General features: G+C 44.8%; 2 protein-coding genes and 1 long non-coding RNA gene across 4 annotated transcripts; 2 read left to right on the top strand and 1 right to left on the bottom strand.

The window, feature by feature from the left end:
- Positions 1 to 28,168: 28,168 nt before the first annotated feature.
- On the bottom strand, positions 28,169 to 142,593 carry LOC135973175 (uncharacterized). 2 transcript variants are annotated; one of them, XR_010589879.1, is made up of 4 exons: positions 142,112 to 142,593; positions 123,464 to 123,581; positions 108,366 to 108,452; positions 28,169 to 30,334 (listed from the first exon to the last, which is right to left on the bottom strand). It is a non-coding gene; the product is annotated as an uncharacterized LOC135973175 (long non-coding RNA). The 2 variants fall into 2 exon arrangements; XR_010589880.1 differs by lacking the exons at positions 28,169 to 30,334; positions 108,366 to 108,452 and adding an exon at positions 121,424 to 122,379.
- LOC135973174 (uncharacterized) lies at positions 67,959 to 70,606 on the top strand. Its single transcript, XM_065554948.1, has 2 exons — positions 67,959 to 68,689; positions 69,684 to 70,606. Exons 1-2 carry the CDS (start codon positions 68,113 to 68,115, stop codon positions 70,157 to 70,159), a joined length of 1,053 nt encoding a protein of 350 aa, XP_065411020.1. The 5' UTR covers positions 67,959 to 68,112; the 3' UTR covers positions 70,160 to 70,606.
- LOC135973172 (myb/SANT-like DNA-binding domain-containing protein 2) lies at positions 87,508 to 89,305 on the top strand. Its single transcript, XM_065554946.1, has 2 exons — positions 87,508 to 88,454; positions 88,836 to 89,305. Exons 1-2 carry the CDS (start codon positions 87,914 to 87,916, stop codon positions 89,303 to 89,305), a joined length of 1,011 nt encoding a protein of 336 aa, XP_065411018.1. The 5' UTR covers positions 87,508 to 87,913.
- Positions 142,594 to 144,179: the final 1,586 nt, after the last annotated feature.

Genomic DNA, 144,179 nt, shown 5'->3' with positions numbered 1-144,179 from the left:
CTGGTCCAGTTGGACACCTTAGAAAGCCCCATTCACCAGTGGTGGTGATGATACTTATATCCTTTGTGTAGGGCTTGGAGAGCCATGGATGAAAAGTGCTCTATAGGTTCAAGGTATTTTGCTAGCCACAGAACTTCTACTAGCAACAAATAGGAGAAGTTGTGTAAGGTGAACAGCAAAGAGAATTAAAACTGAGAAGTTCTGACTGCTGTTACAATGGTCCTGCTAACCAGTCTGTGCATAAAGCAGTTTGGACTGATGTTTTTTAAAATTCATCCTCACCTTCATAAAACCCTTTTGGTACTTTGATTCACTCATGCTATCCCAGGAGGAGCTATAACAAATAGGCATCCTATTGCAACCCATAGTATCTGGGATACCTGCAGTGAGCCAAGAGGTACCAAGAGGATTTAGTAGAGGGAGAAAAACCTTAGAAATAAGCCCAGAACAAGTCCCCGGATTGGAACACCCCCCTGCACTTGATAGCTGGTTCCAGCTAGGCTCTATATGGGCCAAACCAAAACCTTGGGCCAAACAAGTTTTGACAAAATTCAGATGTGGATCCTGATCTAAACATTGCAGCTTGGGCCCATTTCCAGTTAAAACATATTTCTGTGCTGAATGCCCACTGTTGCCTGATTTGTAAGGACATTCAGCATGGAAATTTGGGCCTAACTCACCTTTCAATTTTGCTTTGCAGCTCACCTTTAAAAAAGATTTTCACTGTCTTGAGTAAACAATAAGAAACAGGAAAACGGTCCCTGCTGGTGGGAAGAAAAATGGTGAGCAACTGATGAGACCACTAAGGTCGTCGACACCCTGGGTGTTCCAACAGCACAGCTACAGTGCTGCAGTTATGTTGCTGTAGCACCGTAGTGTCGAGGCTTCCTGAGGTGATGGAAAGGGTTTTTTTTTCCATTGCTGCAGTTAATCCTCCTCTCTGAGTGGTGGTAGCTAGTTTGATGGAAGAATTATTCCGTTGACCTAGCTGCATCTACCCTGGGCATTAGATTGACTTGACTACGGTGCTCAGGGGTGTGATTCCCCCCCCCCCCCCCCCGAGTGACGTAGCTAAGTCGATCTAATTTTTAAGTGTAGACCATGCTGAAGGGTATATTTACACTGGAGTTGGAGGGCACAATGTCCAGCTCGAGCAGGCGTACCCACAACACTAGCTCTGACTGAACTAGGAAACTAAAAGGAGAAGCATAGTCATGGTGGCGCATGCAGCGGGATGGACTAGCCAGCCTGAATACAATCCTGTCCAAGACCCTAGGTATGTACTTGGGCAGCCAGCCTCTCACGTGGCTGCAGCGGCTCTGCTACCGTTGTTAGTATGCTAGCTCGCTCAGAGGTAGTGCAGATATGTCTACTCGGGCTGGTAATTACATCTTCCAGCTCTAGAGTAGCCCTACTCTAAGTTACAGGAGCATGCCTTTCTTTGTAGCTAATCCTGCAAAGCTAAAGGCTGAATTCTCTCAGAGCCACACAGCACATCCCTATTCCAGTATCCCGTTCTTCTTCCATATGTCTCACTTGGGAATCCCACAAATGCAGGGACAAGAGTATGAGAATTAGAATTGCCGTTTGGGTCTGAGGTGAGGCTAAGGAGAACTTGGTTCTACTGTATTATTAGCGCTGGCCAAACTTTTTATGAGACCTTGACCAGGTTACTTCACTGCTCTGTGTCTGTTTGCCATTTGTAAAATGGGGTAAATAATACCAATGTACCTGCCAGGGGTACTGGGACACTTAATGCATTAGTATTTGAAGCACCTTGGCATCCTCTGAAGGAAGATGTTATAGAAATATGTACAGTACTATGCCACACATACTGGTGTGTATATACCTTTGCTAATAACCATTGGTGGGGCCCAGTATATCATTAAATAGTTCTGGACCTAGCAGATTTAAAGGCTTAGTCCTTTTGGCTGTCCCAAGCCCTGTGCAATCATCTTTAAATGTACATGTTCCTGTAAACTGGGTTGGCAGCTTCAATTACAATGCAATTCAGTGCCAGTTTATGGCTCCAGAATGAGAAGCAGATAATAAAATTGAACAATGAAACCCAGTTATACAACCCTGATAAAGGAATAAACTTGTCAAAAGATTGTATTACTGTGCACCAGTCTCAACAGGCTTTGCATTTATCAGCCCCAGCCAAACAAAGTATCAGGTGTTGCCTGAAACCCTAACCACTGGCTCTCTGTTAAAGGAATTACCACACGTCCCTCATGAATAAAGTGCAGAAAGCAAAAGATGCCCCAGTCTAGAGGGGTCATTGATGAGCTCTGAAAAGAGTCCTATCCAGCTCCCTTCAGCCAAAGGAAGGTCAGTGGGTTGCATGGGGGGAAGGGAGGTGTTAACAGGACCACAACAGTGACAAATAAAAATGAGAGCAGGTGCTGGCATGCTCAGCTGCAACGTTGGCTCAGCTGCTATGCCCTGCAGTGTAATGGGTCATATTGAGCATGGGTGGGTCACGCTGTGGTCACCACTTAGCCAGGAGCATCAGAGTGATAGCAAGTGGGTTACATTAATTAACTTTCTCCAGCTGACTCTCCTGGCAAGAGTAGACTTGAGAAATTATTAATCTGGATGCCAAGCGTTTGAGCCACATTTTTGTGGCTTTCCTGCTGAGCTGGGCATCCAGAAGTTGGAAGTTTTATAATCCACACATCTTTGAGTCCCAGGGTTACAATAAATTCCACCATTCTGGGCTCAGGCTAATCCAGAATTCCATTGCTTTCTTTCCCCCTGCGGCATTGCTCTATTGCCTGATGTACATGCACTGCTCAAAGCCATTTCACAGAAGTTGAATTCAGACACTCTTTTCCATCAGCAGGAGTCAAGTGCAAGCAGCTTTTCCTGGGTTAACCAAAATAAACTTCAAAATCTTATTTCTTACAAGGAGAAATAAAGCAATGCAAAGAAAGGAACACAAGCTTTAAAGAAAATGGAAATTAACAGAAAGAAAAGATTTAAGCAGAGGATCAAATCAGACCAGTTCTGCAGTCATGGAATTTGAAAAAGGGCCTTCTAGCGTCATGACAGGAGCTCCCTTTTTTTACCCCCTACACACATCTCAGCTCAACTGTGCCCTGCAGCATTAGAGAAGCTCCCTTGCTTTCCCATCTGCTCCAATCTCCAGGCCTGCACTGCCGTCTTACAACAGTTCTATTTTCTTACCTTCTCCTGCACTCCGCCTTTCAGCTCCAATCTCTGTAGAAACATTTACAGGAACTTTAGTCTATTTATTCCATCCTGCTTTCAGCACAGCATGCACAGGGCATAGTATTGGACACACAAAGCAGTGTAACTTGGAACATACTGAATTTCTTATTGGTTGCATACGGATATTTAATTCTAGGTAACACTTGACAGGCAGGATTGCCAGGTTATGAGTTAGAGTATTAATGGTGTATTTATAATACATACTAGCAGTAACACCTGACTAGAGCTATGAGCATTTAATAAATGTTTTCAAACGTTTTTGCAACTTATGTGAATGTTACAAGAATGGCTATAGATGCTACCTACAATATTCATAATGCATCATGCTTATTGTTCTACAACATTCACTCAAGGATCCATGAATAATGGAGTGAATGGAGGTGGTTCCATGAACTAGCATCACGACCCATTCTTTACAAGAGCTGTCTTCCCTTCAAATAAAGTTAATGCACCTGAAGTGGCTGTCATCATGTTATAACTATCAAATAAACAGTTCCTTAGTCACTTCATGCAGACACAGATCTTTTACCACTATAAACTATTTTTTTAAATGTGCTTATGCATCTAAAATGATACATTTAATAAAAAAAATCAAGTTAGAACTAAATCCTTAAACTGAATCTGTTGGGCATCAGCTGTCTCCTTCCTGCTGGGGAGGTTAGAAAGCTCCTGACACATCTGAAAACCAAAACAGTTGATTTGCAGGCCTTGCCCAGATATTGTCCTCAGTGCAGCTGTAAAGAGGATAAAAATACAGGTGTGAATGTGGTATCTGGTTGCTCAGTGTAAGATAGTAAGGAGCAGATGTTAACCTGTGTGACAAATGTGTATCTTCTCAAAGTAACCTTTTCCACAGCACAATAACTCCAGTTTTAAAAAACATAATACAAGGAGGAGAAAGAAGAGGCAGCTCATTCCAGAGGATAGTAAAGCACGGTGGATAGCTGTCAGCATTTACCTGGTTCCCCTCTGCTCCAGTGACTAAGACAATAAGGTCCATCAGAAGAGCCAACAAGATAATGCTGAACCATTCACCAGCTGAACCCACAGGATCCACTGATGGAGAAGGGATCCATGGATAACTGCCAGCAATACAATGAGATCAATCAATCAGACCTACAAATAAATCCAATAAGATAAAGATCTGTTTTCCTATTTCCTAATTCAGGATGCTGAACATCAGACCAAAACCCTTTATTATTAGGGAATTCCACCAAATGTGCCCGAACTGAGGTCTCCTCATCTCCCCACTATTTCCCCAGTGTAGCTTAAAGAGACTCATATCTGTTCTAAGCAATCTTCTGGAGATTAAAAATTGTCTCCAGAGGAACCTGCACTGGATTGTGTTATTGTTGGGTTGGATTGATGTTGGGAGGATTGATGGTTACTGGTGGAAATATACCAGAATATTTCCAGACACTGAAGCATTTACATTTGTAGGTGGCAATTCCAGTCCATAATAACTATTATTTTGTGCAATGCTTTGAGAACTTTCAGGGTGAAAGGCATTATACAAAAATGAAACATTATTGGGACATGAGCACCCTTTCAAAGGAAGCATATGCGTCTGTTCCCTCAGTTGTAAAAGTGCATTTCATATCATTTGCTAATTTCAGGTGGGTGGATTAAATCCCACCCCTAGATGCATGGAAGCAGCTCCCCCCTGTGCTGAGTCACAAGTGAAGCCAGAGACAGATTTTGGCCTCTTGCATTTAAACAGAATCTTCCTTCTATCCCAACCGCTCCCACTCTGAGACATTTCAGTGAAGTTGTCAAGCTGAAGTTGTGATAATAAATTCCTCTTTATAAGTGAAATTCACCATTGTGCAGTGGGCCAGAAAAATGTCCATGCACCACTTAAATCCCAAGTAAACTCTCAAATTAGGGCTTAAGTAGAAGTTACATGATATATAGATCTTGCACCGGCCCGCTTCACACAGGTTAATTCCACCCAATGGCAACAGACTAATGTCACAAATATCATCACCTTCCCCAAGTGGGACCCTGCTGAAGGAGAAGCTGGGCAGCTGTCACCCAAACAGAAACAATCCTGGAGTCTTCAAATGTAGCCAGTCAGAGCTGTGCTACCCTGTAAGCTCCATTCTATTGAACAACCATGAGTTTCTGTAAAAGGAAACCTTCCTGCATAACAGGGAATTTTAAAGCTCCAGGATGTGCTGGGAATGGGTCCAAGCCGCAAAACCCCCGTCTGGATTTAACTCGGCCAGCACTAGGGGATATTTGAGTCGTTCTGGTTCAGGTCCATGTCATCAGTAGTAGGAAGATGAAGAGCCAAGATCACATAGAGAAACACATTCTCTTTGGCACCTCGTATGAAAGTTTCTTTTTATAAGAACATTTTTTTTCTTCCATCCAGTTGAGCAATGTGGATGCAGGAAAAGGGAGGGGCACTGTTCTGAAACAGGAAGGAAAATGCCCTAATCCTAGCAATTGCCATTTCATTTGCTATTTGCCAGGCTTTCCTGACAGCCAAGTGCAAAGTTAATTAGTTGATATTTGTACTGCACTTTGAAGATGGAAAGCCCTATATAAGTGCCAAGTATTATTAAAGGCTTAATAATGACACAGCACCTATGAAGGCTTTTCATTTTCAGAATGGTCTGCAAATATTAACTGAGTGATCCCCTAATGCCCCTCTGAGGTAGGAAATTCAGTGCTTTCATTCCCCTCTTTACAGTTAGGGGAAACTGTCAGAGAGGTTAAATAACTTGCCCACAGAAGGAGTATAGAAGTCAGGATTGGATATCAGGCACTCCTGGGTCCCAGTTGTGCTCATACTACAAGTGTGTTCAGTAGAAATGCCATCACATTTTCTCTCTAGCTGAAGGACCAAGGAGTAGCTGCTTATAAAATGCAAAATGTATTTAATAACGACTGCAGTCATTCTTTATCCAGTATTTTGTCCAATCCCTCAGAAAGTGTCCTGCAAAGTAACGCTTCACCAGCAGTTTCCACTGCCCCATTCAGACATTTTCCCAGAGGTTTTTTTCCTGTCAGCACCAGATACCATGTTAGGTGGGTGGAGAGATGAAGAGGGCTGGATGGGAATATAAGGAGGACATTCTACATTTAATTCCATGGGGAGAATTCCCAATAGCAAGGAAGGAAACCTCCAAAAGATCTTAGCCTGGGTGACCTAAAGGGCTCAGTTCAGGGTTTAGCAAGGCAAAAAAACCCAGAGTATCTCTAGAAAGTATTGTAAATAGAAGGATGGATGGTCTAGTGGTCATGGCAGGAAACAGGTCATGTGTGACCTGCAAGGTACTTAATCTCTGTGTGTCTTGATTACCCAGTCTATAAAATAACCTCCTGATGAGTTGCAGGGATGTTTATAAAGCATCACTGGATAGGACCTTGCCTGTTTTTATTATAGTGTATTACTATCATTATTGTATTGATTACTTTGGTCCCATGCATCTTTTCTCTTCCTATTCCCTCCTGAAACCAAGAATTTGGCCCCTGTTCACAAATCTGGCTTTTACTTATGGCAGCCTAGGAAAGTGGTCAGGCTACCAGCTGGTAATTTGCTAATGTCTGAGCAGTTGCTTTTCAGGGGCTGGAGGGAAATGGCATTTCAATGAATGCAGAGCTGTCTCAGACTTGAGGAATGTGAGGCAGCTCATATATTCAGACATGGGGGGAGGGGACATTCTTTGGGACATTCATCCCGTTCACCTGGCTCCCTTAGCTCACAGTGGTTTGAAATGTACCATTTCCTTTGCATTCTCCAAGTAACACTTTCTGGTGAAAGGGGCAGGATTGAATTACTGGTAATCAAAGTTCAGTTTGTCCCTGGAACATAGGCAACACCAGCACAATTCTTCTCCACACACCTCCCCCTCAGTCGGCCTCAATCCTTATGCAAAGGCGTTCACAGCCCTTGGCAGCTCCACGGAGAGAGCCAACGGAGAGTGTGTGGCTGATTTGGGGGATGCTGAGACTTGTCGACAGGCAGCTTATCTGAGACCATTATTTCACATTGTCCACCAAACAGCCATCAGATGGTATCAACTTTTACTCTCTACCTTGCTGGATTGGAACCACTTGGACCATTAATTTAGGCCTCATCTACACAAAAATGTTACACTGGTTTAAACTTAAATCAGTTAAATCAAGCCCCTGTATAGCCAATCTTAGGGTATGTTTACACTATGGGATTACTCCGAATTTACAGAATTCGATTTTTGGCAACTGATTGTATAAAGTCGAGTGCATGCGGCCACATTAAGCACATTAATTCGGCGGTGTGCGTCCATGTACCGAGGCTAGCGTCGACTTCCGGAGCGTTGCACTGTGGGTAGCTATCCCATAGCTATCCCATAGTTCCCACAGTCTCCCCCGCCCCTTGGAATTCTGGGTTGAGATCCCAATGCCTGATGGGGCAAAAAACATTGTCGCTGGTGGTTCTGGGTACAGCCTCACCCCTCCCTCCGTGAAACAACGGCAGACAACCGTTTCGTGCCTTTTTTCCTGGGTGAACTGTGCAGACACCATACCACGGCAAGCATGGAGCCCGCTCAGCTCAACGCAGCATTCATGGACATTGTAAACACCTCGCGCATTATCATGCAGTTTATGCTGAACCAGAACCTGAAAAACCAGGCGAGGAGGAGGCTGCGACGGCCGCGCGGCGATGAGAGTGATGAGGACATGGACACAGTATTCTCTCAAACTGCGGGACCCGGCACTTTGGAGATCATGCTGTTAATGGGGCAGGTTCTAGCCGTGAAATGCCGATTCTGGGCCCGGGAAACAAGCACAGACTGGTTGGACCGTATAGCATTGCAGGTGTGGGACGATTCCCAGTGGCTGCAAAACTTTCGCATGCGTAAGGGCACTTTCATGGACCTTTGTGACATGCCTTCCCTTGCCCTGAAGCGCAAAGATACCAAGATGAGAGCAGCCCTCACAGTTGAGAAGCGAGTAGCAATAGCCCTGTGGAAGCTTGCAACGCCAGACAGCTACCAGTCAGTCAGGAATCAATTTGGAGTGGGAAAATCTACTGTGGAGGCTGCTGTGATGCAAGTAGCCAAAGCAATCACTGAGCTGCTACCAAAGGTAGTGACTCTGGGAAAAGTGCAGGTCATAGTGGATGGCTTTGCTGCAATGGGATTCCCTAACTGTGGTGGGGCGATAGATGGAACCCATATCCCTATCTTGGCACCGGAGCACCAGGGCAGCCAGAACATAAACCGCAAGGGGTACTTTTCAATGGTGCTGCAAGCACTGGTGGATCACAAGGGACATTTCACCAACATCAACGTGGGATGGCCGGGAAGGGTTCATGACGCTCGCATTTTCAGGAACACTAATCTGTTTAAACGGCTGCAGCAAGGGATTTACTTCCCAGACCAGAAAATAACCGTTGGGGATGTTAAAATGCCTATAGTTATCCTTGGGGACCCAGCCTACCCCTTAATGCCATGGCTCATGAAGCCATACACAGGCAGCCTGGACAGTAGTCAGAAGCTGTTCAACTACAGGCTAAGCAAGTGCAAAATGGTGGTAGAATGTGCATTTGGACGTTTAAAGGGTCGCTGGTGCACTTTACCAACTCGTTCAGACCTCAGCCAACCAATATTCCCATTGTTATTGCTGCTTGCTGTGTGCTCCACAATCTCTGTGAGAGTAAGGGGGAGACCTTCATGTCGGGGTGGGAGGCTGAGGCAAATCGCCTGGCTGCTGATTACGTGCAGCCAGACACCAGGGCGATTAGAAGAGCACACCAGGAAGCGCGGCGCATCAGAGAAGCTTTGAAAACCAGTTTCATGACTGGCCAGGCTACGGTGTGAAAGTTCTGTTTGTTTCTCCTTGATGAAAACCCGCCCCCTTGACTGACTCATTCCCTGTAAGCAACCCAGCAGCAGAAACCAAACAAACCCCCCCCACCATCCAATTCTCTGGGATGATCACTTTACCCCTCCCCCCACTGAGTGACTGGTATCAGGGAAGATCCCTGCTAGCCAAACGCGAACAGCTCAGCGCCAATCCCCCTCCCACCGCTTGGCTAACTGCAGGGAAGGATTTATTTTCAGCCACAGGCAAACAGCCCAGTAGGAACGGCCACCTCTGTCCCCTTAATTAAATTCCCGTATTTCAACCAGGTTACCATGAACGATATCACTCTCCTGAGGATAACACTGAGATAAAGAACGGATGTTGCTTGAATGCCAGCAAATACCGGGACCATACGCTGCCAGGCTTTGTCATGCAATGATACCAGATTACTTGGTACTAGCATGGCGTGGTCAAATGTCAGACCATGGAGGATGGAATAAGGCTGCACTGCCCAGAAACCTTCTGCAAAGGCTTTTGGAGTATCTCCAGGAGAGTTTCATGAAGATGTCCCTGGAGGATTTCCGCTCCATCCACAGACACGTTAACAGACTTTTCCAGTAGCTGTACTGGCCGCGAATGCATCCCAAGTCCTCAGGGCAATTAATCATTAAAAAACACTTGCTTTTAAACCATGTTTTATATTTACAAAGGTACACTCACCAGAGGTCCCTTCCATGGCCTCATTGTCTGGGATACTGCCTTGGGAGGGTTTGGAGGGTACTTCAGTCAGGCTGAGAAAAAGATCCTGGCTGTTGGGGAGAATGGAGTGCTGTGTGCTCTCCGCAAGCTCGTCCTCGTCCTCCTCATCTTCCCCGTCCGCAGAATCCTCAGGCATGGCTGAGAGTATCCTCTCCTCGGAATCCACAGTTACTGGTGGCGGCCCCCCCTAGAATTGCATGCAGCTCAGCGTAGAAGCGGCATGTCTGCGGCTCTGACCCGGAGCGACTGTTTGCCTCCTTTGTTTTCTGATAGGCTTGTCTGAGCTCCTTGACTTTCACGCGGCACTGATATGAGTCCCTATTGTGGCCTCTTCTCCATCATGCCCTTGGAGATTTTTTCAAATGTTTTGGCATTTCGTCTTTTGGAAAGTAGTTCTGCTAGCACGGAATCCTCTCCCCATATAGCGATCAGATCCAGTACCTCCCGTACAGTCCATGCTGGTGCTCTTTTTCGATTCTTGTGCTGATGAGCTCTGTGCGGTCGCCTGTGCTCTCCACGCTGGGCAAACAGAAAATGAAATTCAAAAGTTCGCGGGGCTTTTCCTGTCTACCTGGCCAGTGCATCCGAGTTCAGATTGCTGTCCAGAGCGGTCACAATGGTGCACGGTGGGATAGCTCCCGGAGGCCAATACCGTTGAATTGCTGCCACACTAACCCTAATTTGAAATGGCAATGTCGATTTTGGCGCTACTCCCCTCATCGGGGAGGAGTACAGAAATCGATGTTAAGAGCCCTGTATGTCGAAGTAAATGGCTTCGTTGTGTGGACGGGTACAGGGTTAATTCGATTTAAGGCTGCTAAATTCAACCTAAACTCATAATGTAGACCAGGCCTTACTCAAGAGTAGCTTATTCCCATTTAAACAGATTACTAATTGATTTAACCCAAACCAGGCTTATTTTGATTCAAACCAAAGTCAAAGAGCCTACATAGCATTTTGCTTTAGTTTAGCTAAATAGATTTAAAAATCACATTTTAAGTTAAAGTGATGCAACTTTCTTGTGTAGACAAGCTCTGAGATGCGACAGCTCTTGGGTCAAGTTCACTGAAATGCTCCTATTGTGACTCTGGCCCAAATTTGGGGTTTGTAACAAAATCCAGCCCGATTTGGGGGTTTGGAATGAACATTTGGGACAGCACTACACTGCATTTCCAGGCCTTTTGGTAAAGCACGAAGTGGAAGAGGAGATGGTCAGGATTGTTTACAAATGAGTCCAAACCACATTTCCTGATCTTTGGCATGAAACCCAAATTGTTTCCATCTTTTATAATTATACTGGACCAAACAAAAAAGTGGACCAACTACCCCACACTTTGGGGTGCTTGACATCCAGATATGGATTGGACTTTGGGGGCTCGAACCCAATGGTACTATTTTCAGATTCCCTTTCTCTCTCTCGCTTCTGCTCCCTCCTTTAGGATCTGGAAGATGAACACAACTGGCCTTATATAAAGCGAAGCTAGAGTGCCAGGAAGGGAGATTCCACAGCGCACTGTTTTGATCCCAGCAGGAGAAAGACACCCTCTACCCAGCAAGAACTTTTGGGTTAGTTCAACACGAAGACAACAGAAAACGTAGATGCAGCTGTTAATGGGCACAGCCATTTCGCTTCCTTTTCAGCATCCCACGCAAGGAGTAGGGAGGCAGCATGTCAGAATGGTGCACATTTGCCATCTGCTTCTAGCATGCCACTAAATCACTCTGCTGCTCTGAGTCACGCCATGACACCCTGTGCTCTATTGAGACACATTTCTCTTCAGCAAGTGGTGGATTCAGCCATGATCAATCAGATCTGTCCATTTGGGACCCATAAGCCCCTCAGATATTTTGTCAGGTCCCCACCCTTTGGAGATCTTTATTTTCTCTATGAACAGTGTGGGTGCCCTACATGTGTTGTCAGCTATGCTGCCAAGTATCGGGGGTAGCCATGTTAGTCTGTATCCACAAAAACAACAAGGAGTCTGATGGCACCTTAAAGACTAACAGATTTATTTGGGCATAAGCTTTTGTGGGTAAAAACCTCACTTCTTCAGATGCATAGCTGCAAAAACAACTCCTTGTTGTTTTTGCAGCTATGCTGTGTGGCTGGCTTTCAATCCCTCCCCGTGAGAGACCGGAGCAGCTTACCACTGTCACACACAAAGGGAACCCACAATTCAGCCCAAACCATTGCTACTACAGTCATTTTACTGCCTAAAATGGGCAGGCAATTGTTGCACAGAGACAGCAGCCACCTTCTGTACAAAGGCAGCACACGGTGGTCCAGTCTCTCACGGTACTGCCTACTCTGTGAGTTCAAAAAACTGTAAGATTTGGAAATAAGGTATAGCTTGCCTCTTTTGTTTTTTTGTATGCAGTGTAGTTGCAGATGTGTCAGTCCCAGGATATTTGAGAGACAAGGTGGGTGAGGTAATATCTTTTATTGGACCAATTTTTGTTGGTGAGAGAGAAAGCTTGTCTCTCTCTCTCACCAATGGAAGTTGGTCCAATAAAATATATTACCTCACCCACCTTGTCTCCCTTCTTTTTTTGATCTGCCTTCAGGTTTCTGATCTCTGAGAAGAAGGTGCCCACTCCCCACTGGATAGGTGTGAATTAATTTCAGATTGGGAATGCAATCGTAAGTCTACAGTAAAGGCATTCAAATGGGAGGGACTCCCTCCCCTTCCTCCTGACTGATGGGGAAAGTGTCTCTCAGCCCAGCACCCTCTTCTGCCAATCTCCCTGGCACCACTTAGACACTCCCTCCACCACACCTTCCCCTCTCATCCTGCCCTCTAATGATCACTATTCCCTGTGCCTCCTGGGCATTATCCATTTTCCACCTCATCTGACACATCCTGTTTTCTGCTCCCTTGTCCCCCTTCACCAAACTCTGCCCCTCAGATTCTGCTCCCCTGCCAGTAGCAAGTAGCTGGGTCTGGCAGGGAGACACTTCCCTGCAGACGGTGGGGCCTCCTTCCCTTCCACCTCAGCCCCCTGGTGGTTGTTCATTTACTGTGTTTACTCACTCAGTGCAGCACTAAAAGGGGTAGGGGTTGGAGCTGTTGCTGCCACCCCTACCCTGGAGCACCTCCACTCTGCAGAGAGGAGGCTCTTCAGAGGGAAGGAGCCTGGGAATGGCAGCCTCTCGTAGTGGCAGGGGAGAACTGCGCCCCACTGCCACCCGCTCAGGGTGCCAACAGCAGCCTCCAGAACTGCAGCCTCACGAGCAGCTCAGATGAGATGCCTGAGCTGGCAGGTCATGAGCAGCCGCTACAAAGGATGGGAAATCCTTAAGAGCTGGGGAAATATCTTGATAGTTGGTAACCCTGCTGCTGTCACCAGCAGAACAGAGAAAAGGCCATCAGAGGTGATGGTCTGAATACAGGCCAAGAAGCCAGGAACCCCTAAATTCTAACCCCATCTTTGAGACCAAATTATTTCATGATATTAGACAGCTCACTTAGCCTCCCTGTTTCTCAGTTTTCCCATCTCTACACTGGGGGAAATACTGACCTTTTTACCTCACCAGGATTCAGTCAGTGAAGAGCTCTGAAGCCGAAAAGTTTTCCTTATTTTTCTTAGTAACATTTGGGAGTGATTTGTTGTGGTCACTCATTCCGCCCGCCCAACCCAACCCCACCTTATTTCAGTAACTAAGCATCAATTAACATCCAGCAATTTGTGGAGCCTGGAGAATAGCTTTAGTAGAGAGCAGTCATACTAGCTCCAGCCATAAGAGGGAGATATGCTACTGCGTGATTTTTCAGCTCTGATGTTACCTGCCTTCTGGAGCCTTTTGAAAGATAGTCAGACGCCTGTGCATTTTCCCTGGGTGAATCTGCTCTGGGAGGCAGGAGTAAGCTCTCGGGAGGAATTTGTTTAAATCCTGATGGTGTATAGGGCTCAAGTTTAAAAAAAAAAAGGAGCAATTTGTTTCTCAACAGATCTGATCACGGGAAATAAAGGCAAGTGATACGTTAATGCTGGGTGGATGGGAAATGAACAGCCCAGGGGATCAGGGATGGGAAAACTAGACAGATTTTCTCCTTTACATTGCTGGATTTAAACTATCCTGATCTGTTTGGTCTGGCAAAGCAGATTAAGGCAAAGACTATAGGTCATTTCTAGGGCTCCAGATCCTGGAGTCACGTGATCATATTGGCATCTGAGCTTTAATTTTATTTAAACATTTATTTCTAGCCTTAAAAATGTGATCTGAGTATAACCAATGCAGTGACAATTACCTGAATCTGCAGACAGCCTGAAACCATAGCTCAGAGAGGTGAGCTGCCCCAAGCATCTCAATGGGAAGTAGTTCCAAGACCCACTGCTCTTGAGGGCCACGGTCCCCCACAAGAGGACTCCGAGTAGCAGGAGAAGAGAGCAGCAGTTCCAGCTCACCCACCCAAGAAGATACACCACAGCTGGTGTAAGTATTGGGATCCCAATGCTATGACATCTGCCTCTTTGCATGAAAGCTGGGACCCTTTCTGCTCCCTCGTGCAATAGAGGCCCAACTACCATTCCTCAGAGTACAACGAGCCCCTATACCACTGTCCTACCCTCTCTGGAAGAGGAGAGGGGCCCCTGCCACCAACATACAAAATAGATGGTGGGATCAGAGTGCAGGGTCAGGGTTACAGGGGTGGAGCCATGAGTACCCCATGAAGTGGTGAGCCTCGTCGGGTGGCTGTTTAATGGCCTGCCAAATCTACCTATGCATTTTTAGAGAACCCATTATTGCAATGTGGGGAGGCCTATGTGGTCTCAGTTCCTTTCCTCCTGGTCAAAATATCCATGACTCACATAAATGGTCACAGTATTGTTCCAAAGCACTGCAGGGCAATACCAAAAATGAAGAGACATTTCAAGGGCACTAAATGGCTTTCTTAGCAGAAAGACCAAAGACTATGAGTCATGGAGACTGATATTCTCTCACCCATAGATCAAACAGAGGACATGTTGGAGAGCAGTAAAGGGGAAACTCTCACTACTACTGGTCTGTGTGGTTTACAGGAATGTCAGTCCAGCATCTTTCACCAGCACAGCATTCACCCCAATATTGTTACTGTGCAATGTTAGGCACATTTTGTTTTTACTCTCTTTGATTTCTGTTAAGCAGGAAGGTACGCCAGTGCAAGTCACTGATAAGCTGAACAGAGATCAGAGGGGCTCACACAGACCTGGCCTTTGGGGTCCCTAAAAGAGAATCTTTGCTTTCATTTTATCCCTATTCCTTACAAAGGTAGGTTTTAAAACAATCACCTGATGTAAACCAGTATCACACCAGCTGGAGGGGAAGCATGAAGATTCCACATACGGGGAAAGAGATGCATCCCAAACAAGCATCTTGTTGACCTTTTCCCAAACCAATGCATCCTATTTGTGTCTGTGTTTTTTGTGATGGAGACACTTGTCCACCGGGAACTGCCCAAGAGCAACAAACTCAAGCCCCGCATCCATTAAGTATCCATGAGGATGCAGAGGTCTGCCCAAGCAACTTTCTTTGCAGGATTGGAGCCACACTTTGTAGTGTCTACCAAACTGCCATCAAAGAGTAACCAATTTTCAGGCTGCAGGAAAGATTTTCAATGAAACTAGAAAACCATAAAACCAGAATTTCACGTTTCATTGCAATTTTGCAAAAAAAAATAAAAAATAAAAAATCTGATTTCACATTTTCACATATTTCTATGAAAACAAAAATCATCCCTCTTTCACTAAAAAAATACTGAGGGGAAACAAAACAAAAAGTTACTTTTGAGCAAAAAAAATCAATATTTCTGAAGTTTTACACGTCGAAATTACTGAAATTCAGACAAAAAGATTGATTTTCATCACATGAAACCCTGAATGCCCAAATTTTGATGCATAAGCCGCCTTTGCGTGCCATTACATGGAAAAGCAGAATTTGGAGCGTGCTGAAAAGGAATTGGGCAAATTTTCATACACGGTAATTGACAGTTCCCTAGTCATTACCAACTTCAGCTGGGTTCACACTGTACCAGCAATCTAGAGGTGGCAAGCTCTAGAGTCCATTTACAGTCTCCCGACCTCTTCTAAAGGACATTTTAGAATAGCATGCAATTTAGAATGCAGTGGCAAGCACGGGGGTCCAGATTCTGATCCCAGTGACACTGGTGTAAATCTGGAGTAATTCACTTGGGCCACATTCTGTACTCCATTATACCAGTGTAAATCTGGAATGACTCCAATGGATTTACTGTAGTGTAACTGAAAGCTGTCTCTAACCCAAGCTTCCCAATCTTTGTGCAGCGTCTGCCGGCACCACCACACACTTGGTCACACCTCCTCTGGTTCAGGGGGGCAACCACTTTGAATCAGTGGCCTTTCATAAAAAGCAAGCAAGTATGGCACAGTGTCGTAGTTGCCTGTCATTTCCCCCAGACAAACTTGGGAGTGCCTCCTGAAGAGAGACTGTCTGAGAGAGATTCCAACATCCAGGGGCTGGGACACTCAGACACTAGCTCTCCTTGAGCAGCAGTGACCTGGGAGGTGGGTTGCTCTGGCAACAGCATGCATTATGTAACCCCCCGCCACCACCTCCTGCTGCCTCTCCCACCTCCTGTGACTGCAGACGTGCGTGAGTTGAGGTAGAACTTTTTATTAGGGTTTCTCATAAGCTGGATTTATGGGAAGTCCCCAACTGCCTGCCCCTGACAGCTGCTCACAAATGAGCTATTTTGGAAAGTAGGGCTCCGGGGCATAAAATACCATCATCTTTCTTATGACCTCCGTACCACATAGATTCCTCCAGCAAAGAGAGGGAAAATAAGGTGAAAAACACTTTATAGGAAAGACACAACTAAGGCCATTCTTCATAATCTTAGACTGTTTTTCTAAATTCATTTATATTAATTCCTCCGGAGACTAAAATCAAAATCTTCCCCCAAACATTTGTTTTCCTGTTGGTATGCACGTTCTCTGTTTTGTTACTGTAGGGGTTGCTCATATGCACTGGGACTGCACACAAAAGGTTTGCTGAAGTAGGGTTGCTCATGAATTCTGGGGCTGATTACCTGGGCTAGTTTCTGCTGAGCTGCAGCATGCTGGAGAGCTAGAGTCGATTTTGCTTTGTAAAGCACAGAAGTTGCTTTGAGTTTCAAAGAATCTCAGACCAATTTTGTTCACTTGCAAGGTAAAACAGCGTCCTTTCCCCAGTCAGTCCATCTGTTTTTTTATGGCTTGTGCATTGTCAGCAGTAATAAAGATTCTGCAACTGGTACTTAAATAACAGTGCTACTGGAAATGCACAAGATGGAACAGACTCAAAGCTGAACTGGGCTACAGGAATAAAAAATAGTGAAAAATTGTTTGAGAAGAGTAAGCAACTATGATTGTGAATCTACACAGGGAGCAGCAGATCTGCTGAGCAAGGAAAAGCCATTTTTACACCATAGCTACACCCTAAAGGAAGTTTGAATGTACATCACAAAATATACATCATATTTAAAGCCAGATAAAATTAGCCTGTTTTCTTGCTGTTGACAATATTTGGTACAATACAGAACATTGCTTTGTGAAACTGCTGTTCATGAACGGAGAGACTGATAGCACTCGCCTGAGACAGGTACATACAGGTGCTGTGACAGCTTAACAGACACATGCACAGAGTTCTGCCAACGGACCTGTAGCACCATCTGCTATTCCAGTCCTGAATCCCACACAGTTCTATGAATATACCCCAATCCTGTCCAGCATCACCTCCTGCTAGCACAGTCCTGGGTCCCCACATCTCAGTCCTGTCCTGCAGCATCCCCTGCTATTCCAGTTTCAGGTGCTTCTTAACGTTCTTATTGGAAATAAGAATTCCCCAAAATATCACAAAAAGAACCTGTTCTCATGAGATTTCCTGGTCAATTCTGCAAACACAAGAGGTTCAGGGAAGCATCCAAAGCTTTGAGTAGAAAAGAACCTTCAAACCTTTTGAGGGTCATCCGTCATTAGTGGCAATCCATTTTAGAATACTGCTTGACAACCAAAACTCAGGGACTTGTGATGATTCCCTGAGCAGGATGATCACTATAAGTCTGACTTCTGCTTCACTGAATCAGAAAAGATCCAGTCACCTGAGCCTTAGGAGTACCTAGGAGATGATTGGTCCCTTTGGATCAGTCATCTTGCTGCCTCAAGAACAGACAGCAAATAAACTAATGATGCTCAGGTGCAGCATCTCCATCATCCAGACCAATCTCAGTTTTAGTCTGGAGACTGGGCTCAGGATTCACAACCAACATGATTTGGAAGGCAGGATAGCTCTGGGGATTAGTAGCAAAAAGGGCTACAGAACTTTTCCCTTCTGGTCACTGCTTTGAATCTAGCTGTGGAGAATGAGGTGTGTGTGTGTGTGTGTGTGTGTGTGTGTGTGTGTGTGTGTGTGTGTGTGTGTGTATATATCTATATCTATATAAACACACACACACACGTATATATATATATATATATATATATATATATATATATATATATATATATATGCACCTCAGTGTACCTGCTTGACTGCGTAGAGTTAAATCAAAAGTGTGGCTAGAGAAACCAACAAGAAACAAAACCATGGCAAAGATAAGATACCATCCCAGAGAACACCTGGGGTCCTTCAGGAAACAATGGCAGGGCTATTAATTGGGGAATGTACTCAGATGGGCTCCAACCGGACCAGCAAGGTTTACTTTTCAAGGACTAAATCCAGGCTCAGAGAGAATGTTAAAACCATAAAGATGCTCAGCTAGGCAGAAAAGGAATAGAAAGGGCTGTCATCAGACTGAGGCTAACCCTAAGGGTATGTCTACACTAGAGCTGGAAGGTATAATTTCCAGCTTATGTACATATAGCCATGGTAGCTCTGCTCAACCTAGCGCACCAAACACAGAAGCGTAGCCATGGTGGCATGACAAGCTAGCCCCGCAAGTACGTACCTAGGGTTTTAGATGGTATTGTACTCAGAGTGGCTAGTCTGTCCTGCCACCACGGCTCCGCTTCTATTTTTAGCACTCTAGCTCGACCAGAGACAGTGTGGGTATGTCTATCTGAGCTGGAAATTACACCTTCCAGCTGTAGTGTAGACATACCCATAGGCAGAGAGAGACAGAGACAATGCTGTGAACAGGACAGTCTGCTTCTCTCAGCTACAGATGTGAATAAACTAGACCTACTTGAGCTAGGGATAGAGAGATTAATCTTGGATAAGAAAATATGAGCATGGGACTCATTGTTTTAACCCATTAACAATGCTGTGTCCCTTTTGGCAAATAAATACTTTGTTTTGAAGATGCTATTTCTGTGCCACTGCAAACTCATTTTGTCACAGGCTTCTAGAGGAAAATCCAGAGCAGAGCCAAACCCAAATGTGGACCATCAGGGTAACATGGGTGGTAACCAGGGGGTTGTGACCCAAAGACCCAGTCAAAGAGTGGTTGGATCATGGGGTCCCAACCAAGGGAAGGCAAGGGCCTATCGCTTGAAAGGAATGCACGGGGGGAATTGGAAAAGGGGCTCAAAAGGCACAGCCTATCTAGGGACTGTGACATGAGGCAGGGTGATGGTGATTAAAAGTCATCTTCAGCAGGGGGCTCTTTAGTAAAGTGTGTTAGCTGATTTGTTGATCTCAGTTCATTTTCTAATGGACAAGCCACAAAAAAACACAATCACAACTGCCATTAATGGCCACCCTTGTCTGCAGTCTCAGCAGAGAGATCAAGGTTTCAATGAGCTTCAGATACTTACCCCTAAACCTGCCCCTTCTGGTCAAGTATGATACACACTAGCAGGGAATGAATGGGGAATTCTCACACTGCCTGTGCTGTTGCAGAAACTATTTTCTGATTAAGTAGAGCACATCAGTCTTCACTGCAATCAGTCCAGCATCAAGCACCCTTCATCAGCACTAGATTCATTTGGCAAAAAAACAAGTATTATTAACAAAGCTAGCATTTACCATATCATCATCAATCATCATCATCATCATCAAGATTGGAATTATATCACATTATTCATACTAAAATAAAGAGGCCATAAAGTTTCACAAGGCCTTAGAAGTTCTAGGAATTCTAAACATTTTATTAGGTGAAATAGCAATACTGTAGTAAAAATAGCATTGGGTTTCACTGTTAAATCTCATTTTTCCACATTACTTTGAGCTTTCAAGATGTTAAAGAATTCAGGCTGCAATGTGCTTCTCATCGGGAAGTGGAGAATATGTTTGTAAAGTTTTAAGTGCCACTTCCACAGAACAGAAGAGTCTCCCAACCAGCCAAGTCATCTCATTTTGAGCAGATGAAGATATTAAGCACAATGGGAGAACGAAGTCCAGCTAATGGGATTTCAAAACAATCAGGAGGCAAATTATGATGGTTTGGTACTTGGCAACACTTTCACCTTTCACGGACGTCAGAGGATAAGCTATTTTTATTGAAAAATGATGGAATATGGGCTTAGTTGGGTCTCCGCAGCAGAAAGCAATTTAAACTATTTCAGCTTTGAAAATGGAACTTGGGATAGGAGGTGACTGGGTGGGAGGCTTTTTTTCTGGAAGAAGGGACAGACCATTTCACATTCTTGGTGCAGGATCAGTCCTCTTGACTGGGATTTTTGTCAGTTGCTTTTAAATATATGCATATTTACTCTTTTCACTATCCCAACTTAGCCATTTAATAAGTTTTAATTTCAGACTCTGGCACTGGTCAAGATGAAAGTGCCACAACTGCATTTTCTCATCTTGGACACATCAGGCCAAGCATTTTTTAAAGCTATTTGCTCAGCTCTGTGTGAGCTAATCCTCAGAATGCACAGGAACACCAGCTATTTTCCTAAAATAAAAAATTCCTTTCCCTATCCTCCCTCCTCTTGGAAGAAATCTAGCTGTCCCCAGCTCTGTATTCCCCTTCCCTCTCCCACTTCCCCATCATGGCCCTTTAGCTTGCAATCAGTGGTTAATGGTAAATTTCTAAGTGTAGCCAAGATTTATTGACCAGCCTCCTCTATCACCACTGTCTGGGTCTTGTGGAATAGTCATGGTTAAAAGCTCAGCTCTCCCAACAATCTGCTGAGCGTACCAAGCCTGTCAGTGCAGGACCATGTTAGCTGCATGTGGCAGGGAGCACTTGATCCATCATAATATTGAGTTTCATCACGAGGACCTCAGCTATGTGACCCAGAATATTTGACCTGTTGTCAGGAGGGGTCTGAGCCTATTGAGATATTTCACCAGGACACCCTGGCCTCCCTCCTTCGGTGGAATCTGATCCAGCAACAGGAAAGTGTGAGAATTTTCAGCTGTCCCCATCCCATGTGAAACGATCAGGGTAGCTCTGGCTCTTTAGTAAAGAGGACACCTTCAGACCAATTTGCCTTCTCTTCTTTTTCTTCACATACAGTAGGGCCTTAGTGGATTTCCACTAATGGCTAGGAGAGCCATTATGATAAACTGCATTTTTGCAAACAGACAAACTGTATCTAATAATATTTTACTTTTCACACAGTGCCATCCATGCCAAAGATCCCCAGACATTGCAGGGTGCCAAGCGGCACCTGAATCATGCTGATGTCCCTCATTTTCAATGAGGTCAATGGGAGTCTAGGACCTTCAGCATCTTGCAGAATCAGACCCTATAATTGCAGATTATACTTCAGCCACCACTCAAATGCAACCGCCTTTGGAGTCAGTCACGGCAGTTGTTTAACAGCAACAATACACAATGCGTTAGGCCAGCAAGTGAAAAAGAACAGCGTATCTAATGAAAATGTCAGAGGAAAATTTAGAGAAGCAGAATGGAATTGCCCCATTTGGAATTTGGCCAGGACAGAGGCTAAATAACAAATGCAAAATGTGCTGTGGGATTTTTAATCATCATTACTCAGTACCCCAGATGTACCTCTCATCAGCAAGGCAGGTCTTCCAGCAGCATGCTGTCCCCCAACACTGTGCTGGGGCAGTGGTCCAGATGAGACTCACAGGCAGAACTGACTGGCTCTACGAACTTTGTTGGCCTCTGCAAACTGGAAATTATTCACTTCTCATAAGCCACACGCAAAGTCATTCACCATTGTAAAAAGGGAAGAGCACCACCTACTGAGTTACTAACATCACTTCTTTCAGCACCATGAGTTTTCCTTGGAGGTCTCTTGGTTGAGTTCCAGCCAAGCCTGTCCCAGTTTAATTTGCAGTCTGGTGGGACTGCAAAGATTTAAGTGTGAAATAATGAGATTATTCCTGATGCCAGACACCACAAAAGGTGAGAGCCTCCCGGTTCCATGTGAGTTTTCAGTTTTCCAACTCAGTTGCCTGTACATTTTAAAATCCAGAGTCTGACTGACTTTATGAGATGCTGCCAAACCTTCCTCTTTGAAAAAACCTTTCCACAGAGGACACTCAAAACCCTGTCATCCCATCTTTCCCAAATACCCTCCAAACATTTTTTGCAAAATAAAAATAAAATAAAATCCTGAAACAAATCAACACAAACAAACAAAAATACTCCAAGGCGAGTGTCATAGTCACAGGGTGAGCTGCAGTTTGGACCCCTCTGCATCCCTCTCAATTGCCCCCCTCTGGGGCAGGTTTCACTGCCTTCCCCCTTCTCTAGTCCTCTCTTAGATTGGGCTGCAGCACCCCACTCCACCCCTAGCCCAGCTCCCCCATGTATACCAGCTGTGGTAACATGACAGGCCCAACTGTGTTGGTATTTCTAAGCCCTTTTCCTCAGGAGTCCTGTGACCAGCTGCTGATTACAGTGACTCAAAACCAGCTTTTTCAAAATAAAGCATAATTTATTCACCCAACGGTGCATAGCACACAGAGCAAAGGGATAAAATAACAGAAGGCCATACATCTGGTTCTTACCTAAACTTTATTCTTTCCTTGCAAGTGCCAGGTAAATGTCACTCAGCCCAAGCTCCCTTCTCCTAGGCTGGGAGAGTCAGCCACTGCAGCATTCTCTCAGTGACTCCTTCTCAAAGGGTTATCTCCAGACACTGTTCTCATCCACCGATCCATCCATCCATCCACCCACCCACCATGTCTAGGCCAGGGTTCTTAACTGTTTATGGTCCTTTTTAATCTCTAGGATCTGGCCTTTGCAAGACACCTGTATAATGTTGCTGATGCCCAGAAAATGGCATCTTTCCAATTAATGGCCTAGTCAGGGTTATCTTAATTCCCTTGACATTATTAGCCCCAGGTGCATTATCTCTACCATTGTTTTCTTTCCTGTGTAATATTCCTAACAGCCTCTTGATTTACCCCAGGCAGGATAATATTAAGCAGGTAAACTGAGGTGCATATGCTATTCATAAAACCCATGTACAAAAATCTCTCATTCTCCACAAAGTTTTTACTCCCATAAAGGAGGCAAGCCAGAGATTCCATGAAGTCTGCAAGGATCTTCACAAGTGCTAAAGATTTTACAAGTAAGGCACTCAGATGCTACTTTGATGGACAACAGCATAAAATCCTAAAATAGACAGATTCAATCATTTAAATATTTGGATCAGAACTGAGGTGCCTCAGCAGAGCTGTGCAAGGGTACTGGAGCAGCAGGGGATTCTGCAGGGCAGCATTGAGGGGCACCAGCAGAGCTGTGTAGAAGCCCAAGAATGGAGAATCAGGGCATGTTGTAGGTCACTTGCTGAGCTCCATCAATGAGACATTTTGTGTGACTTTTTGCTTTGTTTAAATGCCTGAAGATCAAGGTGGAGGTGCTCTGTCAGCAGTTAATTTAAGACTCTATTGGGGCTCTGTTAGCAATCACCATGATGTGGTGGAGGTGAGAGGTTATCTGCCCTAGCAGAAGTGGCAAACAGCATGCTGCCTCCAGAGGCACGGGGACATGTGCCAAAAGGGTCACTGCTATAGAGAGCCAAACACAATGAATCCCATAGAGTCTAAGCCCTTTAGGACTGGAACAGCATCGCCTACATTCTGCCCAGCACTGAGACAAACAACAACAGCAATTAAAAGATTTAATGTCTGGCCTCTCCAAAGGGCCCAAGCCTTGAACAATCAAAACTCCCAAGCCCAAAATGTTTCATTTTTCTATAAGGCCTGATCCAAGCCTACTAAAGTAAATGGAAGGACTCACATTGACTTCAGTGGGCATTGGATGTGTTGCAAATGCTGTAAAAGTGACAGCATATCAAGCAATAATAATACTAAGAGGCTGTAGATCAGACCAACTATTGTGACAAAGGAAGTCACTCCCAAAAGGAGAGAGCAGCAAATATGTTCTTCGCTTGTTTACAGGCTTTGTTTTGGGGCGAACTCCAGATCAAAAGAAGACAACTAACTTCTCTGATAGGTTTCTTCCCTGTGCCATACAATACCGTTTAAAAGAATTCAGCTGTGCCCTGACATGTCACCGGACTAAAGCTGTCTTTAAAGGAACAAGTTTCCTAATAGTTCTGAAGAAACATTTTGAAAGTTCCTGAAATTAATTATTCATTTAGATTCTGACGCACAAGTGTCAATACTTGCAGTGTTTTTGGTGCAGATGTGTACTTCTGGGGATGTAATGGAGTTGCTATGTTTTGAAGAACGCATTCATGCATTTCTTTGTGCATTAATAAGTAGCCAAGTCAGTGACGCTGTGGATGCCTGTGACAGATGAAATAGTAGCAGTACCTAGATTTTTCTATAAATGAATTGAAGTGGTGTGAAAATATTCCACCTACAGCACAGTAAAGCCCCAGGTCTGCATTTTTAGGGCATTCTCGGCGGAGAATCCCTGGTATGGAAATCACTCTCTCGGAAGCCTACCTGATCACAAGTTTATTAGCTTCGGAGCAGGGTGCAAAGCTTGTCTTCTCAGCCAGCACTCTGCCCAATTCCAGGCAGTTTCTTTTCAATCCTTTTCTTACTTTCACCGTCTGTTATCATTCATGTTTTTCATATGTGCTACACCCAGATGCCACAGCAATGGATATGCTATAGGTCCAAACCAAAGCCCATTAAATGGAAACTCCTATCAACTTCATATTTATATAAATAATTTAAAATATCTACATAAATAAAGCCCCTTGTGAGTCTGTGGTGAGAGGCCCACAAGGACACTGAAATCTGATTCCCATGTGAATTCCAACCCTGCAGTTGCAATCGGAGACAATTCTAGGATCCACATGCCTTATCTCATAACCTCCATGAAGAGAGCATTTCAGAGGAAGGTAGCAGTAGATTCTCTCCAAGCCAAGTAAACATCACCATAGCTGTGGTTATAGCTGGGTTCTTGTGTCACCTTTGTTGTATTTCCCATTCTTAGCCCGGGATCCTTCCAGAGGTAAAGCTGAGTGATGCCAAGAGCCAAATTCCACCCGCCAACTTTCCAGGTACTGATATGGACTGAGCGAGAGGGTGGATGGAACTGCTTGATATTATCTCATTATGAGACAGTAGGTAATCAATGGAGAAGGTTCATTTGAGATCAATGGGACACTCACTGAATCCTGAACCACCTTAGTTAACATAAGTAACTAATTGACTGGCTGGCTCCTGATGAACATTCCAGGTATACTAATGTGGAATGCATCTACTATGCCACTAAATGCACCAGACATGTCTAAATATTCAGAAAATATTTATAAACACACCATTTTATGTAGTTTATGTACCTATCTAAATAGATAATTATATATACAGCATATAGTACAACTATGCTCACATATGCCATATCTCTCTGGGATACAAATATGACAAATTGTTGTATGATGCATTGCATTTTCCATGCATCTTTGACCACATCACCTGTTCACTGATTGATCTTCCTCTTAACATTCCACCCATTTCAGCATCTTCAAACAGCCATCTTTCTTTTATCTTTTATCGTTCCCTTCTGTCCTGTACAAAACTGCATTGACCTGAGGTTCATAATGGGTAATATTCAGCCTTGGACCAGTGACCAATTTAAAGCCAAACATCTCATGACCTGTCAGAGCAGGAAAAAGGAATTTTATACCATTGAAAAGGGATCAGTGGGATAAATGGTCATTACTTCTGGCCCTGGAACATCCCTAACATATCAGATCTTTAGTATCAGGACTTAGAGCTGGTTTAAAAAAAAGCAGTAAAAATTTTATGAACATGATTCAAAAAATTTTTAACTTGTTTTCTGGAATTTCAGGAACATTTTTTGAAAGATTAAAATATCATCCAACCAAAAACTGAAAAAAAAATTCAACAAGATTTGTGGTCATTTTTTCAATCACAAGTTCAATTTTTGACAAAAAAAAATTGAAAAACTTTTAGTTCTAATTATAATGTTACTATGTAGAGAAAAGAAACCATTTTAGAACTTTTATAAGGTTTTCTAAAATGTCTTAGGGTAGGTCTATACTTACCTCCGGGTCCGGCGGTAAGCAATCGATCTTCTGGGATCGATCCCGGAAGTGCTCGCCGTCGACACCGGTACTCCTGCTCCGCGAGAGGAGTACGCGGAGTCGACAGGGGAGCCTGCCTGCCGCGTCTGGACCCACGGTAAGTTCGAACTAAGATACTTCAACTTCAGGCCTTAGTTATAATGTCTAAGTCTGGCACAGTATTATTTTTATTATTATTATTATAACAATATACCTATAAACCCCAGCCAGGGCCTCGTTGTGCCAGGCCGTGTACAGACACGTAATAGAAGACAGTTCCTGCCCCACAGAGCTTACAAGGTTAATGTAAAACAAGATGGAATGGATGGCTGAAATTAAGGGAAATGAAGGACTGTCAGGTTGAAAATAATGAGGCAGATATTAAGTCTGTTTTGTGCCACTCCGATAGTGCAAAGCAGCCCTGAACTCTGCTTAACCACATTCCCGCTGTATAAGAGAGTTCCTGAGCGGCGTAGCACTGCCAGTGAGGCTCTTACTGCACCCTCCTCGCAGCCATTGGTGCAGAGGGTATGGCTAGGAAAAAGAGAATGTGGCCAGTTGTACCTGCACCCCAGCAATTCTCCACGGCCGAAACACTCCCTGAGGCTACTGGCAATGGGAGTAATTTACAGCAGTCCTCTGGCTGTTATAGTTTATGCCAGGAGTTGGACCAGCTCCAGAACAGCCCCAAGATCAGAGGATCACAACAATGCCTTAAAGCCTCCTTTCCAATCCCCTCCTGAGCTATGGCAAGTGAAGCTCAAACTTCTTCTGTGTTACCTTGTCTTTCTATACTGTCTCTTATTAAAATCTATGTTTTTACAAGTTCTTTGGGGCAAGGACCACGCCTTCCTAAAATCTGTAAACAGAAGGGGGCCCCCTAATCTGATTGGGGCCAGGGCTGGCTCCAGCTTTTTTGCCGCCCCAAGCGGCGAAGGGAGAAAAAAAAAAAAAAGAGATAAAGCCGCTTCATTCTTCGGTGGCAATTCAGCGGCCAGTCCTTCCCTCCAAGAGGGACTGAGGGACCCGCCGCCGAATTGCCGCAGAAGACCCGGACGTGCCACCCCTTTCCATTGGCTGCCCCAAGCACCTGCTTCCTGCGCTGGTGCCTGGAGCTGGCCCTGATTGGGGCCTTTGGGAACTACAGCAACACAGATCATTGATAATAACGCACTGTGTTTAGACAATTAAATAGACTAGTCACTTACATTTTCAGTTCTCATGCTATAGCAGAACACTGTAATGTCTCACCTGCAATTTTTGCAGCCCAATGTTTAAATCCAAACACAAAAGACACACCCCGAAAAAATTAGGGCCAGATTCTATATGGTACGATTCAGCACAGCACCACTGAAGTCAGTGGAGCTACATCCATTTCCACCAGGAAAGAATCTGGTCGCAATGTCTTCAATGGATTTTTGTTTCTCTTTTTTTCTCAAGTCCTTAACTTTCGTCCTTAACTGACCCTTTAAAGATATTTTTAGTCCAGTCATGATCTTATACAAAGTTTACAGATGTGAAATACCTGGCATTTGCCTAGTCTAAAATACCAAGAAAAAGAGTATCAGCCATCCCCAGAAATTAGATCTGCTAGGTAGGAAATCCATCTAGCAGAATATTCAATTCACTCTTTGATCATAGAGGAGGATTTTTTTAATGTGTTGGAGGAAAGACAATATATTTTCAAGACATTGTTACATTCCACCTATTTCCTGAAATCTAGGCCCTAGAAATAAATATGTCTAATTAATGATTCTTGCAGGTGTTCAGGGTTTGAGGTGTTTAATAATTTATTCCAATATTTTTGGATGTTTACAGATAACCTTAATTGTGGTAATTTAAGTTATAACTTTAACGGGTGGCTTTCTATCTGTAACTGGCTTCTGTTGGCCACTAGAGGGCACCCACATCTACCACTACTGCAGAGAGGCTGGCTATTGAGGAAGTTGCTCCCATGCGCAATTGCCAACGTCTTTTTGCAAATAATTCAGGCGCTTCCCAGGCTGAATAGGTCTTTCCAGTTTATTGTTGGGCTTCTGAGAAGGGGAAAAGCTTCAAAACAATGGCCTGGAGTACAATAAGAGCTAGACAGAGCAATAGATTATCATATGTAAACAACAGAAACACTTATTGCCAGATTTATGGTGCCTGAAAATGGATACACCAGCCCAGAATGTCACAGAATGAGAAGTCTTTGGCCCTCTAACTTCTACAGCTCAATTAGTTTCCCTAGCCTATGCCCCAGCCAGTGCAGGATTGTTCCCTACAGCAAGTTACCCAGTGTTTTGTCCAGGCTAGTTCTAGTGTCCCAAGCAGTGGAGTTTCCACCATTTTCCTTGAACGCAATTCCACATTTACTAGAGCTCACTACTAGGAAACGTTTCCTGATATTCAGCCTGTGTTTCCCTTTGCTGAGTTCCATGCCATTTCATTTCATTATACCACCTTCATGCAACCTTAACAAATTCCTCTCCCTCCTTGATTTTTGGTTCTACCCTTTAAGTACTTATAGATGTTTATCCTGTATAGTTAGCAGAGAAAGAAGAGTCCAGATACCCTGGAGATGTGTGCGTTTGAGTTCAGATAGAGAAAATAGGTTTTGTTCTTTTGAGCTTTCCCTCTAAAGCAATTTCCTCAATCTTAATTTTAGTTGTTCTCCTTTGAATTCCGTCCAGTTTGCCAAGGTCTTTGTCCTACCAAGATGTCGAGCTTAGTGCAATATTCTCCTGCAGGTTTGCTCTAGAGCTTTATAGAAAGGGGGTCAGCTCTTCAGTTGGTGTTAACGGGCACAGATCCACTGCAGAGCTAAGCTGATTTATACCACCTGAGGATCTGGCCCAAAGCCCATTACCTCCTCATCCATGACTTGGTCTTTATGTATTCAGCCAAAATCAGGGTCTGTTTTTCCCTCCCAAGTATTGAACGACAAGTACTGATCTGTCTGATATCGCCCTAAGACTCCTTCATCTTTACTGCTTTCTAAATTAGTCCCTCCCACTGAAGACCTGAGTTTTGAAGTTTAGATGATGAAGGGCTAACAGAGGGTAAAGCAAGGGGAGAGTTTGGCTCAGGCACTGCACATGTAATGGCTCCTAAGTCTTCAGCCAGCTTCTAAATCAAATTTTATTTGTCTGCGCCATTGTCACACAGCGCACAGAACTGGTGTAAGTGCGTGACTATGAATCTTCGCTAGAACCATATCTCAAGGTCCTGTTACTCCCCATAGCATAGTGTCTAGGTTGCAGGCAAACCAGAAAAACAGCCACCCCTACCCGCACATAGTCATCTATACAAAAAAAGTCTGAATATTTTGCCAATCCTCTTGCTCAATACTTAACTACCCTAGGTAACCGCCTGCACCGCAGAGCTGGCTCTGCCCCTTTCCTTCCATCACTGCAGCTCTGCAGTGCTCAGGAAATCCAGCACAAGGGGCTTATCTTACAGTAGGTGAAAAATTGGGACCAAGTTCTCCTTGAAGCCCATGGGAGTTTAGCTCGATTAAGGAGTGTAGAACCAGATCCAATGAAAACGAGGCAGCCCCAAATCCCTGGAGCTCTGTAGACTATTTAACTTGAAATACATACTGTAAAAGGGAAAAAAGAGTTAAGTCCTGATTATATGATGATGATGAAAAACGCTTGGAAAAGTCCCTTAGAAGGAGTTTTTGAGTTTGAGCTGAGGAAACCCAGCTTTGCCCTGTTTTGCAAATGCAGGAACAGTTCAAGCAACCTGTGTAATAAGGTGCTGTGCAATGGAGCTCAATGTTTTTGTATCATTGGCAAATTTTACATGGGGAGCAGCTGCTAATAAATTAGCATGGATGTTTTACAGCTTGTTGACACCACCAAATTTTGCAGATATTATTGTGCATACTCAATGGCACGTCTGGAGTATTCCTTTAAAAACAAAGCAAAAAACAAGCATTCACCACCATGCAGGATAAAGAATGCAGGAGAACTCCATACATTTACCCAATAGACCACTGACTGTTCAGCCTGTTCCATAGTTGATCTGATCATAACTCCTAGGCTGGAATCAGCCAAACAGCCATTAGTTGCATGGTGGAAGTGCCGGCTTTTTTCTCACCATGTTTCAAAGCAGGGGAAGGATCATAATCTTTACTTCCCTGGGGTGATGAGAGGCTTCACCGATTGTTGGTTAATCACGTTGAGACCTTTAGATGGAAGGGGTGAAATAAGAGTAAACAGTATCAATTCTTATAGCCTGTAGTAGGTTGGTTTGAAGACAGTGAAGTACACAATAAATTATGCCCGTTATTCAATAAATGATTCCAGTGAGCCTGGGAATTTGTCTCTCAGTATCCACTGTCAGAGAGGGGATGTTCCATACTTCTGTATCATTCCATTTGCTTGACTCTGGCAACACATATTGGATTCGAAATTCTTTCTCCATCCCATTCAGGGTTCATGCCTGACTAATATGTTTAGTGATCATCCACATGGCTGTTTACAAGCTCTTACCTATACTTTACCAGCACAGATTTCCTTTGCTACCCCTCATCTTACTTATAGTGGGCAGCTGTCTTCTTAGGACTGTCCTTTTAACCAGGAATAGAATAAAATTTTGCAAGGCTGAGCTAATAAAGATAGGAGAACCTAAATCCTACAGTTTAAAACTCACTGGTACTTCACTGGCTCTAGAAGCCTTCAAGGTTTTAAAAGGAAGATATATTTTCTTTTGTGGAAAAAACATTGTGGATGTAAGTTTTAGAATACTTTTGAAGCCAGAGAACTTCTAGAGGAATAACAACCACCTGAACTTCACTGGAGCCCTATTAATCACCCAGGGCCAAATTCTCTGTCTCACACCTCTCCTTATGACCGCTGATACTGAACTTTCAAAGAGTATATCCTGTATAAAACGCTGTATAATGCTGCTGGACTTGAGATTTTGTCTTACTGTCTGAAATATGCTGTCCCTTACCTGGGAAAGAAGAAAGGGGTTATATGTCTCATGCAATTTAGAACATGATGCAAGATGCAGTTTTTGCATAGATTTTCCTCCAGTAAATAAGGCTACAAAATAATTGGCAAACCTTTTCCTTCCCTCCAATATTTTCCTCCAAAAATGCGCCAAAATAGAGCTGGCCAAAAAATTTTCAACGAAATGCTGATTCGTCAAAACCAAAACTTCTTGCAGAAAAATATGTTTTGACAAAACTTTAGTCCGGAAGGTTATTCTGGTTAAAGATGGAATTTCTGGTCAAAACCAGAGAAAGTCTGTGTCCTGTGAATCAGGCAGAGCAGGGTCTTCAACCTAGTGCTGCACATTCCACGTGAGTAACCTAACCTCTGGGCTATTGGCTATTTTGGAGTGAGTGAATCTCTCTCTCCCTCCACTCTACTCCACTCCACGCTCCCTTCCACCCCCATTTTGGAAAAAAAAGTCTGTTTTGAAGAACATATGTACATTTAGAAACTTTGAAATGTTTACATCAAATGGAATGTTTGTTCTCCAACCAGTCCTACTCCAAAGAACCCCAACCTAACCAGAGAGGAACAGAAAAGATGGCGCATATCTGGGCAAGAGTGATTATTGTATGGATGCCTAGATATTACAGTGCTGAGCATATGAGAAGGTAGATTGATTAGTTAAGTGTTTCGGAGATCGAATCTAAATGCATCCTCTGTCATTAACATCCCGTGGCTGGATAGATAGATGGCATATTTATTGGCCTAAACTGTTCTGTGCCTGGAAACACCTTCTCAATACTGCACGCTGTTACATAGGAACGTAGGTAGAGACTCATAGGGTCTTCAAACCCCTGTATAACAGAGCTCCTATAAAAGACAATGAGATTCAGCCTGCAGGACAAAAATCCCTAAGAGGGCATGTAGAATTTTAAGGCTTCAGGGGCCCCGTTGCTTCCACTCATCCCACAGAATATGAGCTACTCCCACTGAAGTGAATGTGTGTAGCTTGTACCATCTGTGGGGGGGGGGGGGGGGAGAGGATCAGGCTCCAGGATGGTATGCAGTTGTACTCAGACTAACAAGAAAGATGCCAAAGAGCTTGTAAATTACTGAGCCAGGGAGCAGAGAACAGGAGGGAGATGGGGAAATGAGCACAAAGGCTCTCAGAGTAGCACCCATTAATTAACTGTCCCCCTTCCTGCTTTCTCCCCCTTTTCCCTTCCTCCCTCTGCCTCCTCCCCGTCCCTCTAACAATCTTTGTGCCATTTTGTCCCTATTCAACTGAAAGTGTACGGATATTTTTAATTGCAGAGAAGTTGCTGATGTTCAGTTCCTGCTGGGTAAAAATTATTCAAGATCAATCCCTCTGGGCCCCTTTAAACTCCTGTGAACCCTTGTAAAACTCTGTGAACTTGGTCCTCTTGCTGACTGAGTACTGGATATACTGTACGGTAGCTATCCTCAGGGTGTTCTATGTGTGCTGGAGTTCAAGGCACAGTCGTTGTGTCTTTTTCCAGTCCTAAAACCCAAAATATAATCCTTAAATCTCCTTAGTGTGATAGCCACGTCTCATTGTACCAGGTACTGGGTGAGAGAGGGATGGGAACTGGAATGGGGGTAAAATCAGCAATGTTATCTTATGATTTTATGAGCTCTCTCCCCAAGAATTCTGTCCAGTATCTCCACCAACGGGAGAGCAAGCGAGCCCTGAAGAGTTGTGGCAGGCGAACGTTTAGATGCTGCTCTGCGGTTCTTATCTTAGCTCAGAAAGCTATGTGCAAATAGGCAGCACTGCAGAGTGGAATAAGATCAAGCTTCCCATCAGTTTAATATCATATGAGCCCTCCAGAGAGAGAATTAAATCCTGCCCTTGCAGACAGACAGACCCAACAACCTAAGAAGTCTTTTCAGCCTCTAACAACTGTGGTCCTGGGCTGCTGTTCTGGGGTGTTGGAATTCCTGATGGAGGTTGATCTGGGACAGTTGAGAACCTGGGCCAGCAGAAATCAGTAACACAATCCCCCAGCAAAGTCAGTGATGTTTTCTCTGTAACAAGATCCCCTGGCTCTACAACAAGGGGTCTCTGTTGGCAGTAACCAAACTCCCTCTTAGCCCCTTCAGTTACAAGGAGTCCCTTTCCTTAGACAAATGACCCCAACACCCTCATTCATTAAGGTGCTCTGCTCTCCAATATATGGCCTTCCAGCTCTGTAGCAAGTGCTCAAAGGAGAGCAAACATTTGAAAAGGGGAGGACCTCAGGGCTCAGTTTTCAAAGTGGTTTCATTTGCCTGTGGACCTATCAGGAAAGGAGAGGAGGCCAATTTAAAGAAATGCAGCCCATCTCTGGGTATTTCAGATATTTCCTTTCTCACGCTCAATTCCCATTACAGTGTTTTATATTTCAGTTGGTAAATGAAGATGCCAAGAAACGGCTTTGATCTAAACCCATAAAGCCCCCAGTGTGGCACTGAAATGCCCCTTCCGCACTCTCTGGCAGAGACAGCACCAGATCCTCGGGTGTAAAGCCATGGCTTTTGGCTTGGCTCGCAGCAGTCAGGTCTGTCATAGAAAGGAAAGTCCTCAGGAGGGAGGGCAGTGACAACAGAGGTGGATGCCATCATTTTTCTGGGCCAGCAGAGGTTGGATGTATCAGACTGTCAGAGAGCTCAGTTATCAGGTTAAAGGAAATGCAGTAGATCTAATCTATCTGGGCTTCCCTAAAGCATTTGACTTGGTACCACAGCGGAAATGTAATCATTAAGCTGGAGAAGGAGGGGCTTAATACAGGAATTGTTAAGTGGGTAAGGAACTGGCTAGAGGGGAGATGCTATCAGATTGTACTGAAAGGAGAGCTATCAGACTGGAGGGAGGTCACTAGTGGAGAACTTATCAAAGTAGGCATGCGCTAATGAAATTTGCTGATGACACAAACTTGGGAAGCATTGTCAATACAGAGGCGTATTGCAATATTATACAGGAAGAACAGGATGACCTTGAGGACTGGAGTAATAGAAATGGGATGAAATTTAATAGCATAAAGTGCAAGATCATGCACTTAGGGACAAATAACAAGAATTTCTGCTCTAAGTTGGGCGCTTCTCACTTGGAAATGGTAGAAGAGGAGAAAGACCTTGGTGTATTAGTTGATCACAGGATAACTTTGAGCCAGTGAAACTTTGCAGCAGTGAAAAAGGTAAATGTGATCCTAGGATGCATCATGTGGACCAGGGAAGTATTAATGCCAAGGCACTGGTAAGACTTCAGTTAGAATACTGTGTACAATTCTGGTCACCCATGTTCAAAAGAGATGAATTCAAACTGGAACAGGTACAGAGAAGGGCTGCTAGTGTGGTCAGAGGAATGGGGAGCCTATCTTAACAGAGAAGACTAAAAAAGTGTGGCTTGATTAGCCTATCAAAATGAAGGCTCAGAAGAGATCAGACTGCTTTCTATAAATCCCCGGGGGTGGGTGGTAAACAGCAAAGAGAGGGAAGAGCTATTTAAGCTAAAGGAAAATGTTGGATCAAGAACAAATGGGTAGAAACTGTCCACGAATAAATTTAGTCTAGAAATTACAAGACGGTTTCTAAACATCAGAAGTGTGAGGGTCTGAAACAGCCTCCCAGTTGGAGTTGTGGGGGGGAACCACCAAACTAGTTTTAAGATGCAACGTGATAAGTTTGTGAACAAGATTATATGACAGGGTTGCCTATGATGGTATCAGACTGGATTCTGTGACCCAGGAAGTCCTTTCCAATCCTATGGTTCTGTCTCTCCAAAAAAGGGAACAAGGGGAAGCAGAGCTGATTGTAATATTCTGGAGATCCCCTATGCTAGTGGCCATGGCGTGATTCAATGAAGAGGCCAGTCATCTTCCTACCCACCCATGTATGGATCAGAACTGAAGGTAGTGGGAAAATACAAGTCCAAGGTAAAGAGCACAGTGCAAATCTCACATCCGCACTCAGATGAATCTAGTGTGCAAAATCTGTCACACAAGAACCTGGAAACCTCCTGGGTTACATCCCTACATCTGGAGTCATGTCGCAGTGGGTGAGGGATGCCTGCTAAGTAGCCTACTTGTAAAATTCCATTCTGTCATGCAGCAGACCCATAACTCCCTATCCTGTTTCCCCTCCCCAGGATTATCCCTGGCAGCAATATGTTCAGCCCCTGGGCAGGGAAATTAAAAACATTGGCTCCTACCATTTGAGAATAAACCTTTTTAGCAACCTGGCATTAAGTGAGAAGCAATGCTAATAGCCTTGTGCCCTTTTGAATTTTAGAGATTGATCAGTATGTACTAAGGGAACCGGGACACCACTGGTTATCAATTAATCATACTTTAAAGGCACCCCAGTGTAAGTAATGGGAGACTTATATGGACCAGAGTGGGTTTTTTGTGATTTTTTTTAAGTGGCAGTGGCACTCTGAGAGGGAAGCATGGAAATACAACACACAAGGTGCTGTTCTACATTGTGTGTTTGCTTGGTATTTTGAGCCCTATTTTCATCATCATGTTATGAATACATTTTTCAGTTTTTTGAAAGTGAGGAGCTGACAGCACTGATCAGAGCCAAATCTAATGTGGGCAGACACTGCCCATTCCTATGCAGTCTCAGTGCATCATAATCCTGACTGTAGCACCCCCTGTGATTCCAGTCTGAACTACCATACACAGGTCTGCCAATACACCAACCCCGAGCACCTTCCTGCTATTCGTCCTGGATCCCACACAAACTTGTAACTCTGTCAGTATACCTCATATCATACCTGAAGCACCCTGTTATTCCCATCCTGGAGTCCGCACATATCCCTGCCAGTACACCACAACCTTGACTGACAGAACCCTCCGCGATTCCTCTCTTAGCCCTATTTTAAGTAGAGATAGCCCCCCTCGCTACATTATGTAAGATTTTATGATATACACATAATCATCAAAACTAGGCACACACCCCAATCTTGCTTTCAAATGTAGCTCAAACCAGGATTTGAAATCTGATTCTTCAGCGGTGAAAGGCATTTCTTCCAGGACTGTTAGCTTTGGGTGATCTGTGATATATTCAGCGATCGGATACAAATATGTATGCTTCTGAGAGCAGAACTTGGAACGTGTTGCTGTGCGTGAGTGGTGTGTGATAAAGTTCTACAGTACCTTTTATCCAACCATCTAAAAGCATTTTAAAAACAATTAATCCTTACAACCAGCAGGTAAGTGTTGTTATCCCCATTTTACAAAGTGAATGGAAGGTTTAAGGCTCTTGGCTAGAATTGTGACACTAGGGGTTGGATGGATATTCAGAAGCAGCCCAGAAATTCCACTTGATCCCTCCCCATTCTTGCCATATTATATTAGAAGTGACAGTGTTTGTAAGTCATTCATCAGGGTATCTGGACCTTAGTTACATGCATCTAAAAGTATCAATTCCCTCAGAAGAGGGAGGCAAGATCTTCCTACCCCTGCTTCCCAGCCAAACTTAAGCCACTTAGAAAGATGAAAAACTAGCTGGGCATTTCTAGAGCTCAAAGGCAGGATCATTGCACCAGCTTGGAGAAGATTCATGAAAAGAGGAAGATTCTTGCATTGTACTTTAAGGTGAGAAGACTTGGGTTAAGCTTGATCTCCAGAGATGTAGCTGTGGCCTGACCTGCTGAAGTTTGAGCTGACATCACACAGACCTCTACTTTGGTTCCAGCTCAGGACCCAAAGGCCAAGCACGTGCATGTTTGTATTGTTATGTTCCATCATGCCGCGGTCACAGCTCCTCTGCTCCAGCTTCCATCAGAAGGGCACACGCACATGCTTTTACCCTTCACATCTGACCCAAACCGGGCAGCCTCTTTGCTGTCCTCTTAACTGCTTGGGCAGAAGTCAGCCACTGAACGGAATGGCCTGTGACAAGCTACACACACTCATACCTAGCCAAGACTGAACTGCTGCAGACCAGCCAAAAACAGCAGAACAGCGAGCAAAGCTTTTTAGCCGCTGATCTGCTTGGGAAGAGTAGAAGCCATTGTGGAGTCTGAGCATTTTTCCACAACTAGATGAAACACATTATGGCTCCCATCGAACAGGAATCTGTATTGTTCTCCCACCTACCTGGAAAATATTGCTAAGTCATCCACAAAATTACACTGGTCCTGCGGCTTTAGGGAAAAGATGATCACCAGCTAGGAGCAACAAGGTATCTTCCTGCCCTCCCGCCGCGCACACACCCACCCCTCCATGGGATACTGTTATAAAGTGGCCAGGTGCATTATAGGGATTTTTTTTTCACCTTCTTCTAAAGCGCTGGCATGGGTCGCTGTTAGGGACAGGATATTAGACAAAACAGACTGTTGGGCGTACAGTACAAAGTAAATACATTAACTTCTGGGCCAAAATCTTCTAGCACCAGGTTTCAGCTCAGAGCAGATGACTACTGTTGAGTCACAAAGCCCCTGAGGAACAGGGGGTCTGCACTGAACAGGTGTCCATTTCTGTACTGTACAACCACTGCTGCAGCTCTGGTGGAAGCAGCTGCTGAAGGCTTTTGGTAGATAGCAGCACGCTAATGAATTGAAAAGTAGCAGAGGAAATTTCTAGCAGCATAGAGGGGAATATAACAGCCACAGAATCAGAAGCAATTCATTTGCTCTATGTGGAGCTAAAGACTTGCTGACTTGGGCAAGTCACTTAATCTACACAGAGACAGTATGGACCAGTGGAAAGGGCTTTGGAGTGGCAATCAAGAGAACTGTATTCTACTGCTGATGCCAGGAAAGGGTCTCTTCTATTGGTTAGAACAAGCAATGGAGTCAGGACTCCTGGATTCTCTTTCCAGTTCTGGGAGGAAGTGTGGCTAGTGGTTAGAGCCCAGGAGTTAAGACTCCTCAATTCTATTCCCAGCTGTGAGACTGGCTGACTCTGAAACTGGCTTAGGCCTGTCACTTCCCTCTGTGCCTCAATTCCTCCAGCTATAAAATGATGCTTGACCAGGTTTGCAAAGCACTTTGTGATATATGGAAGGAAAGTGCTACAAAAAGGACAAAAGTGTTAGTATTAAAGCACCATCCTCTCACCTCACAGGACCAGAGTGCTAATCCTACCGCAAGCAAGGAGCAAATTCAGATTACACTCATCGCCATGGAAGTGAAACAGCGTCCAATTCATTTGTAGGAAAACAAAACCAAACACACAACCTTTGCCCAGATTTCTTTCATTGCTTTTTAGAAGCTTGCGGTGTCAGGAAAATTGGGGCATTAACCCAATGGCAAAGAAATCATGTTACACTAAAAGCTTTGCCTACATCTGGAGGCTGAAGTTATCATCAATGTGTTAACCGTATGATACAGTATTAACAAAAGAGACTGATGAGTGTTCCTCAGGCAAAGGAAATCAACTGGTGTTTTTAACTTTGTTGGATTCTTTAGATTTTAAGATCTTCAGCAAGGCTGTTCTGCAGGACCTGGGAGTAATCAAGATGCAACAGTCACTCACTCAGACAACTTTCCCAGGAACACATGCACTCACACAGACCACGCATTCAAATATGAATGCATACTGTGCTACACATATATTAATGCTGCTGTTCAGGAACTGTCTGGATATTCCCGCTGCCAACTCGGCTGCTCAGTCAATTGCAGCACTCAACCGCGCCAGCTCAACATGACAAATAAAGTAAACACTGAAAACCAGCTCATCGTTGCTGGATATCGCATCACAGCCACTAAAGCGAGACGGTATCTTTTAAGGAACAGATCTCATGGAAAAGACAGACCTTTTGGTTGAAGGTTTTCACTACCACCCTCCAGGTGAGCTGTTTGCTCAGTCGTTTCAGCAACATCTGTTGGAATACTGCACACACACACACACCCCCAAACTTGGCCGTACGCTTCAGGAAACTCGTGCAGAAACTTCATGAGGGGCATGTTTCCAGCCACCCCACCCTTCTCTTCTGCCTGTGCTGTCTCCTCACTGGAAAAATGCATCCTCTGTATTGTACCTAGGAAAGTGGAAAATATCCCTCCAGAATCTCCCACACTTCTTGACTACCACGAATCCTGACAAAAGTCTAAATCCAACAGCATAGGACAGCCAGCAGAAGCTATTCACAGGAGAGCAAGCAGGGGGAAGCTGCAATTGGGGTGAATCAGAAGGAGCATCGCCCAAATTGTTTCAGTTAGAGATGGGCCTAAAGCTAAGCCTCTGATCCAAGCAGCCTGAACTTTGAGATGTTGGAATTCAGTCCAGCTGTAGATTGAGGCTTGGGTCCATGGTGAGAGTTTCAAAGCGTTGCAAGATGCAGACAACTGCCATTCAGCTGACAGGGAACCTCTGCTTAGAAGGTGGCTGTTTTCATAAACTAGGAAGAGAGGTCAGGGCTATCTAACAGGTAACTGCAACCATGAACTTTTCCACAGAAGGTGGACACAGGTTAACACCTTTTACCTCATTTAGCTGGTCAAGTTTGACTGTAAACTCATCCTTTTCTTAATCTAGATAGTGAGGGTTACACTCTATTTCTCTAGTGGGAAGCAAAAGAGGAAGCAAACCAACCTTAAACAAAATATGAAGCCATGAAGATGTTTAGTGTCCTACAATATATCAGTGGACAGGTAAGCTAGGGACAAGGGTGAATGATGGTAGGGTGACCAGATGTCCCAATTTTATAGTGACAGTCCTGATTTTTGGGTCTTTTTCTTATATAGGCGCCTATTACCTCCCACCCCCTGTCCTGATTTTTCACACTTACTGTCTGGTCAACCTAAATGATAGCGACATGGGCACTACATGAGTCTTATTAGGAATGCTTTGTACTCCCAGAACACACTCCACCCAGGGTCTCAAAGCACTTTAAAAAGCATTAATGGCTTAATCCTCACAGCACCCCATTTGGGTAGAAAACTATTACTACGGCATAAGAAACTGAGGCCGACAAAGGTGAAATGAATTGCCTAAAGGCACCCAGAAAGCCTGCGACAGAACTTAGTACAGCACCCAGAACACCTACCTCCCAGGCACGTGCTTGAGCCAGAAGACCAAGCACGTCGTTTCACTTAATGTGTGAAAACGGACTCTCATACATTTGTTCCTAGGCGGAAAGGTCAGCATTTCACTAACTTTTCATGTAGAAAATGTTATTTCTGCCTTTCTCCCTCTAGTCAAATGGATCAAATTTTGTGAAATCTGGATTTTCACTAGGAAGAAACATCACCATTTTATGATGGAAATGACAAAACATTACCTCATGATGGAACAATCACACCTAGGCCACAGAAATACACAGTTCACCAACTAACCATACACATAGACAGAGACCAGGGTCACCAAACACACTGAACACATATGCAAGCAACATGATCATAAAAGCTAACATAGTGGAAGTACTGAAAACATCTGGAGAGAGAGACTCATAAGATTTCCAACCCATGTTTGCAAAACTGGCAGGCTCCAATAGGCATCCAAACCTTTAGGTGCTTATCTAAAACAGATCTCTGATTATTTTGAGGTCCTCCCTCATCATTATATTTCCCCTTTATCTGGAAATCTAGCCACCAGACCACCTGCCTTGAAAAGGGAAGAGAGATCGTACAGAGAAAAGAAGGCTGGACAGAGACAGACCATCTCTTCGCACATCCACGGAGGAGACGCCTCTCATCTGGGATAGATCAGCCTGTGAAATGACCCTCTTCAGTCCCTGATGTAACAGAGTAGAATTTGGCACTGACCTGATTTTCCCAAAGGAGAGCAGTTCTCAACATCCAGGAAAAGAACCAGTTGTGATGGCCTGACAACTGGGCCTGCGGCGCTCTATGAGCTGCCAGTGCAGTCAGTCACCCTTTCATTTCCAGTTCTCTGGAGTAGTAAGGGATTACAGGATTCCTCTACAGCTGGGACAGCTGCCAGCCATCCAGCCTGATTTGTACATATTACGCCAGCTTCAGTTCAAACATTTGTGCAAAAAGAAAACACTGGGTATTTCATGTGAAACAGAGAATCTACACTTAAACTAGAGGTGTAAAATTCAAGTCTCAATCCGAACTACCCCAAAGTTCAGGGGCTTTGGTTCGGTCCATTACTGCTTCTTCCTCACTCAGTGACCTATTCCCTGTGCGTCTTCATAGATTCATAAATTCCCAGGCCAGAAAGGACCATCATGATCATCTAGTCTGACCTCCCGTACAGCACAGGCCATAGAACATCCCTAAAATATTTCCTAGCATCTTAGAAAAACATTCAATCTTGATTTTAAAATTGTCAGTGATGGAGAATCCACCATGACCCTTGGAAAATTGTTCCGATGGTTCATTACTCTCCAAGTTAAAACAAAAATCTACACCTTATTTCCAGTCTGAATTTGTCTAGTTTCAACTTCCAGCCTTTGGATTATGTTATACCTCTCTCTGATGGATTGGTGAGCCCACTGTTAAATATTCGTTTCCTGTGTAGGTACTTATAGATCATAACCAAGTCACCCCTTAAAAAAGCTAAATAGATTGAGGTCCTTGCATCTACCCCTGTAAAGCAGGTTTTCTAATCCTTTAATCATTCTCATGGCTCTTCTCTAAGCCCTCTCCAATTTTTCAACATCCTTCTTGAATTGTGGACACTAGAACTGGTCACAGTATTCCAGGAGCAGTTGCACCAGTGCCAAACATAGAAGTAAACTAACCTCTAGTCATACTCGGCATAGGCGCCGACTCCGTGGGTGCTCAGGGGCTGAAGCCCCCACAGGGAAAAATTAGCAGGTGCTCTGCACTCACGGCAGTCAAGCTCCCTCCTCCTCACCTCCTTCTCCCCCCCCCCGTAGTGCGCTGCGTCCCCTCTCCTCCTTCTCCCTCCTAGCGCTTTCCGCCCTCCCCACCACCTTACAGCTGTTTGGCGGCGCTTAGGACTTTCCTGGAGTGAGGAGGAGGAGTGGTAACACGGCACGCTCAAGGGAGTAGGCGGAGAACAGGCAGGTCAGGGACTTGGGGGAAGAGGGTGGAATCGGGGCAGGAAGGGGCAGGGCTGGAGTGGTAAAAGGCGGGGTGGGGCGGGGACTTTGGGGAAGGGATGGAATGGGGTGGGGTGAGGGCGGTGCGGGGCGGGGCCGAGCACCCACTGGTCAGAGGGGAAGTCAGCGCCTATGATACTCAAGATTCCCCTGTTTATGCATCCTAGGATTACATAAGCCCTTTTGGTCGCAGCATCACCCTGGGAGCTCATGTTCAGCTGATTATCCTCCACAACCCCCACATTTTTTCCAGAGTCACTGCTTCCCAGGATGGCATCCTCCATCCTGTAAGTGCAGCCTACATTCTTTGTTCCTAAATGTATACATTTAAATTTAGCCATATTAAAAACACATATTGTTTGAGCCCAGCTTACCAAACGATCCAGATCCATACACCAGGGATGCACTAACTTTCACAGTAACAGTGGGAGAACCTCATTTGCCTAAGTGCCAGGGTTCTGTGCTTTTTGGAGCAGGAGGATCTGAGTTTTAGCCCCCTTGCTATGAACAGTATAAGGCCTATGACAAACAGCTGAGCAGTTCTGATTCTATCCAGCACAGGACAGCAATATTCACACACTGGCCAGTTTGTTACATTTTATCACTGAAGATGATGAAAGGGACAATAAGACTCAGCTTAATTTTCATAGCCCCAGCTAAGTCTCAAGCTGTGGCCATTAGAAAATAATTTATCTTTGGGCTTATAAAATGAGCAAACTTGCCGTGGACAGAATATCGCTGAAGTCACATGAGTTCACTTTTTTGACCCTAACTGCAGCTTGAACATTTTAAACACAATTCCCATGTTATATCTGAGCAGTTAAATTGTGTGCAGTAAAACAGGCTCCTAGCAAACCTAAGTTAAATTTCAGGACCACAGCATCTGCAAGGAGGAGCATGAATGTTACAATTGTAACAAAGCCTGGGAATCTGAGAAGACTGCACAGGATTAGTCAGCGGGTAATACAAAACCCAAAAGCCCCACACACCAGTAAACAGCCAGACACTCTGTCCAAATCTCTCATCCCCACCAGCCGTTACATTGTGGGAAAGGACTAGTAGCGAATACCTGATCCCTCCAGCTACTCTGGAATGTGGCTCCTGACCAGCGTTAGATGGGGGAAACAATGGGTAAGTTCTCAGGGCACTGGCATTGCAGGAAGTGTGCGTCAAGGAGCCTAATGGAGAGGAAAAAGGGCAGCAGTGATGGAGGAGCCTGATTGCAATCGAATTATATGTCCTTAGTGAAAGGGAAGGGAAACCAACACACGTGTGTCCCATGTGTGTTTTACATTTGGACATCTTGCATATTGGGATGCATGTTTCTTCGACATACAGATATGCTTTCAAACAGCCAGTGCATATTTATTTATATAAACTCCCCTCCATGTTGCTATTTCTTCTTGTTGCACCAGGTTTGATCTGGCCTCAGGGCACACATAATGGTTTGCAGCAAAGTGGTCCCTAAACAGACCCCACTCCTAGCACAAGTATTTACAGAAACAAACAACTCCTTATTAACCCGTGTGAGGTCCTCCAGCCATTCCGGTTTTCAAAGGGCTAACTGCAATCTCTATGAGTGGATAGTCTTCCTTCAGCAGGCTGGAATCTGAACAGATTTCATCTGGCAGCACTAGTGATACTCAGTGAGTGCTTCCCTCTAGAACATCAAGGGGAGAATCCATCTGCACTCCTGAGCAGGCCTTTGGGACAACCATATGTATTACCATTTTTAAGCATTTCAGAGTACCCATAAATGTGCTAGGCACTCCACAAACAAATAGAAAAGACAGTTCCTGCCCCAACGAGCTTTCAATGTAAATACGAGGCAAGATACTAGCAAGAGTAACAAACAGCTGGGAAGTAGTAAGAGGAGAGGCCAGAGTTATAAAACAAAGGGGATGTGGTTACCAAGGTTTATAGAGCATCCATTTCATGGGGCAATTATACATACAAGAACATGGGAACACGCACGTGTACAGACATACATTTTTTAATTAGAATAAAAAATGCAGACATAACCTCTGAACAATTCTAGTCTATTCTACATAGATTTTTATCCTGCGCTCATCACTGTAACATCTGAATGCCTTCCAGCCATGCATTAAGCAATGTGACTACACATCTGTCACGAGTTCTTAAATTTAAATGAAAACAATCATAAGTTTGATGAGACCTTACGCATGATGGAAGTATATCAACAGAAGGTAACTATGATCTAAAACCAGGTCCCCTTGATGTTAGTGGCTTTGGTTTTATAGCTCATAACCAATACCTGGAACTGGATGTAGAAGCAGATAGGCAGAGCCCAGAGCACTACCGTTATGCACTGCCAGATTCAAAAGACAAGTAAGTCACTGCATTCTGCACCGGGGAAGCTTCAGATTGCTTCTCGATGGTAGCTCCAAACAATGCACATTGCAGCAGTCTGGGATGGAGTTCACAATGGCCAGAATTATAGTAACAAAGACCACATCACAAAGGGCCCAAAGTAATCTTCTGAGGGTCACTTCCCTTGGAGGTGCCATGGGCTTTGAAATACAGATGGGTATTGCCTTGCCCCCCCAATAGTGACTACTCACACATACACACACCATGCCACCCTCGCTTCTGTGCTGCTGCTAGCAGTGGCACTGCCTTCAGAGCTGGGCACCTGGCCAGAAGCCACTGCTCTCAGGCCGCCCAGCTCTGAAGGCAGCACAGAAGTAAGGATGGCAATACCGCAACCCTCCTACAATAGCCAGATGTCTCGGGGGGAGACTAGATAACCCTGGCTTGAAAACTGCTTTGTATCATTATCTATATATGACCCAGTTATGGTAAATTACACTTACCTCAGTGTAATTTCAGACTTTGGTGGAGGGAGTTACTCCTGATTTACCCTAGTGTAAATGTGACCCAGAATCAGGCCAGTGTAAGCATAGCACGAAGGTGATACAAGCTCTACAAACACCAGTAAGCAGGAAAATATAAAGCAAGAAATATTATTCCAGGTTGTTCTGTCAGAAGTAATGAACTTAAACTTAATATTCCAATTAGACAGAAGGATTCCACAACAGAACGGGGGTCAAGAGATGTGTTCAATGCACGATCTATAGCGAAATTAGATAACGCACTCCAGTGAATAGAGGGAATTGGCACCAGGTATAAAGGGATTGGATTTAGTGACCTACAAGGCGCCTTCTAGCATGAGCTTCTAGGATTTTACATTGCATTATTCATACAGGGCATCACAAAACACTGTGCCATATTCCAATAATCCTAAGAACTATCCCCCTGATGTTAATGGGGCTATTCATGTGGAAAGGTGCTACCCAGTGTGAGTAAGCATATCAGAGCATGGCCCTTCATTGAATAACTGGGGAGAAAGAGAGGCCATGAAGTCCGGGAAAGGAATCCTAGATTAAGTGACGAAACCAATATAGAGTACAGCAGCCATTCAGCAAGAACAATGGAGTTACAGGCCTGCCTTGATGGTACAAGAGCCTACTGGGAATGACCACATATTTTCAGAAAGATTTGCTAAATTCCCTGTCTTACATTTGCTAATTTGAATTCCTAGCTCTGCTACCTGGGATGCTTGTTCTCTCTCAGACAGTGGCTGGGGATCATGAGACAAAGGATAAAGAGCTCTTAATGAGTGAACCTTAGCTCATTTCAGTGAAGCACTCTGAAGTTCTGATGTTCCTCAAGCCTCTTCCAAATGATCAGAACCTACCTACCCCCTGCTCCATCTTTGCGTATATGGTGCACTCAACATAGAAGCGCCAGTATGCAGGTGCCAAGTATAGCAATGAGTCACATTATTCCATCCTCAAAGGACTCTCTTCTTCATCTTTATTTGACCTCTTAGGCCTGCAAAGAGGAGCTGAAAGTTCTCACCAGAAATGACTCTCATGAGATTTCCAGCTGGCATTTCTTGCTCTCATTTGTGCTGGAAAAACCATGGGAATTCCCCTTCCCACAGTATCCCAGCCCCTCCGCTCTGAATCCTGTCCAGAGCCCTGCAGTGCAGAAGAACACAAAAGTCAAAAATAGAAAAGGAGAAAACAGTGACATGAGCATCTTCGTACCAAACACTTGTACAGAGGGAAGAGTGGGTTGGGGGTTGGGGGACGGCTGTGTCTTATTTTATAAGAACTGGTTTGCCCAGCCCTGTGAAACACGAAAGAGGATGTTTTTGATCAGGAGAATGAAGCTGAGCTCTGCCCCTGGAAGCTAAACCAGACCTCGTGTACAAAGGGGGAAATTGGGTTCTGGTGATTCACCTTAACTTCCCAGGACTTTGCACTGAACTTAGCCCCCAAAGCCACTTCTGACATCACCATTCCCTGGGAAGGGTGATTGTATGGGAGAGCTCTCTGTGTGTGGGTGGGGTGAGAATGGGGAAAGCCTCTTTGACCTTACAGGGCAAACCCAGGTGGCTTGTAAAATATTCTTTCCACGTCAAGAGTGCTGGATGAGAAAATATTAGTAATGATTTCACTGCACCGGCTGGAGGAAAATGAGGCGCTGGGAGGACAAAGCGGACCCTTGTCAGAAATGATGGAATGGTTTAGACTCTCCCTCACAGTCCAACATGCAAATCCTGGCATGCATGCTGCATGCAGGCTGGTTTTCTTTCCCCCTGTTAGCTTGTGGGTGAGGCCACCTCTGGCTGGGCGCAGGGGGTCGGGAGAGAGAGGAGGAGAAGGGATTTTCAAGGGGCACAGTGGCCACACTCCTCCATCTCCATCTCTGGAAAGAGTATATCGCATGGAAAAAACAAGAACACATTCCACTGGTGCAATCTCAAAAACTTTCACCTCACTGGGACCCAACATTGATGCTATTCTGATGCCAGGGTGAGAAGTGGCTATTTAACAAGAAAGGAAAGGAGAATAAAAAGCATAGCCCACGTCAAGGCTGAGGAGAGCTTCAGCACAGAGGAGACATTATTCTCAGTTTTGGATTAAGCTCAGTGTTTTAATGAAAGCACTTATTAGCCCCAGCTGGGGTTCAATTTTCCAGAGAGTTATGAAAAAAAATATTGCCCTAGTCATTCTTCTCCCAGTTTGTGCAGAGACATCAATAACTGATCCTAATACTCTATTGGAAAGTAACAGCTGGGTAAAAGCCTCTGGCTATAAACAATTGAGTTGCTTTCCATTTTAAAGTACATTTTTTTGGCTATACTGTGTCCATGTTTTTCACCCCTCCAGGATTTTGGATGGTTCTGATGGAGATTGGAGTAACTCTGGCCTTGCCACCCTCTGGCTGCATCAGAGCCATCTCATCTACCAGCAGAGGAGGATCAATTGTCTTTGGAGCCCATCAAGGCCGACTCCTTAACTGGATGACAGGCCTGGTGCTGAGCATAATATGAAGTGCTCCTTCTAGTCACTGAGCACACTGGTACTAGGATCAAATCCAGCAGATGCATGCAAAGCACTCAGTCTTTGAGAGCAAGGGACTGGATGGCATTTGTCTCCTGAATTCTTATGCAGAGCATCAAATTACAGGGATCAAACACTCATTGGACATTGAGTCCATTCTCCCATGTAGGTCTCTGCCAGCCTAAGAAGTGGGCAACTAGTGCACATATTTAAAAAAAAAAAAAAAAAAACCTTTCAAAATTCCCCAAGAATCCCATGTCTGAACATTCAGAGCCTGACCCTTATCTCCTATTAAGTTCAGCTAAGAGGAAGGAGGGCCCAATGGTTACCGCAATAGCCGGGCATTTAGGAGACTCAGGTTCAAACTTCTGCTCTGCCACAGACTTTCGGTGTGACCTTGGGCAACTCACTTTGCCCCTGTGCCTGAGTTCCCTGTCTGTAAAATAGGGATAATAGCATTAGTCTACCTCACAGTGGGTTTGTGAGGATAAATTCATTTGTGATTAAGCAGTGCTCAGATATTGCTGTGGCGGGGGCCATACAAGTGTCATAGATAGAATTAGAAATGCCACAAACTCAAAAGAGAGTTCCATAATTTATATCTTAACAATAAATTGATACTTAAGTCAGACCAAACTTCACTTCCTTAGGAAGTTATCCTATCAGATGGGAAGAGAGCATTCAGCAATCAGAGCATAAATGCTAAACAAAGAGAAAAACCTTCCCTTTCCTACCTGCAGAGGATATGTGGTGGAGGAAGGTCCAGTTTGACACAAGAGGTCCTTGTTAGAGTAAGCAATTGACAATTGTGTCCTGTACATTTTCCAGATTCTGGCCTCTCAGAGTTTGCCTGCATTTTGGAATCACTTTAATACCAGTGACAGTTCAGGAGTTGGGAGAGAAAAATTTGAAAATTCTATTACACAGAAGCTTAAGGGTGTCATTTTCAAAAGCACTTATGTGACGTAGGCACACCAGTCCCATTGAAATTGAAAATCAATGGAACTAGTGCTCCTATGCTACTCAGGCACTTCTGAAAATTCCTCTCGTGTGATAACAAAGGGGAAAGTAGGAAGCATACTACAAGGAAAAGGGGAGAGAGATTATGTACATATCTAAGTATATGAGCAAGTGTGTCTGTATCCGTGTGTGCCGTGCTTATTATTATTTACCAAATGCCTGGCAATATAAGACAATAGACACTGACCAAGGAGCTCACAGTCTGTTAGACAATATAGCGCAGGCACATTGTACAGTAGATGGCCAGGGTCGAACATGATGTCAATGCAGAATAGTGATGTGTGCCATGTATGGTTGGTGTTTCACAGGTGGGGCTGTTGTATGTGTGCATATGTGCAAGAGGGGTATATGCTGTGGGCACAGCTTGTGTCATTTAGAAACCAGAGAAAGGAGATGTCTGATGTTCTATATAAAAAAAATAACTGACATCAGGATAAAGAGGAGATTTTGCGAGGGGAGCCTGCAGCATCCATGGCCACAAGAAAAGCCCAAGTGACGGCAGTGTGTTACACTTGCCTGGGGAATAAAGGCAGGTCACAGAGGGTGCCTCTCCCATTCTCAGGCTCCAGTGAGAAGGCAGCAGAGGAAAAGCTGCCGATGAATGTGAACAATTTCTGGAAGAGTTTAAAGCTGTCCTCACATGAACAGCTGCGCTGAACCGTAATGGATGGTCACTGTCAAGTACAAACTGTAAATTTCCTCACAGAACGGGGTTGTGTGTTTATTATTGAGCCACATGTTACCCGGGGGCCCTGCAGGGAGGGGGTGGGGAAGCCCACTCAAGCTGTTGCCAGATTGAAGATTTAACATTTTTTTATTGTAGCTGTTGGAGTTATTCTTTCCACTTGGAATTTCAAATCTGGATGGATATTTCCAGGATATCAGATAGATTTCACAATCTGCTTGGCATAATGCAATTTTAAATACCATTTAAAAACAAAGGGCCAGATCCTTAGATGGTGTCAGTCAAGGTATCTCCATTCAGTGTATACCAGCTGAGGACCTGGGCCTTATCCTTTGCAGAGATCAGATAAGCAAGACTAAAAAGAACCACCTCCTTTTCACAGTCCAAGCCCTGAAGGCCTTACTCACTCCATATCCCAGAAAATCTCTGCATTCCCAGCCACCCCCAACTGAAAAGGGGCAACCGTGGCTGCTTTTCTCACAGCTGTATGGACAATGTTCAGTATTCCCAGAGAGGCCCGCAAGTGCAAGCCAACTCAGTATGATGAAATATGTTTCCAGCAAGCACCCTCTAGCCAGGCGCAGAGCATGATGAGCACAGCTGCAACAAGCCCCAAATGCAGATGTTACTCATCATCTCATGTAAATAAGTGATGAGCATCTGAAAAGAAACTGGGTTTGAGTGTCACACAGACCAGCCATTCATCGCAGGCCAGTTCCATTAGATTTGCCTGATGAATAAACTCAAGTGTATCAGTATAACCCAAGTATATAATTGAGGAGGTTCTGTGGCCCAGCCTCCCTCCTCGTCTGCACACAGAGGTAACTCCCAGGCTAACTGAAGGACTTAGGTGCTCTTTTGGGGATGATCAAGTTCTTAAAGGCATGTTCCGTTCAAGACGCCAGAGGAGGCACCTGGATGATGCATAATGATTGCACAGGCTGTGAATCAACGTAATATGCCTTCAGAGTAATTGAAATTTACCTTTTTCTTTCCGCCCCCCCAACTCTGAAAATAAAAATCTGGCCATATCTGGCCATACTGCAAATCCGGAAATTGACACATATGGTATATTTCACCTTCTCCTTCCAGAGAGCTCTTTAAGGCAAATAGCCAAGACAGACCCAGCTTTTCGTCTAGCAAAGCCATTCAACCTAAAACTGGAGTATGCAAATAGGCATTTGAGAAAGGGAGAGACTAGTGGCCTGAGTAAAGGTCTGGGACTCAGGAGGTCCTGATTTTTAATCCTGCTCTGGCCCTGACTTTGTGGCCTTAAGCTTCATTTCCCCTACCAATACTTACTCACATGGTGTTGGTTTGTAAAGTACAATGAAGATGAACACTACATACTATAGGTTGCAAAGTATAATTATTATTAGCACATGCGTACTGGGTAATTGCACCCAGAAACAGGCAGCTGGACATATAATTGCCTAGCCTGTTTGCAAAAAAGCAGGATTTTAAGGGCCACAACATTTTTGTGGGTGCAGCCATCAAGCCTATAACTGAAAATATAGCTGACAGTATTAAATGGGAATAGAAAGAATCAAGCTAGTTACAATAAAAAATATTTCTAGAATTTGTATAGTGCATTATTATAGAGAGAACATATATTCAGAGTAATAGTAACTTGCTTTACAGTAACTCCCTCCATAATGCTGTAACGACTGTATCCACTACAGACCAAAGAGACACACTCACAGCTGAGACCCTAGTTTCAGCTTTAAAAAACATAGGTCTCTAGCACTAGAGCTAGAGGAGATCTCCCTTTGGTGTCCGTGGTAGTATGTCCCTTATTGTCTCTCCAGACTCCCCCCTACACACACTCTATAATAAAAGTGAGTTCTGGAGGCAGTCACTGAGGATGGTTGCCTTTATTGATCCAACTGTTCAGAATTGCGGCACCATTAAGTGTGCTCACTATGCAAGCCACGTTAGGCAGCAAGTTTGAGAGTAGGGTCATCACACCACAATGTGTTTGCATACCACAGTGTGAATTTTATCTGAAAATAGAAGCATTTGATTTGTTTGTTTAGGTCAAAATGTGCATCTGTGAGCCATCTTGCTGAATCCTCATACTTGTCAAACAAGCAACATCTCATCTGGCTCCTACTATTTCACAGTTTCAGAACTCCCCCTCATGCTCCCACAGCCAAGTTACTAGGAAAAAATATTTCATTAACACACGAGACCAGTTCCAAAAGCCCTGACCCAGTCTGATTTCAGTCCATTCTCCCACTGAAGTCACTGAAAGTTCTCCCTGAGTAATGACTCAAGCTTCCAGGATCTGCCTGATCTAACCTGCTGTCTCCATCAGGGAACCTCAGATTTTGCCCAGCACCTGCCTGCCCTGACTCCACCAGGAGCCCAGAGCCACACTTAATTTTCCCAAATTATCCCCTCGTCTTTGATTCAGATCAGAGGCATGGCACACAGAAACTAGTGCAATACTCCAGAGAGCTCAGCGCAAGATGTCACATTGCATGCTGAAAGCTGTTTCCACTCAGTCTCACCTGCATCCTGAACGTGGGCAAGAGTGGGCGTCGCTGCAGAATTCTGCGGGCTACATTTTGGCCATACCTTGGCTATGTAAATAAACAGGCAATTCTGAACTGAGCTCCCATAAATCCCCTACAAATTCTTAATGACTCTGAAGACTTAATAAAGAGGTTCATAGTGTAGGCAGCAGCCAGTAATTATGGTTTTGGAAGCTGTGAAGCAGCATGCAGAAGCCTAGCTCTGTGATTGCAATGAGAGCAGGGATAATAGTTCTTTCAGAGCACAACATGTTCCCTTTGCAGTCTTATTACCCAGCTCTCTTCAGCTGGAAAGTACACAGCCAAGTGTCCTGGGAAGTCAGCTTTAACCCAAAATGTAAAAAATTCAAAATAAAGACAAAATCTTCGGTCTGGAATCACCCAGCATTTTGGGCTAACGATATGCAAACCGTACATCAAAAGCAAGACTGATTTAGCAAAAATTAAAAAGGGACACTTGCTGTGTTTTGCACATTGGCCATCTTTTCATACATTAGGTTTTGCTATCAGTGCTGCCTATATAGTTAGGGATGCATAACCCTTTCCATGATATATACGCAATGTTTTGTCCACATGGAATCATACTCTGTATTCTCAACTCCCAGTATTGTATTAAACTACTCACTAGATGAATCCGGATTCCTAGAGCGCGATAGGATTTGTTAGCTGCTTCTATAAATAGAAAATCAGCCCTGATTAATTCTACTGTCATAATTAAAATCCTAAAGCAGTTGAAGACAAAATTGTTAACACTTTCAAAGCTCTTTCCATTTCTCTCTTGGATGAATCTGGCCCAGTGTTTAACAAGCAATGTAAATAGCTCTAACTACTGAGAAATCTCACCAAACCCTCTCCCCATTTTGGTTTTGCAGCAATCCGACCTCCAGCCTGTGTCGAGAGCCCTGTGATACTCAATAATGATAATACTGAGCTCTTGCTTAGTGCAACTGAACCAACTCAAAATGAAGTTTCCATTGTCTTCTCTTAATGGGATTTTTGGAAAATGGGGGAGGGAGGACAAAAACAGAATGCATCACTCTATCCCAATCCCCATACACCTGATCTAAATCCCACTGAAATCAATGGAAAGATTCCTGTTGACTTTCATATAGTTTGGATCACCCCTAATGGGAATGCACTTTTTGCAGGTGCAAATTACGTCTGCTTTAGAGATCCCTAACAAAGGTTGCCTCAAGAATAACTATAACCACAGCTGCATTTGATTATTTCAGTGATATTCTGATTCTGGGGCCAAATGTGTCCAAGCTAGCCCTATAGAGGCTTCCAGCACAACTCCCCCCAGGTACACAGTCTCCTGAGCTTCTCATTCCGAGTTCTCAAGGTTAGAGCCAGGGACTGGGAGTCTCTCTCTCGATAACTTCAGGCTGGGAACATAAAAGCAACTGATTTTCACCTCATATCATTTTCTTCTACCTGGAGCTCTAACTCTGATTGGGGAAACCTCTGTGCCCAGGAAGATAATGCAAGAATTTATGACCAACAAACCACAGTAAGATTATGTCTTCCTGACCATTTCTAGAGATTGGCGCAGAACTAAGAAATGCCCACATATGAACTGGTTACACAAGCCAAACAGAAAGTGAAATCAGTGTGAACCTTGTCTAAATAGGTCACTTATCTGCTTGGTTTCTCCTCACCCACCCCCCGCCCCTAATGCTCTTTGAACATTCCAAGTAGTTCCAAGTAGTTCAAGTCATTGAGGGGACAATTACATGCTCTAGTGAACGCAAAAAACAAAACTTGCATAAGATGGTGGGGTACATAAAGGGTTAAAGGACACGAGCAGCAGCGGTAGGGACAAATAACACTTTGAATGTTCCTTCACCTTTCTGATTGCTCATTAAGCTTTGGCATGGTTCTGTGTATGACCTCATTGCACCAAAACAGTTTTGCCCATGGCAATAGGGTTTAAATGCATGATACAAACAAGGCCTGGGATGGGCAAGCTTCAGGGATGCAAAATGTGCAAGAAGTAAGTCAGGCTTCATCTCTAGGGTGACCATATATCCCCTTTTGACTGGGGCAGTCCCTTTTTTAAGCCTTGTCCCAGACATCCTGATTTTTTGGGCAAAAGTGGGCATTGGTCCCATTTGTTCCTGCCAACTTGATCAGTTGGCAAGAGCAAAAGGGACAAATGACAATTTTTGGGGTGTGGAGGAACATGGGGGAGAGGGAGTGGTGATGCCAGCTGCATGCGTGGGGGGGTGGGAGGAGGCAGGGCTTGGGCACAGGGCAGGCAGGACTTGAGTGAGCAGCAATGCCAGGCCCAGCCTTTGGAAACTATGGTCACCCTATCTAGTCATCGTTGCTCTTGTCCGAGACCTGCCTCCCTCCTCCTGCCCCCACGTGGGGAGGGAGACTTGGGCAAGCAGTTCAAGCCAGCCCTGCAGGGGGGAATTGGGCAAGTGGCTCGGGCCAGCCCCGTGCGGTGTTCTGTTTTCGATTTGGGAAATGCGGTCACCCTATTCATCTCTAAAAATCTGTTATACTGTAGATCACCATCTGTGGCTCCTTGCAAGCCACAAATGAAGGTGGTGGGTGAATGTAAAAACAGTCAGTGATCACACACCTAAAAATGTATTAATTTTACCAGAATTGAAGTAGCAGCCATCTCTTGTGTTTGAAGCATGGAGATAGGAATCAGGAGAGCTGGACTCTATTCCTGGCTCTATTCCTGGACTCTATTCTGATACTCCATACTTGCCATGTGGTCTCAGCCAAGATTGGCCTCTGTGCCTTGGTTTCCCCATTTGCAATCTGGCGGTCTCTGGGTGACAGGTGCTACATATGTGACGAGAATTACTGAAAGATAATCTGGGAAATATACAAGGGCAAACCCTCCAAACATTAATCAGTCCTTACTTTAATGGGAGTTTTGCCTGAGCCATGTTCAGGATAAGATATGGCCAGTTCAAAGGAACCATAAAGCTTAGAAGCAACACATTTTAAGCAACTACACTCCAGTAACTCATAGACTCATAGACTCATAGACTTTAAGGTCAGAAGGGACCATTATGATCATCTGGTCTGACCCCCTGCATGCTGCAGGCCACAGAACCCTTCCCTGGACTCTGCCGTTGAAGTCCCCAATCCTGTGTTTTAGTGACTTCAATCGGCAGAGACCCTCCTGCTAGTGATCCCTGCCCCATCCTGCGGAGGAAGGCGAAAAACCTCCAGAGGCTCAGCCAATTTACCCTGGAGGAAAATTCCTTCCCGACCCCAAATATGGCGATCAGTAAGACCCCGAGCATGTAGGCAAGAGTCTCTAGTCTGACCCCTGTTGGCCATTATACTATTTACGTACCATTGCTTGGTTTTCCTTTGCTACTATGTTTTATCATTAAACCATTCCCTCCATAAACTTATCTAACTTGATCTTAAAACCAGACAGGTCCGTCGCCCCCACCGTTTCCCTCGGAAGGCCGTTCCAATATTTCACCCCTCTGACGGTCAGAAACCTTCGTCTAATTTCAAGCCTGAACTTCCCCACGGCCAGTTTATATCCATTCGTTCTCGTGTCCACATTAGTACTAAGCTGGAATAGTTCCTCCCCCTCCCTTGTATTTATCCCTCTGATATATTTAAAGATAGCAATCATATCCCCCCTCAGCCTTCGCTTTGTCAGACTAAACAACCCAAGCTCCTCTAGTCTCCTTTCATATGACAGGTTTTCCATTCCTCTGATCATCCTAGTCGCCCTTCTCTGCACCCGTTCCAGTTTGAGTTCATCTTTTTTAAACATGGGAGACCAGAACTGCACACAGTACTCCAAATGAGGTCTCACCAGCGCCTTATACAACGGAAGCAGGACCTCCTTATCCCTACTAGAAATCCCTCGCCTAATGCATCCCAAGACCGCATTGGCTTTTTTTACCGCCACGTCACATTGTCGGCTCATAGTCATCCTGCGGTCTACAAGGACCCCTAGGTCCTTCTCCTCTTCCGTTACTTCTAACCAATGCGTCCCCAGCTTGTAACTAAAATTCTTGTTAGTTATCCCCAAGTGCATCACCTTACACTTTTCACAATTAAATTTCATCCTATTTCTGATACTCCAATTCACAAGCTCATTCAAGTCTCCCTGCAGAATATCCCTATCCTCCTCCGAATTTGCAACGCCTCCCACCTTCGTATCATCCGCAAACTTTATCAGCCCACTCCTGCAATCGGTTCCAAGGTCAGTTATAAATAGATTAAATAAAATGGGTCCCAGAACCGAACCTTGAGGCACTCCACTAGTAACCTCCCTCCAACCTGACAGTTCACCCTTTAATATGACCCGCTGCATTCTCCCCATTAACCAATTCCTTATCCACCTCTGGATTTTCATATCGATCCCCATGTTTTCCAGTTTAACCAATAATTCCTCATGGGGTACAGTATCAAACGCTTTACTGAAATCCAGGTATATTAGGTCCACCGCATTTCCCTTATCTAATAAGTCCGTTACTTTCTCAAAGAAGGAGATCAGATTCGTTTGGCACGATCTGCCCTTCGTAAAACCATGTTGCAATTTATCGCAATTGCCATTAACCTCAAGGTCCTCAACTAGTTTCTCTTTCAGAATTTTCTCCAGCACCTTGCACACTACAGATGTTAAACTAACAGGCCTGTAGTTACCCGGATCACTTTTTTTCCCTTTCTTGAAAATAGGAACCACATTAGCTATTCTCCAGTCTAACGGGACCACCCCCGAGTTTACAGATTCATTAAATATTATCGCTAATGGCCTGCTATTTCCCGCGCCAATTCCCCTTTAAAAGAGCAGAGGGTTCAAATCAGCAGCCCCAAGTTAAATCCTGCTGGGCTTTTCTCCCCGTGCCAACAGTGTTCAATGTACTGCTTTGTCTTTTAGAAAGAACATGTAATTGCTATCGTTCATTATTTACAGATGTGCAGATATCTGAATCTATTCAGCAGCCATACTGAGCTGAAGGCGAGAGCCAAGAGCTGGCTACACAAGAGACTTATGCAAAGACAATCCTGAGCAACAGAAATTGGGCTTCTGGTGTTTGGTTCAAACCACTCACCCCCCAGAAAACACCTGCTGATTTCTCCCCTTACAGTCACATGGAAGCATAGGCCAATTTCATGCTACTCCTTATCTTCATCATCTGTATCCTATTGTCAGTTTCCCACCAACTTCCCAGCTTCCCTATCAGTTGTCACATTTGGGAGGGATGTAAAACTGATAGGCAGAGAGCAGCATGGCCAGAGAAGCTGGATTAACCATTTCTGTGCTCTCCTGGTATTCGTTATAGAGCCAGGAAAGTGTCACCCACGGGACTTTGGGTGGGAGGAGGATAAACTGAACGGCTGAGCATTTCTTTTTAGCTTGGCATGATGTCCTAGGCCTGATCCTGATTCCACTGAAGACAAAAGCAAAACTCCCATTGACTTCAATGCCAGATTCACAAAGTTATGGGAACATGATTTTGTGATCTCCCGTGGAGCTGCCCTCCCTTTGGGCCAGGGGTAGCAGGTGAAGAACGTCCACAGCTGCAGGAGGAGCAGGGGTGTAAGGTTGGGGAGGGAGCAACGGGCAGAAGTGTTGTGTGGCAGGTGGGCTGAGTTCACATGGGGGCTGTAGCACAGAATTAATTGATGTAGGGGTATGGTGGCAAAAATAAAACAAAAAACCCACACACACTTTACCATAAATTGGCAACACACACACACACACACGCCAGGAGGAGAAAGAGTTAAAAATCAGAAGACAGCTCTAAAAACATTTAATCTCTTTTTTAAAAAATCTCATGACTTTTTGGGTCAGACTCGATTTTTTGGGCACTGGGGTTTGGCACCGCTGTCAGTGAGAGAGGCCCTCCAAGCCCCCCTGCAGAAGAGGGCGTGAGAGGAGCTGGTGATCACTACAGCAATAAAATACAGGACCGGGCTAAACAGCAGACAGGCAAGGACTGGAAGGAGGCAGTGCATGAATGGATGAACGCTGGGGGAAAAACCTGAAACAAGCATGGGTAAAAATATAACAGTAGTAAAAGCTAAAGGACAGGACACGGGAATCTAAGCTATTTATATGTCTCCCCCCCCACTACCATTACAGGTAATATTGAGCACCTCACAATCTTTATTGCATTTATCTTCAACACACCCCAAGAGGTTTACATACCTACAGGGTTCAGTGGGAGTTTTGGGGATTGCAGTAGAGCCAACACTGGGACTTAGACACCTAAGTACTTTCATAGCCCCCACCCAGAGAGACTAAGTGAGTTGCACAAGGCCACAGAAAGTCTGTGGAAGAGAAGGGACCTGAACCCAGGTCATCCAAGTCCTAGATTAGACCATCCTTCCTCTCAAGACACATAAGATGCTGGCTAAGTTACAATAATTAGGCAGTAGTAAGTGTTGTCAAAACTGTTTCTCTGTTTAGACTGTAAGCTCTCTGCAGGCAAGCACTGTCTTGCTCTATGCTCGTAGAGAGTCTAGGTCATTGAGGCTGGCAAGGGGCAGGCAGTCCCTACACACGCCCCTGCAGTCCAGTGTGGCACTGTTGTGCCCCACTTTAATTTCCCCCAGCTGGGGCAGCACTAAGTTCACTGTAGCAGCCCAGGGCAAGGAGAAACCAATACACACTAACACGTAGCATGTTCTGTTTAATATGGTTTCAGGACAGGAACAATTACAATTCGTAAGGGTGTGGTTCAGCTCTCAAACTTAAACCTCACAAAGTCTCTAGTCAGACCAATCTCCTAGAGACTCAGAGGAGTCCACCACTACCGGCTACAGCCTGCATAGCTCCTATTCCCCTCCATCACACCACGAGGAGGAAGCTGGATGGCGGGGGGGAGGGCATGCTCTGCAATTATGGCCAGTATCTTGTCCAATCGTGCCTCCAGATACAGTTCCTCTGGGCGGTATCCACTGACTCCTTGGACCAGTGGTCCCCAAACTTTTTCTGTTGTTTCCCCCCACCCTTACCCATAATGGAATCTGTCCATGCCCCCACCCCAGAGCCACGTCTGGAGCCAGGGCTGGGGCCAGAGCCACGGGCAGGAGCGGAGCCATGGTCAGGGAAGGGGGTCAGGCCAGAGCTGCGGCTGGGGTCAGGGCCACAGTGGAGTTGGGGGCAGAGTGGGGCTGTGTGGCACTCCCTCCCCACCCGCCCCATATTTTGTGTGTGTAAAGCACACTTGGAGAGGCCATAATGGAAGGCCTATTGGGGCAGTAAAAGACAGGGAAACAGACTGACCCTGAATCACTACCACCACAATAAAATGTCCGCTTCACATGCTGGGTCTTAACATCCTCAAATCTAGCCACATGAGTAGGGTTACCATATTTCAGCGAGCAAAAAAGAGGACGGGAGGAGCCCCGCCCTAGCCCCGCCCCTGCCCCTCCCACTTCCCGCCCCCCCCTGACCTCCCAACCCTCCCCCCGTTCCTTGTCCCCTGACTACCCCCTCCTGGGACCCCTGCCCCTAACTGCCCCCCAGGACTATCTAAGCCTCCCTGCCTCTTGTCCCCTGACTGCCCCAACCTTTATCCACGCCCCCACCCCCAGACAGACCCCTGGGACTCCCATGCCCCATCCAACCACTCCCCACCCACTGACAGCCCCCCCCCAGAACTCCCAACCCATCTAAACCCCTCTGCTCCCTGTCCCCTGACTGCTCCAATCCCTCTCCGCACTCCTGCCCCCTGACAGCCCCCCCCAGAACTCCCAACCCATCTAAACCCCTCTGCTCCCTGTCCCCTGACTGCTCCGATCCCTCTCCCCACTCCTGCCCCCTGACAGCTCCCCCCCAGAACTCCCAACCCATCTAAACCCCTCTGCTCCCTGTCCCCTGACTGCTCCGATCCCTCTCCGCACTCCTGCCCCCTGACAGCCCCCCCCAGAACTCCCAACCCATCTAAACCCCTCTGCTCCCTGTCCCCTGACTGCTCCGATCCCTCTCTCCACTCCTGCCCCCTGACAGCTCCCCCCCAGAACTCCCAGCCCCCTACCCCCCCCCCGCTCCTTGTCCCCTAACTGCCCCCTCCTAAGACCCCCCCCAACTGCCCCCCAGGACCCTACCCCCTACCTGTACCCTGACTGCCCAAAACTTTCTCCACTCCCCCCAAAAAGCCCCCCCCCGTTTCTTGACCTCCACCTCCAGAACCTTCCTGCCCCCTGACCTCCTTACCCTGCTGCTCAGAACAGAGTGTTGGGCTCTGTGCAGCCGAGCCGGACACGTGGCTGAGCTCCCCAGCACAACAAAACCCGGTCTGGCCCTGCACAGTGTTGCCGGACTGGGCTGCAAGGCAGCTGCTGGCTCAGAATGCAGGGCGGATCCGGCTCCTCTACAGCTGCTCCTGAGTCCAGCCCGGGACTTCCCTGCAGCCCTCCCAGCCACTCTCTGCTAATCCCGGACATTGTGAGTGCTTTACAAATTCCCCCCGGACGCTATTTTTAGCACACAAAAGGAGGACATGTCCGGGGAAATCCGGACGTATGGTAACCCTACACATGAGCCTCTCTCTAAAAACCATTTAATAAAGTCCACTGCAAGATTTTGGTACAAAATACACATTAGAAAGCACTTGTTTGGTTTTGCTTTACTGTGGATATAGACCTCTGCCTAAAACCTAACCATCCAGAAATATTTGGATTTTGTGTCCAGCACATGGGATTTCAGATGGGCGTGCTATGCTATGCTTGGTATGTACTGGATTTGATGATAGGTTTTTTGCATTTCTATCTTCATTAGTTCTACACATTACAGAGTATGTGGAATGCGTGCATTGCCAACCCAAGAAAATTAAGATGTGACACCATTTTTCAAGGACTCTGCTTTTCCTCCTTTTCTCCTGTCAACACACAAACCCCAAACGCAGCTGACAACAACAAACAAATCAGCACTGACCCAAATTAATTTTTCTTGTCTCTTTTGCTTCACGAGGCCAGAGTCAGAGCAGAAGCTGTAGTTGGAGCCTCAGAAACACATGTGCTTGCTGGCCATCGATGTCTAATGATCCGATGAAGTATTAAAACTTTAAGAATGTCAAGCCTCAAGGTTTCCTCTGGGCCTTAGACATGTTTTGCAAACTGCAATAAAAATGTAAAAGAAGAATGCTGAATAATCAGATGTGACTTCTTTCTTAAAATTTAAATAATAAAAGTGAATGTTGGCATGAGTGGGCAGTGCCAGGCTGAGAGCCCTGGAGACTGAAGTCCTTTCTTTATGCACAAAACAGGCACAGTCTGGGCAGAGGCAGAGCAAGCAACCTCAGCACCACCCTCCGGGCATGCCTCAACCCTGCTCTGGAGGGATTTTTTCTAATGGGGAATAGCTGACAATGTTCTCCATTATGATGGGCCCAAGCTGTGATATGCAACTCTGGATGAAGATTTTGAAACCCGGCCCCAACCACCAGAAGTTTGGGCATGTTCGTATCAAGGGCTGTAGCTTGGTCCATTATAGAGATACGGCCATGAGCTTGGTTTCCAAGACCTCCACAAAGTTCTGAGCTTTTCAGATCTAGGATACGGGGGGGTCTCCTGTGGTCCCCATGGACATTCAGTCCTTGATCTCTCCGAGGAGACTGCTGTGCTTCTTACAAACTGAGCTGTGACCACCAGTTTACTTCAAACAGCCATCATATCAGATGGCAATGACTCACTCACTACTAACATGGGATAGATTACAACCCATGATCTGGAGTCCATTCCCAGTTCCATGAGCAACTAAGTCCCCCCCGTTATTAATCATTATTATCATTTATTGTTATTATTAAACTGCATGGTCAGATAAAAGGGAACCTCAGATGCTTCCCGCTAAAGCATGTGGTAACTATGGTAAGGGCTGTTATCTCTCATTGTGGTAGAGAGATGGTAGAGGTCGGGGACTGTAATCTAGTCCCTAAATTATACTGGTGTCCTTTTTATTTTTGTCTGTGAAACCCACTGAAGTAAATACCAAGTAATTATGGTGTTCTGAAGTGACCTTATGGAGCATGTGCTCAATTCTATGGATCTGCGCCAAAGCTACTATTGTGGATTCCATGCCAAGACTTGGGAGAACCCTGGCTCCGTCCCACTGTTTTCTTTGGCGAGGCTCTATGGATTCTCAGCCTGGCAAGAAAGCCCCATTTTAAAAGTACTGGCAAACATTGTGCAGTTTGTCACACCACGGCTTATGATTTAGGACCTTGATTTAGGCTCAACACTGGGCTCTTTTGTTTAGCTGTGTTTGTACATCATTTGTAACTTTGTATTAGTTAATAAACATCAGTCTGAGAAGAGTGCGGCATGCCCAGTATTGCGGAGAGGATTTTCCCTTGAATATACAATCTATAGTGAGAATGACTGAGTGAAATTGAAACAGCTCTGAGGGTTTAAGCTCATGTAAACAAGGCTTTTTAATACACTGCCTACTTCAGTGATAAAACTAAATAACTGCATACCTAGTTAAACCCAGAACCTTGAGCTAAGGATTTTCACTTTGTACAAAATTAAATCTAATTTGTTGTTTGTTTTTTAAATGGGAACCTTCTGATTTATCCTGTCTAGTGCAGGTAATACCTGGAGGAAGGCATAGGAGGGGAAATGAAACTGCTCTCTGCTCCCACAACTAAAATCCCATAAGCCTCATTAATACGTGGTTATAGGCTGAAAAGTGACTCTGCAGAAAAACAGCCTTTTGGTAAAGCCCTGTTCTATTGTTTGTGCAAAAATCAGAACCTCAAATCCAAAAATCTTTGTGTGTGTGTGTGTGCGTGCGCGCACACATTCGGGGAGACCAGCTTGAATACCCATATCCAAACCAGCCTCTCACTGCAGTTGCAAATCAAATCCCAAACTAGAAAAGGCCTAGTTTCTGCTTTGGAGATGACTGAATTCTCATGAGAATTCTTCCCAAACAGCAGATCTGCCTAAAGCAGTGGTTCTCAAACTTGTTCCGCCGCTTGTGCAGGGAAAGCCCCTGGCAGGCCGGGCCAGTTTGTTTACCTGCCACGTCCACAGGTTCGGCCAATCGCGGCTCCCAGTGGCTGCGGTTTGCTGCTCCGGGCCAATGGGAGTTGCTGGAAGCGGCGTGGGCCGAGGGACTTACTGGCTGCCGCTTCCAGCAGCTCCCATTGGCCCGGAGCAGCGAACCGCGGCCACTGGGAGCTGCGATCGGCTGAACCTGCGGACGTGGCAAGTAAACAAACAGGCCCAGCCCACCAGGGGCTTTCCCTGCACAAGCGGTGGAACAAGTTTGGGAACTACTTGCCTAGAGTGCTGCCATACTAGGCTGGATTGTAACAGGAATCCCTGCAAGATTTCAGAAGCATTGAGTCCAAACTTGATCCAGCCTTGAACCTGACCCCTGACAAATCTGACCCAGGTCCAGATCCCAGCACCACTTTCCTTGGCCCATCTCTAGCCTTTTGCTGTCAGCACTTCAGAACTGACAGTCATGGAAGAGTAAATTGCATTCAGTCATATCTAAGGCTTGGTCTACACTAAACCCCCAAATCGAACTAAGGTACGCAACTTCAGCTACGTGAATAACGTAGCTGAAGTTCGAAGTACCTTAGTTCAAACTTACCTCGGGCCACACGCGGCAGGCAGGCTCCCCCGTCGACTCCGCGGTACTCCTCTCGCCGAGCTGGAGTACCGCAGTCGACGGCGAGCACTTCCGGGTTCGACTTATCGCGTCCAGACAAGACGCGATAAGTCGAACCCACAAGTTTGATTGCCAGCCGCCGAACTAGCGGCTGGGTATAGACGTACCCTAAGTCTCTTTGTTTTTTGGTTGTTTTTTTAAGTTTCCCAGGAATCTGTCAGTGTTTATTCTAAAATTTTAAAAACAGGTGAAAAAAGTCAGTACAAACCAAAATCGAAGGGCAATGGGCAAGGTATGGGGGGGCAATGTTTAGCCTCACTCCTGACCCCAGCCCTTCAGTGCAGCCCCCTCCACTTCCTCTGCAAAAAAATTCCCCAAAAAGTCAAAATTCAGGTTAAAAAGAGAACAACTGAATACTAGCTTTCTCAAAACCTGGGAATATTTCAGAGAAAAAAATTGGTAAATAACAAAACTGAAGGGCCTTGGTCATACCTCATGAATTATAGACAAAGTCTTACAGTCCCCAACCTCACTGATGCTGGTGAAGTTGTACAAAGGACAAATGGCATGGCTTCATTTCCAGACCTGGTACAAGGTTCAGGCTACACAGCTGACAATTAGGAAACCTACACTTTTGACTTAGAGGATAAGCCAACTCTGGCTACATCTGAATGCAACTCAAGGTGCCACCCATCCTTCCCAGGACCTGGAAAATCATGCAGGTTTATTCGTGAGGAAGTGAAATATTCAAGCATCTAGGTCGCTTTTAGCTCTCTCTCTCTCCTGTTCTCTTCTCCGTGTTCATTACACTTCATTTTTTTGTGAACTTTAAAAGCTCTCGATAGCTCAGATTGCTGCCAAACCACCCATTCTAGGTCTGCTGATGCAGTGAAGAACCAGGGCCTCACTGACAGGAACTGCCCTTACTGGCTGGGTCAGTTTGCTGCTGATCAGTGGGGGAACCTGCTGCCTACTGGCCCTGCCAAGAGTGGCAGTTCTGTCAATGGAGCACTGATTCTAGACTTGCTGATGCAATGATGAACAGGTGCTCTGGCAGCAGTGAAAATGCATCATCCAACAGAGGGGGAATTTGGATGTCTGGTACAGACCCAACTCATTACTCTACTAAACAACAACAAAATACCCCACTGCCGGCAATATTTGTTCCATCAATCATTTGAGTAGCATCTGCTGCCTCACTATTTCATTTCTGCATTCATAGGTACCCTCATTCCTCTATTCCAGCAGGGTGCAACGTTTCCTTGATTACTTGTGCATCTCTCCTGCAGTGGGAACTGCCATGATGCCCATGCACATTAAATTAGGAAGAACCACAGTGAAGAATGTCTGATGACAGAGCAGAAACTTCACCTATGCAGAGATAAGACACATTGAAATGAAAAAAACAGGTGCTAGATAACAAACAGAGGGTAAATGTAAGAAAATACTACCTCTTCTCCCTCAAAGGCCCCACTCCTGCTTCCTGTAAGTCAATGCCAAACCTCATACTGCTGTAATAGATACAGAATCAAGAAAAGACCTGGAAAATTTCAAGTAAAACAAAAATTTTCACTGTGGACTGAGACATTTTTGTTGATAAAATGTTTTGACAAAAAAGAAAAAAAACTTCAACAAGCTCTACTGCCTCTGTTTAGAACAGTTACATCTTCCCTTCCATTAGAAAAGAAAACCATCTCTGTAAAATATTTTTCCAGCTAGAGCGCACCCAAAACTCCAGGTCAGCAGCAAACATACCCAAATACAAAATATGGTTACACAAACAAATACAACAGACCGGCCCTGTTTGGCTAGAAAACTAAGTACTGGGACCACAGGTTCTTGACACCTTCGGGCACAACACAAGCTTGCCCACATTTTATCTTCCCAAGACAGCTCTTCCAGTCTGTATGGATTTCTCTTTCTCATGGATCTGTCTCCCAATCCACCTGAAGTAAATTAAGTAGCATGGGGCTTTTTTAGTATTATTAATCTTATTTATTATGGTAGTGCCTAAAGACCAACCAGGAATGGGGCCCCATTGTGCTAGGTACTGTACAAGCACAGGAGTTCCCTGCCCTGAAGAGCTTACAATCTAAATAGACAAGATGGACAAAGGGTGAGAGAAGGGGTATAGCACACAAGCAGAATAAAAAGAAGAGGGACAGAAAAAGGGCTGAGGGAAGGGAGTGGGGAAAAACGTAAGAGGGCAGGTGGAGTGAAGCTGAGGTGAAGAGGCTGAGTGAGGGAGAGAGAGAGGGTTGGAGCAAACAGCCAATGAGCACAGGGCAGAAAGAATCCTGTCAAAACTGTAGAAAATTCTCTGAATTGTCCAGAGGTCCCTGCTTTGGTTACTTCTGCTTCTACCAGCTGGAGTCTCTGGCTGATTCTGCTCTGCTCTTTTCCGCAATGGCATATTGGACATAGACAGCTGTACACATCTGGCGCTTGTATTGGCCAGTGACCCAACCCGAAGTCAAACTTTTTTTTATGGGGTCAGGTGGATTCAAACTATTAATGCTCAACTCACTCCTGCTTGCCTCTCTGCTCCTCATAGAATCATAGAATCATAGAATACCAGGGTTGGAAGGGACCTCAGGAGGTCATCTAGTCCAACCCCCTGCTCAAAGCAGGACCAATCCCCAGACAGATTTTTACCCCAGTTCCCTAAATGGCCCCCTCAAGGATTGAACTCACAACCCTGGGTTTAGCAGGCCAATGCTCAAACCACTGAGCTATCCCTCCCCCCAAAAATAATGGAGATATCCCATCTCCTAGAACTGGAAGGGACCTTGAAAGGTCATTGAGTCCAGCCCCCTGCCTTCACTAGCAGGACCAAGTACTGATTTTGCCCCAGATCCCCAAGTGGCCCCCTCAAGGATTGAACTCACAACCCTGGGTTTAGCAGGCCAATGCTCAAACCACTGAGCTATCCCTCCCCCCCTCCTCTTTCTTCCTGTCTCCTTTTGTCCCGCCTAAAGCTATCTCCTAACTTCTAGTGTATCATCAGGCTCTTGTCTTTTATTGCAGCTTCTCCCATGCCACCTTCTATGTTGGAAACACCTCGTTTATCATGTGCCAAATAGCCAGGCTCTGTGTGTAACAGCAGCACCCACCGCCATACGCACAGTACACACGGCGTGGACCAGTGACGGCAGCAAAGAGCAGCAGCACTGTCCACTCACAACGCCACTCACTCAGTTTTGGCCCTCCCTCATTGCAGAGAGCCAGTGGGGCCATACCTGAGTAGCACCGCTATCCCCCATGCACGTGGGTCATAATGCCACTCACACGATTTTGGCCCTGCTGGCACTCCAGTGTGGCAGAAGGTCCGCAGGACCAAACCTGAATGCAATATTAAAAAACTTTTGTACTGGCCACTGGCATAAGTGGACTCAAGTCAGGTGGTGGAAATCCCAGGTCCAATACCCCCAAACTTTGGAAAAGTTTAGAATAGGGGTAGGCAACCTATGGCACATGTGCCTAAGGTGGCACGTGAGCTGATTTTCAGTGGCACTCACACTGCCCAGGTCCTAGCCACTGGTCCGGGGGGCTCTGCATTTTAATTTAATTTTAAATGAAGCTTCTTAAACATTTTAAAAACCTTATTTACTTTATATACAACAATAGTTTAGTTATATATTATAGACTTATAGAAAGAGACCTTCTAAAAACGTTAAATTGTATTACCGGCATGTGAAACCTGAAATTAGAGTGAATAAATGAAGACTCGGCACACCACTTCTGAAAGGTTGCTGACCCCTGGTTTAGAACTACATCCAGAAATGAGCTTTGCAGCTTGTATCTATTTCCATAATGGGCTTACCTAAAACCAAATAGAAACAGCTCAGATCTATTGAAGCTACTCTCACTGAAACTACAGAGATCAAAATTTGCACCTCTGTGACTATATACTGGACCACATGATGGATAACATTTGCTGGCAGTGAGCATTACATTAAACTCTAAATTATGACATCTTACTTTTGCAGTAATGACTTATCCGGAGGGACCTCAGGTGCTTTACAAATACAGCAATGTTTTACAATCAGTGGCTTAAATGTTACCCTCACAAGAAGGGAAGAGAAGTCAGAACTTTAAGGCCTTACTTACAGAATTCCCTACTTCTACTCCGGGAACCCTTCTTTAAGTTGTATAAAGCAGAGTGAGAAATCACTGAGTTGGAGTGTATTTGCTCACTCCTCCATTGACTAATGTAAGTGCCAAAGAATCCATGCCTTTCATTCATCTCTTGGTTCTCTTATTTTGTGCAATATAGCAGTAAAAAGACAGAATATTATTCAAAGCACCTCTAATTATGTTCTTACCAAAAGCTTACAGCACTCCCAGTTTATTCCCAGAAAGTATTTGCAGCCAATATTATTATACATACAGAAATAAAAAAGAGGCCAGTTAATGCTCTGGGTACAGTTCTTAACATAGGAGTCCTGTAATATTAGGCCTGGTCTACACTAGGCGTTTATGTCGAAGTTAGCGCCGTTACATCGAATTAACCCTGCACCCGTCCACACTGCGATGCTATTTAGTTCGACATAGAGGTCTCTTTAATTCGACTTCTGTACTCCTCCCCGACGAGGGGAGTAGCGCCACATTCGACATGGCCATGTCGAATTAGGCTAGGTGTGGATGGAAATCGACGCTAATAGCTCCGGGAGCTATCCCACAGTGCACCACTCTGTTGATGCTCTGGACAGCAGTGTGAGCTCGTATGCTCTGACCAGCCACACAGGAAAAGCCCCGGGAAAATTTGAATTGGAATTCCTTTTCCTGTCTGGCCAGTTTGAATCTCATTTCCTGTCTGGACATCGTGGCGAGCACAGCAGCACTGGCAACGATGCAGAGCTCTCCAGCAGTGATGGCCGTGCAGTCTGTGACTAGAAAGAGGGCCCCAGCATGGACTGATCGGGAAGTCTTGGATCTCATCGCTGTGTGGGGCGATGAGTCCGTGCTTTCCGAGCTGCGATCCAAAAGACGGAATGCAAAGATCTACGAGAAGATCTCTAAAGACATGGCAGAGAGAGGATACAGCCGGGATGCAACGCAGTGCCGCGTGAAAATCAAGGAGCTGAGACAAGGCTACCAGAAGACCAAAGAGGCAAACGGACGCTCCGGATCCCATCCCCAGACATCCCGTTTCTACGAGGCACTGCATTCCATCCTCGGTGCGGCCGCCACCACTACCCCACCAGTGACCGTGGACTCTGAGGATGGGGTAGTGTCCACGGCCGGTTCCTCAGACATGTTAGGGGACGGGGAAGATGAGGAAGGAGATGAGGAGGGCGAGGCAGTCGGCAGCGCTCACAACGCTGATTTCCCCGACAGCCAGGATCTCTTCATCACCCTTACAGAGATCCCCTACGAAGCGTCCCCAGCCGTTACCCCGGACACAGAATCTGGTGAAGGATCAGCCAGTAAGTGTTGTAAACATCTAAACATTTATTTTTAACAAAACAGGAATATTAACAATTAAAAGAATGGGTTGTTCATGATTAGTGTGCCCTATGCGCTTAACGGTTTAGTCATGGGCAGTGCAAGTTTTGAAAAAAAATCTAGCAATGTCCGGTTTTCAGTGATTGTCCTGCACAAGCCGCTCTACTGTTTATTCCCTGCTACTGCAGCTACAGTAAAATGCGGTCTATATGTCCGGGGATAGAGCAGTAATCCTCCTGGGATATCTCCCCGAAGCTCTCCTGGAGGTAACTTGAAAGCCGTTCCATGAGGTTCCTGGGGAGAGCGGCCTTATTGGGTCCTCCGAAGTACGAGACGTTGCCGCGCCACGAGACTATCACGTACTCGGGAATCATTGCTCTGCATAGCAGGGCGGCATACGGCCCTGGTCTTTGGAGGCTTTCCCGGAGCATTCTCTGTCTGTCGCTCTCAGAGATCCTCATCAGGGTGATGTCGCCCATGGTGACCTGCTTTTAATTAGGTAGGGGAATGTTAGTGTTGGGACTGCTTTCCCGTTCCTTTACAGAACTGTAACCGCTGGTTTTTAGCCACGCGGTGGAGGCGGGAGAGGGGCAGCTGAAAGGGATCGTTCCCGGGGACAGCCGCGAGGGGGTGGGACAGGGGCAGAGTTCCCACTTGCCGGATTGCTGGCTGCAGGAACTGACATAGCTTTAAATGTGAAATGAGGGCAGTGGTAATCTAAAAGTTTTAAACTGCCACAAGTGTACGGCTTACCATGTCTGCCTGCAACAGAAATTCCGTTGTGCTGCCCCGCTTCTCAAATGTGCTGTGCAAGACCCCAGGCACTGAATGCGAAGGCCGAAAATTCGACCTTGTGCTGAGTGCGCATGTGATAGGTGCTGTGCATGGTCTTGTTCACAGAGAAAGACTATGTTCTTTGTTCACAACTACATTTTTCTTTCTGAGGAATTCACTCCCTTTTTCCCATTTCCACAGCCCCATCTGCGACTGTCTCACAACCTAGCCTGGAATCACACTCCCAGAGGCTAGCGCGGATTAGGCGTAGGAAGAGGAGGACACGGGAGGACATGTTCTCTGAGCTTATGTCCTGTTCCCAAGCCCAGGCAGCACAGCAGACCCAGTGGCGGGAGAACTTGACCCGAATGCACCAAGCCAACATGGATCGGGAGGAGAGGTGGCGGCAGGAAGACCAGCAGGCGACTCAAACGCTGCTTGGACTACTGAGGGAGCAAACGGACACGCTCCGGCGCCTTGTGGATGTTCTGCAGGAACGGAGACAGGAGGACAGAGCCCCGCTGCAGTCCATCTCTTACCGCCCTCCCCTGCCACCAAGTCCCATACCCACCTCACCCAAAGTGCAAAGAAGGAGAGGCGGCAGAGTCCCTGCTAAGTCTCGCTCCACCCCTGCAGAGAGCTCTAGTAGCAGAAGGCTCTCATTTCCCAAAATTTGAAAAGTTCTTTCCTTCCCGCCTGACACAAGCCCCCGTCCAAGTTTCACCTCCCAATGCCATGTGTAGTTGATAATAAAAAATACGTTTCTGTAAACTACTGTTTCAATCATGTTCTTTTGGAGGAGGATGGGAAAGGGGGTTGGTAATTGGACAGGACAGTCACCTTTGGCAGGGTACATAGTCGGGGGCAGGCACAGCAGCAGGGCACATACACAGTGCAGTGATGCAGTGACTAGTTACCCTGGTTAGTCTGGGAGGTTGTTTTCATGTTATGTGGTGGGGGGTGGGTTGCTCTGTGACTTTGTGGCAGGGGAGGGCAGTTACAGATCTTAAGCGGCGGTCCTTAGGCAGGATCACAGAGCCACACAGCAGGGGATCTGTAACCGTCCTCCCCCTGCCACAAAGTCACATAGACCCCCCCCATACACACAGTCCCGATCAGGAGGGGTGACAGGCTCCATTGAAACAACCATCCCACTGCAGCGGAGCCTGTCAATCCTTGAGTTTAGAAGCTGCATTCGCGTCACTACACTACACCCGCTCCGCACCACAGTCTGCGTCCCAGTTTTAAAAAATTCCCGCGAAAACAGTATTAAAGAAAACGGTGTGCTTTAACAAAGTTGAACTATTTTTATTTCGCAACGTGTGTTGGAAGGGGGGTGAAGGGGGTATGTAACTGGATAGGATAGTCAACATTACCTGGGTAAAGAAACGGGGGCAGGTTTAGCTTCTCAGTACACAAACTTTAAAGTCACAGGTTACCCTGCTCACTGAGGAACTTTGCTTTCAAAGCCTCCCGGATGCACAGCGCTTCCCGCTGGTCTCTTCTAATCGCCCGGCTGTCTGGCTGTGAGTAATCAGCAGCCAGGCTATTTTCCTCAACCTCCCACCCCGCCATAAAGGTCTCCCCCTTGCTCTCACAGAGATTGTGGAGCACACAGCTGCTATAACAATGGGGATATTGGTTTCGCTGAGATCACAGCGAGTCAGTAAGCTTCTCCATCTCCCCTTGAGACGGCCAAAAGCACACTCCACCACCATTCTGCACTTGCTCAGCCGGTAGTTGAAGAGTTCTTTTTCAGTGTCCAGGGCGCCAGTATAGGGCTTCATGAGCCAGGGCATTAGCGGGTAGGCTGGGTCCCCGAGGCTGACTATAGGCATCTCCATATCCCCAACAGTTATTTTGTGGTCCGGGAAGTAAATACCTTGTTGCAGCCGTCTAAACAGACCAGAGTTCCTGAAAACACGAGCGTCATGAACCTTGCCCGGCCATCCCACGTAGATGTTGGTAAAACGTCCCCTGTGGTCCACCAGTGCTTGCAGCACCATGGAAAAGTAGCCCTTTCGGTTAATGTACTGGGTGGCCTGGTGGTCCGGTGCCAGGATAGGGATGTGAGTTCCATCTATGGCCCCACCGCAGTTTGGGAATCCCATCGCTGCGAAGCCATCTATGATCGCCTCCACGTTTCCCAGGGTCACTACCTTTGGCAGCAGTACATCAACGATTGCCTTGGCTACTTGCATCACAACAACCCCCACGGTAGATTTGCCCACCCCAAACTGGTTCGCGACTGACCAGTAGCTGTCTGGCGTTGCAAGCTTCCAGAGGGCTATGGCCACTCGCTTCTGTACACTCAGTGCAGCTCGCAACCGGGTGTCACTGCGCTTCAGGGCAGGGGACAGCAAGTCACAAAGTTCAAGGAAAGTTCCCTTCCGCATGCGAAAGTTTCGCAGCCACTGGGAATCATCCCAGACCTGCAGCACTATGCGGTCCCACCACTCAGTGCTTGTTTCCCGTGCCCAGAATCGCCGTTCCACGGCATCAACATGACCCATTGCCACCGCGATGTCCTCGGCGCTGGGTCCCCTGCTTTCTGACAGGTCCGTGCTACTCTCAGACTTCAGGACATCACCGCGGTGCCATAGCCTCCTCGCCTGACTTTTCTGCATCTGCCCCAGGGAAACCTGTATGATAAGCTGCGAGGCGTTGAGAGCGGCCACAACTGCAGCGATGGTCGCAGCGTGCTCCATGCTCGCAGTGCTGTGGCGTCCGCGCTGTCAATGACTGGAAAAGTGCGCGAAATGATTTCCCGCCGGCGCTTTCAGGGAGGGAGGGCAGGAGTGATGGACGGATGACGACAGTTACCCAAAAGCACCCTCGACACATTTTGTTACCCAGAAGGCATTGCCGGCTACACCCAGAATTCCAATGGGCAGAGGGGACTGCGGGAACTGTGGGATAGCTGACCACAGTGCACCGCTTCGAATGTCGACGCTTTCACCATTAGTGTGGACGCACAAAGTCGAATTACTGTCCTTAGTGTGGACACACACGTTCGAATTTGCAATATCGATTACAAAAATTCGATGCAAGTAAAATCGAACTACTCTCGTAGTGTAGACAAGGCCTTAAGATCTGCACTTTATACATCCGCAGTCTGCTACCACATGTTGGTTCAGTTACCTGATCTTGACTCCATTCTGGACAAACTGCTGTAAACTGCAACTCTCCTAATATGAACATAAGCTAGGGTTAAACCCAGCTGAGGATGGAACTACTGCTGCAGAGTTATCTGTTCATTCTCCTTCCCACTCCATGTGCTCCCCATGCTCATTAACTGACCATAATCCAATCAGCCGAGGCAGGGGGAATCATCCTGGTGCCCAGCCGAAGGCCCGTAGGGCTAATATTCTATGGCTACATCAGTTGACCCAGCAGTATTAGCATCTCCACAGAAAGAATTTAGCAGTGCACCTTTTAGAGGAAGAAAGACCCTAAGGGAGTAAGAATTTCCAGCCTCGTGGAGAGGGCATGTCATGGACAAGAATTCTGCAGGGAAATCAGACTCCAATGCCCGCCCCACACTGCTCACCCTCTCATCTGACAGCATAGCTCCTGAGAAACATGTAATGTCATTCACTGCCCCTGCCATGCTCTGCACCTACAAAGGGTAGGTAGAAGGTATGTGGGACAGAAGAGAGTTCTGATTTCCTACTTGTATTTCTGCTACTACTGGAGTACAACATGCCACACAGAGCAGCTACTTCTTCCCACTGTATACACAGAACTGCTGCAGGCTCTTGGGCACAGGGTAGCACGCTGTGCAGCCCCTGCCCTCCCTTCCACTCGTTATGGGGTCTTTCTACCCCTCTTTGGCTCTCATGCCACACAGCTGAAGGAGGCATCTGGCCTGTATATAGCAACTACCTCATACACCACTGAAATGCAGCAACCTCTAGGGTGAAACCCAGCAGCTATTTCATGGTGCACAGAAACACTACAAGTAACACAACACTTCAGGACAGGCGGTGAAGGGGAGAATATTGAATCCAACTGTAATGCAGGGGAAGTTTTGGAAGTCAGACTGTAGTTACTAGAATTGTAATTTAGCTGGGACAACTAAGGCCTGGTCTACACTAGTTGGTTATTTCATAATTAGCCGAGTTAATTTGAAAAAAAAAAAAAAAAAAGATTCCGTCCACACGATCAAACCGTTTTTTTCAATTTAAAGGGCTCTTTAATCCGATTTCTGTACTCCACCTCGGCAAGTGAAGTAGCGCTTAAATCGAGATCGCAATCCTGGGTTAAAGGTATTGTGGACGCAATTTGACATTATTGGCCTCCAGGAGCTATCCCAGAATGCTCCCTTGTGACCGCTCTGGACAACACTCTCAACTCCGATGCACTAGCCAAGTGGGCAGGAAAAGCCCCGGGAACTTTTTAATTTCATTTCTTGTTTGGTCACCATCAGCACAGTCCACCATCACAGGCGACCATGCAGAGTCCACCATCACAAGAGATCACGCAGTCCCGGATTCGCAGACGAGCTCCAGCATGGTCCAAATGGGAGGTACTGGATCTCATCACATGTTGGGGAGATGAATCTGTTATGGCAAAACTACGTTCCAAAAAAAGGAACACAAATACATACGCTAAAGTCTCCAGGGCCATGACGGAAAGAGGCTACTCCAGGGACCAGAGCAGTGTCGTACAAAAATCAAGGAGCTCAGGCAAGCGTACCAAAAAGCCAGGGAGGCGAACGGGCGCTCTGGGTCACAGCCCCATACATTCCGCTTCTACCGTGAGCTGCATGCAATCATGGGGGGTGACGCCACCACTACCTCACCACTGTCCGTGGACACCTGCAAGGGGGGAGTTGCACAGAGCGAGGAGGATGAGTTATTGGAGGACGAAGAGGAGGCAGCGGAGGAGGACAGTGCACAGGTGGCAAGTGGGGAATCCGTTTTCCCCCCAGCCAGGAACTATTCTTAACGCTGGAGCCAATAGCCTCCCCCCACTCCGAAGGCAGGCTCCCGGACCATGACCCTGAAGAAGGTACTTCTGGTGAGTGAGAGCCTGATCGGAGCCACACGGTGGGTGGGGGCGGGGAAACCCAGTTGCGCTGGGCTGTTCGCGTTTAGTTTAAAGGGCTCATCCCTGATCAGAGCCTCATTGGAGCCACGCGGTGGGTGCAGGGTGCGTGTGTGTGAAGCGATCATCCCAGAGAGCCCTCCTTTTATATGGCAAACGCACCAGGCATTGCTTACTTTGGGAAAGGGGGCCCAGCAATTTGAAAGCATTGAAATGAATGCGGAAGAAGCAGAACCCCGCGTGCCCCTAGGCTGCCTGCAAGCTGAATTCTGTTGCCCGTGTGTGATGGCTTACTCACACCAAAGTGGCAGGCACTTCAGTATAAGAGGCAAAATGCTAACTTGTACAGAAAGAACATGTGCTGTGTACTATGAATTGCCTGTTTCACTGAGAAAGAGTGTCCCCTTTGTTCTCTGAAATGTATCTTTTAAAATACTGCCCTCCCTTTTTCTCCTCCCGCAGGTGCAAATGTTTCAACGCGCCCCTATCTATTCCATCCCAGAGGCTGGTCCAGATTAGAAGGTGGTAAAAACAAACTCGGGATGACATGTTCGCCGAGCTCATGTAGTCCTCCCGCACTCATAGGGCCCAGCTGAATGTGTGGAGGCAAACAATTGCAGAGTCCCATAAAGCATTACAGAAACACGAAGAGAGGAGGGACGCGTGCAATGAGAGCAGGCAGGACTCTATGGTCAAGCTCATGGGGGAGCAAACTGACATGCTTCGCTGTATGGTGGATCTAATGCAGGAAAGGCAGCAAGACCACAGACTGCCACTGCAGCCCCTGTATAACCACCCTCCCTCCTCCCCAAGTTCCATAGCCTCCTCACCCAGACCCCAAGAACATGAGGGGGGAGGCTACGGAGACCCACACACTCAATCCCAGAGGATCGCCCAAGCAGCAGAAAGTTGGCATATGTGAACTTTTGATTTGGTTTCTGGACTTGTCCTTCCCTCCTCCTCCACCCCCATAACCCAATACCTCCGCCCCCCCGGTCTACCTTCTGATTTTTCTCAATGTGTTGTGCAACAAATAATAAAGAAGGGTTTTTAAACAATTATGACTTTATTTCCTTTCATATACATATAGGGGACAGGTAACTTCAAGAGAAACAAACAACTGTCACACTGTACCCTGGCCAGTCATGAAACTGGCTTTCAAAGCTTCTCTGATGCTCAGCGCGCCCTGCTGCATTCTTCTAATCACCCTGTAGTCTGACTGTGCGAAATTGGCCGCCAGGCGAGTTGCCTCAACCTCCGACCCCACCATAAATGTCTCCCCCTTACTCTCACAGATATTGTGGAGCACACAACAAGCAGCAATTACAATTGGAATATTGGTTGTGCTGAGATCTAACCGAGTCAGTAAACTGCGCCAGCGCACTTTCAAACATCCAAAAGCACATGCTACCAACATTCTGCACTTGCTCATCCTATAGTTGAACTGCTCCTTACTACTGTCCAGGGTGCCTATGTACGGCTTCATGAGCCATGGCATTAAGGGGTAGGCTGGGTCCCCGAGGATAACTGTAGGCATTTCAACATCCCCAACAGTAATTTTCTGGTCTGGGGAAGTAAATCCCTTCCTGCAGCTGTTCACACAGACCAGAATTCCTGAAGATGCGAGCATCATGCACCTTTCCCGGCCATCCCACATTGATATCAGTGAAACGTCCCTTGTGATCCACCAGTGCTTGCAGCACCATGGAAAAGTACTCCTTGTGGTTTACATACTGGCCGCCCCGGTGTTCTGGGGCCAAGATAGGGATGTGTGTTCCGTCTATCACCCCACCGCAGTTAGGGAACCCCAGCACATTAAAGCCATACACAATGGTCTGCACATTTCCCAAAGTCACTACCCTTGATAGCATCTGGTCAATGATTGTGTTGGCTACTTGCAGCACAGCAGCCCCCACAGTAGATTTGCCCACTCCAAACTGATTCCCGACTGACCGGTAGCTGTCGGGCATTGCAAGCTTCCACAGTGCTATGGCCACTTGCTTCTCAACTGTGAGGGCTGCTCCCATTTTGGTGTCTTTGCACTTCAGGGCAGGGGACAGCAAGTCACAAAGTTCCATGAAAGTGGCCCTACGCATATGAAAGTTTCACAGCCATTGGGAATCATCCCAGACCTGCAACACTATGCGGTCCCACCAGTCTGTGCTTGTTTCCCGGGCCCAGAATCGGCGTTCCACAATGTGAACCTGGCCCAATGCCACCATGATCTCCCAATCGCCACATGCCACGCTTCTAGGAACGTCTGTGTCTATGTCCTCATCAGTATAGTAATCGCCCCGTTTTGCAGGTACTGCACATACTGCTGGATAATGGGCGAGGGATTTAAAATGGTCAAAACTGCAGCAGAGATCTGAGCGGGCTCCATGCTTGCCGCGCAATGGCGCCTGCACGGGTAATCTTGGAAAAAGGGTGCGAAACGTAGGAGAGCTGTTCGGTTCAAGATGGCTGATAAAAGGTGGGAAATGGTTGTCTTCTGTAGCTTTCACAGAGGCGGGAAGCTCGCTAGAGCTGCAAGAGCGGGAAAGCAGAGTTTGCGGCGGAAGCTGTGCGGCTCAGTTCACGATGGCCAAAAAACCGTAGCAAATTGTTGCCTTCTGTAGCTTCCAGGGGAGCCCAAGACAGACAACATGGAGAAATTAGCTAGCACTGCAAGAGCGGGAGAGCAGAGTTTGCGGCGGAAGGTGTGCTGCTCAGTTCACGTTGGCCGAAAAAAGGCAGGAAATGGTTAGATAAAAGAGTAGATAGAAAGATGAGAGGACATGCGAGGTGGATTCATAGTACCAGGAGACAGGCAGTGTTCCGTACTGCACCATCTGCTGGCAGTATGGCGTCTGCCGTAGCTTTCACAGAGGGAGGAGTGAGTGACAACACACACCCAGAAACACCTGCAAGAATGTTTTTGCCCCATCATGCACTGGGGGCTTAACCCAGAATTCCAATGGGCGGTGGGGACTGCGGGAACTGTGTGATAGCTACCCATAATGCACTGCTCCGACATTCTATGCTAGCCTCCGTACTGTGGACGCACTCCACCGAATTCACGTGCTTTAGTGGGGACACACAACACAGAATGTATAAAATCGCTTCCGAAAATTCAAATAGAATAATTTCGAATTTATTTTGTACTGTAGACGTACCCTAAGCCTTGTTTATTCCAGTGGGAGCTTTTTAGGCGGAGGAGGAAGGAAGAGATATTAGATTTAGGTAGCAAACCTTAGATTTGCCCCAACTTTGAAGGTTACCCAATAATTAAGATTAACAGCACCAGGTATTTTGTTTTGTCCCACCTACAAATAAGAAACCCTCATCCGTAGCTAACTTGGTTATTTCCATGTCTGCTCATCTCTACGTGAAGGGGAGGGGGGAAGGACTTTACCCATATTAGATTGGTAAAGAAGAGTTTAAGTTGTAGTATATAAGGTCCTCCAAAAAAAATCCCAGTACCACGCAGCATTACCAAATGACTGCCGAGTTTTACACGGTTAACTAGGACTTGACTTCATTGTACTAGGCAGATGTTCATGGAGCTGGGGGCTGGGTAAAGGAGGGAGTTTGAATAGCTCCTGAGCAAGCCCTAGGCTGAACAGAACAGGTAGGTAAACTGACCGTATCAATTGTCCACTATCAATAGTTTAATCAGCCTGACCCAGAGTTTGATCGGGTTCAAAAGTTTGCACAAAATTGCACAAAATTACAGTTTAATGCATTTCTGAAACTGAAGACAGCATAGGCTAGTGTGTTGGGTATGTGACTGAAAGTCAGGAGATCTGGCTCTTCCTGGACTCAGACAGTAACATGCTTTGAGACCTTGGGCAAGCCATTTAACGTCTCAGAATTGCAAAATCCTCAACAGTAAAAAAACAAAACAAAACAAAAAAAACCACACCACCAAAAGACACACACAACCTAGAACAGTGATTCTCAAATTTTTGTACTAGTGACCCCTTTCACATAGCAAGCCCCTGAGTGCGACCCCCCTTATAAATTAAAAACACTTTAAAATATATTTAAACACTATTATAAATGCTGGAGGCAAAGCAGGGTTTGGGGTGGAGGCTGACAGCTCGCGACTCCCCATGTAATAACCTCGTGACCCCCTGAGGGGTCCCCACCCCCAGTTTGAGAACTCCTGACTTAGAAGGATAACAACACTGACCTACTTCCCAGGGAGGCTGACAGATATAGTAGCTATCTTAGATTAGATACTGAGGTGCCGATCTATTATGAGGATAGGTGCTATATAAATAACTAGTTAGGTTTGTAAATGCTTTGAGATTCTTGGATGGAAGGCTCTGTATGATGATTCCGTAATTTAAGCATTTTGTCTGTCACATGTTGAATGCTGGACTTCTATAACCAACAAGAAGAAAAAACTTTGGGGTTTGCAATTCATTCCTTTGCCCAGGAACCTTATCTGAGGCTGCTAAAGCCAGTGTTCCCACACTGCCTCTTGCTACGTCTAGTTACCATTAATTCAGATTGTATCTTTAACCTCTACCTAGGCTTGGCTTTGAGATGAATATTAAGCTGCAGCACTGCATAGTCCTGTGGCTGTTTTTCTAACCATAATGCAGGCCAATAGGTCATCTCTTGGCTTCTGGGTAAGTTATAAAATGGAAAAATCTCAGTTATAAGAGCTTTAGAATTCTTCCTAGGCAGCATATTGTAATTCTTGCCCAAGTCATACAGCGAATGCTTTATAGAAGATCTTGTGTCTGCTCTCATCGCAAATGATTACATTTCTGTGCTCATTACAAACCGTCCAAAAAGAGAATCATTTCCCAGTAAGGGATGAGCGTGCTGCGGGGAACACTTTCACAGGCAGCATGTGCTGGGGCTGCAAATCTTCTTTGCATGAGCAGCATTTACATAAACATATGCCAAGAATGCAATTACATGCACCACTCAAATATGGACGTAGGAGAGGTTTTCTTACCATGTAAGGTATGTACACAATGGATATAAGGGATATTTATTCAAAAAGCATCAACAGAGATTCCATGTTCCCAACAAGGACTAGCACTGAGCAGCAAGCAGTATTCAAGGAAGGAGTTGGAAGAACATCTTTCACAACTAACAGCCTACCAAAGCTATCTCACATGCAAACCAGCCCTGAGCTTGTAGCTCACTCATTACTAGGTTACTAGTGGCCCAGGTTGTAGCCAAGAGTACCTACTAGTCATTTGTTGACATACCTGAAATGAGTTGGTGGTGTCAAGTCTAAATTCATAATGGACAATTGTTGACATAATACTTCCTGTAGGGCTTCCCATCCTAGAATTGCATGGTGTTTTATAGATATTAAGCCTGGGAGGCAAAGCAGTACCATGGATTCCCCATTTCAATGTGGAAACTAAGGCATAGAGACTTGCCCAAGGTCACACAGCGAGCATGAAAGGCCTGAAATAGAACCCACATCTCCTGACTCCCAGTCCTGTGCATTAGCCACAATAAATATCTTTCCCAGAATCTTCACCTCTTAAAGGCACCCCCATGATGGGGACCTAGCATAAATACTGAATAGGCCTGGTGCCAGAATTACCTTCCTGCCCGTGAAGGGATCCCTCTGGGTCAGGGAGGAGTCACATTGGCAGGGGAATCTAGCACTCTCTGGGCAGTACCTGCTCTTGAGGACAGACAGAGGACTTCAGTCTTCAAAGCAGTCACTCAGTGCTTTTCCCCAGCAGTAGATTCTCTTAAAATAGAATGAATTTTGAAAAGGGAGAGAAAATGATTCACCAAAATGCCAGCCTTTTACTCACAGACCTCGTGAAACCTGCATGCAGCTGCTTCAGGAAAGTGCCCGCTCAGGCTTCTTTTAGGGATGCCATTGGGAAGGTGATAACTCTGAGCCAAAAGCGAACCTCAAGGGGTCAGGGACTCACCCGTTACACCAGGGAAGAATTTGGCACAATGATTCTTGCAGACACCTGGCTCGAGGTAGAGGAATCAGAACAGCCCTTTGTATCCAGAGCTGATGAAATATTGCAAATGTTGGAAACCACTCAAATGCCAAACATGCCCGTGCCCTTAGTGAACATTCATTCAAATGGGGGTTTCACACATAAGTCTGGGGAATGCTCATATTTCTTACAAAACACCCATATTTGCTCGTGAGAATGGGAACAGATGCATGAACTGGAGTACCCATTCTTCACTATTTCCAATTCTCCTATTTTTAAAAAAAGTGTCCATCTTATCCTGGAGCAGAAACAGTGAATAGCAAAGAGTCAAGAGGACAACTCACGAACAACCCCAGGGCTGAAATTTGCTCTCATGAACTATCCATCAAATTACAAACAGTGAACAGATTCCTAAAATTAAGGCAAAAATTTTACCTGGATGTCCAAAGGTAGGCTTCTGAATCCATATTTAGGCACCTAAGTATAACAGATTGTTTTTCAGAGGTGCTCAGCACCCACTAGTCCCATGTAAGTCAACGGGAGCTAGATGTGGCAAGAAAACAGACTGGTCTGCACAGGGTCAAATGAGATGATGGAAGGAAACAGCGGGTCAGATCCTGGTCCACGCTAAGGACCTGCTTTGTGCCATTCCGGCAGTACAAACTGTGCAGCGTCTTAGAGATTGTGCTGAGGGAAGGAGAGTGGCTAGAGCACAGCAGCCTCAATAGCCAACCATAAGTTTGGGACGCCATTGGGGCCAAACCCAGGCTAGCTCCAGAGATCAAAGGTCTGCAGGAGTCTTTGTGTCACATTTGCAAGTCCTGTACAAACCTGCCCCCTGAACTGGGTCCTCCATGTGTATATGCACACAGTCCTCCCCACCTTCCATTTGATAAACATGTTTAAAGTAAATATTCTCTTGTTGAAAATTACTGAGGCAATAGCTTGTTGACTGTGGGCTCCATATAGATGTGCAGTCATGTGCTAATGGGGCCTGATCCTGCAATCATGACTCACAGCAATAAGGGCTTCAGGGTCAAGCTCTTAATTATGATGTGAATTACTGAAGCAAATTACCAGAAACGTTTAGGAACATTCAGTCCATTCAGGCTCTTCTGGGGCTGCTGCAATACGTATTTTCTGTTTCTCTGTAAAGGTCAGAATCTCCCCTTTCTCACCAGCGTTTTTCTCCTGGGAACATTGAGAGAAGCTCCTTCTTAACATGGCAGAGTACCAAACACACATGGCAAAGTACCAATGCATGAATGATGATAAATGGGAAAGAGGTGATGGGAATTCCATTCCCCACACTCCCAAGTCAGGCACAGAAATTCCCCATCACTAGTGAGGGTCACCTGGGTGGGGGAGAGGGTTATTGATTAAACTAAATTCTGAATTAAAATATTAACAAGTTTTCAGCTGGCCAATGGACCTTTACTCAATACATTTTTTATAGTGGTCAATTTGGAAACCTAGTGGTCCGATTCTGATCTCACATTTACACCTGAGGAAAAGGGAAGCAAATCCACTGGAGTCAACGGAATAAGCACGACCATATTGAGTCAGACCAATGGTCCATCTAGCCGAGTAGCCTGTTTTCTGATACTGGCCAGTGCCAGATGCTTCAGAGGGAGTGAACAGAACAGGGCAATTTTGAGCAATACATCTCCTGTCAGCCAGTCACAGCATCTGGCATTCAAAGTTTAAGGACACCAAGAGCATAGGGTTGTGTCCCTGACCATCTTGGCTAATAGCCATTGATGGACCTATTCTCAGTGAACTCATCTAATTCTTTTTTCAAACCCCAGTATGCTTTTGGCCTTCACAACATCCCATGGCAATGAGTTCCATGGTTGACTGCATTGTACAAAGAAGTACTTCCTAATGTTCGTTTTAAACCAGCGGCCTATTAATTTCTTTGGGTGACTCCTAGTTCTTGTGTTATGTGAAGATAAATAACACTTCCCTATTCACTTTCTCCAGACCATTCATGATTTTATAGACGTCTATCATATTCCCCTTCGTCGTCTCTTTTCTAAGATGAACAGTCCCAGTCTTTTTAATCTCTCCTTGTATGAAAGCGGTTCCATACCCTAATAATTTTCATCACTCTTCTCTGTACCTTTTCAAATTGTAATATATCTTTTTTGAGAGAGGGGCAACCGAAACTGCACGCAGTATTCAAAGTGTGGCCATTCCATGGATTTATCTGGTGGCATTATGATATATTCTGTTTTATTATATTACCCTTTTCTAATGGTTCCTAACATTCTGTTAGCTTTTTTGACTGCCGCTGTACTTTGAGTGGATGTTTTCATCTCTCAGGATTTACAACAGTGTAAAGGACAATAGGATTTGGCCCCTAATGCGTAATCATGAGAAGCAATGGCATGTTGGGCTGATGTTTAAAAAAAAAAAAGAGGGATAATTTCTGGGAAACATACCAGACTCAGTCAAGCACAGTATTTCTCTGGTTGAAAACTGAAGCAGTATTTATTGGGTTTACTTTAATGTCTTTGTCCCTGCAAATGTACTTTTTAAAAGAGTTTGACTGATAAAAGACCTCATTTGACTGACCCCAGGGAACCGATACACACTGTATTTATCTCTGCAAGATGAGCCAGAGCAAATTCAACGCATTAATCCATTTTCAGTAGGGAGTTCCTTCCATGCTGGTTTAGCCAAGCTTTTACTCGGTTTGTTTATGGCCTCTCTGCTAATGTAGTCTTTGTCCAAGTTCCAGTGGGCACCATCAAAATTAACCTGCTGATTGGGGTCACTCCAGGGTGGTCTCAGCAGAGATTAACTGGATTTCCACTGGTGTTTACTGGAACTTAATAGCGTGTTTGTACATGTGTGTGCATGCACATATAGACTCAGAAAGGGGGAGACGGGATTGTAGGACTAACAAGCTGGTAAGTCTTTGACTTCCCATATTAACCTCCATGCTGTGACCGGTCATCACTGGCTTTGTGTGTTCCAGGAAGCCAAGGTTTTTCCCTTCTCTCAGGTATTTCCACATATTCAGAAGAACATAGTGTTCTTTCAAGTGCACTGGCTAGGAGAGGATTACAGAGGTGCTGGGCCTAAGGGGTGATAATTAAAATGCCTTGATATTGAAACAGTCTCATAATGTTCTCATTGGCATTACCTTTAATACAAGGGAACACAGGGAGAGGCATCCAACTCTCTAAAGCAAATGCAACCTATGTACAATATGTACAGATGTTACTTTTCTTGTGATTTCCACGCCCCTTGCTAATGTTTGCAACAGTTTCCTTGTCAATATTATCTGCAGTAGTGACAACTAAACAGATATCAACATTTACAACCATTTTGAGGTATAGCCTCTACTCAGAACAGAAGATGCCACAATAAGCTCAAATGCTCATCATGGTAAGGCCAACATTTCCAGAAGGACCAAGGGAGGGTAAAAATGTCAAGCAATAGTTAACAAGAAACTGAATTGTTGGTTGCTTCTAGGTGTCAAACCAAGAGGAAGAAAGGTGCTGCCTGACAGTGCCTGAAGTGGTCTACGCCCATTGTTTCATGCACAAACACATGTGTACACACACCATTACATCTTTTAAGCTCTACCACAAAGATGGGCCCACAACAATGCTCTGGTTCCAGACACCCCAAGAGTCAGATCCAGATGCAAGATCTGTATTTGGAGAGCAATGGGCCCAAGTGGCAAAGGACTGAATCTTATACCCTAATCAATGGAGAAACTTTGAGGATGAAAGATAAAGCTATGCAAGGTGGACCTATACTGAATAAAGACTTCTGTCTGGTTTGCTTTAGAAACAGGTCTAGGGACTAATGCTGAATGAAGGAAACAATGCATTCAGCCCCCCTGGCAAGGAAAAGGCCTCCTATGGCTCAACACCGCCCTCCACTGGCTGATTTTGACAGGCTCATCTGTTATTGCTAGAATAATATTTTTTGCAGAAAGAATGATTAAACTATGCAAAATTATCTAAAAGAGAGATTTATGCTTTAGGGCGGAATATTTTCAGAGAGGCATGAAAGGTGGTTTGGCTGCTCCATAGCTTCCCATTAAAGTCAACAGGAAGAGAATGATTTAAACCTGGTTGGAGGTGGGGAGAAGAGAATCTATCCTCAGGAGTACTCCTAGGTCAAGATTTTCAAGAGCGGCTAATGATTTTGATGGCCTCAGTGTTTTGGTTCCCACTTGAGACACCTTAAAAAGGCCTGATTTTCACAGGAGAGGTGCTCAGCATCCAAAAATCACTGCTCACTTTTCAAAAATGTTGAAGTCTTCAGCTTATAGCTACATGCTAAACATCATGGTCTTTTGTCTCCAAACAACAGCATCCATCTTGAAGTTTCCAAGTACGACCATTCTTAAAAGAGTTTCTTGAAAGATTTTAGGGGAACATTTTCAAAAACATTACTTGGGCACTTTTGAAAATTGAATTTAGGCACTTTGAGTCAAGAAGGCTTAGTGTCTTAAGTCACTTCTGAAAATGGGACTTATGTAATTTCCATCATTAACTTATTAGATCTGCTGAACCAACTTCTAGGCTTAGGCTAAAGGGTAAATTTTTCAGAAGTGTCTTGTAGGGCATCAACTCCCCACCTCTACCATACAAGTTTGTTCCGTATAGTGTATGTTGTAACACCTAGTCCAGTTTCATTTTAAGAGACTCAAGAAATTCTACCACTTCTGAGAGTCTTCCACAGTCAACCAGATCTCACAGTCAAAAGCTTTCTCCTGCTCTCGCCTTGCAACATCCCTCTATTCCACAGGATTGATGTGTGTGTGTTTATAACTGTTTGCTACATAGTCAGGTTCCTGTCTGAAGTTCTCCTAGCGCTAGGCCTTGATTTAATTAGATTGGCTTAGAAACTGAACAATTAGTGCAACCGCTGATATTTTAAGAGTGACTTGTATCGATGTAGCTTAGGTCAATAAAGAGCTGAATTAAGGTAAATCATTATAAGCCACTCAAAGCCAGTAAAAGTATCCACATGAGGATTTGGACTGGTTTAACAAAATCAGTTTAAAAAAAACACATCTTCAATGAAATCAGTGTAAATGTTTGTGTAGACAAGCCCTTAGATAATGTTCAATGTGCTGCTTTACATGGTATTTGCCTGCTCAATAGCATACCTTGAAAAGGTTTGGAGAGAATCAGACATAGATATGGCCAAGACAGCATTTCAGGCTTTCAGCAAAACCCATACGGAGCCAAACTCCAACCAAGAACCTCCATTTTTTCATTGGAAACAGTCTCCAAGGAAAGGAATATGTTCTAATAAATGAACCTGAGAAAAGGGCTGCTGAATGAAAACGCAGAGATTGTTTCACCGTGGTGAGGGGCCAGGGACAGAGACGGATTGTAAAGTGCCCTTGTATACATTCAGAACTCTGCGGGTCTAGGTCCACATCACGGCTATAAAACAGCTGTAATCTGGAAGAACATTCTAAATAGTGGCATATGAGTGAGGGGTAACAATACCTTTTCCTAGGGTGTATTTTTGCAAGACTGGATTGTGGCTAGGTTACACACACTCCTCTATATTTAGTCTCCATCCCTTCATCATGTGCTTGGGATTTGCCTTCCCAAGATCTCCTCCAGCCTGACAACAGCACTTATATCACCATCCGTCTGTTTAAAAACCTTTCCCAAAATACCTTGATTACAGATCTGCATCTTCTCCTGACAATTTGCCTCTCCATGTGGCAGGGAGTAGTCCTGTTTTCAATTGGGTAGGTCTATTTGGCATTGCAAACATACCACCTAAGAAGTTTGCTTGAATTCCCAGCACTTAGGACACATCATATTTGAACTTCTTGCCAGACTTTTTGGGCTTTTGTATTTAATGGTGAGTGAGCTTCCTCGCTTTGATTTCTGCACCAATGCGTGAGTGATAGAAATGTTCTTCGTTTTTCACTTAAGTAAGTAGCTCCATTCTTAGGTACAATTGCACAAGTCTCCTTGGCTGACGCAGATAGTCACTTTGTTCTGCTAACATTTCTGCCCACACCCAACCTAGCAAGTGTGTGACTTGGCTTGCCGTTTTCTGAACAGACCATTAAAAATTTATTAAATTGTGTGTCTCAATAAAAAACTACAGCATAATAAAATCAACTGGCTAGACTTTTTTTTTTCCAGCTTGGTGATACCAGAGTTATGCTGCCAAGTTCTACTCCCTGTTACAGTCCCACTGAAGTCAGTGAAGTTGCATAGGTGTAACTATAGGCAACATTTAGCCCAGGGTTTCTGTTACTGCTGACTATAACAGTGGAGGAGAATATGGGCCAATCAGTCCAGAAGAGTCAAATATTCTCACCATTAACACTGAAGCCCATATTTATTGACTCTTTGGGTCTGGTTTTGGGAAGCAGTCTTTAATCTCATTGCCCATTTTCCTCTGCAAATCACTTCTTTGAACACTTAAATAACTTACAAAGTAGTACTATGTGTCCATAGATTTTCTGACTGGTAGTAAGAATTGTAGTACTTAATTTAGGAAATTGCCTTTTGGAATATATTACTCAGAATCCTTAATAGTAAACTGGGTAGGTCTGTGTTTGGAGAGTAGGGCAATAAAGTCAGACATATTGTTCATATCTAATACCAAGGGATCTGCCTCTCTTAAAATATAATATAAAATCCCACACAAGTACAACATGACTATTTTCTTTAAGGGTCTGCCCTCAACAATTAGTCATGAGATCCACCTTCTCTAGTCCGATATTTATCACAGTAGCCATGTCTTGAAATGGTTTAACATTTAATATGTGCATAATTCCTTTCAGCAGAGAACCTTAAATAGCTTTGCAAACATTCATACTTAAAACATCCCTGTTAGGTAAGTGAGTATTTGTTTGGATTTAACAAGTTAGTTTTATTCCTGTTTTAACAGATGGGGAAACTGAGGCACAGAGGGACAAAAAGATTTGTTAAAGGTTAGCGTTAATAAGTGGCAGGGCTTGGACTAAAGTCTCCAGACTTTGAGTTCCTATGTGTTAACTACTAGTCCATTCTCCCACCACTGAGAACAGCACAATTCTCTAAGGTATAAATATTGGCTGCATATACTTAGGCCTGGTCTACACTACGGGTTTAGGTCGACTTTAGCAGCGTTAAACCGAATTAAGCCTGGACACGTCCACACAACGAGGCCCTTTCTTTCGACTTAAAGGGCCCTTTAAACCGGTTTCTTTACACCACCTCCGACGAGGGGATTAGCGATAAAACCGGCCTTTGCGGGTCGGAATTGGGGTAGTGTGGACGGAATTCGATGTTATTGGCCTCCGGGAGCTATCCCACAGTGCTTCATTGTGACCGCTCTGGACAGCGCTCTCAACTCAGATGCACTGAGCAGGTAGACAGGAAAAGACCCGCGAAGGTTTGAATTTCATTTCCTGTTTGCCCAGCGTGGAGAGCACAGGTGACCACGCAGAGCTCATCAGCACAGGTAACCGTCATGGAGTCCTCCCAGGATCGCAAAAGAGCTCCAGCATGGACCGAACGGGAGGTACGAGATCTGCTCGCCATATGGGGAGATGAAGCAGTGATAGCTGAACTCCGTAGCAGTAAAAGAAATGGAAAAGTATTAGAAAAGATCTCCAAGGCCATGAAGGACCGAGGCCATAACAGGGACACACAGCAGTGCCGCGTGAAAATTAAGGAGCTACGGCAAGCCTACCACAAAGCCAGAGAAGCAAACGGAAGGTCCGGGGCAGAGCCGCAAACTTGCCGCTACTACGCGGAGCTGCATGCGATCCTAGGGGGTGCAGCCACCACTACCCCAACCGTGTGCTATGACTCTCTCACTGGAGAAACACACAGGGAAGACGGTTCGGGGAACGAGGAAGATGACGATGGAGGTACTGTAGGTAGCTCACAGCAGCAAGGAAGCGGAGAAACCGGTTTCCCCAACAGCCAGGATATGTTTGTGACCCTGGACCTGGAACCAGTAACCCCCGAACTCACCCAAGACCCTCAGGGCACACAGGAGACCTCTGGTGAGTGTAACTTTGTAAATATTTGTAAACATTACAAAAAAAAAAAAGCAAGCAAGTCTGTTAACGTGTATGGGGATGGAGCGGAAATCCTCCAGGGACATCTCCAGAAAGCTCTCCTGGTTGAAATGGGGTGATTTTATTAAGGGGGACATTCAGAGGCGCCCATTCCTGCTATTCTGACCAGAAATGTTCCCCGCTGTTAACCACGCGGTGGGGGGGAGGGGCGAAGTGATCATCCCAGAGAATCGTGTGTGTGTGTGTGGGGGGGGGGTGGTTTACTTGTGTTTGTGCCGCATGTTAACCGGGAAATCGCAGCCCCCTCCTTTTACATTGAAACCCCATTTTAAATGGACAACCCAATTCTCCCTTCTCCTCCACCAGCTGCAAATGTTTCTCCTTCGCAGAGGCTCGTGAACATTAGAAAGAGAAAACGTAAGACGAGGGACGAGATGTTCACGGAGCTGCAGATGTCCTCCCACGCTGATAGAGCACAGCAGAATGCGTGGAGGCAGTCAATGTCGGAGATGAGAAAAGCCCAACATGAACGAGAGGAGAGGTGGCGGGCTGAAGACGATAGGTGGCGTCAGCTTGCAGACAGACGGCAAGAGGCAATGCTCCGTCTGCTGGAGCATCAAAGTGATATGCTCGAGCGTATGGTTGAGTTGCAGGAAAGGCAGCAGGAGCAGAGACCGCCGCTACAGCCCCTGTGTAACCAACAGCCCTCCTCCCCAAGTTCCATAGCCTCCTCACCCAGACGCCCAAGAACACGGTGGGGGGGCCTCCGTCCACCCAGTCACTCCACCCCAGATGATCGCCCAAGCATCAGAAGGCTGGGCTTCAATAAGAGTTAAAGTTTTAAAATGCAGTATGTCCTTTTCCATCCCTCCTCCCCCACCCATCCCAGCTACCTTGGCAATTATCCCCCTACCTCTGTAAGGAACTAATAAAGAATGCATGAATGTGAAAAAACAATGACTTTATTGCCTCTGCAAGCGGGAGGGGAGGGGAGGGTGGGGTGGGGTGGTTGGTTTACAGGGAAGTAGAGTGAACCGGGTCGGGGGGGGGGGGGTTGGAGGGTTCATCAAGGAGAAACAAACAGAAGTTTCACACAGTAGCCTGGCCAGTCACAAAACTAGTTTTCAAAGCTTCTCTGATGCGCACCGCGCCCTGCTGTGCTCCTCTAACCGCCCTGGTGTCTGGCTGCGCGTAATCAGCGGCCAGGCGAGTTGCCTCAACCTCCCACCCCGCCATAAAGGTCTCCCCCTTACTCTCACAGATATTGTGGAGCGCACAGCAAGCAGCAATAACAATGGGGATATTCTTTTCGCTGAGGTCTGAGCGAGTCAGTAAGCTGCGCCAGCGCGCTTTTAAACGTCCAAATGCACATTCCACCACCATTCGGCACTTGCTCAGCCTGTAGTTGAACAGGTCCTGACTCCTGTCCAGGCTGCCTGTGTACGGCTTCATGAGCCATGGCATTAAGGGGTAGGCTGGGTCCCCAAGGATCACGATAGGCATTTCAACATCCCCAATGGTCACTTTCTGGTCCGGGAAGAAAGTCCCTTCCTCCAGCTTTCGAAACAGAGCAGAGTTCCTGAAGACGCGAGCATCATGTACCTTTCCCGGCCATCCCACGTTGATGTTGGTGAAACGTCCCTTGTGATCCACCAGGGCTTGCAGCAGCATTGAAAAGTACCCCTTGCGGTTTACGTAGTCGGTGGCTTGGTGCTCCGGTGACAAGATAGGGATATGGGTTCCGTCTATGGCCCCGCCACAGTTTGGGAATCCCATTTCAGCAAAACCATCCACTATTGACTGCACGTTGCCCAGAGTCACTACCCTTGCTATCACCAGGTCTTTCATTGCCCTGGCAAATTGGATCACAGCAGCCCCCACCGTAGATTTGCCCACTCCAAATTGATTCCCGACTGACCGGTAGCTGTCTGGCGTTGCAAGCTTCCACAGGGCTATCGCCACTCGCTTCTCAACTGTGAGGGCTGCTCTCATCTTGGTATCCTGGCGTTTCAGGGCAGGGGAAAGCAAGTCACAAAGTTCCATGAAAGTGCCCTTACGCATGCGAAAGTTTCGCAGCCACTGGGAATCGTCCCATACCTGCAGCACGATGCGGTCCCACCAGTCTGTGCTTGTTTCCCGGGCCCAGAATCGGCGTTCCACGGTATCAACCTGCCCCAGTAACACCATGATTTCCACATTGCTGGGGCCTGTGCCTTGTGAGAGGTCTATGGCCATGTCAATTTCCTCATCACTCTCGTCGCCGTGCTGCAATCGCCTCCTCGCCTGGTCCGGGTTTCGCCTTGGCATGTTCTGGCTCTGCATATACTCCAGGACAATGCGCGTGGTGTTCATAGTGCTCATAATTGCCGCGGTGATCTGAGCGGGCTCCATGATCCCAGTGCTAGCTATGGCGCCTGGTCAGAAAAAAGGCGCGAAAGTAGTATCTGATGGACCAGGAGAAGGAGGGCGGGAGGGAGTGAGGGAGGGAGGGAGGGAGGGCCGAGTGACGACATGGCGTACAGGTACAGGAACAGGGAGAAACACAAACAACTGTCACACAGAATGGTGCCCCCAAAGATTAAACTGGAAACCCTGGGCTTAGCAGGCTGTTGATTTCACGGAGGAAGGGGAAGCAAATGAACACAGAACAAATCTATTTTTTACATTTTAAGGTGGCAGCCGACGCTGCAGCATGAGTGACAGCCATACCAATACGACGACGATGGGTACCAATCATAAAATACCATCATCTGCCAAAAGGCAAGGGGCTGCTGCTGTGTAGCAATGCAGCCCCACGTCTGCCAGCCCCACGTCCGCCAGCACCCAGCATCGCCCTCGGCCTCTTCTGGGTGCTTAGCAGACAATACTGGGCAATTGGCAGAAAATAGTATATTATGACTGGTAACCGTCATCATCAAAACAGTAGCATGTCTGCCCAGGTGGCCATGATTGACAGCCATACCAGTATGACGATGACGGGTACCAGTCATAAAATACCATCGCCTGGAAGGGGCTGGTGCAATGCAGCACTACGGCTGCCAGCCCCACGGCTATCACTCATGCTACACTGTCTACCGCCAAAAGGCAGTTAGCAGCTGCTGCTGTGTAGCAATGCAGTCCCACGTCTGCCGGCACCCAGAGGACATATGGTGACGGTGAGCTCAGTTGAGCTGAGCGGGCTCCATGCTTGCCGTGGTATGTTGTCTGCACAGGTAACCCAGGTAAAAAGGCGCGAATCTATTGTCTGCCGTTGCTGTGACGAGGGGGGAGGGGCCTGACGACATGTACCCAGAACCGCCCGCGACACTGTTTTGCATCATCCGGGCATTGGGATCTCAACCCAGAATTCCAAGGGGCGGCGGAGACTGCGGGAACTGTGGGATAGCTGTGGGATAGCTACCCATAGTGCAATGCTCCGGAAGTCGACGCTAGCCTCGTACTGTGGACGCGGTCTGCCGACTAGAGCACCTAGAGCATTTTATTGTGTGGACATACACAATCGGCTGTATACAACCGATTTCAATAAAACCGGCTTCTATAAATTCGAACTAATTTCGTAGTGTAGACATACCCTTAGTGTTAGTCTCAAACATGCATTCAAAGCAGCTGCCTAAGCATGGCTGCACACAGTAGAAGATAGGCCCCACTTGCAGAGTTTGGATGTGGATTTGGCTCTGATGAGGAACTTTCCCAAAGTTTGTGGATATTTGGATTGGAAGTTTCAGTTCAGGCCCATTATTGAGATTGGATCCAATATTCATAGCCGAGGCCCAAGGTTCAAAAAGCTTTGTGGCTGAGTGGTTTGAATTCAGGATTCTAGCTTGGGCCGATCTAATTTAAAAAAGAATGAAGACCAGGGATCCTATTCTCCCTTTCCCTGCATGCTAGAAGTAATAGCCATCACTCAGCCTGGAGAGAGAGCAGCATCCAGGGAGGTTGGAAAACGGTCTTCAGCCAGGGTTGATTGTCACATTATCATAGAACAAACCTTTATGAAGATAGACATGACATCCCCGAAGAGAAACATTTGGAGGGAGGGGAAAAGTAGAAGGGAAAGACTGTAGTGAGAGCCACATACACCCATTGCACCACAAGGTGCATCATAGAATAGGTATCAGAAAGCGGGTGGATCTGCGGTTATTTAAAGTGTCCTATATTTAGCTGAGCCTCTGGAAGGGCTCACGCTTGTCACTCACAATTTCTTGGAGCCTTGTTACGGACAGGCTGACAGCAGCACACAGCCTTACCACCTGACCCCACTTACTGCTGTATTCCCTCTACTGTTGTGAGCTAAACAGAAAAAGAGCTTGCATAGGCATCTGATCACAGTAGCTTTTGCTCTACATGTAGTGGGACTAGAGCAGCTGCTAACCTCTTCCTTTTGGAGACTGATTGTGTCCTGTGTCTTCTTGGACACTTGGGCCAAATTTTCTAACCTGACCACAATGGAGGTGGCTGCAAAAATGTGCACACACACACATACCCCTTCCCAGTGTGCCAGAAGATACCATGCCACAGTAGAAGGCCAGAAAAACATTCTGAATTTGCCTCCTTCCCCCCCCTTTACCAGTCACTGAAAACATCTATTTGCTCTTTTTATTAGTGATTACTATAATCCTGATTAATTTCTGGAATAGCAGTGTAGAATGAGAGAAAGAAGAATCCACACATGCACATGGGAAAACGTGAAGGTGGCTTTTTATCCCTCAGAACTGGATTGAAACCCACTAAACTCATCTCATATAATCCAAACAGTTTTACTGCCCTACATTCAAATTCAAACCCGTGCCCCTGAGACAAAAACTGTTTTCCATTTCCTGTCATCTGAACCATCCAGTTTCTGGGAGCAGCAGTTAATGAAGCAACATGTTCAGCTTTTGTCAGTACCTACCAGGTTAGATTGACTGAGGTCTTCTTGAAACTATTAAAACAGATCCACAAATGTCTCTGAATTCATGTACCAAAAAGCCAGAATGAGGATGTGCCTGGTACAAATGTACTTTCAAAACAGTCAAGAACTGTTTCTTCCCTGAATCTGGAGAAGGTGTGGATCCCCAAGATGATCTAGGAGAGCCACCTCAATCTGGAGAAGAGGAGGACCTTTACCACCATCCCCTTCAGGATTCAGAGAGATGAAAATTAATTCCACAGATCAGTAAAACATTACAAGCTACCTGTGATGTGATTAATGCAATCTTAAAAAAAAAAAAAAAAAAGACCATCAGAGATGGGGAAATAACAGCAGAATGGGAAGAGTTGAAGGTGAGTTTGCATACAAGCGGCAGCTCCTTGGCTGTTTAAAACTAGGCCAGTTTACACCGCCTGAAAACCTGACCCCATGCTTTTAAACAAAAATACAGCTATTGAGCTCTCTTTTTCTTCAGGGATACATTTCCTTTACTCCTACCAAAGGTCCCATCAGATCATGGGCTAGCTCTAGTCGAGCAGGACTGGACGTGGTTCCTTTATTGATTGCTGCCTTTGAGTCAGACAGGGAGGCATGCTTGAAACAATCTTCCCCTTCCCCAGGCATCAAGCATGCGGCTTTCCACAGCACTTGCGGCTCCTGTTGACCTAGAGAGCAAAGGACAGAACTTGGATCCCAAAACTCAAGTTTCACACCTTGAAGTGCACTGTGTTGTCACTAGACAACCATCCCAGGCAAATAGAACAGTGCTCAGAGGCACAGCCAAGGAAATCAAATCAGAGCCAGTATTCATTAGGGGCTTGATCCAGCCCCCAGGAAAACTCAATGCAAAGACCCCCACTAACTTTAATGGGAGTGGAATCAGGCCACTGATTCTTCCAGGTGAATTCTGGTGTGGGGGAGCAGGACAGGTTGGCAATCAATCATATTCTTCAACTTCCTCCTGACTAGGGCTGGGGAGGGGAAACATCAGGTGTGCAGAAGCTCAGGGCAATATATTGCAGGGAAATAGCCTGGGAATGCCGCCTGAGATAGCACAGATTGTCCACACCCTCCCTAGCAAGTACAACTTCTAGCCTTGTCTGATCAGCATTCCGTACCCAGTTTCTGCAACAGTACAGAATACAATTAATACCTGTCTGCACCTGCAGTGCAACTGCATTGGATCAGCTACACTAGTGGGTGCCACCCACTGTTATCAACAGGAACATTTTCTTGTGTGGACAAGGCGAATGAATGACTGTTTCTCATGATATCTGCAGGGCCCACAGTCATCATGGAACTATGCTACACAGAAAGCATAGAAGCATGTCTACACAAGTATCTAGCAGTTAAAGAGCAGTGGATACTGGACTTAAGTTGATATGAGTCAGGTGCAAACTGATTTATGAGAGTCCATATTAGGGTTTATACTGCTTTAGCTAAGCCAGTTTTTAAAAATGATTTAGTTGAATTAATGCATCTTTTGTGTATAGACAAAGACCTTTTCGGAGTAACCTTCTATAGGCAAGGATTAAATGTCACCTTTGTCACACTTTAGACTTCATATCTACCCCAATCACCAAATTAATTTGGCAGGATTTGAGTTACTACAGGTCAATATAAATATGTAGCAATAATAATTTGCCAGTGCCACTTGTTTTAGCTACATTAAAAAAAAAATCTCTTCCAACCCATACCATAAAACAGCCTTGCAAAATTGTACTCACCCAGATGCCCCCCAAAAGTGGCTTTTTGATGGACGAGTAAATATAAATTCAGTCATTATGCTCAAGGGTGGGAGAGTAGATGTTGCACCTGGAACTGGTAAATGCTCATGGCAGTTTTGTAAGGCTGTCGTAGCAAAGTCCCCTAAGTATGAAAGGCAGGCCTTACAGTCAGAGGGCACTGCAGTTTTAAAAAAAGAACAGAACTCCTGGAAGGTATTTTTGTGTTTAAAAAAATTAAGTGTGCAGCAGGTGTTCCGTTATTTTATCGCCAGAGGCATCTTTGACGCTCAGCTCTAGTGTTGATGGTTTTCCAGGAACACATTTGTACTCCTAAGTAGTTATTGCCACATCAGTACGAGTTAGAGCAAGTCAGGGGGCCTTGTGCAAATTTACAGTTGGTTCATGGTCAGTGAACCATGACAGTTTGAATGAAGTGAGCGTAGCTATATTGAAACAAACCATACCTGGGTCCCTCTAGCTGATTATAAGAAGTGCAGAACTAAAAGGAAAAAAAGCAATTGTATGTGCGGATTGCATTTGTAGATATTGTTGTTCTTTAAATGCAGTTCACCAAGCCTGTCTTTCAGACAATTTAGGTTTTCAAGTGCATGCCTGCACATGCAATCACTAATCACATGCAAACATCTAGTACTGTGCATGGAAAAGTACCTGGTTAGCCATTTGCACATACAATACCCTTATCTTATACTTGCAATGACAGTAACTATGCACATAAATTACACATCAAATTGTGCATCCCAAATTTTCTGAAAATCTGGCCTACATTTGCCCTGATTTCAGTACTGTTTAAATATTAAGAGTATTCTACTATTACCAATACATAGCACTCCTATATTAGATCACACTGGCATACTGTACAAACAGTCGAGGATCTGGATGATTACTTATCCATCTATCAGAGTGGTAGCCATGTTAGTCTGTATCCACAAAAACAATGAGGAGTCTGGTGGCACCTTAAAGACTAACAGATTTATTTGGGCATAAGTTTTCATGGGTAACAAACCCACTCCATGCACCCAAAGAAGTGGTTTTTTTACCCATGAAACCTTATGCCCAAATAAATCTGTTAGTCTTTAAGGTGCCACCAGACTCCTCGTTGTTTTTATCCATCTATGTAATTTCTACTACCTCTTGCGCCATAATAACTAGGCTCTAACTCATTTTATTTATCCAATAAATAATTCTATCATCAAATCTGACCCATCTCAGTGACAAAAAGTTGTTGCCATTTGATGGTTCTTTGAAGGCTGAGGTAAAATAAGATGGAGATTTTCAGTCTGCTATACACTGGATAGACGTCCATAGCACACAGAAGTACCATAACGACTGGCTTTCTTGTTTCTAATTGAAGTGGCTAAGGACTGAATGGACATGGAGACTAAATTTTCCTCCCCTTCCAAGAAGCACTCCTTGTTTGTGCCTGCCAGATAGACACTAGAGCACAGGACCAATTATCAAAATCTCCCTGGAGCAACAGCTGGACTTACTTGGACAATTTTCAAAGGAGGAGACTTAACAGCCACGTGCATTTTGGGGGTCAAAGCAATGGGTAACCTGCTACAGCTCTAGTAGCAGATCAAAAGCATTCGCCCAACACTATCTCCAGCAGAAGTTCAGGTTTATCGTATTTCTGCTCCCCTTTTGCATAGCAGCAGCTATGCACTCCCCTTCCACCTGCTTGAATTCGTAAGTTGTTGGGCTGCTTATCCTGCCCCTAACCAACTGCTGACACTGGGGAATGGCAGATGTTTCCTCTGTGATGGATCTTTGGCAAGGAGGAGGTCTCCTACTTTTGTACAAGGCTCTCTGCAATTTGCATAGTAAAAGACATCTTTTCTGCCAGACCCAGCTACTGTTACCTCCCTCAGCATCCAGGAATTAATTCAAGTCCTTCTGCTCCAAAAACATTGTCTTCAGCCACTTGAACTAAAGAAGAATCTCCATTAACTTACACAGCTCTCTCATTAAGGTTCATATCCTCTTTAGGTTGCAGCCACTGAGGCCTGGTCGACACTGGGAAAGTTTCCCCCAAAATTCTAAATGTCTTCAAGTTGGTAGGAGCCAGACTGTAGACCTGGCTCTGTGCAGCCTCAGCCATTTTTACTGAATCAATTTCAAAACCTGCTGATGGTGACAAACATACAGACTGATCAGCACATTACCTGCTGCCCATCAACTCTGGGTAACACAACGTTTGATATTGTCTGTTACTGGGATATTTTGGGGGTAGGCTGGAGCACATAGTTTCCATGTAATCATTAACTGCAGGATACCAAATTAATCATTCTGCATCACAACAGATCTGCATATGCTGTACCTCTTCAGGCTTCCCAGGACTGCAGTCTGGTGTTTTCTGAATAAACACCCAAAGATTGTTCAAGAAACCAAAGCACATTTCCAGCATGACTGCTGTAACTCCTTCAGAAAAATAACATGGATAAAAAACTCTCCTTGCACTAAACCAAATTATTCAGCCCTCTTAAATACACACATTCAATAGATGTTAATTGACTAAACCATAAAATTAAGGGGCTTTACTTTATTAGAAAATGGGAAATTACACTTGTAAGAGCAATTGCACAAAAAATGGGTATTTTAAACCACTTTATGCACTTTTGGTTCAAATCTGGTACCAAAATTTAAAAAGGTTAAACAACTAAGACCAACAGAAATGTTTCCATTATATTTTTTGAACTTTTCCTCTGAATTTTATTTTTCAAGAACAAATAAGTATTCACACTACAGTGTTTGCAACCCAAACCTTGCAGCCATATGCTAGAACATGAGTACCTGAATATGAAACTCAGTGAAATTAGAGCAACAAGGTGGGTGAGATCATATCTTTTCCTGGACCAACTTCTGCTGATGAGAGAGACAAGCTTTCAAGCTTATACAGTGCTCTTCTTCAGGTCTGAGAAACATACTCAAGGTCACAGCTAAATACAAGATTGTTTAGCATAAGTAGTTAATACATATTTCAAGGGACCATTCAAGGTGCAGTCTATTTTCATTGTCCAAACGGAGAGAAAAAGGAAAAAGGAAAGCAAACAGCACATCAGGAAAAGTGCACTGGATTTTAAAAATTCTATTACTCTTATTAATCCAGTTATTTGTACAATGACAAACAAACAAACAACAGGTAATGACATTTTAAAGTATATCATCTTCGTGTGTGACAGGGTCCCTTCCCGCCAAAAGACACAACTAGCCACAAACATCCCCCAAAATGGGTTTCTTCTGGTTTTGAATCTGAATAAAAGCCTCTTCAGCAGCAATTTCCCACATTGCATAACTACTGGGATCCTACTGGCTGAAACCAGCAAATCAAAATAGGATTAAGTAATGCTATCAAGTAACCGAACAGACTCAAAAAGACCCAGTCAAATTCCAGTTGAAATCAATGGGAGTTTCGCCACTGGCTTCAATGAAAGCAAGATCAGCCTCTAAACAAGAGGCCATAATCTTGCAACCTTTATTCAAGAGTGCCTTCAGGTATTTGTACAGCGCTTAACAGACTGAGCTCTACCAGCAACCAACAATAATGTAAGCAATGTTTGGATTCAGTGACTTCAACTCATTTGAATAAAGGTTGCAGTATAAGACCCGAGATCATAAAATAATTTTTGTTTTTTTATTTGCTTATAGTTTATTCTAACCCCAGAGAAAGGACATGCACTAGCCACTACCATGGAACATTAAGCACACAAGTGAGCCCGCAAAAAGCACGGCAGCCTTATAAGATCAGATGATATCCTCTTATCTATCAGCTGCTGCTGTAGTTTATAGGAGTTGCTTATCTCAAGGAACTTTTATATCTGAACTTCAATTCTCTCCTGTGTTTGATGTTGTTTTCCCCTGCATACATTTGAAGCTCAGTATATCGTGCATTTAATTTCCCATTGAAACGCATCAGGGCCTTTAATTTTATTTCCGCTACTGACGCAATACTTTCTTAGCAACAATGAGAACAGTGAGCGAGTCATGAGAATAATAAACCATGCTAGGTCTGAAGGCTATGAAATCAGTTCAAACATACTGCAGGGAGCTGTACTGCCTGTTTGGTGACACATGGCTTTCCGTGGGCACCAGCCCATTTATGAGTCATGAAACATAATGGGGTATTGTTGAAAGCTTTGGGACCATGAGAAATTATCTATTGCCCAGCATGGGGAATGGTATAAACTGGCAAGGAACTAGAATTACATTCTTTTACAGAAGTGAAATCAGGCAGACTTGGTTTGCTTTCCAGTATACAAACCCACAAATCATGGGGATGACTCCTTAATTAGGACGATTTTTTTTAAGAGTTACCATTAAACTACCAGTCTGAGGAAGCCACATTTTCTCTGTCACAAGCTGGATTATCAGAGAAGACAAAAAAAAAAAATGAGGGGGTGAGGATGAGAATAGGGTCTCAGCATGAATTTCAGAAGCAAACATACTTTTCTCTTAATCTGCCCCCCAATCACATGACCTTCTCTCCTTAGGATATGTCTACACTTCAGGATGGAGGTGTAAATTCCTGCTTGAGGCAACATAACCACATTAGCTCTGATCGAGATGATGTGGAATGTAACTGCCGGGGTAGGAGGGGCTAGCCACCCCTATGTACATGCCTAGTATCTCAGATGGGTATGTACTCAGGGTGGCTAGCCTCTCCCGCTATTACTGCTGTTCTCCACATTAGCTCGATCAAAGCCAACGTGGGTGTGCGTCCTCAGGCTGGAACTGACACCTCCAGCTTGAAGTGTAGACATACCCATAGTGACAAACTAAAGTGGGATGGGTTATGATACATAGCTGCTTCCATGGGGCTTAGGAATTTCATGGGGGCTTGTGTAAGGTGCTCTGCACATGTTGAGTATTGTTAAAGGAATGTAAACTGAATGTATTACATGGGCCAAACACCCACATAGAAGTACTGGAGTGTTGAGTGGAGAATGAATAAAATTCATGTGAACGTTATTGGAATTTTTGGATGGATTAGTTTTGCTCGTGCTCAGACTACTTCTGTTCATTTGCTATGAACATAGGAGGGAATCGGATTTTACTGACACATGTTCACAAAAAGCAGATTGTACATTTGCATTCACTTTGGGAATGCTTACACTCATCCCACCAGGGGAGAGAAACAGTAACATGTGACTTAACTACCAAATCCCCATTAACCAATACAACTCACATCAAAATTTGATGAAATTCAGAGAGTTAAACAAATTCACCGAGTAATTAGGAACATATATATTTGAGACAATCACTATCTGCATACAGATATTTAGTGAGCAGAAAAAGAAGCTCAACTGGATAAAATATTCATTATGAATCATTTGATCAGCTGAGCAATGTTATTTCTTCTCACGCAACTGTTACACCTTTTTAACACAAATAGTAATAATGGAGGAGATCATTTCCCTTCCCAATGGAACCAGGAGGGACTCCGCCTCCCCCCTCCCCTCCCCAAACGTCAAGCCAAGTCTATCAATAAATATATGCAGCCCAAGGCAAATGGCTAGGCAGGAGTAAAATGCTGTAAGTTTAATGAAACATTAGCAGCTTTTTACAACTGCATGTTGGTTCAACTCTCAGTCAACGGTGTGCTAGGAGTAAATTCCTAACCCAGGCTATCTTTTGGGTGAAGATTTTCAAACTTGGGTGCCCAGAGATAGGATCTAACAGACATATTAGGTACCTAAGTAAGGATCCTGATTTTTGGAGGTGCTGAGCACCCACAGCTCTGGAAGCAGAGGGCACTCAACACCTCTGAAGATCAGGTGCCTTATTTAAGTGTCAAAACATAGAAGTAGGTGCCTAACTTTGGACACCTAAGTGTGAAAAGTTTGGTTTTAAGCTTCAGCAGAGCGATATTGTTCTGCCATCCTCCGGCCCAAAAAAACCCACCACCACCAGAAGAGATCCCTTTCACCCCCTGGGAAGAAGGAATGCCACTCTCCAGTAGAAAGTGAAAGGGGTGGATGCGTTGATAACCCTAGAAAGCTATGTGAAAAATGAAAGGTGAGATGTCAAAAATCAAGGGCACATGCAGAAGTGTTTTTGAAGGACTATAGAAACTATTCTAGAGTAGGAAGGACAGTCTAGTGGGCACTTTGGAGCAGGGGCTGTGTCTTCTTTGGTACTTGTACAGTACCTAAAACATTATGGCCATGATCCAGACAGGAGCGGCGCCAGGGTTTTTGGCGCCCTAGGCAGAGGTCCTTCCGCGCTCCTGGTCGTTGTCAGCAATTTTGCAGCGGGGGGGTCCTTCCGCGCTCCCGGTCTTCGGGGCACTTTGGCGGCGGGTCCCAGAGCGAGTGAAGGACCCACCGCAGAATTGCCACCGAAGACCCGGAGTGCGGAAGGACCTCCCGCCGCCGAATTGCCGCCTCCCCAAATCCTGGCGCCCTAGGCAACCACCTAGGTTGCCTAAATGGAAGCGCCGGCCCTGGATCCAGACTGGGACTGTGAGGACCACTGTGAAATAAATACAGGAGATCCAGCAATCAGGCAACTATGGAAGACAGCAAAGGACAGAGCATGAGAATGTGGATGCAAGCACTTTGGAGTCATGAATGGCAGAGTTTCACTCCAAACATGAGACATATCTCCTTTTACCGGAAATGATCATTACATGAAGCTTTATAACTTCCCAGCTAGCAAGAATTCTGAAATGCTTTCACGTTAGCATTCTTTCTGGATAACTAAAGTGTCACCTTCATACCCTCACATATGGGACAGCTTTTCTCCCCCTCTTTTAAAATGCAGCTGTTCCATAAAAGAAAACATTTCAATACCTCAATGTTTGTGACAATCATGTTTACTTTTAATGTCTTCCAGGTGCTGGCCTGGACAATGCATCCCTACAATTAGTAAAAGAAAAAACCCTCTTTCACACAAACCAAATTTCTGTGTGCCACTCCGTATCTCTAGGTACTGATCAGTTGGTCACTGACATAGTTAAGCCTGACTCTGTCTTCACCTTTTTTGGTCCTAGAGAGGATTGGCATGCTGTATTTCAGGGGTAGGCAACCTATGGCATGCGTGCAAAAAAAGTGGCACGCGAGCTGATTTTCAGTGGCACTCACACTGCCCAGGTCCTGGCTACCGGTTTGGGGGGGCTCTGCATTTTAATTTAATTTTAAATTAAGCTTCTTAAGAATTTTAAAAACCTTATTTATTTTACATACAACAATAGTTTAGTTATATATTATAGACTTATAGAAAGATACCTTCTAAAAACGTTAAAATGTATGACTGGCACGCAAAACCTTAAATTAGAGTGAATAAATGAAGACTTGGCACACCACTTCTGAAAGGTTGCTGACCTCTGCTGTAATTAAACCTGAGCTAAAACCACATCACCTCTAGTCACCTTTGGATGAGGATAACGAAAGGGGGAACTGGAGAGGACCTGATTTCCAACCTACCAAGCAGGACTGCAGAAGAAAAATCCAATGTCCTACAGCCTAGTGAATTTGATTAAGTGGGCAACTATGGCCAAGGTAAGCAGTGAAGATGAGAGCAGAACTTCAAAACAAATATTTTCCTGCATTCCTAAAAAGGCCTTTAGTTTAAAAAAAGCATCTGTAATAAGACACATTTAAAAAAATCTTCAAAAGCCAGAAATAGAAAGAAGCTCCAAGATAGTCAGGAGAGAAATATTGTTGCATAAATTGTGGGAAAAAATACATATTCAGTTAATAGCATTGGTTAAAAAGCAAAGCATGAAATTAGGGTGGATTTTTTTTCCAGGAGTACAAATATTCTAAAGGATTTTTTATTCTCTCTTTAATGTCTGCCTTCCTTTCTTCCAGCTATTTTGTGCTACTGAATACGTCTAGAACAAAAATTTTACCTCACTGAATTACAGCACTTTTATAAGTTATGTAACATAGGAAGTAGAAGCTGAATGATAATAGGTAGGTAACTGAAAATGATAAAAATGGAAGGTACTTTAAAAATTAAATCAATTGCATCAGCCACCCCATCTGAGAAGTGCTGCTCTTTTTATTCTTTGTGTGGATTACCCAATCAGTGTAATACAGTTATGGCTTGTCTACACATGGAGTTATTCCAGAATACTTATTGCTCTTTAAATTCATGCCCTACCCTAATTCAGATTAATGTTAAAGTGTAGACAAGTCTTTACATTTCAGGGCTGTAGCATTGGACTGAAGGAGGCTTTTTAAAATTTATTTATTTCTCAAATAAAGAACCTTTGCATGGGATTTGAGTCCCTACCAGGTTTTTAACTCCTAGTATTTTTGGTTATACTGACTTCTTCCATTTATTAGTCTGCATATTGAAAAGTATGTGACACTAGAACACGGAGTGGTAGGACAGCCCATATAACATTCAATGGCGGTGCTAACCTCAGGGCCCATCTCAGGACAGGCAAGACCTTAAACCTTGAAATTCATTTTCACGGATTCCTAGATATTGTATCAAGTGTAATAGCTATGTCCAGTTAAGGAATTGCTATATTGTTGGACTGATTTTCAAAACTGCTTGCCCAACTGCAAACCCTTACATAGGTAAGCTGGTAAACTGCCCACACAACTGGCCAGCTTTGCATCTGAAGTGTTGGTGATAATTTTTACATATGTATTTGCACATACAGTTCACAGAACCAAGCCCGTGTTGCTTTAAGAGAACTGTGGACCATCATATGGCCCATCAGTGGCCTTCTTCATGGAATTTGCCTAGCAATACCATACAGACAAGATGTAACCAATTCATCTCTTACAAGAAAAATACAAGCTGCAAGCTCCCAGTATATTGTCTGTTCCTATAATAGAGACATAACACATCTTTACTGAAACAGAGATCAAAATGGACCTGTGTCTTAATGGCTAATAAAAACCCAATTGAAAAATACAACAGCAGCATTGGGAAAGAGTTCTTGGGTCATCTAGTTCTGACCATGCTCCTGTGTCACAGTAGGATGGGTTTCATAGTTTCTTACATCATCCCCAATTTTAGAGCCATGTCAGATCAAACAAAGCTAAGTTTTATGATAACATATCATGAAGGTTGATGGTGTAATGTGCCAATCGCCTTCAGACCTTTCCTGCCAACCTTGTTTGCTAGCATCCAAGTTTGCCAACTCTCTGTTGACACTCTTGCAGCATTACTCTAGTCTATGTCTATCTAGGTACTTAAACTTGCTGACCACTTTCTCTGATCACAGCCTTGTAGAAAAATCTCCCTCTGTATGCACGTGTGATTGTAGCTATGTGTAAGAGTGTAATTGTGTATGCGTATGAGAGAGATGGATTTGATGCAAGTTAATATGGGATGAAGCAAATTGCAAACAATATGCCAAAATACCACCATTTCCTCTGCTAGATCCATTGGAAGATGGTTTGCTGCAGTTCCCTACTCTCCCATCCCCAGCTGCTGAACAGCCCATTTATTGTCCTACACAATAATATGCAGAGCAGATGCCAATGGCCCGACATCATAAATTATTTCAACCTATGTTGAGCCTTGGCTTTCCCTGTTCAATGGTCACAGCCATAGTTACCTACAAGCCAAACTGGAGATGAGTTTTTGAAATACAGTAGTTTACCCCATTTCTGCAAGAGTATGAGCAGCAGCTAGCCTAAGGAGGAATGCCCACATTTCTCCCCTTGTTTTTTCTGCATGTTTCTATCATACAAATAAGAAATGGGGCAAGTCTGATTACTGAGCATACTGTATGCACGGTAATTCAGACTCCTTTGGAGAACTACTAGTCCTAGCTCCTCAGTTAGTAAGGGGCTGGTTAGAGATTGGACTCTGATTCCACCATCTTCAAAGGAAATAGGATCTGGCCCTAATTGTATCCTTGCACCACGATCCCCTGCTAGATAGAATGTCACACTTACTCAACTGTATGTTACCATGTTGACCTGTAGTAGCTACAGCCTACACTGGAGGCAAGCCCACACTACAGTGTAGTAGTGGGCAAATAGTGGTAAATTCCTGTGTGCACTTTCCCAATCTCTAAATGTCCTAAATTAAACAAACCTCTTGGATTCATGTGAGAATGTCTCCACTTGCATTAATAGCTCTACCATTACTATTAAAACTTAAGGTAGCCAATTATATAACAATGACACAAATGCACTTTGAGAAGAATGAGAGAGCAGAACCCTGTGAATTTTCTCCGTAGATCAACACCAAGTGATGGAGATGTAGCTGCAACTGTCATGGAGAAAATGCACCTTTCACTGTTCAGGGCAACTGCACCTGTATTACCCCCTCTGTGGTCCCTCAGGGTCACCCACTCTAGGCTCCCTGGCTCCTCAGCTCTTACCTCTTGGGCAGAGACCTGCATCTCTCTCCCTCCTGACCAGAGGTTTTTCCAGGCTGCACAGCTTCTCACCTACACTGGGATATTCCTAGCAAGCCAGGCTGCCTAAACAGTGCACTTTGCTTACTCTTCAAAGGTTATGAATAACACAATTGCCAGCAGTTATGAATTACCACTCAGTTCTTTACATAAGCAAGCACATTTATTCTTAAGGTAAAAGCATTTCAGAGAAAACAAACATAATAATAGATTATAATAATAATATTATACATAATAATAAAAGAAACTACATGTGCTAAAAGCTTACCAGAGGCCATCCATTAGTCTCATGGAGACTCAGTAGGCTAAAGTCCTTCCAACCCTTCCCAGGAAGGACTGGGGCCCCCTTTGGACAGAAGGTCCTGTCTGTCTGCTGGGTCAGAAAGAAGGCCATAAGTCAGTTTAAACTCGGGCTATTTGTCTAAAAGTCCTTTATCTGTTGATTTCTGGAGAATCTGTTTGAACTAGTATATATACTCTAGAGGTGGTAGTACTTCCCTGGAGGTGTTACAACCTGAGTGAATTTGCTTAAATCACCCACTGCTGTTCTTAGTTCCTGGAGGCGCTGTGGTCACCCTCCCCCATGGAATTGTATACAATCCCTGGCCCACAATGACGCATAAACTTAATACAGTAAGCTTTCACAAAGATATTGCAGGAAATGGCCAGATAGGTTGCAGTACCATATTAAATAGCCTGCAGTTTTACCCTTCTATCTGGGAGGCTGGAGCTAGTATTACATTGGCTAAGGAACACCAAGCAGAACATACTGCTGCAGGAGCACACTATGGGTATGTCTATACTACCCGCCGGATCGGCGGGCAGCGATCGATCCAGAGGGGGTCGATTTATCACGTGTAGTCTAGACATGATAGATCGACCCCCGAGCGCTCTCCCGTCGACTCCTGTACTCCGCCACAGCGAGAGTCGATGGGGGAGCTAAAGTTGCGTAACTTAGATTGATCCCCGCCCCCGTGTAAACCAGGTCTAAAAGTGAGAAGAGATACAGCATTAGGATTGAGTACATGATGATACACATGTGTCTACAATACATGCTTCCTAAAGTGAGCTACTTCTCTACAATAAGAAGTTTAATCTAGCAGTCAGGGAAAGGGACTGGAAACCAGGATTCCTGAGTTTCATTCCTTTTGACACTCACTTGCTCAGTAACCTTTTATGCTAAAATTTTCAAACTTGGCTATCTGAAATATGGCCCAATCCAGTTCCCAATAAACCCAAATGGCCAATTTCCTATTAAACTTTTGTTACAGAATCAAGCCCATAGGCACCCAAATCCATATTTAGGCTCTTAAATATAAGTGCCCTGAGCTTCAAAGGTACTGAGCACACACACATCACTGGGTATGTCTACATTGCTGCTGGCAGGTACAATTCCCAGCATGGGTAAACAATCTTGCACTAGTTCTGCTTGAGCTAGCCCAATAACAATAGCTGTGTGGCCACAGCAGCACAGGCAGTAGCTTGGGCTAGCCACCCAAGTCCAAGCTGGCCCAACCCCATGGGTCTGAGTTCAGGTGGCTAGCCTGAGCCTTGCTGCAACATCCACACTGCTATTTTTGGTACCCTAGCTCAAGCCTAGATAGCCCAATTCTGCCTACCTTCACCAAGAGTCACGCCTCCCAGCTGCAGTGTAGACATACCCAATGGGAGTGGGTTGGTCTGGAGCTCAACATCTCACAGATTCAGGCCCTAATGTTTGTAAAGTGCTTTGAAATCCACTGATAAAAAGTGCTTTAAAAAAGGTGAAAAAAATGTAAGGTACTTAGATGGCACCTTACAATCTCTAAGATATTTACCTTCACAACACTGCTGTGAGGTGGGGTGGTACAATTATCCCCATTTTACAGACGGGGAACTGAGGTACAGAGAAACTAAGTGACTTGCCCAAAGTCACACAAAAAATTGGACTCATATCTTCCAAGTCTCAGGCTAGTGCACTAATCACTGGACCATCTCTCTCTAAAAAGGTAATATTATATTAATATTATTTATTACTAGTGTTCTCAGCTATAAAGATCTTAAGTAGGGATGGGCAAGTTGATTCAGGAAGAGTAAGAATGATCAGAAAAGGTGCAGAACAGTTTGTCCAGCTCTTTAGAGAAGTTTTATTAATTATTATTATTATTATTATTATTTTCACCTGAACTTCAGGCTCTGATAGAGACTGGAAGAGAAAGTGACAAAATACCAATGGAAAAGCAGCTCTGGCTGTATTCATGGCTCTATCAGAAGCAGGAGAGACTAAAGACTCCATAAAAACCTCATTCTCTAAAGACCATATATCTCCATTTTACCATCTCAGTCCAGATTCCCATATCATTTCATCTCTATATCATGTCCTAGCATCCCTAATTTCTTTCAAGACACCTGAAACGTCCCAATTTTTCCATATCACCAGTCAAAACACTGACATTTTTAAAACTACAAAGTGTGTTCAAGCGATATTGCTAGACACATACAGTGTCTTGTGCACCCATTTCACTCTTATCCCATAGCAAAGGAGTTTCATGGCCACCATTGCCCAATGTCAAAGCTTTTCATAATGTGCCAGGTAACAAGACTGCAGTCAGTACAAGTCTGATGAGCTGATGCCCCCTTTAGTTAGTGCAAAGCCCAACTCTGACCGCTTCTAGTGGGCAGACTAAGACAGGAAAGGGATGGGCACATGATTGTCCCACTGTCCCTTGCTACTCTCCACTTTACAGTTACCTGAAGCAAAGCAAGAGGTAGAGCTCAGACTTTCTTTGATCTGCTCTGTTGCTCCAGACAGAGATTTTTCTGACCTTTCCCCACCCAGCAACGGCCTTTTGTCGGTTTGACTATTTCACTTTAAAATATTGCTACGGAAACGTGCCAGGCTTTTACTTTGAAAATATGGTCAACATTACCTTTCTTGTGAAATGTTCAGTCTAGCTTTGCAGACTCAGCTGGTTGTAGTATTTCCGCATGTCCAGCCTATGGGCCTCAGATGGAATCTGGAAATACACAGCGGAGAAGAATGAAAAGGAATGAGAAAGAGTTAACATTTCTTACAAACTTCATAAAAGTTTCTTTTTGGTTTCATCTGGATTTCTGTGCAAAGATTCAGGTCTCTTCTCTTTTCTTCTGAATCTGTTTGCCCTTCCCTAGTAACAGGGCTGAGTACTGAACTGCCACTTACTCAGTGGCTGCGTGCCAAGCATTTTGCCCTCTATCAGTCTCTCTGTTGGAATTTCAAACCTACATTGTCAGACATTTGTTAAGAGAATGCATGTGTATAATCTGCAGGCACTGTTACTGAAGTGGAGTCTGCACCTGTGGTAATGGCAGGTACAGATTACTCAGACTGATCCCTTGATTTACTTTTTCCACCCAAGCTGCACATTAGGAATCACAGCTTGTCTCCCTGGAAAAAGAAGGGCTACCAAGATATCTAGGGCCTGATCCAAAACCTTCTAAGTCAATGGAGGTGATTTCAGTGAGCTTTGGATCAGGCCCATGCACAACAATATTTATTAGCATAGATCAATTTCAAACAGGAACAGGCTGAACAGTGACAGTAAAGACGAGTGAAGTACTTCCTAAGCTGCCAAATAAAACTATTTCATCATCATCATCATCATCATAACAACAACAACAACATGAGTTCCCAGAAATTGATTTGTCCCCCGTATTGTGGGAATGCTTTATGTACACTCTCGTCTGCATGTCCAGACCTGATGATACCTGCCTGCAACAGGCAATTGAAAACTGGGGAGTTCCCTATCAATTAAGCCTTACCACATGTTTTCTTTCTGCCATTGAGTGGGAAGGGAAAGATGCCCATGAAATTAATTAACTTTATTAAAATCAGGAAAACAATATACCCCCTATGTAAAGTATCCAAGCAATGGGAAGCTAAACCAAACAAGTAGGTCTCCTCTAAGAAGGTCTAAACATAGGCGTAGTCTTAACCAAGTTCATAAGGAGCTTACATCAGGGCCCTGGTTCAGAACTCCCAAAATTAGAATCAGCAAACAAAGTCTCTGGGCCCAATGAGGCTAGTCCCCTAGAGCCTGAATGAAACCACAGCTTGCATGTGCCCTCTAGCCCGTGGCCAATTTACTCCTCCTGTTTAAATAGCCCAGCCACAGGGCTGGACAGGGGTGGGAATTCTAGACTGTACCCAGGCTTGCTTCAGCAGTAAGTTCCAGACTGTTTCTTAAAGGGGCAGTACATTCCACCATCCCCAACTATAAGGGAATCTGGACCAGGAGACGGCAACGTTTGGTAAGCACCATGGCGGGTCGGGCCAGTTTATTTACCTGCTGACGCGGCAGGTTCAGTCGATCGCGGCCCCCGCTGGCCGCGGTTCACCGTCCCGGCCAATGGGGGCGGCGAGAAGCAGCACGGACGAGGGATGTGCCGACCCCTGATCTGGACACTTGAGGGGGCTTCGACACTCAAGACCAATCTTCTTTGTTGCCTGCCTGGGCAGAGCCCATTTCTCTACACTGCCTATGTTCTATTCAATGTCAATTTCACAGGTGTAGTGCCTATAATAGCTGAAGCAACAATGATCAAAGTCCTGACAGACTTCTGGAGGCAGCCTGAGGGACTGGGAAACCTGATGTTGGGCAGGTACTACCTCAGTGGTGGGCAACCTGTGGCCCATGGGCCGCAAGACAGTGTTTACATTGACCGTCCGCAGGCACGGCCACCCGTAGCTCCCAGTGGCCATAGTTCGCCGTTCCCAGCCAATGGGAAGCAGTGACCAGCACGTCCCTGCAGGCCACAGGCTGCTCACCAGTGTACTACCTGATTCTACTGGCAACTGATACAGCATGAAGGCAGATTGCTTTGACCAGCTGAAATGTCTGACACGCATCCTATGTTGTGGAGAGGTTTTGCTTGGTTTAACTTCTGTACTTTCCACCCCTTTGCCTGAGGCACACTGCACTCTCTCTGCATCAGGATCATGACTTGTAAAACTGGACATTTACCTTGAATGTCAGAGCTATATTTGACATACTAATACAAGAAGTTGTCCTCTTTCTGATCAGGGTCACGAATCGATAGAGCCATCCCATTATATGCTGGTAGGGCAAAGACTGCAGTTCCCATCTCCCACTCATGAGAGGGAAATGCCATGTGAAGGGGAGGGGGAGGAGAAGGAGGCGGGGCGCATCACGTGACTACCTGGAATGTGACCTCTGGGTAACTAGAGGGTATACTTCAACAGTTTCACCTTGTCTTCTGTAACCCTGCCTCAGGGCATAAATGAGAAGAGTGAGGCCCCTGCATGTTGCCTTTTCCATTGGCCTTGTGATAGGTAGATTAGATTTCATGCTGACCTAGTTCTACCAGTAGAGGAAAAAAACGAGTGAATGAAACAATGATTGATGATCTCCCTTTGTTATACAAGAACTTTGTCCGTCAGCTGATCTGTCCTCCCGTTAAACATATCTTGGAGGCCAAGCCAAGGTGGTCATATGATTTTAAGTTTACAAATAGTAGTAAATGACCTTTTGTATCAGGCTCCCTTAGCCTTTCTTTATTAAGATACATTTCCACCAAAAAGAGCAAGGGGTGGGAAAAACACATTAATCACATACTAGAGAAGTGTATATAAAATACCTTGCTAGTTAAAACTGGAATCTTGGCTACTTTTGTTGGTCTCTTCCTGTTATTTCACAGATATGCTTCACAATCCTTTAGCACATTCTCATCTGTTTAGCATTACTGGGGCTCGACTTTTTGTTAGCACTCACTTTTTGCCAAAAGCGAGTATCACATAATACAGGATATCTGAAGGGCTAATCAGAAGACGGGGGTTGATATTTTAAATACTGTCTGATGTTCAGTTCAGGGCTGCTCCTCAGTTGAGCTACAACTCAACCAGTTGAATAAAGCTATATGGTTTTACCCTGCATCTACATTAGGCAAAAGATTGAATTTAGGCTCAGCTGGCATGTGTTAGCTAAGTCTGACCTAAACTCAGCTACTTTTCCTAGTAAAAATGATCAGCTGAAGATAGAGGCAGCAAGCTACCACTCCACAACATGCCATGCTGCCAATGATTTATAAATGTTCTAAACCCTGAGTAATATGCAGCCACATTTGCTTCCGTTCTGATCCACTGGTAACATTTGTGCCTGATGTACTGAGCTATCAACCTCCACAGGAATTTATTTTTCCATTAGGCGAATTCTCTCTCCACTAGTTCTGTTCATTTTCAACCCCCAAGTTCCATACTTTGAGCTTCTGTGGAGGGGACCGGACCATTAATTCCAGAACAGATGTTGGTCTCCTTCATTCCCTGCAACCTCTCCTTTTGTTGTTGTTGTAAAGCTCTTAAGAGTGATTTAATTGATGCCCATTGCTAATTGTTTTTTTGGAAAAAGCAAAAGAAAATAGATCTATAAAATGTTTACAAGCAGATGACTGGACCATTAGTGCTGCTGAATCAACTTGAGCTGAGTTGACTGCCTGATGCTAGACAAAGCCTGGGCTATGCATCACTCTGCACCAGATAACATCATTCCTCTACCTCCCACCTAACCCTTTCATTGCCATCCAAGCACACGTGTGTCTAAACAGCCGTTTTAAATGGAATGTCCATTCAATTGACTGAAAGGCCCGGGTGTACCAGATGCTGGATTTCATTGAGGCATCCAATATATTTCAACACCTTTAATCCTATGATGCTGGCCTGGCCAGTGGTGTTTTGCTTCTTTGGGACTAGCCAGTTTTCTGGGATTAAGAGAGGAGTGTAGGGTTTGCGGTTTCACTGAATAGGCTGCTGGGAGATGAGGCCGAGTCAGGACTTCTGGATAAGTCACTCTGCAGGGAATTCCTCCGCCTTCCCGTAGCCTACCTTTCCCTTCTGCTCTACTTGTCCCTGCTGATTGGTGTAGCTTCACCGCACATGGGCAAGAAGTAAGGGGCGGGCGACTCAGAGCAGCAGCTGAGAGCAGGAACTTTCTGGCAAAGCACCAGTGATGACAAGGAGGCAGGAGGAATTAAAGTAGCTAAAGTCTGCCCATGGGGAAGGCCCATTTCTGGTGCTTATGGGGAAGGTTGTTAGGTAGCTAGGAGGTGGGAGAAATGGGGAAGAGCAGGCAGGGAGGATAGTCATCTGCACAGCTAAACAGGATAATGGTCAATTTGTCTCACCTTTAAAGGTGAGCTGGAAGGTCTTTGGCCCGTCAACATCTGAGTTTGTGGTTGTATGTTGCAACAGCTGATGGGATCATGCTAATACCTGAAGTGGTACCTTCAGTGTCATTGATTATAGCAGGAGATACATATAATTCAAAACAGAGATCTTAGCAGGTAAAAGAGTAAAAGGTTGTAATAAAACATTCAAATGTACACAGTAAGCCATTCTACCAGATCTTCTGTAACCAACTTCTGCCCTGTAAAATCTCCCAGAAAGAGGGATTTAATCACAGAGGGATGTACAGTAACTCCCCACTTAACGTTGTTTCGATCATTCGTCCCTGCTGAATTACAAAACATGCTCCATTTAAAGTTGTGCAATGCTTCGCTATAACGTCGTTTGGCTGCTGCTTTGTCCACAGCTGGCAGCCCCCCTATCAGCTCCCCAATGCCCCTCCCCCACACAGACCCCACAGATCAGCATCTTCCCCCTTCTCCCTCCTGCCCGCGGCAATCAGCTGGCTTGCGGCGTTCAGGAGGCAGGAGGGAGGGGGGAGGAGCAAGGACTCGGCACGCAGGCTCCCCCTCCCTCCCCTGCCTCCTGAACGCCGCAAGCCAGCTGATTGCCATGGGCAGGAGGGAGGAGGGAAGAGCGAGGACGCGGCGTGCGTAGTAAAGACGGGAGGGGGGGAAGAAGAGGCAGGTTAAGGGTGGAGGTTTGGGGGAAGGGGTGGCGTGGGCGGGCCGAGGGTTGAGCCCCCTGCCCCTGGTGCTTGCAGAGTAGGGGAAGCTGCCACTGCTGCTGCGCAACGTGCTTCTCCTAGCCTACAGCACCTTCAGCCTCCTTGCCTGCCTCATTGTCTCCAGGGCCTGTGTGGGGTAAGGTGTGGGGGCACTTCCCAACTATAGTACTGTACTGTACGGCAAAAAAATTTTCCCTGGAACCTAACCCCCCCAATTACATTCATTCGTATGGGGAAATTGGATTCGCTTAACATAGTTTCACTTAAAGTCGCATTTTTCAGGAACATAACTACAATGTTAAGTGAGGAGTTACTTATTACCTTTACACCCTGATCTTCCCCTGCATCCACCCACTCCTCACCCTTCTGCCCACTCCTCTGAAGCTGATCCTTGAACCCATGGAGAGCACAGAGGTGGCTGAGACCCCCAATCCCTTCAGAAGTGGTGTTATCTGTGAGCAAAAGGTCCTTTTCACACGTGAATTAGAAAGGAAACCACTGAACCCTAACTGACACACACTATCAAATTCTGCTGTCAGATACATCAATGTAAATGTGGAATAACTCCACTATCCTAAACACATTTAAATCTGGATTTACCCCAGTGTAACTGAGTTCAGAATCCAGCCTCATGTGTGGAGGTAAATATTACCCCTTTTACTGCCATGCCACATTGGAAGCCCCTCCTTGTGTCTGTAAGAATGTTGCCGAAAAGCCATCTGAATAACAGAAGAAGTCTATACAATCCAAGCACCAGTGACAAACTTCCTTCAATTGCTCTCGCAAATGTATTTTTAGACATACTCCAAGCAGTCAAACGCAACTTCCTTCTTGTTAAAAACTAAAATAAAATAAACTGTAAAAAGCGTCTGACCAGCTGGGAAAGACAAAAAAATGCAAAGTGTTGATCTGCTCAACAGCTGGAAAAATGACTATTTGTAAAAATAAAATTAAAAAAAAAAACTGTTAACATTTTAAAGACATTGCGTGGCTGGAAAAAGCAACTTTTTGTTACCATTTGGGATTTACAGCTGCTGAAGAATCAATTTTTCATCAAACCTATCTCCAGTTTAAAGCCACTTAAAAGTGGAAAGCCAACTCCTTAAATATTTAACATTTATAGATAGTCACTGGAAAGGCAGCAAACCTACAAAATGGATGAGATAGTTGCAGCAGGATTTTAGCACTCTTCCTAACCCCACATTTGTTTTTTAAAAGAAACAACCACTCATGAATAATCTTCTGTTGCAACCAAACAATGATAGGAAGCATGGTTTAGAGGTTAACACCTAGGAGAATTGGATTCTGCTCCCAACTCTATCACTATCTTCATAAGTAAGCTTGGGCGAGTTACTTAGGTCCACACTGTAAGCTCTCTAGTATGGCTGCTCTAAACCGATGGGAGACCGCTCTCCTGTCAACTTAATTAATCCACCCCCAATGAGCGACGGTAGCTATGTTGGTGGGAAAAGCTTTCCCGCTGACATAGTACTATCCGCACTGGTGCGTAGATTGGTGTAACTTACGTCACGCAGGGGAATGGCTTATTCACACCCCTGAGCGACATAAGTTATACTGACATTAGTGGTAATGTAGACATAGCCTGTGTGTCTGATTTTCAGAGGTGCAGAGCACCCTCCATTCCAACTGGAGTCAATAGAAGCTGCAATTGCTCAGCACTTCTGAAAATCAGGCCCAACGTATCGTTGGGTACATCTTCACTACCCTCCGGATCGGCGGGTAGTAATCGATCTATCGGGGATCGATTTATTGCATCTCGTCTAGACGTGATAAATCGATCCCCGAACGCGCTCCCCATCAACTCCGGAACTCCACCAGAGCAAGAGGCGGAAGCGGAGTCGATGGGGGAGCCGCAGCTGTCGATCCTGCGCCGTGAGGATGCGAGGTAAGTCGATCTAAGATACGTCGACTTCAGCTACGCTATTCTTGTAGCTGAAGTTGCGTATCTTAGATCGATTCCCCCCCCCCCCACCAGCGTAGACCAGCCCTCAGACTGAGCACCCAAAAATGAAGTACCTGAAATCAGAGGCTACTTTTGAAAATGGCAGCCCATATCTTACTGCAGATTCTCATGTCCATATAGGGTTTTCATGGGCTTAATTCTCCATACCACGAAGGGAAGTGAAACTGGTCAGCTTTCACAGATTTCTGAAATACCACTTAAAGTCCAGTGACAGTAATCAGAACAAATTACGACCAAGAAACGTACTCTCAATACAACCCACCCTTCAATGTCTCCAAATGAGTCAAAGTTCTATTTCTGGTTAATATATTTTCTGGCTGCTTGGGTTAGAAATGATACCAGACAGCTACTCACATTCTTCTCTTTAAACAAAAAGCCAATAAGTGCAAGAAATATAAATATAGCTCGGTCGGGTTGAAATCCTACTTTCCTTCTTTCTGAAGTGAAGTTATCAGAAAAGTGGCTATGTACAAATGACACCTTCTTTCTCAACATACTTGCTGCCTTTGAGTCATGTCACTATCTTTATTGATCACGACAACTGTTTACTCCTGTTAGCACCTCATAGCCAAGACAGCTGTGGGAAACAGAACTGGGTTCTATTCTACCACATGCATCATGAACACCACTGTCCACTAATTTGTGCAGAACATTCTTAATGATGATGTCAGGAATAGAAAGAACTCTGCTAGATTTTCAGAAGTTTGTAGCCACATGAAGTTTGTAGCACCAGCATTTAGAAAAATCCATCATTTTAACTGGTGAACTTAAATTTACTGTGGACGTCACATCACAGAAAAAACAGATAGGGAACGTTATGATGCCAGTTTTTATGCAGCCCTTTCCCTGACTCTAAATTCCCTTTAACCTTACTTTGGCTTTGATCCTCACATAGGTTCAAAAGTACATGTTTACATCAAGGTCATTGCCTTAGACTCAATAATTCAACAAGACATAGTGTTTGAAAGAAAACAAATAGACTATTGGGTCACATTCGAGGCTGTGTGGTTTTGTTATCAATTTATGTCATGCCATAAACAAGAAAATGACCTTAAATACAAAAGGATAAGGCAATTCTGAGAGATAAAACATAGCCAGCCTAGAGTACTAGGCTTCTTGGATAACAATTTACAGCAGCTAAGACTGTTAAACTGTATAACTTTTACATGGTTTCGGAGCAGGAGAAAGTCTAACTCTGCAGTAGGCAGACTTTAACCCTGGAACAAACTTTTCAAAGCCATAATAGCTCTTTCATTATCCCTCACTTGTTTTTCCAGTTCCTCTCTATTTCAATTACTAAAGGCTTTTTGTTTTTGTTTTGTTTTCCTTCCCTTCTTCCATTCAAACTTGGAGGATCTCTAATATGCACAAACCTGCCAGATCTGTTGGAAATGTATGTGTCACTGAGACATGACAAATGTCCCGTAATTGCCTCCTCTCCACAAAGACCTACTAAACAGGGCCATTATACCTAAAGAGCTAAATTCTTCCCTTGAATGTGTGCATGCAACTCTCCTCAACTCCAATAAGAACTGAGTCACATGCATCCAAGAGCAGTGCTTTATTCTAAAATTGAACTGTACAAACTTCTTACTGATGCCTGACAAGGCTTCTGAGTTTCCCTTTCAACAACTCATGGCCTCACCAATACCTAAGAGAGAATAGGGAGCTGTGTTTAGTGTACTATCACCAACCTTAGCAGAGGCAGCAAAGAATGTTGAACTCAGATATCAGATGAAAAATAAAGTAGGGAATAATTTCCAGCCATGTTTAAAATACATTTATATTATTTTTAAATCTGTTACTGTTCAAGGTTATAAGCCAGAGGTGGGCAAACTATGGGCCGCGGGCCACATCTGGCCTACGAGACCGTTCTGCCCCACCCCTGAGCTCCCGGCCAGGGAGGCTAGACCCTGGCGCCAACCCCCTTCCCCACAGCCTCAGCGTGCCGTGCCACCAGCGCTCTGGCCTGCCGCTCCTGCCGGGCAGCGAGGGCAGCGTGGCTGGCTCCGGCCGGGCTGTGAGCTCCTGCCGATCTGAGCAGCGTGGTAAGGGGGTGGGGAGCGGGGGGGTTGGATAAGGGGTAGGCAGTCTCGGGGGGCAGAGTACAGGGAGCAGGGTGTGGTTAGATAGGCGTGAGAGTCCCGGGGGGCCTGTCAGGGGGTGGGGGTGTGGATAGGGGTCAGGGCAGTCAGGGGATGGGAGGTCCCCATGGGGCGGTTAGGGGCAGGGGTTCCTGGAGGGGACAGTCAGGGGACAAGGAGCAGGGGGGGCTGGATGGGTTGGGGATTCTGAGGGGGGCAGTGGGCGGAGGCCAGGCTGTTTGGGGAGGCACAGCCTTCCCTACCTGGCCCTCCATATAGTTTCGCAACCCCGATGTGGCTCTCGGGCCAAAAAGTTTGCCCACCTGTGTTATAAGCAGTCAACAGTCGATTTAAGGGAGGCCAGATGATACAGTGGTTAAATCACAGGAAAGGTCTATTCCCCACTCTGCTTTATGTGCACTTGGATAAGCCACTAGAGTAAACGTTTTCAAAATCATACTCCTAAAGTTAGGCACCTACGTTCATCTTTAGAAACTTACATAAATGGCCTGATTCTCAGAAATGCAAGGCACCCTCATCTTCCACTGAAATCAGAGAAAGTTGTAGGGCCTCACCACTTTTGAAAATCAGTACTTCTCTCCCACCCCACTCCAAAGTCTTAGTACTAGGGCTAGTCAACATTATTCCATCAAAAAAATTGGGTTTTCAATTTTTTTAAAAAGGGTCTGCAGTTTGCAGAACATTTTGGCTTTTCATTGAAAAACCAAAGACCCAGAACCTGACAATTTTTTATTCCAAAACACCACCAGGGTGCCTCAAGAGAGTTGTGGTTTAGGTGCCTCATGTCCCCATTCTTCTCTGTGGGTTGGGCTCCCTGGCCAATCCATATTTCCTATGATGCACCATGGTCAGGAACTCCCATGATGCACTGTGGCAACACAATCAGAGGGATTAAAGACCCTGGTGCATCATGGAAGATATAATCTGGCCAGGGAAACCAGCCATAAAGGAGAATGGGGGCATGAAATGCCCAAAATACAACTCCCAAGAGGCACTGTGGTGGCATTTCCAAAATGAAATGTTCAGTTTGCAGACTAAAGTTTTCAGGGGAGAAGGGCTGTTTGTTTTTATGTTTTTGCTGAACAGTTGAAAATATTTTTGTTGGAAAAAATATTACTTTCCATCCAGGTCTACTTACTACAGCATCTGTGTGTAGTATAAGATATTCCGAGCAGATTCAGAGCTGTCCCCTGGGTACAATTCAAAGTGCCTTTTCTCCCTGAGTCTCACAAATGGCAAAAGCCATGTCGACATAGCCACACACAGTTTCCGCCATGCCAGTGGTGGTTAACTTTTCTCAGGAGCAGCTTGCTCCCCCTTTTATGACAGAACAATTACCATGGCTCAAATTCATCGCTGCCTTCAACAGGGCTACATTTGGCTATTGATTACGCCCCGTATGGTGACATCTATTCATCCTCTTACTAAAAATGTTCAAACTATATCATTATTAAATCTCATCCAACACTTCACTATATTTCACGGGACATTTGTTTCTCCCTTAAAATGATATTGCAGGTGAGATTCTTGAGACTCATCCTGTTCTTTCCGTCTCATAAGAAGCCAATATTCTTGTGGAGAGAGTAAAACGGCTATTAGAGCAAATCAGAAAAGATGGGGAGCAGCTCACAACAGGATTTGCCACACTGGCAGCACCTAAAGATACTCCTGTTAGGTGGAGGGGGAAAACAAAAGAGCCAGGGCTTGTGTCAGCTTTCAACAGCCTTCTTGGCTCATTTTCTGCCCGTGAACTAATGACAATTATGATCTTCTTTGTTCTAGTTCTTAAGTTGAAGCACTGTTTGTGTGGGGTTCTTTTCTTTTTTCCCCCTCTGGCTTGTTGACTCTTATAAACACATTCATAAATTTTATTCCGAGTGCCAGTACAGTGCTTAATGGTGTCAAAGGGAAGATTTTAAAGACAGTCAATCCATGTCAGAAAAAGCCACTTGAACGTAGCGATAAATATTTGTCTGGATTTCATTTTGCTAACAAACAGCTTCTTCTTTTCTGAAGAGATGATTTCATAAACAGGAGAATTTTCACATTAATATTAAAGTGTGTGTGTCTGGGTTTGTATTTTTAATAGAAATTTTCCTAATGGGGACATTAAAGAGTTTGTATTCCGTCTGCACAAAATCAGCTCCCTTTTCGGGAAAATCCTGGCAACTCAAGACCTCTAGAGTGAGATCATGTTCTTTTGCGCTCCATCAGACTCATCCTTAGCCCTTTCATTGAAGTTTTTGGGGTAGACTTAGATACTGCAGTGTCCCTGAGCTGAGCCCATAGCTATACATTTGATGTACATAGGGGTATTTTGGATTCCTTCAGGGCTGCAGTGACTGACCACATATTTTCCACTATCTGGTCCTACTAGTCTAAGGTCATTTCACAACCAGCAGACACAGAATACTAGGATCTTATTCTCTACAGTGTTGGGGTCCCTTCCATTTGGAAATATGACCAGCTTTGGGGGCTTACCTTCAACATATAGTCCCCCTTCTCATTTCCTTCCTCCCCAAGGGCAGGGGAGAGGCTGGGCAGGGACATTCCAAGGCCACTCCTTGGAGTCAGCTGGCATCCTTCTGTCAAAGATATGGACTTTCCTCTCTCAAGTCCTTGGAGACACCAAATCATTCATTCAGAACAGACTATCTACATCTTTCTGGGACTCAAAACCTGAATAGTCTGTTGGAGTGTGCTATATAGAGAGTGTCCAGCTACCAATGGCTCAGATAATTGAGCAGAGAGCTAATATCCGTGCACCTTCTTTAGGTTGAGTAACTGAGTTCCAATGCAGGGAAAGTATCTGTTGTATCCATTGGAGCAAGGTCTGATAGAAAGGAGCCAGAATGGGTCAAGAGGAAGCCAAGAGTGGAGTGGAAATGAGGAAATCAGGAAAGAGTGGGGAAGAATGGGAGAAAATGGGGAGCCAGGACATCATGCAGAAATAAGGATGGGTGCGTAAAGGAAGAAGGCAGAGATTAAGAGGCAGAAGGGGGTGTACAAAATTAATCTGAGTGGAAACTAGTAACCTAAAACTGGTTGATGAGAAAGAGACGGGTGCAGACAGAAAGAATAAGGAAATCAGTTTAAGGCAGAGAGATTAGAAAACAAGGAAAATGAAGTGTGTTATTGCTTTTAGCTTCCAGAAAGTTGAGAGCCATAATGTCACAAAATGTTACTACAGTATTAGAAGGCAAGACGGCCCAGGGTGAGGGCAGGCTGACATCTCCGTATGCATGTGGTGTGTGTACATATCAAGGAGGGAGTGACCTTCTTTGCTGTTTTGTTTTACAGTGTTAATGCTGACTTTTTGGCTGTGTGTGTTAGATGGGGAATACATCAAGGCATCTGGACCCCAGGTTTCTTTGGGGCTCTCTTTTTTCGTGGTGATTTAACAGAACATAATTCATCATTGGCAATTTATTCTCGCATAGCAATCCAGAATACTAAACTCCTACTTGGTTTTAACCTCACTCAAAACTCTCACTTGAGTCACTGTGGGTTTTGCTTGAGTAACGACACAATAAAACTGAAGTTAGGACTCCAGACTTTGGCCCAGTTAGGCAGGCTAGCCAGGAAAGTATTTTCCCCCTCCCAAACATTTTTTGGTATGAAATAAGTTTTGCTGGGGGGACAGGGGGTCTTGAGGTTTTTTTGTTTGTTTTTTTACAATTCTTCTAAAAGTCAGGAAAATGCACTTGGGATTTCAGCACTTTCCTAAAAAGAGGGAGCCCCTCATCCATTCACACAGCTCCCCACGGTCTCCCCACTTTTGATTGTCTGGCTATACTGGGAGGTAACCAAGTGTATTCTCCATTACAAACCTTCATTATGTCACAAACAAAGCACATGCCTCCAGATGAAACTATTGATTCTGCATTCAGCACACCAATGGCAGGAGCCATAGTACATTCTGCAGGTTAGCAGAACCAGCAGTAATCACATCTGAAAATCCATGTAACTAGGGTACAGGCCTGGGGGGGGGGGGGGGAATGCAGAGTTACGCACTAACATGTGCCTTCTTGGTGGGTTTCTTAGAGCTTGTACTTCTAATATATCAATCCACCAGGTGTTCTAGTAAATGCAAATGTTAATGAGCGTGGTTTGTAACATTCTGTACCCCACTGGAATTAAATGTCAAACCAGCAGTTCTAGCGATATCATGGTGAATAATTTATCCAGTGATATACCCCATTCCTACAGGGTGCTTAAGCAATACAACATGCCAAGGAGAACATTTGAGAGTGATTGTAGCATGCCTCGGATGTTGGCTAAGGCCAAAGAGCGAATGACCTTGAGCACCCAAGATGTTCAATTAATTCCTTGAAACAGAATACCTAGAAGGCGTGTTAGGAAATGGAACATTAACATAGGGAAAACAATTGCATGCATTTACTGGGCATTATAAATAGCTATACAGTATTCCCAACATCCAGCCACGTGCAGTGTTCTAAAGCCATTTCATAACAACCATCAAGTGTATGAAACATCAAACAAACAAACATATTACTGAGAAATAAGGCCCAATTGCAATTATGATCTGATTTTCAAACACCCAAGTATGGGGTTGTTTGGATATCAGGCATTTCTGCTTTTACAGCCAACTCCAGGTCTACTGCTTCCCAAATCCTCTTCCATACTGTTTTAAGAGATTGCTCAGAAGATTTGTGAGATGCCATGGTCCCCAGTCTCGCCAGGATACAGATGGCATGCAGCTTTATATCTTCTCAACTGCTACAGCCTCCAGTGCCCAGAAGGAATAAGCAAACAGATGGAATGGAAGAGAAATGTGATGATGGTGCACAGAAGAAAACACTTTGAGGAGCTGGCCAATACACTGGCATCACCGCTGATTGAGGGCTTTCAACCCTCTCCTCTATCACAAAGATCTTGCCACTGTGATCCATTTCTTTTTCATCTGTGGGATACACTATTGCAAGTTGCTCTGTGTTGGGGTGATAAATAGACATCACAGAGAAGCAACTATTCATTCATCTCTCAGCAAACTACTTCGCCAACTACTCTACAGGCTTCCCATTCACTTCCAGACTGAATTCAAAGTCCTGGCCCTAATTTAAAAGATCCTCATCAGTTAGGACCTAGTTATCTCCATCTGCAACCCACCAAGACAATTGCATTCCACAAGGACAATCATAGAAGATTAGGGTTGGAAGATACCTCAGGAGGTCATCTTAGTCCAACCCCCTGCTCAAAGCAGGACCAACCCCAACTAAATCGTCCCAGCCAGGGCTTTATCAAGCTGGGCCTTAAAAACCTCTAAGGGTGGAGAATCCACCACCTCCCTAGGTAACCCATTCCAGTGCTTCACCACCCTCCTAGTGCAGCTGGACACACCCAGGTTCAGACTCTTGGGCCCTGAGGACTGCAGGATCCCATTGATGGAACTCCTTGCCAAACAAGATCAGACTGAGCCCCAGCTTGATCATAGTCAGACCAAACACAGGAGCTAGGAGTCAGATCAAACACCTTCTCTCAGTAACAGCCCCTCCTAAGCATCAATGATCAGTTGTGATGGTGAGAAATAAGAAAAGAGCTGAGTTTGCTGTGCTGGCAGCTAGAAAAATCATCTTTTGACCCGCAAACTGAGCATTTTGATCTGTAATCTTCCTATGATGTAATTTTAACAAGTTATAAGTAACAGCACTTTAACAAAATGTGCTTGTGGACTACGCTACCCAGAATCCTTAACTAAATGTTGGGTATATCTGCTTTGGTAGAGTGATAAAAATAAACTGTGGAACAATTATTAGCAATAAACCTCATGTAAAGATATTATATCAAATACACCTGTCTAGTTTCTAAACTAATGAGAATATATTAAATAAAAACAATTCCCATGTCTTGCTATGTACATGCGCACAGTATATATATAAAAACATGGGAATTGAATGTATCTTATATATTTGTCCTTATTAGTCTAGAATACAAATAATGAGCTCAGTTCTCATGTTTTGGCAAGTGAAGATTATGGGGTACTTGTAATTTAAGGTGGTTGCTCTGCACTGTACATGGTTTGTTTGGAAGAAGAACTCAAAGACTGAGATTTATGAGAGTCTTGTTACATCTCTGCATTGTAACAAAATCCAGCTTCATTTCCACTCCCTGGATCATCTGTTTTCCCAATTCCTGTCATGAGACAATGGGAAAATATCATAGAAAGCATCACTTTCCTCAAATACTGAACACAGAACTGTATTCAGTTATGGAAGATAGTAGCATCTGTAACACTAGTCCAGGGGTCGGCAACCTTTCAAAAGTGGTGTGCCGAGTCTTCATTTATTCACTCTAATTGAAGGTTTCGGGTGCCAGTAATACATTTTAACGTTTTTTAGAAGGTCTCTTTCTATAAGTCTATAATATATAACTAAACTATTGTTGTATGTAAAGTAAATAAGGTTTTTAAAATGTTTAAGAAGCTTCATTTAAAATTGAAATGCAGAGCCCCGCGGACTGTTGGCCAGGACCTGGGCAGTGTGAGTGCCACTGAAAATCAGCTCGCGTGCTGCCTTTGGCACACGTGCCATAGGTTGCCTACCCCTGCACTAGTCTGTGTCTCTCCCTGTTTTACTGTACAGCTTCAGCCTAGTATCTTCCACAGCTTTCTGCTGATTGGCTTCCTGCTGTAGAATTAAACATTAACTATAAATTATTCGGGGAAGGGAATGTCTGTTTCATACACTGCCTATCACAATGAGGCCAGGCCCTCTAGATGCTACCATCATAAAATAATAAAGAATCATAACTGAAGAAAGAGTACAGCTATCTTCCCATTCTCTCTGCATCGCAAATCAGTGCTTGAGAGCTCCTGCCTCACAGAGAGTTTTTTGGTTCCCAGTTCAGCTTGTCATTCAGTTTAAGTTTGAGGAAAGAAAATACAACAAGTCCCCAGGAATCCATAACCACCCTGATGCTTCTGGGCTGTAAAGCATCTCCAAAGCCATCTGCTTTCAGTCATTCTGAAATAAGTTCTGAAGAGTCAATTGTTTTCTCCTAGGAAGAATAAACACACAAGCTGCTATTCTCCTGATTTCCAGCAATTTTCTGCTGCGGGTAGATGTAGTTTAGGATTTTAGTTTGTGAGCCTTGTTCTCATCCAAAGAGTTTTGCAATATAAATTACCTCATTTTTACTGACTTGGATAACTGCTGCCTTTGAAAAAAAAAAGTATGTAAAGTCTGCAAGATTAATTCCCCCTTATCCTACCCGTTTAAAAAAGAACTTGGAACAATTGATAGTGATTAATCTCACTTGATATTTCTTTGGTTCTCGATTTGTTGATTTAAAGGCATTTGTTTCATGACTGATTGGTTTCAGTTTTTTGGGCAGCTGTCAGAGATCTGTATTTCACTATGGTTTGATTTGGCTTCCAAAGAGTTGGATTATTATTTTTACAGCTCGAAGTTTGGTGACTGGTTGAGATGGTTCTTTGAAAACCATATATATGTGAAACTGAAACCATCTCCAGATCAAGAAAAGACTCGCCTGGGCTGCTGTGGATGAATTATATGAAGAAGATATAGAAAAGGATAAAATAGTCTCTTTCTTTAAAGATGCCTGGCATGCACGCTGCACATATATGCAAACTCTGTGAGCCAAATCTGTGTCATTCCAATGGCTTTACTGATGTTATGTTAAGAATTAGGCCCTAAAAGCAGCATCACCTGCACTGTGAATTAAGCCATCCAAATTTTTCACTTCATTAAGGCCAGATTCTCCCACCCACAATCACAATGAGTAGTAGTTTAGCGAAAGATGTTTAAAGCTACTTAGGCAGCTAACTCCCACTAATTTCAATCTAAATTCCTTTTAAAAACCTGGCCTTAGTCTGTGAATAATCCAATTCAAATAAATGGGACCACTTCTAGAGGAAGGTACTACTCTGTTGAAGGGTGGCAGAATCTGGCCTTAAGTGAGTATAATAGGGAGAATAAAAAATAACCTCACAAATAAAAAGAGTAGGAGAGACTTTCAGTTAGTCAGACTGAACATCTTGAAGCTCTCCATCTTCAGCCTCCAACCTCATCTTTGTCAGCCTATAGGATGCCTTTGACACTGTCAACCACACTCTCCTTGAAATGCAACAGAGGGTCCTGTGGCACCTTTAAGACTAACAGAAGTATTGGGAGCATAAGCTTTTGTGGGTAAGAACCTCACTTCTTCAGATGCAAGTAATGGAAATCTCCAGAGGCAGATATAAATCAGTATGGAGATAATGAGGTTAGTTCAATCAGGGAGGGTGAGGCGCTCTGCTAGCAGTTGAGGTGTGAACACCAAGGGAGGAGAAACTGCTTCTGTAGTTGGATAGCCATTGGGAGAGCACCTCACCCTCCCTGATTGAACTAACCTCATTATCTCCATACTGATTTATATCTGCCTCTGGAGATTTCCATTACTTGCATCTGAAGAAGTGAGGTTCTTACCCACAAAAGCTTATGCTCCCAATACTTCTGTTAGTCTTAAAGGTGCCACAGGACCCTCTGTTGCTTTTTACAGATTCAGACTAACACGGCTACCCCTCTGATACTTGTCTCCTTGAAATATTGTCTTCCCTGGGTTTTCATAACTCCATCATCTCCTGATTCTCCTCCTTCCTTTCAGATGCTGCTTCAGTCTCTTTTGGTGGGTCCTTCTCCTCCACATGCCCTCTTTTGGTGGGAGTCCCTCCACCTTCTCCTCTCCTCCCTCTACACCAGATCACTGGGTGATCTCATCTACAAACACGACTTTAACTATCAGCTTTATGACATTGGCTCTCTCCATTCAGAACCTCTCTCCCTCCATCCAAACTAAAATATCGGTCTGTCTTTTCAGCATCCATCCATGGATGTCGAGTCATCAATTAAAACATGGGATGGGAAAGGCCTATTGGCTTTCAGAATCCATTTACCAGCAAGTGTACAATAAAGTTCCCCAAAAGAGTACATCTTTGATATGTGTTTTCATTTCTCCCTGTTGCATACAATACTAAAAGGTTTCCAGCAAATATTGTACCCTGTTTCTGGAGGTGCAGAGTGCTATTGAAAGCATAGGGAGGGTCCTGCTCCTGGAGGTGGGAGACACAGAGGTAGAGGGGGGTCTGGTTGGGTCCTGCCCCCAGGATGGCAGAGGATGGGAGGGGAGAAGGCTCTTCCACCAAAGGGTGTGACACTGTGAGGAGGTGCCACCTGAGGTGTGGTGTACTGGAGAGCAAGTTTGCCCCGCACTCACCCCACACATAGAAGCTCCTGGCCTGCAGGGCTTGGCTGTCACCACAGAATGTAGATAGGGCCTTCCCTCTGTGACACCACACCCTGACCCACATCCTTCCTGGTACTACTGGATTGCCTGCCCCGGACAGGGTGGCAGGCCAATCAGTGGTTGGGCCCTAGCCTGGGTGAGTGCCTTCTGGCTGTTTGGGTCAAGGGAGCAGCTGGAATGGGAGTCCTTCCAGGCAGGATGGCCCTGAGCCCCAGTTGCAAGCAGCTGACAAGGATGAACAGAGAAGGCTTGGGGGAAAATCACAGTGCCAGCAGGGCTAACTGAACATGGCTGACTAGCTCAAGGCCTCTTTGTCCCTTAAAGACACAAGCCACCCTGTTACATCACATCTAGACCTTCCCTTTCCCCTTGCTGTCCTTTCTGTTGTATAATACCTGAAATTGAGCACAATAGTGTACACATAGTGTAAATGAGAATAGAAGAGTGTTTAGGATAATGTATTTTGGCATGTGTTCTACCAGCGTACCCTTTCTGACCTCTTCTAGTATTCTTTTTTTAGCCTTTGGAACCATGGTCATAAGTCATTAGGACAACAGTTTCATGGTTCCAGCTACACTCCTAGGTCCACCTCTGTGGCATACTTCAAGCTAAGGGATGGTCTACCTTAGGAATCTACTTCAGTATAGCTTCATCTCTCAGGGATATGAAAAACCCACAACCCTGAGAGACAGAAACCCTGATGCAGACAGAGCTAGTTGACGGAAGAATCCTTCTGTTGACCTAGCTATCACTTCTCAGGGGGGTGGATTACCTAGGCCGATAGGAGAATCCCTCCCACTGGTGTAGGTAGGGTCTACACTGAAGCACTACAGCAGCACTGCTGCAGCTTAATCGCTGTAGCATCTTAAGTGTAGACATATCCTTAGCCTGTCAAACACATAGGGCTGAATTCAGCCCTAGTATCAGCAGCTTCAACTCAACAGACTTCAGTGGGGTTGGACCCACCCATAAATTCCCTTAGATGTGCAGTTATGAGCCATTTATCTACTCTTGTTCATGCCTAGGTAGATCTTTCAAATTTTGAGTCCTTTGCTCTACATCATTTTCTCATCCAGTTAGGTTAGTGTCACCTGCAAATCCGGGTGCCATATTAGCAGTAATTTCTTTTTCTACGACATTTAAGTGCAGAGTGGAATTAAACAGTGCTCATAAAAAAAAAGTATCTATGGTATGCCACTTCTTCTCCTGCTATCTTGCACCATTGCAATGCGCTTTCCATCACCCAATTAGTTCTTTATCCATAATGCCAGCTATCCCATACCCATTTACTTTGTGTATTAGCCTAGATATTGACAATAATGTGCCAAACACTGAATCATGTTTGCCGCTTCAATTGTCTGCTCTGCACATCACATTTTATTTTTAAAAAGGGAAGACAAAGATACTAGATCTTATGGAGTTTGTGACTGAGAAAAGTAGTTGGCAATGCCACAGGGCACTCTTCTTTGAGAAAGAGCACAACCCATTGTTGGGGAGAAAGCTTTTGACAGCTCTCCAGGTGTTTTAATCATGACAAAAGGTGCCACAGATGCTCATTAAGGACAGCAGGCCAAATTCATGCCTGGTGCAGCTCCACTGACTTCAACAGGGTTGCACCAGGTGTGGATTTAGCCCCACATATAAGATCCCACAGAGCTGTAGGCCAATGTCATGTCACAGTTCACTAATCATGGCAAGATAAAGCAGCAAAGCATTCCCATTGCTCATAAACTGGCAAGGACCCTCTATTGGCAGTGTTTTTGTTTACTCTCTATACGGAATGAAACACAGGAACTACCATGCTGGAACAGACCCAATGATCCACTTACTCTTACATTCTGTCTCAAGAAGTGGCCAATCCATGATGCTTAAAAGGAAGGCTAAAAACAAACAAACCCATAATGCACCTGGGTCAACTGTGCAATATTATATCCTGCACCTGGACAGTTGTGCAAAACTATACCACAATTACTATAATGTTGTACAATTTTAAATAAAATTATTCTGGAGAAATGTCTTCTTGACACCAGCAGGTGATCTGCTCATGCCCTGAAGCCTGAAGGATTGATATCCTGTGTCATTTCCTTTTTATCCTGACTAATCTAACTGCCGACAATATTTTTATTAAAATAAGTCATAACATCTTTGGATCCTTACTGCAGCACTGGGTCCCACGAATGAATTTAACATGGAATTAAATGGTAGCTCCCTTTATTTATCTTCTTAAACATGTTGCTTTTTAATTTCATCTGGTATCTTTTATTATGGAAAAATTAACATAAGATCCTTTCCCTGAGCTAATCATTATTTCACATTATTCCTGTCCCTTTTTCCTTGTCTTACTCGTCTCCACAATAATCCTGATCCTTTTAATTTCTTCCTAGAGAACCTCCCACCCCAAAACCTTTAATCATTTTTTTTCTTTTCTCTTCCATCTTTGTTCCATGGTTTCTTGGACAAACATTAGGGAGTTAAGGAATTTAATCAGGCAACTTCGCTTTAAACCAAGATTCTATTAATTCCTTGAAAATAATCATTATGTCCCACTAAAGTTAACAACACAAACCAATAAATCAGGGAAAATAATAAGAGTAGAATGATAACCCTTGGCTTGCTGTTCCTGAAGAAGGCGTGTGGAAAGTTGGCCCCAAAAACTACTGATACTACAGCAATTAATCAGGTTCTCTCTAAACTGTAGATATTTGTTTTATGGATGTGTCACTTTCCATTATCCAGAGTGGAATTCACAGGCAAGGGTTGTTGAGTTTTTTTGTTTTGTTTTTTTGCTTGTTTGTTCATTTGTTTTGTTTTGTTTTTTGCAGACTGATTTTGCAACATATCACTCGATCAAAAGAAAATACAATCAAATCCACAATTTGTCCAATTTCTGCCATCTCTATCGAACAAGCACAACATAAATTCTACAGCTCTGAGCCTGATGGAACATGGCAACCCCAGGACTTTCAATCAGTTAATTAGTAAGGATTTACCCCCCCCCCTTTTTTTTTCTTTATTTTAAATCGCTGGAATATGGAAATATTTAGCTTATTCCAATTTTGTACTTATTTATTTTTAAAAGCCATTTTCAGATTAAGGCGTTTGGATTGCTGAGAAAAAAAAGTGTCCATCCCAAAGCTAAAACATTTTAAGGACTAACTGCCTTTTCTGGCAACTGCACCGTTCTTGTTGGTGATTAATTAGCATTCACACTCCTGTTGTGTTCTTTGCCAAGCTAGTTACCAGCCACAATGTAGCCTTGTGCAAACTGCACCCACCCTCTAGTGGGATGAGGAAAAACTGCCTCTTTCTGATGCAGAAAGATACTTTGAAGCTGGAAAAATATTCGCTTAGAGTAGACCATGTGTCCTAACAAACACCCTTCCTTTCTTTCCACCCCCTCTCACACATGCACCAATAAGGGATGCTAGGCTCTGAACAGATATAGTTATGGCCCAGATTCATTTCTCTGGCAATCTTTTGCCGCAATCTTGTCAGGCTCCCGCTTAGCTCACACTGATCAGATAAGGTAGATTTTAACCAGAATTTCATAGATTACCAGCCAGTGAGTAGTCCAATTAATCATGCAACAAAATGGCATCTTTTTTTTATTTCAGCAAAAGTTGGAGGGAGCCCATTTTTCTTCAATGTATTCAGTAGCTTGATGTCACTGAAACTGAAGAACAGGAAGTTAACGCTAAATAAATTCTACTGTGATTGTAGTACGAGCTGTGAAAAAGGAAGCAGGGTTGTAGCTAGATTCAAAGCACGTTCTAAGTAAGCTTTATACAAAATAACAGGCAGGCAGTGCTTCAAAGGAATGTTTCTTGAACAGAGAAGGCCAGATTTTGGTCTCGGTCACATCCACATTAATTAGGGTGACCATATGGCCCGTTTTGGCCGGGACAGTCCCTTTTTTAAGCCCTGTCCAGGCTGCCCCAACTTTTTTGGCAAAAGTGGGCATTTGTCCCGTTTGCTCTTGCCAACGCAAATGGGACAAATGCCCACTTTTGCCAAAAAAGTGGCATGTGGAGGAACGTGCAGCAGGGGTGAGCAGTGATGCCAGCCCCATGTGGGGGGGAGGCAGGAGTCTGGCGGGGGCAGGCAGGGCTTGAGCAAGCAGTGACGCCAAACCCAGCCTTTGGGAAATATGGTCACCCTATCTAGTATGTGTCTCACTACTCGCCGGAGCCCTGCCTGCCGCCTGCATGGGGAGGGGGGCTTGAGCCAGCCCTGCATGGGGGAGGGGGAGGCAGACGAGTGGCTCGGGCGAGCCCCTTGGGGGGGGGGGGTGAGCGGTAGCATGCAGTATCCTGTTTTCCCTTTGAGAAATACGGTCACCCTAATGTTAATCCAAGTAACCCCAGTGAAATCTGCGGAGTCTGAAATCTGGCCCAGAATGAACAGGGAAAGGTAAGACGGAAGACATACAATTAAGTAGAAATACCAGGAACCATATCCTACCCTCAGTTATGTCAGTGTAATTCCCAAGTAAATCCACTGACTTTGATTAAAGTCCTTAAGGATTTTAATCTACAAAACAGTGACGAAATATTCCAGACATTTTGTCCATGACATGCACGACATACACAGATGACAGGAGAGTGAAGGAAGAAATAAAACAGCCAAGAGCACTTAAGAACAAGATGTGACCTGAAGCAACTGAACAAAAATGAACTATGATCTCCTCCTAAAAAGGATGCAGTCACCAAACTCAGAAACACTGCAAGTCCACAGTCCAGAATGGGAACCGTGCCAAGCAAAGGCGAAAAAATAAAGCCAACTTTCATAGATTTCCACCAGAAAACGAGGAAACCATTGGCTTGATATCTCTCCCCCTACCCTCCAACCCCATTTTCAGTCTTCTGCAGAAAGTATAGCCTGTGTGCCCAGGAGGTGATGAAATCCCTAATACTGTATAGCACATGGGGAATTCAGAGGATTGCAAAACAGGATGCTTCGTGGAGGAAATACAGTCTCAACAAGCAAAAGGTTCAAGTACGGTACATCTCACAATGATGTAAGGGCTTGACTATGCACCTCATTTAAAGCCCAGCTTAGTGTGTTTAATTCTAGTAGAACTAATAGGCAACACCTGCTGCAATGAAAACAATTTCCGTCCCTCAACTGCAACAGAAGTGTTTATCTTTTGAATTAGAAAATGTTTCTCTAATGTCTGAACAAGACTCCAGAGACATGAACATATGCTCAGAATTGACATTTCTGCACATTAGATAGCCTATGAAAATGAGAATTAAAAAAACCTGGTCTGGTCAAACAGATCCTCCAGTAAAGCCATTAAATACAAATTACAGTGAGGTACAATTAATGTATTCATGTCTCTTTCCTTATTGCCTGTGCTCTTCTTTGCTGTTTTTCAGTAGAACAGATTGGGCAAAATTCTGAGATCCTTACTCGGAATTTCCACAGCCATCACTCAGGCAAAGTTCCTATTGACTTCAATGGGAATTTTGCCCAGGTAAGGGCTTCAAGAGTTGGTCCCTTGATTTTAGTTACTAATTTTTTTATTAAAGGTTAAACAAATCTGTTGACAGCACAAGCTATTTTCTTATGTAAGCAGTGAAAGGGAGGGTGTCAGATATACAAGATAAAACAACAAGGTAAAGTCAAGGTATAGGTCATGGGTTAAAGTACAGCTGGAGTACAGACTGAACCAGCTCCTGAGCTCTTACCTCATCCTTCCTCAGGCAGAACTTCAATTAAAATCAGTTGAAGTTTTGTCTGAGTAAGGACAGAGTAAAACCTGAGTAAGGCCCTCAGGGCTGAAACCCGGAGGCTCTTTGATTATAAGGGACTTTAGCTATTCAGCCCATAGCAAGCTGTATCTTTACATCTCTTGCTTGATAAATTAGCGATCATTATAAGGTTCCTTAGGTAAGGCACTCATTGTCTTTCACTGAAACGATAAGGGACACAGGTCTCAGGCCTGATCAACAAGGCTGAATGTGTGTGAAAATTTAGAGTATGCAGCTGAGTGATGAAATATTATTCATTTTGAATATGCGGGGATTGAGTTTGTTAAAATAATGAATTCGAATGGGCAGTCCAGACCTGTCCAATAAGAACAGGCTACTCAAGGAGTAATTAGAATAAGCTATTAAAGTTTGAAAGTGGTTTACAGAGTCTTTAAATACTGGTTGTACAGTGTACTGTCAAGTCAGATGGTTCAATCAGACCCCCAGCTGTACCTTATACACAGCCTCGAGCATTAGAATCCATTTGTTTTTGAGAATGGGAATGTCAGACAGGACAGGTGAGGTATTTCCCAATATTTTCTGAACAATGCTATAGGATTTTTTTTACTATCCACCTGCTTAGCCACCAGAAAGCTGAGTTTAAAATTTCAACCAAAAAGACATTAACCTAAAGTCTGATGTGAGTTTTCAACTTGCACATCTGATCAGAGGTGAAAATGCTCCCAATTCAGTTCAGCAGAATGGCACATTATTGATTTGGGGAATCAGCCTGTAGCTTCTAAATCAACTTCTTGGGAAAATCTATTTTTTGTTATATGAAATTGCACTTCAAGAGACACATGGTAGCTCCCTCTTAAACAGCAGCATATATATGGAATTCATCCATCTCAGAGATCTGAAGATTCCTTTTAGCCTGGCCTATATAACAATTTAAACACTGTTAACATGGAATAGATCATCAACTCCACAACAGTCAACGGTGTCCAAGACTTTTTACATAAGTGTGCTGTGTCCTACACGTTAGACAAATTTAGGATTTGATCCAACTTCCTCTGAAGCCAGTGGAAAGACTCCAACTGACTTCAATGAGAGATGGATTGGGCTGCAGGGATTCAGCTACATTTACTGTTAATCATGTAGCTTATCAGTCAATTAGAGGAACAATCTTCCTTATGAAGTCAATGTTTATCTGTTCAAGGCTTTGGAATAGGTCCACTAAATATAGACTGCGTCCTTTCTTCCTTAACCATCCTTTTTTCCTTGCATAGATAACTTAAAAGGACATTGTCAAGGTTAGTAGACCTCAAATCTGATGCATTTTTGTCTTCTATTCACAAAAATCCATGTACTTTTTAAATGTGTTTTTCCCCTTTAAACAAATGCTTCAGTGCTTTCAAAACGAAAAAACCCACTGTCAGTAGCTCAGCACTCACAAGCAACCCTATGGTAACAAGCCACAGACCAGCTCTATTCATGGTATAAATAGTGTATAATAATGTCAGCAAATGGCCCAACATATCTAATCCAGGAGTGTCTATTCAGAGTGAACATTTAGCATGGCTCATTTCATTTGCAGAGCAAGAGTTGGTTCTGGGCTGATCTTCTTGGGGAATATCAGCAATAACAGCATAATGTCCCATCCTCCATTATATGGGAAACAAACCCATCACAAAAAATCTGATGGGAATGACAAACCCAGTTCAAAATTAAAAAATAAACAAAGTTCTATATGCACAAGTGTCTGAGCTTTCAGTTTAAAATAAAAATGGAAAGCAGAAAGATAATGAAAGAGAGAGAGGTTACTTATACACCTCTACCCCGATATAATGCGACCCGATATAACACCAATTCGGATATAACGCGGTAAAGCAGCGCTCCGGGGGTGGGGGTAGGGCTGCGCACTCCAGTGGTTCAAACCAAGTTCGATATAACGCGGTTTCACCTATAACGAAGTAAGATTTTTTGGCTCCCGAGGACAGGAGGTGTATATCGAGGTAGAGGTGTATTGCAGATTCCTGCTGCAGATTTGGGATGCTAAAGAATAACTGGACATAAACCTGAAAATACACACACAGACACTAAGATAGGATCCCAAATGAAAGCTAGTTTTCCCCCCAGACAGTTATGGGAAAATATAAAGTCAGGGCTTACATAGCAGAACAAAGCGTTCAACATGTTCCTGTTACAGCGGAAAGTGTTAACCTGGGGCTAAGCAGGAAGAAGGAAAACAAACAGATATTGGGCTTGATGCTAAGCCCAATGAATCAATAGAAAGCCTTCAATTGACCCCAAAGCCCACCCTCCCACACACACACACTTGTATTTTAGTGTATATTTGCACCTCTGCTACAGACTCTGCCCAAGGTGTGAGGAGACTCTCGGCAAAGGGGGATGGGAAGGGATCAGTGCCTTGTGCAGAGCTCTCTGCTCATAGAGAGGGGAAGGCAGCCCTTAGCCTTCCCAGGCTGGTTCCTTTTCCAGTCCCTCTGCAGAAAGTCCTGTAAGGTTAGGATTGGTGCAGTTGGAGCAGCAGGCACATGGATTTGTGTTTCCCTCGCCCTGCTGTTCTCCTTCAGCAGCTGCATTGCAGAGTGATCCTCTTTGCAGCTGAGCTCTGGCTGGCCACTTCACTCCCCACTTTCAGCGAGAGGCTCTGCTGAAAGAAAGTGCCATTGTGTACAGTGCTGGGCAGTGGCACGTCCTCTTATTCTGCATTGGCTGGATCCGAGGGGAGTGTCCCAAGGGGTGGGCTCAGTGAGGAGGAATGAGCTTCTCTCTGAAGCTCCCCCCTGGGCAAATGCTTGCTGTATTGCAGAGACCTCAACTTTCTGATTTGTGTAACTTGCTCTGCCAATACAGTCTATTTGAATTTGAGCCTGAGAAAGAGATGCTTGGATCCTGCCCTAGGAAAGCCCGAATCTCTGTCAGCCAGAGTTTTCATCTAACCACCTGGAAAGGTGTGAAAGTGGCCTGGGGAAGGAGGGAGGGCAAGGACCACAGAATAGGTGAGGAATTATAGTGATTAGCCGTGCAGACAAGGGGATTTCAGAGTCTAAGCTATGTCTACACTACACATCTTTCAGTGGGACAGCTGTACCACTGCAACTGCACTGCTGTAAGGTATCCCTTGTAGCCACTCTATGCCAACAGGAGAGAGCTCTCTCATCAGCATAATTAGACCACCCCCAAGGAGCAGCAGTAGCTATGTTGGCAGGAGAACATCTCCTGCTGACATAGCGCTGTCCACACCAGTGCTTTTGTCAGTGAAACTTAGGTCAGTCAAGGGTTGGTTTTTCACCCACCCAACCGACAGAAGTTTCACTGACAAAAGCGCCTGTGTGGACAGCACTATGTAGGCAGGAGATGCTCTCCCGCAGACATAGCTACTGCTGCTCACTCTGGAGGGTTTAATTATGCCAACGGGAGAGAGGTCTCCCATCAGCACAGAGCAGCTACACAAGAGACCTTACAGTGGAGCAGCTGCATTAGTACAGCTGTGCCTCTGGAAGGTCTGTAATGTAGACATAGCCTAAGGACCTGCTGAGGCCAGCTCATACCAACACCAGCACTGACTAGTAATGAGACTGCAAGTTCCAGCTGCTATCAGGCATAATAACCTTGTACTGAAAAAGCAAAGCTCATGAATATTCCCATAGGAAATGACAGTCTCCTTTAATAAAGAAGAAATCGGGTTTTTTTAAACATCCAAATAAAATAATCAATATGGTTGTAAGTTAAAGTTTATAGGAGATTCTGGTTTACAAAAGGGGAAGGGGAATAAACAGCTACTGAAAATACAATAAGAGAACATGCTTCTCAGAGAGGGCCAAGTCCAGGAAATCAGCATGCAGCCAGAGCATCTGCAGTTCTCCCTGGGAAACCCTCACCCACCGGCCATGGACCCACTCCATGACCACTACTGCAGCACCAACGCTGCAGTAACTCCTGCAGATGCGCACCAGATGCACTGATCCCAACCAGCCTTATGGGCGAAACAGGAATGGGTTGAGTCCATATTTGGATGGGAGGCCTCCAAGGAAGTACACCTGGTTGCTGCAGAAAGGGCTGCTCACAGCCCAGTGTTGGGATATGCCATGCTGCTAGAGTGGTCAGATCCTGAAAGAGATATAAAATCAAAGTCTTGACCACTGGTGGTCAGTAAAGATCCCATGGCACTTTTGGTAAACCCATAGATATTAACCGAGTACTCTGGGAAAATTCAAACTTGGATAGTTACGTTTTGCCTACCTAACTTCAGTGTCATTTGGAGAGAGTGTACAGTTCCAAGTGGCTACGTTATTCTTCTTTTCCTGTGCTAAACTGTTATGGAATGTTGCTTTTTGCTGTTCGGCAGCTTCTTCCCCCCCCGAGAAGGTGGCTGCCTTTTAATGATAGGTGAAGTGATCACTAACCTACCTTACAGGGGTGGTTTGCAGGTTGACCTGTGACATTAATGGGTGCAACTCCCATTCACGTAAGTAGAGCTTGAACCAGCTTACACCAGGGCTGAGTTTGGTTGAAGGCTTCTGAAGCACTCGGAGATCCTTTGATGAAAGATGCTAGCAAAGGGCAAAGTACTATTATTATAAAACCTTTCAGCAATCTGATCCTGAGGCCACCCAGAGGCCAGGTTGATCCCTAGTACATCTTACACCAGTTTCAAGTCTGTTCTAAGCTATGCCCAGTTGCAACAACCCTCAAAAATGGGGTTTGGCAACTGGGGATAGCCAGGGTGCAAAGGTGCTGGGCCCAGCTTCCAGCATGCTCCCAGAGCCCAGGGCTGCAAGAGGACTAACACAGAGACATCCTACTGGCCATACACCACCTGGTGAGCCCCCTTTATTCAGGTGGTTGAGCTGGGTTTCTGGTTGCTTTGTGCCACTGGAGCAAGATCTGGCTCAATATTTCTAGCTCTTCAGTCAAGGGGCAGGTTGCTTGCCATTTTGTATATAGTATCCTGTATAGTATCATAAGAGGCTGGGAAGTTTATCTGGATTGACCCCTGCCTGCTGGGAATGCCGCTTTTAGTCTCATTGGTCAGCCTGAGTTAACACTTCCAGGAACACCCCAGAGCTATCAGCAAAACTGCTGGGGAGAAAAAAAGTATGAAGGCAGAGGTGGCACCAAGGAGATCTGACTCAGCAAAACGAGCTAAGCACTAGCTGTCCAAATAGGACCTGGCTAGACACACGAGCTCTGAAAGGAAAAGGGAGAAAGAAGGAAAAGAGGCCTGGGAGACAGGATAAGCCTACGGGCGTTGATGTTCTCATACCACACATTCCACCCCTGCGGTCAGCTCTGTCTGAGCCACTTACCCAGCATCCAGTTTGTTCTTGTGGATTATCAGGAAACATGAACCCTGAAAGAATATGTACTGAAAGCTCATCCCACAATATTAAAGCTAATATCTATCATGTCAATTACTCTCTTTATTCATTCTGTCAGTTATGATCATCTGACTATTAGCTACTTACACAGGATATCCTTATGCTTTTCTCCATCCCTGTCTGTCCTATCAAATGCTGTCATGGTTTCATGAGTCTATCTAAAGATTAAAAAAACCCAAACATCTGTATTTTGAAACAATCTGTATTACATAAGCATAATACAATATGCGCTAATTAATATAACATATGGCACTTGATGGTTGGTCGCTGAATATGGAACCATGATCAGTTGTATAAAAGAACATTGTCAAAGTATTTTATGATACATACACTTTTATCATTTTTATTTAGGTCAAATGTAGGGCCTGATCCTACAGGCCATATGCAGGTAAAATTCCCATTGACTTCAAGATCAGACAATTGATGGTACATTTTATAGCATTAGCACTATGCAGCAGATTTTATTTTGAATTTGCTTTTGCTACTCTCCATGCCTCTATTTTCCTATCTGTACAAAGGGGATAATAATACTTATAGCAGGGAAGGAGGGTCAGATTGCTTGCATTGGTAAAGCACTTTGAAGAAGAGAAGCGCTATAAATTCACAGGGTTAAATCCTCTTCCTGCACCAACGCTCAGAAGCTGAGCTTGTCACAGGGAGTGGTCCAAAGGGTTGGGAAAGATTCCTCATGCTTCAAGGCATGGAGCCACACAGTGACAGATGCTGCTGCCATAAGGCAACCCTTGTCCTTGTTTGGCTCTTACTCCATGGATGGTAATGTTTGGTGAAACTGCAGAGTGGTTGTTTGCCAAGTTTCAGCCCTGCTTCTTCCCCATCTTCCAAACCCCACTGCACAGGGACTCCCCTCTTCCCAGAACTCTAAAGTGCTTTAAACCAATTAGATGGCCTGTGAGGTGAGGAAGTTTTCTGGAACCCATTATACAGATGGGGAAAACAGAGGCACAGTGCAGTTAAGGGAGTAGGATAGTCAGTCTGTACAGAGCAGGGGAAGGTACTCCCCAGGTTTGGCTAGAACAGTTGGATTAGAGGTTACTGTTCAATGCTATTAACCAAATCCGAATGATGGGACGAAGTTGGTCTTTTTGGATCTTTGTTCCAAATGGCTATAAGATGCATTCCTGTGCAGAAGATTGACCCAAGACCTTCAATACCACTTAAGCTGTGCATGTTGGGACCCTGGGCAGAGCAAAATGCAGAGAGGTCTTTGCACCACCTGTGCAACCTGGAGTGTTTGGTGGCAGGGGAAGGGAACTGCACTTACTCTATATAAGCACTTTGGAGGAAGGGTTATGTGAATTGTGACTACACAGGTCCAGTGGACCACAGCCCTTCATAGGGTGGGGCAGAGGTGCTTGGATTGCAAGCCACAGCCTATTCATGGCTGGAGGGAAGAATTGAATTCCATTCAAACCCTCTTTCCCTGCATAAAAATCTCATTATTTCAGGGGAGGCAGGGGAATGGATTTCATCTTTGGAGAGTTCTCAAATGCAGCAACATCGGAATGTTCTCATCCCATTTTGGGGACGGATCTGTAGTAGTTTACATTAAAAAAAAAACCCTGAAATTATCATTTCTAGAAGTGATAAACAACCATGTATGGTCCTGCACCGACAAGCCCAGTTGTAATCCAATCTCTACTTTCTGCTGACTAGCTGAGCTCTCGTGGTCTGTTATGGCAGTGGAACCCCTCAATACAATTATAGCCTTTTATTCAGCTCTAAACCACGTATTATTATGAATATTAAACCAGTTCAAATTGTCCATCAGTCCTGCCGTAACATTAGACAAAGCCTTTAGCAATTACCTATCTCTTCCAAGAATGTGTTTTCATTGGCATTAAACCCACTGAAAGCAAGCGTGTATGTATGTTGATCTACTTTGCATAAAGTACTCTGCCATGTGCTTGGATAATGTATAATCAGTGTTAACTAGCACCACCATCACTTTAAGCACATTGAAATAAAAGGTTACCACAAATAGGAAAATGCCGTCATGGCCAGATGCCCCCAAATAAAAAGGCATCACAATGAAATTAGGAATATATATATATATGGAAATGGATAAAGCAGAAAAAGTGCATAGGAACAGCTGAGCTGCAAGCTACTATAACACTGGCACCAAACAATAATTTGGACTTGATTATCAAACACGCGCACACACATGTAGAGTGGTAATTAATTTAAGCTGCAATCCTGTAACTGGACCAGCAGGGGCAGTCCCGCTGCATTCACGCTAAGCCCCAATGAAGTCAATTGATCCAGTTGCAGAATCAGGGGCCTTAGATTTTGTTGTTTTTTTAAAACACAAGACCTGTTCGTAAATGCCCATTTTGCATCCAGAAAAAGCAAGAAAATTCAGCAATGAGACCTTAACGCCAGGATTTTGCTCACCACATTCTGCTTTGGGTTCTGCAATGTATTGTCTGCAATTCCTGACAAGCCTAAAGAGATTCCCCAGTCCTAACTGCTAGTGCTTAACCAATAACGCTCTACCTATTTCATACTTGTGTGTAACGTGTATGCCTGGATTTGGATTTTTTTAATTGTTGATTTCGGTTAACAGTAAATCAATATTCAAACAGCAACACTGCTGAGCCATAAACTGTTGCCTCTAGGTCATGGATGGACCTATGCGAGAATTCTCCTAGCAGATAGGGTGTGCTGCATGACAGAGCTTCTGCCTTGACACCAAAAAGTAAGGAGAGAGGTGACTTTCAACATGAAACTGTGGCAAGGGCATAAGAGCAGTTAGCGCTGAGGGCGAGAGCTGACTTGACCTGCACTTAAAAATCCTGGGTGTGGAATACAGGTTTTCACAAAGGAGAGTTATACCAGTATAACTATACCTGTAAATTGCCCCACATAGACAAGCACTAAGGCTCAAATTTTTAAAAGGTATTTAGGTGTGCTATTCATTGCAATGTCTATCTGATTTTTTTCCCTTTATCTTCCCACACCCTCAGGTGCATAGGGCATCCAGTTTCTGCTGTTATTTCAGTTTTGTGTTGGTCTGCTCAGGCTCCTGAGTGTCATGTTGATGCATTTGGTTTCTTTCTCTATTGTCTTGTAGAATGTTTCTCTAGGGTACCCTCTTTTTCTAGGTGGTGTCCACGTTATCACTTGAGGTGGATGTCATATTGGTGGCATCCTTAAAGCTTGTCCTAAATATGTCCATCATCTTCGTCATCTTACCACATTTAATGCTTTAGATTGGTTTGCTCCCTTTACAATTTTTCATGTTGAAGACACTCTTTCCAAGGAGCTCTGAAGATCTTTCACAGACATTTACTTTGTAATGTGCTGATCATCAGAGTCTGTCGGAGCTTGTCCTGACTCTGATCCATAAAGGAAGACAGACATGATGCCAGTGTTAAAAACTGTGTGTGTCAGTGCCAATAGTGCTACTTTTTCACATGGAAAGTTGTTTGCTGCTTTTGATATTCATTACTTGACATTTAGCATGATCTCATCAACATTCCACATCTCACTCCCTAGATAGGTAAAATGACTGACTTCTTCTAGTGTTTCTCTGTCTACCCTGATGATAGCTTTTGGGATGTTGGTAGCCACATATTTTGTCTTCCCCTTGTTGATGAACAAACCAACTTGTTTTGCTATGTCTGCCAAAAGCTGGGTCTTTTCTTCCATTAAGAAATGCGTTGAAGTAAGCAGGACAATCTCCTCAGCAAAAATGAAGTCATCTAATTGTGGTTTATCATTTGTCCATAAATTTCCTCTTAGTACAGAAGAGCAAAGCAAAAGATGGGCTGAACATTCCCAGGCTGTTTTTAAATAGACCAGGCCCAAGCAAACTACTACAAATATGTAATGAAGACCTGCTACCAGAGCTTGATATTGATTTAGGAGATATTGCAATACAAGAAGATAGGAAAGCCATCAGTAAACTCAAACATGAAAAAACAACTGGAGATGATAACATTGCTTTAAGCATCTCTCCAGTAAGTGACAACATGCCTAACTGTTTTAGGAGCCTAAATCTCATTTTAAAAGATATTTAGGCACTTAGGGGCCAAAATCCCATTGACAGTGGATGGGATTTAGGCTCTAACTGCCTAAGTCATTTTGAAAATGACATTTAGGCTTCTAAATCAGTTAGGCACTGCTGCACTGAGTGTGGCAACACCTAAATACCTTCAAAAATCAGAGCCTAAGTCATGTTTTGCAGGTCTGACCTGGACATTTGGCCGTCCTAGCATGCTGGACAACAGCATATGTTCTAGCCTGGATGCAAGTTAGGACTGAGACGCATGGAGGGGGTACCACAGGGTCCACTCACCATTAGGGAGCCTCCTCCTGGCTGCTCTGGGAATTAACTCCTTCCAGGTCCAGTGCCCCCTTCTGCCACTCATTCACACACCCACTGTCTCTCTCTTTCTGCAACTCAAGGTGTTCTCTCTCCATGGCTTGGTCTTCCAGCCAGATCACGATAGTCCTCCTCTCCCAGAGTACCAAAGTCCCACTGGACAACTGTCCTAGGCAGTCTTCTGTGCTGCTGCCTGGACTGCACCACTACCCCAGTGGTTGGTAGGGGAACCCAGGCCTGCTCCCTACTCCAGGTTCCAGTGCAGGAACCCTACAACCAGCAGCACTGTCCTAAAGCTTGATACTGTTTCCCTAGGCCACTTTCTGCTTCATCTCTATGAGGCTCTTTCAACTCTTCCCTCAGGGTCAGGACCCCAGGGCTTCTATCTTCCCCCTAGTTTCCACCATCCTTTCTCTAAGGCTTACAAGTGATTACAGGCCTCCACACTGCAGCCCCCTGCTCTCCATTTCCTAGTTTTATACCAGCTCAGCCTGTTCCTGTCCAGCTGGGCTCCATCTTCTATTAGGGCTTGCCTAGCCAGTCTAATTCTCCCCCAGGTGCAGCCTATCTTGTTAATTTGCCCCTTCCCAGCCATGTTAACCCTTCCAGGTGAGGGGTGTAGGGTCATTAGAGAATGGGCAGAACAGAAATGGCAGGGAGTCGTAATCAAGGGGTGAAGGGGAAAAATAAATGCAGCAAAATTAATTAGGCTCCAGTTGCAGCTCCCCCTCTCCTGTCTCTTACTGGCTGTAGCCACTCCTTCTCCTTCCCTGGTGACTCACTTTAAACTGAAGGATGTAAACAGGAACAATAGGATGAAGAGAAGAAAAGGAATAAAATGGTCCAGAAAATCTTCCTGACAGTAAACTAAATTTCAGGGGGAATGGTGGAATCCCCTAAAAGGAGTGGCGTCTAATTAGACTGGAGAAAGCCCCAGGGAATAGGCTGTAGGGAACAACCTGGGACTGGCAAGGAGAACAACTAGATGGAACCTACCAGACCTTTCCCATCAGTAACTTCTATGTTATCCACCCACATTGGGGAAGGACATCGGCTGAGTGTTTCTACTATACAGATCAGCCATGACACTGTTAAAGCTATTTAAATTGTTAGTACTGCAGTTCAGCATTCCTAGGACACCGAGATGAATGAGGGCAGTTCACATCTCTCTTAGGGCTACTGTTTCAGTCTGTCTGCAGATTCCTGAAGGCAGCCCCACGCTGGGTCACATTTGGAAGGTCATCTCCACAACCATAAGGACTAGGGCTCTGATCCTGCTAACACATGTTTAACTTGAACCATGTGATAAGACCCACTGAAGTCAATGGAACTACTCACAAGCTTGAAGTTAGGCATGATTAGGTGTTCCTAGGACTGGGGCCTACACATGTAATTTTTCTTAAAATTAACAGCATAATTTTTTCAGAAACTGACGGGGCTGCCAGAGAAGGGCTAGGACCTTATTCCGGACCATTTTGAGCCCTGTTTTGCTTTTGAACATCATCTGAAAGTATCTCAAGTTCTGGCTAAAAGATGCTGTTTCCCAGCATCCTAATGTCTAGATAAGACTGCTGGCTCCTTTGCAAGCTCTACTTTTCTTGCCGACACAGATACACACACACACACACACACAAATTCAGCTGTAGTGACTGCCATGAGCAGTGCTTATTCAGTTATTCATTTCCTTTCTGCATCAGGCCAATACTGATCAGTGGAGTACTTAGTTGGCAGGATCCAAGTGAAGAAATTATTTTACCTTTGAGGGCCTCTTAACTGCAGATAAAGAATGTTACAGCTTGTGGGAGTGCCAGTTAGAGCCACTTATAACCTGACTAACCTGTGGTGGCATTAAAACACCTGATAGATCTCTTTTTGTCCTTTCAAGATGGAGATTTTTGCTTCTACACACATCCCTTGACATGAGAAGTTCACTCTTTTTAAGCAGCTGGATGTAGTGATTCATCTGGATAGTAAGAGGCAGATCAGAGATTGCCCAAGTCAATCCTTATAACAGGTTCCCCTGTGTATATTATTTATGATT

The sequence above is a fragment of the Chrysemys picta genome, chromosome 8 (genome assembly GCF_011386835.1).
Source record: "Chrysemys picta bellii isolate R12L10 chromosome 8, ASM1138683v2, whole genome shotgun sequence".
Lineage (NCBI taxonomy): Eukaryota > Metazoa > Chordata > Testudines > Emydidae > Chrysemys > Chrysemys picta.
This window is presented reverse-complemented; position numbering and strand designations above follow the sequence as displayed.

Bases quoted from the DNA above. Each gene is read 5' to 3' on its own strand.
- LOC135973172 (XM_065554946.1), top strand. From the start codon at position 87,914: ATGGAGTCCTCCCAGGATCGCAAAAGAGCTCCAGCATGGACCGAACGG. The intron at 88,455-88,835 runs GTGAGTGTAACT...CTCCTCCACCAG, and splicing joins GGGCACACAGGAGACCTCTG to CTGCAAATGTTTCTCCTTCG.
- LOC135973174 (XM_065554948.1), top strand. From the start codon at position 68,113: ATGCAGAGCTCTCCAGCAGTGATGGCCGTGCAGTCTGTGACTAGAAAG. The intron at 68,690-69,683 runs GTAAGTGTTGTA...CCATTTCCACAG, and splicing joins ATCTGGTGAAGGATCAGCCA to CCCCATCTGCGACTGTCTCA.